Consider the following 131654-nt stretch of genomic DNA (forward strand, 5'->3'; position numbering starts at 1 on the left):
GATATTACATTTAACGATTGGGTGCATTTTCTTGCTAGACCTAAGGGAATTGACTTACGAAAATTAGCGGTTATTAATTTTGGTAATTAATATGTAATTTCGGTTTTATATGGATACCTACTGACCATCGCTACATTCTTGAAGATCGTTTAACATGACACAACCCCTTCCGAGCCTGCCCAATGTCTCCCCTATATAAGAGTCTTCAACATCATATTAGCAATCAAAATGATATGCATCCATCTTTTATGCCTCTTTTGGATGTCTCCCAACAATCCTTTGTCCCCCTCCACCATGCCTAGCGTTGCGCGGACCTTCCCCTTGGCCCCTACCCTTCGGCCAATATACCATTTATAACCAAAGGTAACTTGGTAACTAGGAACATTGATCATTTGAAGTTTCAACCACCGCTTGCCTGCCTCCTTCCTAGAGCACCTTCCACTCCATCCTATTCCGTCGCATATCCCCTTCTCCGCCCTCCACAGATCCTTCCCCGCCTCCTCGCCTAGTATGTCCCCACCTACTCCCGGTCGGCGTTCCCACCACTTCCTAAAACAGAGGCGCCCGGCTGAGCCGTCGGATGGCGAAAGAGGATCGCTTCCGCCCGTGATTGAGATTGAAATCGCAGTCGACTCTTTTCGGGCAGTCGTCTTTGGCTGCGAAATTCAGCAATATTGACATGCGCCGATAACTTCCACGCACGATCTTTTCACAGCAAGAACTCCTAAAATAGCTTAACTTTTAGATGCTCATAGCTTTGGCGGCGCTCTGTAATACCCAAGAATCTTTGAACCGCATGCAACTAATTTACTACAATATCTTTAACCCAACTCATATTTATCAAAATGCCGCTCAGACAAGCCCGGCATAATCGACATTTTAAATGGCGGAAATCAGAAATCTAGCATCAGGTGCTTAATTATTTCACAAAAGGGAACGGGAACAGACATAGGAATAATCATTTAGTGTGAATGAATAACTGCGTGATCTAGATTTAGAATGACGCTTATTCGTATATAAGCCATGGCGCGGTAATTTCGTGAGAGTTTCGCCCTTAACATTTTACTATTATATACAGAATCCCATGAGCCCTGAGCGCGTCGACTTGCCCAGGGGATATTATTTTCAACTTTCTTGATTATTATGATTAACCAGTGAACCTTCTTGAGTTAAGAATGTCAGATTTTAAGAAATGGAAGTGCTATATTGATCGCCACGCGTTTAATTTAAGCAGCACCCACAGTTCTAATTATTTATGGAACTGTTGATGGCCCAGCACAACACATAACAGCGCACTCTCTACACAAACATCTAATTTAAAAAATATTCATCTTCCCTCTTTGCATCAAATTTATTTATCATTCGACTTGGTCAGGGGTAGATGCATTTACGTTTAAACATTTATCTCTTTCTTTTTTCTTAATATTCCTCACTTGATATAGAAAATCCATACCGATGCGTTAAAGTGGACAATCTAAAGTCAATTACGTGTTATAGAATTATTTGCCGCGTCAATAGATGAGATCGGTTGAGGGGTGCAGGGGTGAGGAGGTGTTGGAGATTTGAACGCGCGACTGCGAGTGCTAAGTCACCCACCCCCTCAGCTAGCCTTGCCCTCGTGTGGGGAGAGGGAGGGCGCGCCTATGGCCTGAAGTATGGACCGGGGGAGGGCAAAGAGAGGGCACGAGGGGTCGTTTTCTCATTTGAAGAGGTTATCCTAAAATCGAGTTTCTGTAATGTTATTGTCATTTATTTCAGAGTTTACCATTTATTTCGCTGTACATTTACATATTGACATAAAAACTTCAAAATCGAAAAAAAAATATTCCAGGGCGTCCATTTGACTCGCGGCACAGCCTTGTCGGAGGAAACGTCAGTCGGGGCACGTCTTTATCCCCCGTCTTCCCATTCCATACCCTCCCCCCCGTCCCGTCTCCTCCCTCCCGCCCCGCCCTCACCTTGACTGGCCGACTCGCCGCTGCCTTCAGAGCCTTGGGTTATCCCCACTTCCTCCTCATACGTGCCTCCCTCCTCCTCTCTCATCCTCACTTCAACTCCTGCTCCCACCCCTCCTAACTATCTTCTTCTTTTCTCCAGCCTCCCAGGCGGGCTGCTCCTTTCACCCTCCTTCAAACGACCCTCCTCATCCTCGGTCCCATATTCGGTCGGGTGGAAGCGGGGAGATTTGCTGTCAACAACATTTTAATTTTGCGTTCTCAATTTTCTGAGCTGGGTAAGGAAGCGATCCCATTTTGACCAAGATCTTTATTGTATAATCTTTCCGGCCTATGCTTTCGGAAGACCTATCGGTCCTTTTTTCCCAAGTAGTGCAAAGAATTGAGATTGAAACACGGGCAAATCAGTTTTTGTCAATTTCAGATTATTCAAATTGCCATGAAATCAATCTAAGACCAGTCGCTGCCCTCTTAGTTTGAAAAGGAATAAAAACTACGAATCAAGAAATGCGACCCTAGTCGGTAACTATCAACGAGAGCGGCATTCCCCTGAATCCACTGAAATGAGGACTCTTCTCTATTAATGTATTAATAATTTAATTTGTGGTAGCGTATAAGTGTGCCTTCGCAATCTTAATTATGCTCAGTACCATATCCTTGAACATTCATATCTCATCTATCCTACGGTTTAGATTATGCTCACTATGCGTCTTTATCGCTTCAATCCTGGAGACAGTACCGAATGTGTTCAGATTGTCTCATTTATGATGGCTTTTGAAGTTTCCAATCCTAGACATGCATTCCAGACCAGAGGGAAAAAAAAGAAAAATCTAAAGGCGAACTTCCTGATTCTATATAACTCCTCAGTCTCTTCTTCATCGCCCATTTCGACCCATCACCCTTCGTCCACGTCGTCCTACCGTTGACCTGATTCTAAGTCTCCCGCCCCATCAAATCCCCCGCGATTTGCCTCTGAGGGATACGTTTTCTTTGTCGCACAACGGACATAATTTTCACGTGCGAGGCCCCACCTGCATTGCCCCGATCAAACCATTCGTTTCCTCTCTCGGTTCTCTAGCCGACGGACGTGAGCGAAGTTGAGGGCCTGCACGAAGGGATGAATTAAAGAAGCACTAAGTGTACCATGGCCAGCGTGGGTATTTTTTTCGCACGGCATGTAGTTAATTTTATCAGTCGTCACACATTCTCATAAAACAACAAAACTTCGCGATATTACAGAAAGGATAAAGAGTTGAATATTTGCCTGAATTGAGTATCAGGGCGTTATTTCATTAGAATGCTTTCAATCAGCCGGATTCAATTAGTTTAACAATAAATATGCTTTTTCCCTAATTTCTATTCTTCGCATCTTAAACTTTATCAATTAGAGTACATTCTGGTGATAAAAACGAGCAGTCGGGATTTCAAGGAAGTAAGAAAGTGTTGCCTATTTGGTCTGAATTTCTTTTGTAGGAAGTGTCCCAAAGAGGAAGAATGAGGCTGAGGCTATGGACATTCCGCGGGAGGTCGAGCGCCTAAAGGTGGTCGCGGTGAGTACATTGCTTAATCCCTATCTCATAAATAACTATACATTATACCCTAATTAATAATCCCCTTTGGCTTGCTTTTACAAAGTAGCGAGGGAACAAATTTCCACATTTAAAATTAACTATAAGTACCGCGGCCTTGTCAAATTAGCGGAAACAGCATTAGTGTAATTTCTATACGTAATTAAGGAATTTTTATCGACCTAGTTACCTTCCGATTATCTATTATTTTTCTTTCATCTCATTCCTAGGAAAATAATCAGGTATACGTGTCATTTGTAGTTATAATTTTCATTGATTTCTCTTTGATTCACACGATTGTTTGAGACATTTCAACTTAAATTTAAACGTTCTACATGAAGTCTATAATACAAATTAAAATCTAATTTGAGCTTACTAATCTGTGATGACGGAAGCTTAATAATGTAACCCGAGTTGCGCGCCTGAGAAGAAATGAAGCAAAAGGAAATCGACCATCGCTATGCCATTAGTACAGCAGAGGATGTGTGTGTGTGGGAAAAAGAATTTCCCAACGTTTGTTGTTATTACTCTTTAATATATTCTTTCCGGAATAGAAAGAAAGTCAAGGGGTTCCATTGAATAATTCAAATGGTTCCGCAATTCCAGCTGGAATGCGTCCGAGAGCATGCGGAAAGAAGAGTCAGCAAAGAGCGCAGTGATCAGCGCAATTTGTTTTCTTCTCGATTGAAGATAACTTTAGAGATACCCGTTTCATCTCGATTAGCACGTTTCGACATTTAGAAACTTCTCTTACTTCTTTAATGAAGCCTGTTTCAACTTTATGCCTAGCGAAAATTGTTATTAACTTGTGATCATTATTTATCTTTTCACCATTTTTTATAACTTTGACCACCAATTACCATAACGTGTATTTTTATAAGGAAAAACAGGCAGCGTTTTTGACTAGTTCTGAATGGCTGTAATGACATGGCATTTGCATGAACGGAGGAAGTTGGATCGCGTTTAACGCAGAGGAGCTAGATTTGTAGAGCATTGTCATGATAAACTTAGTAGCATTTCCAAAACAATAGCGGAGCTAGGCTAGGAATCACTCATGGAGCGAAGGTCAAATTATGGATTAAATCTCTAGCATAAATTGGCATATCTCTTTATCAGTGATGTTGAAAATGTATTATTAACCCCATCGTACTACGGTAGGTGAGTGCATGCTAATAAAATTAGAGAGATTAAGTGTAGAAAAGAGAGATTTAAGATTTCATTTTTTCCATGAACGATAGTAACCATAATAACATTGTTTGACCGCGGTATTGCCATGTTCGGGTAAAATTATTCTGGTATTTGTTTACCCCCTGCCATGCATCCTGGTGGTGGCTTGCAGGGTATATACAAATAAATAAATGCGCTTTCTTACCCTTTATTTGAAAGTAGGTAGATAGATAGAGGTATTTATTTGATCGAACAGAGAAAACATGATTGAAGATAAGAAAATTTGATATAAAATACCTTTATAAATTTCGTATATTTCTGTCTTTACACTCTATTCACTCTCCACTAAATGCCTTAATCATCTTTTTGCGAATTCGAAATCTGACAAGGAAATTTAGTGTAAAAGATGTCAGAGGCGATTCTGAATTTTACTCCCTGGGTAACATGGTGGCCCTGGGTTTGAGAGAAAAGAATATAATATCAGACTGAATATTGGGCCGTACTTCCATTGTACCGACAATGGGCGGATCTGAAGGTGGTGAAGGTGAAGTGGACAGGAAGGGAAATAAATGAGGTGGTGCTATGTACGGAGGGGAAGGAGAGGGGCTTGATCAGAGAAATCATATGGAGAAAGGAAAAATGCATGTGAAGCTTAGGATTAGCATAGGATGTTGAAGACTGCAATAGAGGAGAGAATGTAGGGCAAATGAGGAAGGGGCAGTAATAGAATAGGAATATTGGATGGAATGAAGGGAGGAAGTTTATGGAGATGAAGAGGGACTTGTAGTAGATGATGTTGTTTGGCTTGCGTTTCGTAATGAGAGACAAGACAATTATTTGGTAGTTGTCCATCCAAAACATACCTTAAATGGTTGACACTAATGAACATCTCATACTAGGAGTTTCTAAGGAATTATATAAGACCTTCCCTTTAACAATCAATGTGTTTCTTTTTTTTTGCTTTTCCTATCCTAAATGGGATTAATGAAAGGATATCTAGGTAAATATCAACCAAATATAGTGGTGAGGCCTTCTTAAGATTCATAAAGGCACCCATTGAAGCTGTCTTCATTAGCAGCTGTTAATTAGTTGGTGTCATATCCAAGTATCATTATGAATGGAAAGATATATGCCATCTCTGTCATTTTAAATTTATTTTTGAAACCTTATTATTCTAAAATTTCTGAGAGTTTGGTCATTATAGCTAAATGTTTACCATACAATTTGATTTCAGCAGATAGAAGTTATATTAAGGTTTCTTTGGAAATGACCAACAGAACAATATAATTAGGTTCTGAAGCACGATTTCTCATAATTTCCAATCATCATTTGAAAAATCTTCCAAGACATTTCAAAGTAAATACACATTCATTTTGTTAAATACATATTTTATTGTAAAAATTCTGTGTATATATAAATATATTCCAGAATATGAAACATATACTTTATTTAAACTTTAACATATTCTTATAATTTCTTATTATTAAATATAAAAATTGAGCAGTCCATTAATATCAATTTTATGTGAAATTTTCAATGATATATGAGGTAAGAGATAATAAATTATTTTCAAGATAAATTAATATCTTTCTTAAATAAGTTGATGTGATGATATTATATCATAAATATATGGAGTGAATGGTTTCAACATTGTTTTATATAAACATAACAAAGACAAATGTGAAACTTTCAATAAAATGTGAGGTAAGAGATTATAAATTATTTTCAAGATAAATTAATGTCTTTCTTAAATAAGTTGATGTAACAATACTATATTATAAATATATGGAGAGATTGGTCTTAACATTGTTATACATAAACATAACAAAGACAATTTTAGTTAGAAGCATACAAATTTCTCTCTTTTGCAATGCAAATTCATCCATGTATAAAACTATTTAAACAAAACAATCTGCTGCCATGCGGTAGAAATAACAAATAATGACTGTAATAATACTGTAAAACAAGCATAAAAGATACCATATGGTAAGATAATGACCCTAATATCATGTATGCTTTGGACTTCTTAGTTTATAGATATGATAATATCACCATATGGCTCATGTTGTTGAGTTTTGACCTTCTGTTTTGCTTCAAGGCCTGCAAAAGAAATGTATGCGAGTGATAGTTATACGGTTGTTGTTGTTGTATAACTAAATTGGATTTTAAAGTATTCTATTAACCAACATGGTTTCAATGTTTTCAGGTGCCACTAATTACATTAAATTGTCATGCAACCTCGCATAATGAGCATAATTCATTCCAGAATCTTTCTGGTAAAGCAAAACAATTTGTCCAGAATAAATTAATGTAAAATATGATAATGCGTTCCATGCTAAAAAAATAAATGATATGCAAGGCTTATTCAAGGAAAATATTAACACATTGTTAAGGATTGTGAATCAGCTTCATCTTTTTTTCAATGGCAGAATTAAACAACCTATAATGAAAATTCAATATCAGGAAAACAAAAAAGAATCATAGCGATTAGTTTATTATTTATCATATAGTCCTAATTATTTGACTGTTAGAGACATTTTTTTGCTGATTCTTCAAATTTTTGCAAAAATGCAACACAGTATTATCACTGAATCAATTTGTGGTGCACATAGCCACTACCTTAGTAGTTGTAGTTTTTATAGGAGGTAACCGACAGCTCAGGTCATTTGCACCATTGGGGATGGACAGGATAGGATGAAGGGTGGAGAGAAACCCTATATCGGCATTAGCCTGCTCTTAATGAAAGGTGCCAAGGGGTCCGCAGCTCAACGTCCCATTCGAGAGATGGAATACTCACTCAAAGTGCCCTCTACAAAGCACCTCAAGAAGGAATTGGGAATACTACTGAAAAATTTCTGTCGTTGCCAGGATTCGAACCCAGGCCATCAGGGTGGGAACCCAGTACGTTAGCCCCTGCACCATCACTATCCCCTCACTGCCTTATTAGGATGATGCTTCTCAATGTGCAATGCGACAGTTTCCCATGCTTTCCCATGACCCACACATCACATTTAGCCCTCTCTTCTGGGATTAACACTTCTTGAAGGCTCATGGTTTTTCTGAATGGTAAACAAGCAGGGTTTCAATCACAATTTGCTCATAAGTGAAATAACAGAATGAGATGGTTTTTCATTGACTTGTGGTTGGATAATGTGTTCTCCTCTGCTTTTATATAGGTTTGCTTCAGAATCTCTTTCCAGAAGAGAGCCTTATCATCACAGTTAAAAACCTGTTGTGGCAAGTAACCTTCAGACTATACGCGCTTATTGAAGTCACTGATGAAGTTCTCTACTGTCTTGGAGTCAGAGCTTATTGCTTCACCATACCTTACAATGCTGTGGATGCCAGTTCTTGTCTTAAACTTCTTGAATCACCCGCAGCTTTCCTTAAATACTTCTTTGGCAATTGATGATCCTGGAATCTTGTTGATCTCTTCGCATTGCAACTGCTTTTTGTCATCCATTTGAGTAGCAACCTTTCAACAATCTTGAGAATATGCAATCGTTACATTAAAATGCTAGCAGAACGAGTGTTAAACACAAACTAAAGCCATGGGTGTGCAATCATTCCAGGAGTCCTCCTATCCTTGTAAGTCATTATGCAAAATGTCCTTGTTAAGTGAAGAATTAAAAAAAAATATTTTTGCTCATTATGCCAAACACACTCTTTGCAAGGTGCTCGTAAAGCAAGGCTCTACTGTATAACGCCAATATTTATTTCAAGGTTGAGATTTTAACTAATCTAGTAAGGGTTAACAAACATACTGGTTATTGTGCAAAACTAGATTTATTATTACTAGTTTCATTTTCAAAAATAAAAAGGTATATTATTATGCTACTGCTATATGGATAAAGTTATATTAATTTCATTCATCACTACATGTTCAAATTACAGTTTTACACGAAATGATATGGAAACTTGTTCTTTAGCAGCATCTGCACTAAAAATTAAACAATGAAGTGAAGGAAAAGTTGAGGGTATGAGTAAGCATTCATAATGTACCCAACAAATGACGAAAAGGGTTTGAGGTTGTATGTAGTAGTTAGGAAAAAAAGGTCCACCTATTTGAAGAGACAAATATTGTGAAAAGATTTTCAAAACAGGATGAAAGGAGGTATGTAGGGTGAAGATAATTGGAAGAAAGGGGTTGCTATCACCAGAGGATGATATTTTCCTGGTAATAGAGTTGAGAGGGATGGTGATGATGGGGAGTGCTTGAATTCTCTGACATGTAATGGACCTTTGATAACTCCTTTAAGTGATGCTTTTCTTAAACATTTCATTTGCTTATATTTAATTCTCATACATACTATCATTGCTGTGATTCATTTAGTCTTTTGCAACCACTTGTCTGAATGGCTAATTAAATCTTGCTGATCAGAGAATTCAAATTTTTGAATTTCCTACAGACTTTCATTTTATGCCCTCGCCAGATCCATCCCAAGTTATATAATGGTTGTCATAGGAATGAATACAGCCCCATGGCTGCTTGGAAGACTGTAAAATGTGATATTATCAGCTACACTGAATTGGCACAGATGTTAATCCATCTGCTAACTTGTAGGCTATTTCCTTCCCTATACTGAACAGAAGCTCCTCTTTGCAACTGTCCACACCACTTGAATTGTGCCTTGATATATAACTGCATGAATCCTCCTCATTCCTTCAGTGCAAGTGAGAGAGGTGGTCTTCGTGAAGAAAACAAGGTTTTCAAAGTTTGCTTGGTCATAAGTGTGTTTGCAGACGATGGTCATTGCCTACAGGGTGCATGATAATAATGGAAATGTGGGGCAATTTTTTTAACCCTGAGATTATTATCAACTGCCCTTTGGATTGAAATTCAATAATTGAATTAGCTTCTTCAGTACTCATCTGATTACATGAACTTTGCTTGATTCAGGGATGGTTTTGCCAGTGAGTTTTAAGAAAAGAATTTCTGAGATGCTTGATGGTCACAATTGACCACAAGAACTAGCTACTATGATAAAGTTTTGGTGAACTTTTAGTAGCCTGTCACAAAAGGGCTAGTTCCCAAATCTCTGTTGATGCTTGGCTTAGTCTGATTTGAAAGGGTGCATGCAATATAAGAAGAAATTCTGAATGAACACAAAAAACAAAGTCGCTAGTATAACAACAGATGATGGCATGTGCTTTGCCTTCACAGATAGTGAATTGAAACAACCTAAAGAATTGGTAACAGCTTTTTTCTAGTAGTAGTATTTTAGGGGAGGTGACCGACTGCTGAGGTCATTTGCACCATAGGGGATGGACAGGAAAGGATGTAGGGTGGAGAGAAACCCGGCATTGGCATTAGCCTACTCTTTACGAAAGGTGCCAAGGGGTCCGCAGCTTAACGTCCCATCCGATGGACGGCGTACTCACTCAAAGTGCCCTCCACAAAGCACTTCAAGTAGGGATCGAGATACCTCTGCAAAATTTTCAGCACCTCCAGGATTGAACCCAAGCCCTCTGGGTGGGAAGCCAGTACAATAGCCACCACACCAATCCTGATCCCAACAGCTTTTCTCCTCAATGAAAGTGGTCATGGTAATTAAAAAGGATTGTTACCTTTCCCACTACCAGCTCAATCATCCATCACATTAAAACAAGCGTTGACTAGCATTCTTAGTCTAAGGCCAACTACTCCTGTATGGGCAATGAGCTTATCACAGTCATCACAACAGTATTTAATCCAAAGATAACCATTCCCAATAGTAGCATTTAGGAAGTTATGAAACATTCAAACTATGTAATTAACGGGACTTACTGATAAGGGCAGTGAAGAGGCGAGCTGCATTTAGTTTGCTGGTGGAGGCTGGAGGTGCCAACATAGCAAATGTAACCTTATCACTTTGAGCTGCCACAACAGGAATTTTCAACATAAGATTTGCCTCAACTCTACAGAAAAATAAAGCTTTCGATTAGGATAATATATTAGGTTCAACATACTCTTTTATCACGTTGGTAACTTAATCTGAATTCTTCTGAATGTCTTGTTTCTTAAAGCTTCATTCTACTTGGGGGAGTTTCCATTGAAGAGGTTTTTAGGTCAACAAAACACTACATACATGAAAGGAACTCCCAGATGCAGAATGAATCCCTCATGCAGTTAGCTTTTTAATGTAATGTTCAAGTATATATGTATTGAAAATGTATTATGCATAATTATCTTTTTTTAAGTAGTAGCAGTATCAAAAGAAAATGAGAATAATCCATTGAACTTAAATTTATATCACAAAAACAGTGAAGGCGATGAACACTGTGATACTAGAGAGGCTTCCTAGAAATTCAGTCATGATAAATGTACACAATAGCATACCGGGCACTGGTTGTTGACTCTTCTGATAGTGAGGGAGAATGATCTTTTTCCAATGCTCTCTTTTTTGCTGGAGGCTCCTCTTCCAAAACTGTGGGCAGAGTCTTAAGTGACCTTCTTGAATCTATGGGCTCAACAACATCAGCATAGGGAATTTCTATGAATAAAGTAAAATCCATAAATGTTAATCAGAATGACTGAAAAAAATTGAACATCAATGATATTCCTAGTACACCATTTCCCTCAGTAGAGCATACAAACGTTTGTGCCATGGCCCACTGGAGCCATGCGTGGAAACATATGTCTATACTCACTGAGCTTTTCAATTGCATTTATCTAAGTAGATTTAGTTTATATGAGCTACATCATGAAAGGGTGTTATAGTATTCAGGTACTTTCCATTACCTCAATGACCCACTTTAGAGAGGATGTCCAGTGGAATAATCATGGGGTGGGAGTGAAGGGGGATCATTGGCCCCCTCGACTACCAAAGTCCAAGATAATGCATATTGTCAGAACCATTGATTTAAAAAATATTAATTTCAGGGTGTTAAATGCCATTGACTAGCCAGTGTCAAGGACGACAGCAATGTAGTCGAGGTGACTCCAATGTATTGAACTCAAGGAGGTGAGATACTCGAAGCCAAGTTTGCCGCCGGCATGTGTAGGCAACGACTACTGAATTACAGATAGGGTACAGTCCACATCTCCCCTCTACCATTGAATGGTGAGTTTCTTTAAATCCATAATCAAGGCATCTTTGAAAGTTCGGTTTAACAGAGATTTTTTTAATGCACAGAGAAATTCTCGATATTTACTTGATGTCTAATTTTGAGATTTGCGCAAAGTTCAGTCTTGATGATAATCAGTATGATGAAACTCAAATATTGCACTTTACAGTTACACCCTTTTTGTCTTACTTTTCTCATAGCATTAGGCAAATCCTTTGATGAAGAACGAGAATAAAGTATTCACACTAGGCCAGATATTCATTAAGTTGTTCATTACTTGCTAGGAACTGTCCAAAACCTAACACTAAATTCAAATAAACTGTGCTGCAATGATAACTTTCGTGTAGTCACTATTGATTTGTAAAAGACATTTAAGTGTCATATTGGAAAAATTACTCACCTGAAGCAGGATGTGGACCCATACCATTCCATTTCTCATCAAATACTTTGGCCAATAAAGCTGCCAAGATGTATGATGCCTTGGTAGGTGATAATACCATGGTAGTTTAACTGGCCAAAGCACTTGACTGGAAATTGATGGATTTGGATTGAAAACCTGGTCTTGGTATGTAATTGTTGGGGGAATGAAGAATTCGTTTTAAGGAATTGGGCAATATTGTGTGCTAAAACTTAATATCAGGACCTAATTTTAATTTTTTGGTGACATCTTACCTGAAACTAAGTCTTCTGGCATATCAGTTACTCTGAAATGAGAAAATATATTTAATATTTTAAATAAATATAATTGATATGATTGAAGTAATAGTAAGTCATTAATCTGACAAACTATTTGAATATTTTTGTTTGAATTATGATAAAATTTTATTGTGAAGAAATTGGAACAACAGTTAATGCCATTATTACAGCTACCAGTGTAACATATTGATAAAGAATGCAATGAAAATAACTCCTGCAGCATCAAATAGCAATTCAAATCAAACCCAGAATAGATTTATTGAATTATATTTACATGTAAGTATCCCTTGTAGCAAAAATAAATGATTCAATGGCAAATTTGCAGATATACAAGGATTTTGTACAAATTTAATTTAATTTAATAAGCAGCCCTTCATTGATTTTAAATGTTTTATTTTAAATAAGAGACAGGCTATTAACTAATAAAATTTGAAAACATACTGCTTGGGAGGACTGACAGTAGAAAGACTAGACTCTTGTCTCATTTCTGTTCTTGGGGTGGGTGATCCAACTGAAAGTAACATAGATGATTGCCCTGAAATGTTTCCTCTTGCTTCCTGCATTCTCCTTGGCTGAATTTCTGCTTCCTAGAATTGAATTGTTATGTTTGAGGAAAAAAGGCGAGCAAACCTAACCTGTAAATGTCATTCAAAGCAGTGTTTGTAAATAATGGTAGGGTATAATACCATCAATACATGAGTTATCATAAGTGATGAGAATGTTAGGAAAGAGTGATGAATAACACATGTTGTTCTTTTAAAATGTTGGCATATTAAGCATATGACTGATTTAACTATATAAGCCTATTATTTAGCATTTTTCCTCTCTCTGATATCCTTCATAATTTTAGGTATTGATGGCTCTTGAAATTATTATCCTATGGGAATGGTACTAAATGAAAAAAGTGTTGGAAAATGATGATATACAGCTTTAACTTAACTAATGGAATGGAAAAATTTTAAAGTTAGCATGTTAAGTTGAATGGCATGATGTGGTGCCAGAAACCATGGTTAATTGACTTAAATATGTATATAGCTTTCTCTGGATTATCAGATCAAAAGGGGTGTTTCTTCAGTCAAAACAAATTTTTTTGACTAAATATATAAATTCTTAGTATCCATTTCAAAATTGCGCAGTAGCAAGCATCTCTCTCTACACAGCACTGGGACTAATGCAAGTTGTTTACATTATATGCCTGACAGCTACTATTAGGTTGTATGTTTTATGTAATAAAAGGTCAAATAAGTTATATGATACATGTTAAGTTGATAGAGATATGATATAAATTATATATTAGGTAACATTTTAAGCAGTCGGACATTTTTCAATTTACAAGATACATTTTCAGGAAAGAGGCTGAAAAAAAGACCCAAATATACCTATTTTAAATGAATTTGAGATAATAATCATACATTTAAAAAGTGATATTGAAAGAAGCAATTCAAGAAATATAGCTGACAATTTTAAAATCATAACTAGTTTCTGCTTCTTAAAATGAAAAAGGGTCAGAAGAGCCAGGAGTGCTAGATAAAAAGTTGGCATTTTAAAGGGAGTAAAAAAGAAGGAATGCCTCTATGTGAGGATAAAGGGATAGGAGCAATTTGAGGAATGATGGGTAGTCCCCAAATAGGAATATAAATAACAGCAAAGAAAACAAAAGGATTATTTACTACTCCTTTTGTTTTCAGATAGATAGAATTGATAGATAGAATTTAAAAACTCTCTATGGGAAATAAGGCAGTGGGAATAGTTCCCAGCATATTCACCAAAGAATTTATGAGAAAATAATTTGGTCAGAAGACTTCAATCAATTAAGTTTTTTTATTCCCATCCCAGGAAACAATACAGAGGCAGTATAGATATGAAGACTATAAAACCTTAAGTTTCATTTTGTATGCTGAAAAGGTGGCACAGGAAATAATCAATAAAAGGTTCCATGATAGAGCAAAAAATCACCTAGACAAAGATCGAATTGGATTTAGAAATGGAAGGGGAACATGTTATGCTATTTCAGTAATAAGAATGCATATTAATCGAAGGGAGTATGGAATATAATCAGGATGTCTTTTATAGCTTCATGATTTTGAGAGTAGAGTAGACAAAGTATCAAACAAAGAAGTTAATTAATGACACAACAACTTTTAACCCCGAAGTCAGGCATCTTGTTACAAAAGAAAAAAAACTTATTTCACATCAAAACAAAACTTATACGAGATGCATACAGACACTCCTGAGAAATATATGGTCATGCTTCACCACATGACTCAAAGCTAATGGAATAGAATATAGAAATCATCTAGGGGGATAAATAACTCATTCAAAACTTGTACATTAATAAGTCAGCACAGGTAAGGGAAGCAGAGGAAGAATCAGGATAGGCAGTGAAAGCCAGGGAATGAGGGAGGGCTGTTATTACCACTGCTTTTGACTCATGTACTGAGGAATTGTTCAGGGTGGCATGAAAAGGTTTGAGCTAAGAAGAGAAGTGGCAAGCATGGTTACTAAGTCAGGTTTGCAGATGATCAGGAAGACGAGGGATTGTAATTTTTCCATTATTGTTGAATTATTTCAGGATCAATGGAATAAATAGGGTATGGTAATAAACTAAAAGAAGATCAAAGTAATGTAATTACCATATTTTCCCATCGATAACGCGCATCTAATGTATAACACGCATCTAGAACTTAGTAGTTGTCATGATTTTGTATAGATACCTTGCACCCTTTTTATCATGGATTTTTGAGATGAAATAACTGTAACAGTAACACATCTGTATAAAATAGAATACAATTAGAAAGGCATGCTTCCAGACTAATTTATTTTTGCAAGACTCTCATTTGAATTATTGTGTGCATAGGTGTGTAAATGTTTGGATTTTTTCAATTTTCATTTTACATAACGCACATCATCATTTTTTTTATCATATGAACATTTTTGCAAAGACAACGCACGCGCTATCGGTGGGAAAATACGTTAGTAATAGTAAAAATAGTGAAGTAATACAAAGAAGTAGGAGAATTATGCTGAAATTATGCAAAGTGGGAAGGTATAAGCCAAAGCAGTTAGAACAATTCACATATTTTGATGTGCTTAAGAAGAAAATCGGATTAGTAGTGGGGACATTAGGTGAGGGATAGCATTGGCAAAAGAGGGATTCATAAATGGCAGGTACAAGAAGTAAAGACATAAAATGCTAGAAAAAACTTTAATGAAGAGGGAAGTGTTGTATGAACATGAAACACTGTCTTTGAGGAAAGAGAACCAGGAAAGGTCAGAACCCTTTGAGATGCAGTTGAGGAAAAGAATGCAGAAAGTAAGTTGGGGCAGAGAGGAAGGTAATCAATGAATTTTTAAATGTGATGGGAGAAGAGAGGAAGTTACTGGGAAAAATCAGAATTATAAGGTAGAAGGAGTGAGGAGAGGGGATATTGAAGCCATGATAGAGAGGAAAAGAATTTAGGTTAAGTGGCGAGGAGGGCAGAATAGAATAAACCTACTGCATGGAATGAAGACAGGTTGAAAGTATGAAGAGCTGAAAATGAAAATAGCGAGTAGAAACATACCATAGGAAGTTCATGTATACACAATACTTGTACTTGCCTTTAATAGGTAGGTAGATTGCTAATGATGCTGACAATTATTTTTTCCAAGAACTTATTACAAAATAAACAAAAGGTGAATGATGACAAGTTGTAGGTAGTTAAATATATAATTGAACAAATTTAAAGGGTAGTCATTATCAGGGAAAAAGATACATTTTGGGGCAATGTCAAATGTAGAAATTGACAGTGCAATGTTTTTTTGCCAGTCTGTGTCCTTCACATAAATTTTTGACAGGAAGAAAATAAAGCAGGTAAATAAAATGTTTCAAATAGAAAAACATTAAGAAGTAAAACAAAATAGAGGTTATCAATTTGAACACCAACAGGTTTTAAAGAAAAGTCAATCAAATGCTTGCTTACTAGTGTGAAAGACTGCCTTAAAACACAAACAGAAAAGTAAGTACAATAGCAAAATGTATTAGCGCAAGATATTCAGAGAGACAACCATGTATTTTCAGCCCATAAGAGTGAGTAGTCAGTTATCATTAACCAGGGATTGCACACAAAACTGTGAGCAGTCTAATTCATAAAATTTATTTACCAAAAGATATGTTCAGTTAGGCTAACATCAAAATATTGCATTCATTATAATAAGTTTATGAATTCATTTATTGTTTATTGTTCATGCTGAAAATCATAATTGTATCCAAAAAGATATTAACATCATAAAGCTGACAGTTAATGAATTTTTTTTTATATTAAGATTAAAATTAAAAATCAGTAGCCATATTAAATTACTGAAAATTCCTGTAAGTTACACCATCTAGTTGTATATGTGACCCATATTAATGAAGGTACTTTGCCATAAAGAATTATCATGTGTCCCTGAGTAAAATTCTCACCTGCACCAATGGCAGTAGTTCCTTATATATTTCTGGGATTCCAGGGGCAGGGTCCTCTGGGTCAGGAAAGCATTCTAATAGATGAGAAAGGGGTGAGGCTGTTTCTGGTTTTTCCACTGCCTGCATTTCCCACATACGTTCCTGAGAGGATCAAGATGAAAAAATATACCATCAGCAAAAAATGGGAGACACAGTAGTCCAGCGGTAGTGTTGGACTACTGACCAGAGGGCTCAGGTTTGATTCCCAGGCACACCTCTTGAATGCCCTCTGCTCTTCCCTAGCTGAGTGATTTTCTCAGTATCTGATCTTCCTGGGAAATCATAGCCGGCACAGGGAAAGGAACTGTCCCCCCTGCCCTGACGTGTGAATTTCACATGCTGTCGGGCTTAGTACTGAGTTAACTCTACCATCACCTAACAAACCAACCCTCGGATTGATTACTATGCTAATGGTTTAAGCAATACATGAGGTATCAGTTTAGATACACACAAGTTAGTTAGCAATCTAAATGGTCATTTTTGAATTTACATTCAAGATATGCAACTCAGGTAACTTTTAGTTTCCTCAATACCTAAACTTTTAGTGTTTTCCGGAAACTTAACAAGTTTTCACTCCTCATAACATACGGTTTTTTCCAATTAACATCATGCTTTTGATGTTTTCCAAAAAATTATCAAATATACCATAAATTTAAATACATTCCTAATATTTCCCTAAGATTTTAATCCTTTTAATTACAGGTTGTCATCATACTGTATGAGCAACGGTAAAGAATTTTAGTCAGGAAGAAAGAGCTTACAATTACAGATACAGTACAATCACTCACCATTATCATCAACTACCAGTAGCTAATTCATGTAGCATATTGTTGGGAAAATTTACATTCTAGGTTCCTATTATAACTAATTTGGTCTTCTTCTTCTGCGTCTTCTGTTCTGCTGCTGTTGGTTTTCCTTTGCTACAGTTTTGTAAGATGACAATCCTGGAAGCCATGCCTCTCCCGCTGCTGAACAATGAATCGACATCCTAGAGCAAAGATGGTCTGGCTATCTTGCACCTCTCCATTCGTTGCATCCCAAGGCATCAGACAGTATAAGAGTAATTCAGGATTTATCCCCGTGGATAAAATTTTATCACAAACCCACCTTCTACTTAAAAGATGCCACAAAGGCTTAAGAAAGCATTCCAGCTAGATCCCTACTGTGTAAAATAGATTTAAAGGATGCTTTTTGGCAAATCCCCATTAACCCGGCTCACCCTCATTTCTATAGGATTTACATCAATAAAGAATATTATTACTGGAACAGACTGCCCATGGGGCATGCATAGGTGCCCGCCATTATGCAGCGTTGAGCTAGGGCAGTATTAGCAGATATATATTCCAGATTTCATGTACAGATGATCGCCTACCTTGACGACTGGTTGATCATATTTCCGGAAGAAGAAGTTAATTGCATTAAAGATATGACAGGATTTTTCACAAATCAATTAGGAATAACAATAATTTTTAAGAGCAGTGCTCTTCAGGCAAATACTCATTGCATTAAGTATTTAGGTGTTGACATTAATACAAACACTATGACGCTCAAGTTAGTACAGAATTCCCTAATGCATACAGTAGGAACACAACTCAATCATGTTTTTTAAAAGAACCCTGTATATGCTGATGTAAGATGCTGGAAAGCACTACCAAGAATATTTATAGGTGTTGACATTAATACAAACACTATGACGCTCAAGTTAGTAAAGAATTCCCTAACGCATACAGTAGGAACATACACCATTATTAGTGAAGAAAACAACACCTTAAAGATATGTTTTTCATGTTTTATTGCAGTGAAATTCTATTAATTAAAATCATTTTATAATACTCCTATATAATATAAGAAAACTTGTGACCCTGATTGACACTGCTTCTGCTCTCTCGGTCTATTGTGCATTTATTCACAGTTGACTGAAATATGGCATTAGGGACCATTTGGTCTCAATTTCGCCCAAATAAAGACCTCTATCTATCTATCTATGGGTGCACTCATATCATTTCATGTGCCTCTTTTGGCTACAGAAATGGGCAGTAAGAATCCAAGGAAAAGTCCCCAGGGCAAGCAGTTGTAGACGTTATTTTAAAAGATTCAACATTCTAACTCTTCCCTGTTTGTATTTATTTAATACTATAATCTTTGCGCTGCAAAACAAATCCATGCTGATGCACATAGATATAGCACAAGAGGTTGTAATGACTTTAGATTTACTGCCTACAACTCAATCATGTTTGGTAAGAACCCTGCATATGCTGGTGTACAATGCTGGAAAGCACTACCAAGAAAATTAAGGGAAATAGATATTTTTCTGTTATTTAAGTCTAAACTATATCAATTCCATTATGAGCATCAATGCTATACAGTTGATGAATTCATGTCCTCTTATCTAGGTAAATGATTTTCTTCATTAATAACTATACAAAAATAATCTTGTAACTGTTCCCGGCTCCTGTTTGGGGTTTTGATGCACTTACTAAAATTTTTATTTTGAGATACGCCGACTCTGTAATATCCATTCTGTGATGCCAGCAAAGAATATAAGCAGACAATGTGACTCATTCCATACTTGTTACAAACATATCTTATAGGAACCAATAAACATTATTATTATTATAGATAACTGGATTTCTTAGGTCTCTGATTGGTCTAGATAATTTTTCAACCCAATCCCAATAAAGTTTCTGATGAAAAAATGGACTTTCTGCAGACTTGATCAAAGCAGATATTCAAGCCTGCTGGGAAACCCCATAGGATATGATGGTGATTCTCCAGTAGACAACAGGAAGGTTGATAGGTGCGAACTGACTCACTGCAAGATCCCTGGGACACATTTGTGATATTTGGTCAAGAGATATTTCAGATCTTGGGAGCTTCTTCCCACCTTCCTTTTCTACTTATCTCAGGATAAAACTTTAAATATCGATATTTAAAATAAACAAATAAAATGGAGCTTCTACTCACCCTAATCTGTGTCAGTAGTTCAATATTTGTTTGTTCGGTAGGTTTATGAGGAATCTGAATCACTCTATCTTGCACCCAAGCAGCACCACCACCTCTACGAGGTAGTAAGAGTTGTTCTTGAGGCTCTACCACTCTTTCAGGCTGCTCAATGGAATTTCCTGGTGCTTGTTGCTGTGGCTAAGAATAAGAAACATTTTATTTCAACACTTTGGTCCTAAATAGATCAGCTGTGATGGAAATTACCTAAGTGATTCAAGCAAAAGCAGCAAATTGATCATGAATCACTTTAAAAAATTCCTTTAAAATGATGGAAGGAAATGACTTGGGTAGCTTGTCACTGGCATTAATCATTCTACCTTGTATTAGTATATGCATAGCACCAATATCGTATACTTGAAATTGTTTATTTAATGGATAATGTTAGCCATGGTAAGAGGTTCATGGTGATGTTGTGGGAATATGATTGGGTTTTTGTTATTTCTGCCTAAGGACTTCATATACAAGAGGGTAAGGAGGTGGTGGTGAAATTTGTTGGTTAACACATTTTTTTAAACGAGGGCTAGGAAAGGAAAACAGCATCCAGAAACTAAGGGCTGTTTTCTAATGCTTTTTTTCTATTTTCATCTTTGAGTGATTCTCACAGCCCAGTAGTGCCCCTTACCTTTTTGAAATTGTTAGTGAAGTAACATGAGGGAGGGTATCTAATATCAAACCCTAGGGTTTCAGTGATTAGATAAAAGCTTTGGCAATAAGTATCGGTGTGACATCAAATCCATATAGGCGTTAAATGATAAAGAGGTGCACAATTTTTTTTACATACTTCATTAGGTCACCTGGCCCTAAACAAATGGATGAGAGCTGAATGAGAAAGATAATTGAAGAGGCATGGCCTTTTTAAATGTGAGAACACAGTTTGGACTGATTGCTAAAATTGTACATATGCTGAAAATTTTAATGAGATTTCTCATCAACCCAATATGCATAAACTGATCATCAAAAAAATATATTTGAGATAGTTGTATTTGTCAAACTTATGGTATTATTTTATATTATATCCTGAGTAGACCAACCGGATGTTTTTGGAGGAGAAGAACTTCAGAATTGGAGCTATCTTATGACCTAAAACTAACCTCTGCTAATTCTGGCACTTGCTCCTGTGGTTGTTGCCCCATTACTTGTTCTGGTGCTTGCTCTGCAGCTGGCAAAGTGACTTCAGGAAGTTCTTGAGGTATTTCCTTCAAAAAAAGTACTCAACATGTAACTAACTCTTTGGCTTAACAGAAAAACAAGGCTTCAGGTATGAAGCTCAGGTACAAACAAGAAAAAGTTTCAAGTTATATTGTTTTATTGATGGACTTAAGGATATTGGAGAGTAATTGGACTGTTCCTATATGCATATTCCATGGGTCCTTACGAAACAATATTTATCGGTTCCACAGGGAGTATCATGAAAATTATATGAGTACATGAAATTTATGAAAACATTATAAACTGAACCCGTTACAATATTTATTTATGATGATTGATTCTGGATGAACCATTGGATCATAATTACATTAGCTGACCTTGTTAATGAGCATATGGTTACGAACTGCTGGGAAAAATGACCATGGTAGGAGAGTAAATAGTCATCACTGTCTACCTACAAATTAATATGATTGTATGAGCATATTGTAACTTCCTATGACCAACTACACATGAACTTGTCATGTACAACTCCCATGTTACTGCTTCTGGAGGGCAAGGCAATGCACATATCAAATTTCTCAGTGCATATATAAAGTGCTACAGGTAGGTGACCAGAAGGTTAGGAGCAATGATACAGGATGATTCTTTAATGACTGAGATTTATTCCAGAATATTTTACCTTACAATGCTATGCCTGCAGCCCTATCCAAATCAAGGGCTCATTGATTTAACAGTCATAGCAGTGGCAGGCAGGTAATCTAATTTTTTTGCTTCCTTCACCTCTAGCTCTCTCTCTCTCTCCGCAGTTAGCTGATATAATTTTATTTTCTCATGAGGCAGTATGATCACAGAAAGATTAAGGGGTTCATTGTCCACTTTTAGCACCCAAGTCCATAGAATAAGCACTCATGCCATGCTATTTTTGGCATAACTGTAGACAGTGTTGTCAAAGTGTGTTGCCAAGAGCAACATTACTCTCTGATGTGAGTGAATTCCTGTGATATGCATAAGACCTGTTAATAGACACAATGGGTACTGTAGGAACTGCTGTAACTGCATGTTCTTAGCTAGGACATGTGCAATAGTAGAAGTTAAAGCATAAAGTGCACCACAAATTTCTGAACATAGCAAATTATTGAGGGCATCCATTTCAATGCAAACCCATTACAAAGTGAAAACCCACTGTATAGGCTAAGGAAGTAGGGAGAGAACCCAGAATTAGCATCTCATGACCTTGAACCAACCTCTGGTAGTTGCTGAACCTGCTCCAGTGGTTGCTCCATTGCCTGTTCCGGTGCTTGTTCTGGTGCCTGTTCTGGTGCCTGTTCTGGTGCTTGTTCCATTGGTTGCAAGGGGGCAACAGTCAGTTCTGAAGGAATTTCCTTACAAATTAAAGTATACTTTTTGTAAATCTTAAGTTTTGAGAAAAAAATAGCTATAAAGGTTGTGCTAATTTTCATAACGGTTATGGATTATTCTGTGTGCAAATATTCACTATTCATAATGAATCCCTCTGCTACATAGTTTTCAGGGATGAATGTCTACTTGCTCTGATGATTTAGAGAAGTACTTGCTAGGAAACATCTTATAAGTATTGGATTTTGTAATGTTAAAAACGAAGATTAGTAAAGAATAATTGTTATTCATCAAGTAAATTATAGCAATGAAGTTTGTATTTTATGCATCTTCTGGTTTCAAACTTTTTTATAACAAGTGACACTTTCTACTTGAATACTACCAACAATTTATGCGAATGAAAAAATGGGAACTAGAAAAAAATCATTGATAACTTCAGAAATCTTCAAGCTTTTTGTTATAATTAAAGAAAAAGATGCATTTTGTCAACTTAACAACGAGCCTGGAGCTCTCTCTATCCAATAATTTCAACAATGCTTTTTATAACATAGAAATAGTACATGAATCAAATGTTTCATAAACCCACCATTTTCATATGTTAATTTTAATCATTCCATATTCCTTAAGCCCTGCTATAAAAGCACTATTGCCATGCCTGAAAAGGTTAATCAAGAATTATACCCCGAGAATTGATAGTATTGCAGCAATTTTTTTACAAAATTGTAGAAGTTAAATTATTCAACCTTTATTGTTCATTATAAAGGAAAATAAATCCAAAATAAACAATGGAGTTGGATTAGGATGCAACATCTCGTCAGCACTATTCATATCTATCAGAGGCAATAAAACTATACATCTAAAAGAGGTAATAAAAGAAGCACATGATTTGGGCATCAAAGGAGTCTAGGTGAACCGCAAAGAAATTAACATGCTACAGTTCGCAGATGACATCGCAGTTGCTGCATAAAAGCGGGAGGACTTGTATGCAACTCAGAATGCTAGGACCAAGTACTTCAGGAATATAATGTATGTATCAATAAAAAGAAAACTAAAATCCTTGTGTGTGTAAGAGAATAGCTGAAGGCAGATATCACAAATTGATTAGTGGAATTAGAACGCTAAGAATCCTTGATCTACCTGGGCAGCAGTATATTATGGAATAGAAAAAAATTGACAGACATCAAATGAAGAATAGCTCAAGCTAAGAATGCATTCAAGAAGAGGAGATGACCCCAGTTTGAAGAAATCAATCCTACTCATCTTTGTATTAAAGGAATATCTGTATTGAACACCTGATGATACTGCTTAGGCATTGAAACCTAAGTTGCATTAAACCTTACAACTGTGGTATAAAATATATTTTATAAAAACATGCTGCAATGAAATGCCACAAAGTTTCCACTAGTTTATTTCTCAATAATAAGAGCTTATGATCTGTGAAAAAATAAGGCCCCTTTCCTCTACTATCCTTTCTCTATGTAAATTATTTTCTGTAGGAGTTAGGAGATGATGTAAAACTATTAGTGTGCAGTTTTACCCAGCTGTATTTCAATCCCAGGTTGACATTAGGAGCTAAAATCAAATTAAATGAAATTTACCATATTTCCTGGCCCGAAAGACATGCAAGTGCATAAGATGCACTAGGATTTTTCAGGTTAGAATTTAAGAAATATTCTTGGATTAGACTGAAAAGTATTTTAATGTAAACATTTTAAGAGTAGAAGAAAATAGAATTGCTACATCAAAAAATTAGCTGATATACGAATGCTCATTCATCGTAGAATCATTGATTCAATGAATGAAAACTGTGGTAACTCCCATGAAGTGAGTCTGCCGGCTGAAATTCCAGCAGACTCGAAATTTAAACTCGGACTTAAGGCATTAAATGCTAGCATATGTACCTATCTGAATTCTGGTGGATGGATGTAATATATCCAGGTGGTCTAGGGAGGTTAACATTTCCTACCAGATTATTTAAATATTTTCCTTACTAATACCTCTATTCTCACTCATTATATGCTTGATCATTCCATGTAACATCTGTTTTTACTTCCCTCCAGACATTTCTAAATACATATACATCTGTAACTGGATACACTTGCCAGAATATGGAAAAATAATAATTTTTTTTATTTCTATACTTCTGTTACCATTGGGACTTCTTCAGCAGGAACAGTTGCTCTAAGTCCTTCAGCAAGTAGAACAGCTGTTGCAGGATCTTTGCCATTTAAAGCAGCTTGAAGCTCTGGCAGAAAGCTTTCAACACCACCCAAGGAAACCTTTTAAGTGAGAAAATAAAATTAACAATAGTTTTATTTTTAAATAATGGAGTGGCTTCAGTCAATCTGGCTTTAATCAAGCCAAAATTGTCTACATCTTTTGGCTTACATCTTCAGGCTTGCTCGCTGACTGTGCTGGCACTTCATCCATAGTGATGTCTTTTGGATCAGCTGTGTGAATGCTATCAGCTTGTCGTAATAGCTCTTGCAGTTGTTCATGTGAAAGTGCAGGAACATCAAACTCCCTCTCTATTGGTCTCCTATATGTTTCTGTGGACCGCAAAGAAATAAACCACCAATGTTAATTCTCGACACTGAAACATTTCCCACAACTTTTATGCAAAATTGTATTTGTTTTTTTACACTGGTTGAATTGATAACATCTCCCTCCCAGTGGAAATAGCAACCTATATAAAACGATTATGAACACAATTGTGTTTTGGACCAATTGACAAAACATTATAATAGCAATTATCTAATTATCTTTCTTCTTTAAGGGGTTGGTATTATTTGAACTAAAATAGCAGTGTAAATGTATGAAAATTTTGGTAACTCTTATGAAAGTAGCTGCATTATTATTGAAGTCTCTAAAAATAAATTGAATTGCTATTTTTTTCTACGTTAAAATGCATAATTTTGGAAGTTTCCTTGATTTTAAAAATGATAATATGTAGTGCATAACTTATTCTTCAGTGCACACCTACCCCAACTCAATATTTGATGTTTGGATTGAGATAACCCATGGAAAATGATTTTTAAGAGTAGGAACCAGTCAAAAGGTAGACAGTGGAGCACCAGCTCCTCAATGAGGAGTTTGCAAAGGCATCTTACCCCAGTGATGTGGTCATTTTGATCATGCTGTCCCATTTAAAACATCATTAAATAGGGTAGTGGGGAGCCATCTCAATTGTTTAGCCCAAGAAAATATGATGAAGCTAAAATTGAAAATGAGTTCTGGAAATTATAGGACTAAGCTCACAAGGCCGAGTGTTGTGCCCAGCAGCAGAGGAGAGGAGGCCTCCATGTTCGTCATCACATTTGCACTGCTGAGCAGATGACAGCAGAAAAGAGAGAGAAAAGGAACCCCATTTTGAAAATAGAGACTCTGAATTCTCAGATGATGCTGAATACAGGGCTGTTGGGAAACATAAAGGGGGAGATGGAGACAGGAAATAGAGGCATGCTAGGCCTATTCAAGGTAAAATATGAAGATGGCAGGATGTAATTGCAATTGAAGCAGAAGAGGTTATGAAAAAAGAATAGATAAAGGAACTATGTGATAAAGATAATAAGATGCAGTACTTAAATATTGGAAGGGAAAATTTTGTTGAGAAGGACCAGAAATGAAAGAATTCATGATCGGGAAAGCATTAAAGGGAATGAATTCAAGGAAGGTTGTGGGAATGGATAGCATTCCTTCAGAACTATTCTACATTTTAGAAATATGATGACGGAGGAGTTTTTATGAGTTAATTCATTGCATTTAAGAGTTAGGAATTTGGCAGAAAGATTTTGTTAGGTCCTCGTACCAAAAAAGGAAAAAGCATGCCTACGGGACTGTTTGATTACACAATCATCAAAGGTAGTAGTTAGGATCATCAAAAAAGAATGAAGAAAAAAAGTAAATGAATACTAGGGATGAGATGAATTTCGATTTAGAAACGGGAAGGGTACTTGTGATGCCATAGCAATATTGAGGGTACTTATAGAAAGAGTTCGGCCGCATTGTCATTGTATGCATCATAGATTTTGATTTGGTATTCCACTGAGTAAACAGGGCACAATATATGAAAATTTTGCAGATGATAGGGGGAAGTTGGAAGAATAGACAACTTATCCTAGACCAGTATGTGTCTCAGACAAAACAAGTGTTGATAGCAAATAGAGAGTTATAATGCTCGGTGCTAGTCAGGAAAATAAGACAGAGATGTCAATTATCACCTGTTATTTTCAATGCTATATACTCTTTATGTTGAGAAGGAGACAGCAAGAACTAGAGATGAGAATGAAAGTTGGTAGGAAACTTTTGAAATACTGAAATCAGATGATCAGACGCTGATTAGCCAGTCAGCCACAGTATTACAATCATCAGTTGACACCTTGCAGAATCAACGTCATTGGATTTAGATGAGAATTAAGCTTAAGAAACTTAAGGAAAAGAAATTTTTCAAAAAAGAGTAGGACATTAAATAAATATAAATGAAAATTTAAGATGAAGGACCTAAACTAGAACAATCAGAGCAGTTCAGCTATTTAGAAAGTGCTTTGAAAGAGGATGAGCAGAGTTCTAGGGACTTACAAATAAGATCTGTGCTAGGTAAAGAATAATTTACAAAGAGGCAGGAGTTGATGACAGGTACAATAAATAAAGATGGCAAGAAAAGGCTGTTGAAAACTTTAAAATGGAGCATAGTTTTGTATGGCTTGGGCTTGACCATTGAGGCCAGAGGATAAGTGTTGAAGTGGTGTGTGTGTGTGTGTGTGTGTGTGTGTTTGGAGAAGAATAGAGAAAATAAATTGGACAGGAAAATAAATGATGAAGTTCTGGGTATGGTAGGGAAAGAGAGATGAGTGTTGGGATAAATTCTAAGAAGATAGAATAAGTGGATGAAAGAAATACAGACAGGTATCTCGAAGACTGATGGAGAGGATAATGTTAAGAAAGTTATTATTATTACTTTTTATTTTCCCAGATATCACAATACAAAAATACCAGGTGAGTGGTGTATGTACATGATATAAGGCACATCAAAAAGGAGCAAAGACACAGGCTCAATTAAAATATTAAAAAATGGTCCTCACAGTTACATTATTTTCAGCACTAACCCATGAACATCGACTGTAACATGCACATGAAATATCAATTCAGAAAAATCATTGATCACTAATATGAACTAGAATATGACCATTGCTATAAACTAAGAGTATGAACTTATTGGTCAGGAATATTGTTAGATATTTGTCAACTGAGTAGAACATATTATGTTGTAGATCTTTTTAATTTATGCCTGAATACAGCAGTTCCCTTAGTATCCTTTATACTTTAGGGTAGTTTGTTATATAATCTAATGCCCATTTCTTTGGGTCCGAATTACAATGCTTTAGTTCTTATATTCCCATAATGGATTATGTGCCTTCTTCTGGTGTAATGATGATGATAGGCAGAGTTAAGAGAATAGTTGCCAATGTTATTTTTTATGTACAGATTTTACAGCATAACTTACATGCACGGAAGTGGTAGCAAATTTAATACAAGGGAAATAGGCGTTGATGGAGCATTTTGAGGTTTCCTGGCTATTTTTGAAATAGCTTTCTTTTGCATTTTAATGATGGTTCGGGAAATAGCAGCTGATTCCCATAATATTATACTATAGGTTATATTTGAATAAATTTCCTCATAGTATAAACTGAGTAGTACAGTTTAACCTTCAGTCTCATACAGATGGCTTAATATATAGCAAGCTGAATAGAGCTTGTGATGAAGGGCTTTTACATGTGTATCCCAAGAAATATTTGCACACAGAGAAATACCTAGAAATTTACATTCCGTGACATGCTCAATTGATTGATCATTAATTTTTACCAGCAGATTACCTGTCACATTCTCATTGCCTGTAAAATATACTATTCTACTATTATTTACATTTAAATCTAGAAGGTTGTCTGCACACCAGTTTATTGAAAGTTTGACAGACTGATTTTTCCACAAGGTTGGGATATGTTTGTGTTGATATTATTACATTAGTATCATCAGCATACAACACTAATATTATTCCTTCATAATTCTGTAAGCAGTTAGGTAGGCCATTGATATGTATCAGTAACCCAAGGGTTGAGCCTTGTAGAATGGGTTTGTAAACTTTGTATACTTCAGATTAATAGTTTAACCCATCTACTGATAACACTACTTTCTGAGTGTGTTTCCGAATATATGATAGGACTTCATCCAATTTAGAGGAATTCCTCTAATTCCTATTCTATTGAGTTTAATTAGAAGTCTTTTGTGGTTTACATTATCAAAAGCCTTTGACAAGTCAAAAAACTTCAAAGTGTTGCAATTAGCATTTAATGAATGAAGTATGTTGTCAATTACCTGACATGGCAGTTATGATGGACCATTCAGACCTAAATCCATGCTGAGAATTGGAAAATAGGAAGTTGTTTTCGAGATAAGATACTATTTGCATAAACATGGCTTTTTCAAATATTTTAGCAAATGTATTTGTATTTTGGATGGCTATTGGTCTGAAGTTGTTCAAATTGTTAATGCAGCCATGGTTTTTATAAATGGGCACTACTTTTGATTCTTTTAATTGGGATGAGAAAATCGCTTGCATCAAAGATTAATTAATTAAAAATAAAAGGGGTGCTTTTATGGCTTCAAAACAATTATGAACAACTTTATAAGGAATTTCATCAGGGCAGGTACTGGATTTTTTTCTGAGTGTGGAGACCATAATTTTTAGATTGGTTTCAGAACAGGGCTTGGCAAGCATTGTCAAGGGTTCACTTGCAAAAAGCCCATTAGCTTGAGAAGTAGTTGGGCAAGGAGCTGATACATAGTGTTTGTTAAATGTATTAGCTAGAGATGAGAAGCTTATGGCAGTGTTATTTTCAGGGTTCTAAAATTTTGGGAGAGCGAGTTGTATTTCTTTCTTACCTCTACAATCATTAATCATTCCCCATGAAGTATTGGAGTTATTATTGGAATTAAGTAACTTATTATTATTATAAGTTCCTTTAGTGGTAGAAATCAGCTTATGGTAGTTCTTTTGAAATTCCTTATAGAGTAACCTTTTTTCATGATTGTTAGAACTTTTACTGGAGATAGTATGTTTATTAAGGATAGTTGAGTAGTAATAGATCTCATCAGTTAGTCATGGCTTACATTTTTTTCTATGAAATATTTTCTGATGTGTTCTTGGAAAGCACAATTCAAAATTGTGTCGGAAAATTGAATGAAAGTAATTGAAACTTTCGTCTACTGACTTACGGTCATAGACATTGCCCCAGTTTTGGAACTGTAGAAGGAGCAGAAGATGCTGTATATTTCCATGAGTAAAAGACTGCCTAAGGGAAGTTAGGCATTTTGGATGGAATTAAGGGAGGTAGAAAAGATGTAGAGCTAGAGAAGAAGTTACTATTTTATTAATATATGTACATGAAGTTTATAGATATTTTGTGTCATGCAAATTAAGACAGGTGTAGTGTGTACTTCCTAGGCCCATTAAAAACCTACCATAACATAGTAGAATGCTGCTCATATTATCTCTTGAATAAATCACAATCAAAAACCAGAGTATTAATGGTTTAGATTCTCATGTCTCCCTTTATTTCAAGTAGCCTGGCTTAAATTACTAAAAAATTAACAGTAACTATGCCTTAATAATAAATAAACAGAAAAATTCTCACATTTTTTTAAAGTTGTAAATTCATATCTGCATGCACAAAACTTCAGTCAGATTTACTGGAGGTTTCAATAGCCATAATAGAACTATAAATTGACAAGGGTGTGAGTATTTTCAGTTTGGAGAAAGTACTAGCATAAAAATAAATGAAATAATAACAAAAACTAGGTTTTAAACATAGTAATCATTGAAAATATCTAGGTCATGCTATTCTGCGACTACTTACTTTTTTGAGGCTGTCTGGGTTCATTGATAAGTCTCTCCAGCTTTTCATCAGTATCCCATATGACTTGAATACGTCTAAAGCGTTGTCTGAAATGCATATTAAAATTTCCAAATGGTTTAGGAAGGAAATCCAGAAAACACAAATATTTCAAGAAATTTGATTACTTTAAATATCATGCATCCTTGATTGCTATACTTGAGGCAAATTAACATTCATAAGTTGAATAGGTAATGACCATATTTTGGACTTTAAATTATTTATTTTTCAAGTGACTGATTTTATAATTTAAATGAGTCTCAAATGAAAGTACAACCTAGGACTAGGTAATTATTTTTTTAATCAGTATCATTGTGTTTTGCATCAACATTTGAAATATTTTGAGTAATTTCCTTCCTGTTATGCTATAGATTATTTTTCCTAGGTTGGTGGTACAGTTTGCACTATGCTTGTTTGCCTTGAATTATTTAAGAAATGCTATTCTTCTGATCTGCTGTGGAAACCAAGGAAATAAAAGAGCTCCAAATGCCATTCTACAACTTTTGCCATTTCATGCTAGTAATGATAGCAACCAACAATTACCTGATAAGGAATATCATCTCCTAAAATATGCATTAGCAATGAATTAATTTTCTTGCCACAGGCAGTTAAGTCAAAAAATGAAACACCCTCTCCTTCCCTATTACGTCATGTAGTAAATAAGTTAAAAGTGAACTAAAACTACCACTAATGGTCTCTCTGGACTTGAAGAAAAAGTACTTGGCAATTTTTCCTATGTAGTGCTCATCCATATTTTTTAATATTATTTTATGATGCATACTTTTTCCTGAACACACAAAGGATAGCCACTCAATTTTTGGATTACATATATCTGACTTTTTCCTGAAGAGTAATCTCTTTCCTTTTCTAAATTGTCCCAGTTTTCTTTTAAGTGTCTGGAATCTGAAGGTATTTTTTTCTGCATCATCCCTGATCATTTGGTGAGGTGCTGGTATAACTGATACCAGTAGGTTTATTGCTTTGATTTCAACGAGCTCATATAAATGTGATGTGATGCCTGTGGCAGACATGAAGTTATATAAGGACTAAATGAATAGTTGTTCTCATGTAGAATTCTTATATCATATCGCTGATTTGAATATGAAATTCCGGGCTTTTTCAAAAAATCAGCCTTTTACGCCAGTTACCTATAGGGTTTGTGAAATTGAGCACTTCCAGACTTTTTCCCAATTTCTTAATTCTTTCCAAATGAGTGGCTATGCATGTATAAGTTGTTTGAAATTACAGTGAAAAGGTAAATTTTATGATCTGCTCTTAAATGCTGCAAAATTTAACCACCATTTCTTATTCCTGAAAATTATTATGCTGCCAATATAAACAGTGAGCAGTTTCAGAATAATCCATAATGCTACATTGTTAGGAACTGAATGCATAGGTATGTCATTTATAGCTTTCTAATAGTGTTAATTTTCAATCTAGATGAATTGAACATGTAAGTGTTTATCAAGTATACAAAGTAGTAGTAATTCCTTATAACTGTCAATTTAAGATTAATTGATTGTTGGGTGGGGGTCTTTGACAGAAGCCCCAGGCACCTCGAAATCTTGGTCCATGGTACAAATCCAAATCCTACATGCCTGATACAAGCACACTGGGGACAAGAACATCATAGTAAAGGTATGGAAGTCACCCATTGAGCATCTGTTTGGACCCAATATTGTTTCATTTCAGTATTTCAATTTGAACAAGTATGTATATGTGGCTAAGTCTTAATTAAATGTTACAATTATTTTAAGGAAACCTTTACTCAAAGATCTAGAGACAGTGAAACTTACGCATCTTTGGTATCCACTAAAGCCAATAAACGAGCAACTTCACCCCATCTTATAAAAACACGTGCTGCATCATCTGTGAGGACAAATGAAAACATAAATAAATGACAAAAAAAGTGTTTCTCGCTCTACATATACCAAGCCGCTTCAAAGGATTTTAGTACAACAAACAATGAAAATTTTACCTGAAATAATAATTGAAGTCATTATTTAGTTGTTGAAGAGAGAAGAACAATAGATTTCAAGACATAAAATTTCAACCATGGTTTTAGTGTACAAATCCCATTCTCAATAATTACACTGATAATGGAAATTATATGAGCTGAAACCAAGGTCAAATATTAATAATAAACCAGAGGCCAAATTTGCCAGTCACTTTTTTAAATCAGGATACTCTTGCCTGTCAATGCCCACCACAAGCTGTTAGCATTGCTTTTATTTTTTGTCTTTGAAAATGCAATAGTTGAATTGCTGAATCAACCTCACATTCTCCCTGAATTACTATTCATTAGACTTCAGTTTAGATACTTTTCAGTCATCTTTCTTTATATAGGCATCACTCTCTTCCTGTGTACCAAGATCCCTTAGTAAAAACTTAGAACTGAGACACAGCAATTCGAACAAGGTTTAAGTGTGTTTAGATATGAATACTTTAATTCATAGTGGCAGATTTCTTCATTGCAGCTCTTGAAAATCTCTCTATCTTCTACCATTTGTAGCTACATGTATTTTATTTCGATTGGTGAATGATTATTGTTCTAGATGGAAAATATTTGGATTGTAAAATGTCTGCCCTGTATTTTTTTTGTTCGGCGGATTGTTAAATGCATAAATTACCTAGCGAGAACAATGTCCTGGAATAGGTATGGAACCCTTGTTGAAAATAGGGGGAACCCATGTGATTTTGGTAATGAGATCCCACTTATTTTCACATGAAAATTCAGCAATGTCACCTATTTCCACCTGAGCTAAGAAATTTATAACTGAATCCACTTATTTCTTATCAAATCCGTATTATTACCGAAAGAGTAGATATATTGTAGGGAAATCAATCTCTATGAAATACTTTTACCTTATGTGAAGGACTTGATCTACAAAACTGCTGCCTTGAAGCATTGAACTACACAGTCCCATGCTTTAAAATTAGTTCATCATTTAAATATGAACCATTACGTAGCTAACTAATGGATAATTTGAAATCCTCTTAAATTTACTGAAATATATTGGGTGCACTTGAAGTTCGTCAACTTACCAAATATTAATGCAGATTTCTTTTTGAACACCTTGCATAAACCACAAAGCAAAGTTGACGTCACATACAAGTTCATTCTTGGGCTGTTTACTCTTCCCTCAGATGAATACTTCAAAATATCATCACTGAAAGGTATCCAAAAGTGCAAATTATTTTTTTCCAAATAGTAACACGGAAATAGAAAATTTGAAGGCAAATTCGTGAGAACCGGAGATTTCGAAAACTATAATTAATTCAACATATATTACCAGCATTTCTCAACGTCGTATGTTTTAACCATAGCAGAGGTTTTCCTTTTCTTAAATTCAGCATGATTAAAAGCCGCTAGCCATATAATGCCGAATTGTCCCCTCCTTTGAATTACGTCCAAATAGTAGTACATCTTAATTAATGTTGTAATTTACGGCAGGAAAGTATTCTTCTAGACCAGGGAAATGATTGAACGTTTCCCAGAGTGCGGCCTAATGGGATTACGTGATAATAATGACTTACAATGTTTTTCCGTAAATAATGTTCACATTTGTCGTGTGACCATTTCCATAATGATCCACTGAAGCGTACTAATTACCTGCTCCCGCGTGATTGTCGCGGCAGATTTCCGCGCCATAGTTAGTATCGATTAATTATGTATTATTAAAATTTTATTTATTTCAATTATGATTTTTGTAGCACCACTCCAAAAATTTCATTTTATGAGGGAAAAAATCAAATAAATTTCAAGTTAATATCAATTATGATATAGTAAAGAAATTTCGTTCCTAATCATAACTGTTGATGAAGTACACTGAAGAAATATCTCAGATGTAGGATGTGACTAAATTATAGTGTCAAGATATAAAAAATTGTCATTCATGACCAAATTCCCATGGGGCGGAGTTGATTTTATTACGGTCGAAGTCATGCTGCAAGATATGGTAGGATTTATTCTAGTAAAATCCAATTCACTTTGCTTTCAGTGGTTTACGGTCAATTTTAAGTAAAAAATGGCAATTGCTCCGAAGTTGATCACTATATTTTTTTGCTTTTTTGTTCATCATAGGTGACAGCGAAAAGTAACCGGGTACATTCACTTAAAAATACACTGCGATTAAAATTTGATATTTCGCGCTATTTTTGAGTCGATAATTGCGTGCAGTAATATGGAAGTGGGCGCATCGTTTGCAAATTTTGTTAGGTTATGCCTTTAGAATACAACCCATAGATTTATGAAAAAAGATTAACGGTAGCTGTGTTCCCCGATATTTTACTCTGTCAATCCCTACATGACGCTGTCAGCTTTAAATTCTACGGAATTGCATCCTTGAAATTTGGTAATCTGGGAGTAAGTAACAATTTCGTTTCGTAGACTATAGACATTTATTTAAGTAATACTATTTAGAAACATAAATCGTAAATGCTTGTATCAAAATTTTGAGGTAACCGTATATTATTCAGATTAAGTACATTTATAGGTGATTTCATAGTTGTACTCCAGTTTGTACGGCATCGACACATCTGTAACACGTGTAAACAATGGTGAAACGAGCACAAACAAGTGTCTTCTAGAACTACTTAAAATTGTCTGATGGTCTCTCTGGACAAAAAGAAAGGTTAATTTCAAAACATTGAAAGCAAGTGAGGTGGCACAGCTGTGCGCCAACGTTTAATGATGTCTCTCATATGTGTCATGGTAAATTCATTTTAGGTAATCATATCATTATACACGGAAATGGTATAAAATCACGATGAACGATTATATCGCGTCGCTATTTCATTTGGAAATGCGGCCCCATAGATCAAGTCCGTAGCTTTTCTCTCTGGAATGAAATAAAACGCGTTTTATTGTGTAGAATTCTCCAGTTGCAGGTCCCTTACTGGCAGACTTGAATGTAGAAAGATATATTTCTATATTTATGCATAGAATTTTTGTATTCACACCAACCTTCATATGTCCACACAGGCTGAGAAGAGTAAAGCTTTTGCGAAGTTGGAAGACAAGTCCTGGTTGCAAATAAATGGTCTACGTAACTTTATGTATCTGAACAACTCTATGGAATTAGACAAAAAATTCAAGGACTGCATTAGAATATAATCATGAGAATAATAACACTTGCACAAATTAATTAATGGATTCCAAGACATAATTCAACTTTGGAAAGGTGTGGTGAGAATTGGTTCTATGGACATGCTTTTTAGTATTGTAGCCCGAGCCCTAAAAAAGAACAAGTAAAACAATGCCTTCGCATACTTGAGGGAAAGCCTCATCATTGCTTTGAATTAATTTAAGGAAATAAGTTTGAGGCAAAGGCCTGGGATATATCTCAATGGAAAATTTTAGCTCTGTGAATGAAACAGAAAATGCAATTCGAAATATATATACATATATTTCAATGAGGTAGTAGACTCCCTTAGGCTTTTTATGGATGATTTACCTGAGGAAAAGGCTAATGATAATTTTATTGAAAATTCAGCTGAAGGAAGTATGCTGAATTGTGCAGCTGACCGGCAAAGTATGGGTACTCCTGTGTCATCATAAGTGTTGCCATTTTACTGAATCTTGTTCGTTTGTAGAATCCGAGGATTCAAATGTGAACCGATATCCCACCTGGGATCAAAAGGAAAACCAAAATTTTGTTTCATATGTTCCTCAGCGATTTAAATGACCCAATGACAGTGAAAGAACTCCTGATAGTTAGGATTGAAGGCATGAAATGAGAAGTGGGTCATCCCTATAGTAAAATAATACACAGGACATGGTGAAGCCACTTCTTGGGGAACACATAGTTGAAATAAATGGGTTAGTAAATAAATGATTAAGGCAGATGGAACTTCCAGAGATAAAACCAGATAAAGGGTATCAATCAAAGCTTCTCACCTGGTGTTTACTAGTTCACAATTAGAATTTTTCAGAACTCACTGCAGGGTTATATTTAAAAATTTCCAATTTCAATCATATATGCCATTTACTGAATGAGATTATTTTCGTAGCATAAGGCATATTATGGTTTAAAACAATCATATGCTTGGAATAAAAAGGCCGATGATGTGCTAAAAAAATTTGGTTTCTGTAAGATTTTTGGAAAACATTGTGTGCATTTTTAAAGTTTAATGGGTCTTTTAGAAGTATTAGGAAATCTGTAAGCCTTGATATCTTACTTTCAATTTATTACGGAGAATTTTATTCTTTAATTATCTATAGTATTCTGTTCTGGGGTTCTTCCCCTCATTCTGATTCAATTTTTAAAGCTCAAAAATGTTTAATACGATTAATATGCAATGCTCCCTACAATGCACCTTGTCTTTCCTTCTTCAAAAGGTTAAATATTCTGACTGTTCCATGTATTTACATTTATGTCGTATGCATTTTCGCTAAAAGTAATATATCCAATTATATGACAAATGACAACGTTCATTGCCACCACACCAGAGCCTGCAGAGACCTGCATCAAACTTATTGCAGGACTTTAAATACATCCCTGGGGCCTAAATCAATGGGCCTTCTTGCACTGAACAGGCTCCCTTACGATTTTAAGTACGTAAAGGATCCAGTCCTGTTCAAAAAGAAATTAATATCATTTTTAAAGAAAGAACAGTTTTATTCTGTAATGGAATTCATGGAGAAAAAATAACCATACTGAATATGGAATATATTTTATGCAAAAAATTTATTATTGTGTCATGCTTTTCTGAATTTCATCATTGTTTAACATCTATATGTACATATGACGTGTCCTATACACTTATATGATGTATCTATTACACTGTGTCAGTGTCTTCTGGGCAAATAAAGATTATTATTATTATTATTTATGATTATTGCTGTCCATATGGGTAATTTCAATTACCTCGTAATGGCAACATAGGTGGAAACATTTTGTGCAAACAGATTGAGCATTAATTTAAAATTAATGATATGTGTGAAACCAGAAAGAATTAATCAAGAACATTATATTAAAAGTATATTGGAGTAATTCAATATGATGGAGTGTAGACCACTTCAATGGGTGCTATAATGACAAGGACCTGTATAGCAATGGCAAAAGAGTGATTGACGTATATTATTGTATTGAAGTGGCATACATATTCAAATTTGATAGCCTATCTTCTGCACTTAGCAGCCAGTAGTCACCCTAATATTTCACATGTGACTAGTGTTTTCAGTCAGTTAAACGGAAATAATACTGCTAGTCACTGAAAGTATGCCAAGAAAGTATTAAGGCATCAAAAGGAATAATAAGTCAAAGTCTGAGTTTCAGCAGAAGTGAACGGGGAAAAATCATGCTTTATTGGTATCTGCTGATCATACAGCAGAAATACTAAATCAAAAGTCATGTACTGGGTATTTAATCAGAATGGGAAGTATTCTAATTTTACTAAAGGTAAGAAACTAAAATTATCTTATCCTCGACTGAAGCCAAGTGTGATGGATTTGCTGAGGGTCCACTGGTATTATGATAAAGAAATCTTTATCTGGCATGGGAATTTTGTGAGATTAAGGAGGAGTGCTAAACATTGTAATCTGACTGTGCTCAAGTGATTGTTCATGGAATGAAGAACACTGTATTTTTCCACTGTTCTTTATTTTGTTTATACTAATTTCGTTGCTTTGGCGGCGTCATCAGGTACAATGACTCAAGTTGTGGTCCTTTAATATACCATTCCTGTGAGGGCAGAGAGGAGGGGTTGTGATCGGTGTTGATGGGAAGGAGGATAGGAGTGTTAAGTGGAAAAACAAAATAAAAGTGGCATTTGTAATTTAACTAGTGAAGACTGCAGTGCTATCTACTTAGGCCAAATGGAGAGATCATTAAAAACACAAGTGGAGGAACATAAATGCTGTTTTAGGAAATGTGACCTGGCCCAATCTCATTTCGCCAAGTATCTGTGGGAAGAAAATCTTGGCAGTGATTTCAACCCAGAAATGATGCACCAAATGGACAAAGGAAGGGGCATGGACAAGTGGGAAAAGCTGGAAATCAGAAGAAATTTGGAAAAGGGTCATTTGGTCAAAGGGTTATTATCTGAACACCTCTCCCCAATCCTGGAAACATTCCTTTCCATCATAGAAAGATCTAACTACTCTTTCCCCCCTCCCCCCCCGTGAACCCCACTAATCCACTTTCCTGACTCTTATTATCCCTCTCCTGGTTCCCATCAATGCCTACCATGCCTACCACAATCCCTCCTCTTTCCCCCCCTCTTCTTCCCCCCTTTCTCATCCACCCCCTCCCCTACAAGAATGGCAACTTGAGTAATTTGTACTTGATGATGACGCCTAAGGATTGAAACTAGTAGTACCAAAATGAACAAGTGGAAAACACATTGTATTCATCATTCCATGTGCTTTAACTTCCATAAGTTGAGCCTAAAACCATCGAATACTGGTGATTTTTGCTTTTGTTTTTGTATTGGTTGCAAGGAGAGTTTTTTCTTGTCGCTAAGGTCACATTATGTTTTAATATTTCTTTTTGACGTACTTCTGGTTCCTTACTTCATCATGTAGCTGGTGCTCTCATCGATTCTTTACTAAACCAGGTTGTTTAAATCCATGTTTTATTCACTGATTCTGCGTAACTTCTGATGCTTATTCTCTCAAAAAATGCATTGGCTCCCATCTCTGTCTGGTAATAAAGTCAATTGCTACGAATTAGCCCAACCACATGGCTTCCATGGGCATGCTCTGAGACTACCTATGAAAATGTATGAGGAAAAGACTGTAGAAAGAAAGCATGTATCTATAACTGGGTGTGTCCCTCTTCATTTAATCATGCAGATGCTGCACCCACTACCTTTCATCTGGCTCCTATCCCTCGACCTAATGAAGCCTATTAAAATATTTGCTTGTTATCTTGCTCTGTTAGAGAATTTAATTACTCTTTCCACTCCTCACATGATCATTGCTTATGACAAAATCTGTATGCCATTAAACTGAAGTGGTGTCTGTCTTGGCCATATTTTGTTGTGTGTATGCGGACTGCTGAGTTGGGTTTCTTTCAGCTCTTCCTTCCATCCCATTCACTGTGTTGATGACCCCAGAAGTCATGCTCCATCCAATAAAAACTATTTAATTAGATATAATTAACTCTGCTGAAACTATATTTGTCCTGGAAAAATGACATTTGCCGGTGTTGTATCTCGTTACTGATACCTACCAAAGAAAGCTCTCTAACTGAACCAACCTTTAGTGTCTACACTCAGTGAGTAGCTCTCATGTTGCATCAAAAGTTGGAAGATATTAATGATGCATTAATGTAAATGTCTCCCAGTATTATTTTTGTTTGAAACAATGTTACTCCCCGTATGTTGTTAATCATTCCTTTCTTTTGTTATTTGTGGTCCAGTATAAGTCCTATTATATTGTATGCACAAAAATTCTTGGTGAGTAAGACCTTGATAATATTTCTTCCTAAATTGATATTCTTAAAGTGGCTCTCACTTTAAGAATATCAACTTTGGCTGTCCAGATAGCTGTCCTTTATTCATTGTGCCCCTTACTTTATTTCATATATCATTTTAAATAATTGAAGTATTTAATGGGTAATTTTTAACTTTGTAAATTAATTCCTAATTATTTCAATAATTTTTCTTTATTGTCATTAGTAAACCTACTCGTTTCTGGGTGTTCCATCACTGGGAGGAGAAGCTATGAGAGGAGTGCCAGCGGGAATCTGGAGTATCCTTTTCCCTAGAAGCTGTTCGACTTAATGCAGCAGTGTGCTGGTAAAATTCTCTTGCAAGGAACTGTAGACAAAGGTGGCAGCCCATTATCCTCTCGTAGTGGCACTGCTTGGAGGAGGGAAAGAACATGGGGCAAAAGGTATCAGGTGAGAGTAAAAATTAATATATATTTGTCTGATGTAAAAGAATTATGATCTTTTTTTATGTTTGAAACTGTGGTGATCAGCAATTAATATTAATCGTAGTTTCATATGTGAAAGGAATAATGGAACAAGTCAATACTCAGATACTCTGGTACTTGTGAGTTTAGGTTCAGTAAAATAGATATCCAGCTCTTTCTGCACATCTTGAGTTGTGTCCTCAGTTCTATAAAATTTCCTCTAAAGAAAGCCGATGGTCATTCTTGGTTCTTTGCAACCCACTACCAAGTGGAGATGGTTTTCCAAGTTCATGCTCTAATAAATAGATGGATGGTGTTTGCCTGTTATTGTAATTACAATGTAATAGGATATTACTTTGTGGAGGGCATATAACTGAAAGTAAGAGTGGTTGTGTGGGCTAAGAGATTTAGGAAAATTTTGTGAGATTCTCTTATTACAAAGTGGTTGATCTGTGTTTGGAGGGGTGGTAGGATCAAAGTGATGAAGGTTCATTTAGGGAAGGTGAATGTAATTTTATGATTCCATCATTTTATATATTTTGTAAAGTCATTTTTGCTGTTATTTTACCGGCTAAGATAGGTTGTGGATGGACACAGCCTTTACTATTTCTCATAACTAAAATCGCTCCCTGATATCAGACACTATAATAAACCCTTCTTCAATTTTACATACCTTCTTCATTCATTCTGTCCTACATGCCTATCTTATTTCTATCCCTTCCTTGCTTCCCTAATGTTACCCCATGTCAGTATTCAACATCCCATAGTCAATGAAAATTCTCTGTATTCATATTTCCTGCCTCCTTTGGATTTATCTCAACAATATCCTTCCTTTCCCTGCCATGCCTAGCTCTTCCATTTTGTCCACTTAACCTTTTCCATCCTTCTCCACACCCACATTTCAAAAGCCTCCACCTCATCAAAAGCCTATTATCCTTTTTTGATGATCATGTTCTCATGCTACACAAAACCTTTTTTCTTAATATCCTTTCTCAATGTCCCTGTCATTGATTCTCTTCTCCTTGTGAAAAATTCTTTGCCTAAGGTAATTCATCCCCTTGTGTCCGTACTACCTTGACTGTTTTGGTACAAAACACTTTCAAGATAGGTCAAGTTTTTCACATACTCTAGTCAATAAACTTCTGTTTTAATATTTAATTTAGCTTTAGGCATTCTTGAAACTCACCTAACCTTTGTTTTATTTACATTTATTCTTGTCCCATTATCTACGACACTGACTGACTTTCCAATTCCCTCCTATTTGACTTCTTAATCGGTTTGCTCCCTTGACTTTCTGAGAATGTTTGTGCTAACTGGGAGAGTTGGTATCCAATGGTTAATGAAATGGTTAATTTGTAACTGAACTTTCACGTTTGGGGCTTCAACCAATTTATTGTATTTCAGAAGCAAAACTGATGTTTCTATCATTTTTGGCAGTTTCTACCTAACAACATATAGTAAACTAAGAACTCTGTAAAATCATCAATTCAGAGATAAAGAGTGCAAAAATGAAGAATTTTCAAAGTTTTGAATAAGAGAAAGGAAAGCTAAAAGGCAGACCAAAATGTTAGAAATCTGGAATCTCTTCTAGTGGAAGGGAACTAGAATGAAGTACATATGTGCATTAGAAGGACAGAATCATTCAAATTGGGGGGTCCGTTGTTTAGCTATATGGCACGATAAAATAATGTTGATATTTTGTTCCTGGTGAATGAAATGGCCCCTTAAGTTGAAGCTATTGGCACGGAAACAATAGTGAAGATTCGGGAAGAAAACAGGAGGGATTCTCTGGAATAATTCAGGGAATGTAAATAACTTCCTGAAGTAACCTTCAGCAAGACTTCCTTAAAGCAGATGCATCAACATGATTAAGATGGTGGCAAAACCCACGGGCAACATAGTGATCTGTAAATATTGATGGTTTATGCAAAAGATATGTAAAGTGTTAGACATCTTGGTAACATAATGTTCATCATGGGTGATAACAGAGATGTCCCAAGCTGCATAATTGCCTTTAAAAATCTGAATTATGATGTCTTCCCTGATTTATACTGGATGACCTGGCCTTGAAATAAATTCTTCTCTTGCTACAACAGCTTCCTAATAAATATGGTGAAAGCTTCTGCAATGTATATGAGGTTTACAACTAATAATAATTCTCTAATGGTTAATTAATGGAGCAGGTTGTTGCTACTTAGGTATTTGTTTAGGTGGTTTTTCCACCTATACAAATAAAAGTCTTCCTATATTTCTAACACCCCTACTGAGCATGTATGTACATGCATGTGGCATACTACAGTTATAATGAAGGATAAGAGGCATTTGTTTGAATAATATATATATATATATATATATATATATATATATATATATATATATATATATATATATATATATATATATATTTTTTTTTTTTTAATCAGAAAGAGAAGAAAACTACAAATGACCTTACCTGTCGGTCATCTCCCTTAAAACTACTACTATAAAAGAAGAAAATATAGTAATTATAAAAGTTTACAATGCAACTGTTGAAGAAAGCATTAGAGAAGTCTGAGTAAAGGAAGAGATAGCCCAATAAAAATACTGTGGAACATGGCACGAATTACATAGTTCATTGCTGCATCTTTCTCGTTAAGTAAAATACTCACTAAGCAAAACGGTTTCCCATATAAATAAAGGCAATATATGGTAATGCATTCCATGCTGAAAGAAATAAATTATTTTCAGGGTTTCTTCAAAGAAAATTATATGCACTTTGTTTAGGATTGTGAATCATCTTTTATCTTTATTTTTACAGTGTGTGTTGCAATAATGCAATATTTTTATTAATTTATTGAACTGATTTGCGCAAACACTTAAAATTCTTCAAAGTACTGTCCTTGGGCCTCAACACATTTTTTCCAGCGACTCTGCCTTGACTGGTACGTGCCATGGAAGGCATCTTCAGGGACCTCTCGCAAGGTCATTGTCACGGCTGATTGGATCTCTTCTATGGAAAAAAATGGGTTCCTTTCAGGGCTACCTTAATCTGAGGGAACAAAAATAAGTCTGCTGGGGTGATGTCAGGACTATGGGGGGGGGGGGTAGCGTTGGTACCTGGTGTTTGGCCAGGAACTCCCAGACTTGTGGTGCATTCTGGCAAGGCACATTGTCGTGGTGGAATTGCCAGGTAGTGGAGATGTATCTTCGCATCCTGATAACCCTTTTTTGGAGTTTTTCCAGCACATCCACATAGTAGGCAGCATGAACTATCTGTCCTTGAGGAACAAACTCCTTATGGACCACTCCTCTACTGTCAAAAAAGACAATGAGCATTGTTTTCACTTTTGATTTGCTCCTTCTTGGGCTTGGGGGACTGGTCAGTGTGCTACTCAGAGCTTTGGCGTTTTGTTTCTGGGTCGTTTTCAAAAACCCAGGTTTCATGACCAGTGATGATGTTGTCCAAATAATCAGGTCCATTTTCAATATGTTGCAAACGTTCACATGAAATTTCTGCTCAGTTGGTTTCATAGTTGTTTGACAACACCTTGGGCATGAGCTTGGCGCACACTTTCCTAAAGTGCTAAATCTTCAGTAACAATGTGAAACGCAACAGTGGACGACAAGTTCTGTTCATTGGCAAAGATCTTGATACTCAATCAATGGTCAAAGTTCAGCCATTGTCAAACACGAGCCACATTGTTGTCGGTTTTGTTGGTTGACGGCCACCCAGAGCGTTGTTCGTGATGAACCTCTTCCCGGCCCTCCTTAAAGGCCTTTAACCACCTTGAAACTTGTGAGCAGGACAAAGTGGCTGTAAACCTCGCGAATCATTTCATTCGTCTCCTCAAGAGACTTTTTTTCAGTTTAGCGCAAAACTAAATCGCATAATGTTGCTCAATCGTTGATTCCATTTTTTTTGTGGCACGCTGAGGTTTGCAATAACTGATGTCCTGCCACTTCCACGGCTTGGAGAGCACAGGAAACTTTCGTGGCAAAGCTTTACATCCCCCCCCCCTACTTCAAGTAGTTGGATCCCACTCCGACCAGTAGGAGTGGCACAGAAAATTCAATTGCATTACTTTCGGAACGCACCCTTTATTGCAGAATGAAGCAACCTTGAGATGTGAATTCAATTTTTAGAAAACAAAAAGTAATGGAAATACTGAATTTATTACTTATGATATAATCCTAACCTTTTTTACTTGAAAGCTATCCAGTGACATTTGTTTTCACTGAAGCTTCAACATTTTGTTCTCCAAAAATAAAAAAAAGAACCTTATCGTCAAATTAAAAACCTGTTGTGGCAAGTATCCCTCAGGTTCTATGATCTTTTTGAAGTCACCAATTAAGTTTCCTGCTGCCTTAGAGTATGAGCTCGTTGCTTCACCATTTCTCACAACCCTGTGGATGTTGTTTCTTGCTAAGTCAGAAAGTTTTTTCAACCCCAAATTTCAGGATAAAATGGGAGTATGCCAAGGAATTCACTTTTATTTGAAATCTGGTAATTAGGTGCGGAAACATTGGGCACTATGAGGAACAGCCTTTCTACATCATTGAGAATGCATAACCATTGCGTAAATATTCTCATCATTCCCTTTCAAACATCTATCTCCTTGATTGTTTTCTTGAGGATACTCTAAATTGTTGATGTTTACCTATGGCGTATGCATGCTAAGTTAGCCACGCATATACCTAGTTCTCATTTTTCAAATCTACAGTTATTTTTATGCTCTCATGGCTGTCTTTTTGCACCTTTTTTTTAAGGGACATTTTTCAATTTATGTGCAAAATATTACTAAGCTTACTCCAAAAAAATCACCAATAATGTGTGTGAACCCAAGTCTGGAAAAATGTGTGACCACTAGAGACATAAAGATGCTAATTAGCCATAGCAAATATCTGTTTGATAACCGCTATAAAAGGCCTTATCAAATTCATCGGTACAAAAGACATTGGTAGGCTACATGGATTGAGAAACCTGCAGAGGATGATCCTGGGTTCAGTACATGAAATGAATAATGAGAGGGAAGGAAGCAAAGAACTATGACCAAGTTAAAATAGCTGAGAGGGAGAGCTCTGATGCATCAAATCATTCTTTCATGGACAGTTGACCACTGATGGTCATATTTCTTTCATTTTTCAGCCTGAAACATGCCTTAGGCAATTTTTGTCGCCATAGTTCATCCAAAACATTTTTAGGCATAAATTCAGGTTAAGCTTAAGTTTTAGTTGTGAAATATTTTTAAATGTACAAATAGCTATACTTGATGCTGGTGATTGCACTGCTTTATTGGCATTATAATTTGGCCAAATGTTATCTAAGTTTTGTATAGTATTGTGTTATCTAGATTCTGATTCATCGTGAGTTTGGTGGAGCTACTTGGATTAGAAGTTAACATAAACATTTCTATTGATTAATAATTATAATTTCCTTTTCAGTTGACTCACTAGAAAGGCAAACAGCCTTTCCTTGTGATTTTAATATGCGATTTAATTTGACCTTTATTTAAAGGTTATATCTCACCAGTAAATCCTGAGCTCATTAAACCAATCATCCCCCGAGAACACATTCATGAGTGTGAAAGGCCTTCAAGAGTGGATTTTCTCCTGAGCATGCCCCCTGTTTCAAGAGAGGATCAACTGAAGCATGCGTGGAATAATAACGATAGATCCTTAAATATATTTGTGAAGGTTAGTGTACTGAAGGAGAGTAAATTCCTGAGAATGTTTCTGCTTGTGCAAAAAAATGACATTTTTAACTATTCCGATATGCTGATTGTGAATGAAAAAGTCATCTCCTTAACTTTAACTTCAATTAACAAGTTAGGTCCATAGTCTCTTTAGTCTGTCAAAATTTTCATTCATGCCAAGGGAATACATAACTCATACAAACTACACAGCATTGGTAATTTTTATGAGGGTAAAAAGAAGCTTAACATTTCCACCAAAAAGATTTAATATTTCAAGACCATGGTTTCGATGCTGTGCATCTGTTCTCTTCTTTGACCTCATTGCAGCTTGTTTGTAAGATGGTGTGACGTTCCCATGCAATTGGTTTTGAGAAAATTTCTAAGGTTTTAATTGCACATATGAAAATGGCCTTTCTTCTAATCTTGATTATGGAAATCTCTCAACAAAAACCAGTCACTGAAAAAAAATTGAGTGACGGAAGAAGTTTTTTAAAAATAAATTTGATTGAAATACATGTATTTTACTAGAGCATAAGTGATCTAATACCAACTACACTAATTTCAATTGAATTGATCTTTTTCATTACTGTATTACTTCAACCTTGAAATTCAGGGGATTAACTTGGTAATATTGGGTGTAACTTTGTGGAATTGATGGATATCTTATGAAGGTGGGGCCTTAATATGCTTCAGCAGTTTTATTAACTCACAGTGTCCAGTCTAACCTTAATAAGCCAAAATCTGAAAGATTTATGATGTTTAAATTTTCGTGTGTGTTGTGGTGGATAATTGAAAAGCCAGAGGGAGGAGGAAAATATTCAGGTTGTGTGTGTGCAAAGGGAGTGCTGGGTACAAGGGGTAAGGAGAAAGTAATGGTCATAGGTACTGGCAATGTATGTAATGGGCATGGAGGAGGTGGGAAGAGCCAAGCGTTGAGAGAGCAAGGAGTCTTGCATCACATTAGGGAATGTGACTGCATTCAGATTTTTGGAGATAGATTAAAAATATCTGCAATATTCAGTGAAAAGGCTTCCACAAAGTGACACTTCAAACCATTCTATTTTTTATTTATAGTTGATTTTCAGTGTTGAAGTGGTAAATCAGGAGAAATAATCTTCTTTCATTCTCCCAGGTGGATGATAAATTGACTATGCACCGCCAACCAGTGGCTCAGAGTACTGACTGCATTCGTGGGAAGGTGGGGCTAACCAATGGACTTCATGTGTGGGAGGTGTTATGGCCAAAATGTAATCGAGGAACACATGCAGTGGTTGGGGTTGCAACGCATCAAGCCCCACTTCACTCGGTTGGCTATCGGGTAATGTTTATGTGATTGCAACCTGTCTAACATTATTTTAAAATGGTTTTGATATTTTAAGTATTCAATAAAACAGATAGATCAGTCATCATTTTGGCTAAATTGTGGCTATTAGGTTTCTCTATTTCATATAATCCAGATCAAAGCAGTTCTCATACTAAGAATGTAATTAGGAATGTGATATGTTAATAAATACTGAAGTACAGTAAAACTCCCTATTTGCACTTTTCTAGGGACACCAGAAAAAAAGTGAAAAATGCAGGAAAATGCAAATAGTGGGAAAAAGATAATTTTCACTTTTACGTGCTCAAGTACTGAAGTCATTGTCTATAGTATTATCATTATCATCACGAATAACTTCAGCTGGAATTTTTTCATGGCAATAAACAAAATTACTGCCTTCCTAAAGCAATTATATTTTGTAGAATCCTTGACTTACTTCCAAGCCTATGATTGGTAGTTGAAGCGTCCAGTTTACCATCTAATTTCATTACCTTTATATTCCTATGACAATCACGTAGAGATATGATTTTCTATTCAGTCATTCTTCGATAACACACATTAAATGATTGAATGATACCTAAAACCAGTGGTCGGAGTTCCCTGGTACAGTTTGCAGGAAAAAAATATAACTGTACATTTCTCAAGTTTACATTTGGTGAATGAGCCGGACACTGATCAATAAACTGCAGAATTTTCCTATTCTTAGATCTCTTTTAGCATACAGATCTCAAAGCTCATCGTCAAATACTTGCGAAGATATCCTTTGGAATGCTGTGCATGTAGTAGGCAATGTTTTTGCATATATGAGCTAGGATGTACCGAGGGCACTTTAATTTACCAACCACTAGTGGCTGCATCTTCTCACTTCCATCTGCATTTGTGATTAATTATAGATTAAGGGGATCGAGATTTTGCGGTGGCTAACGTACTAGCTTCACACCCAGAGGCCCTGGGTTCAAATCCTGGAGATTGCAGGTATTTTTCAGTGGTATAGCAATCCTACTTGGGGTGCTTTGTGGAGAGCACTTTAAGTGAGTATGCCATCCATCGAATGGGATGTCCAGCTGCAGAACCCTGGGTGCCTTTTGATGAGTATGATAATGGCGACGCTAGGTTTCAATCCATCCTTTCTCATCCATCCCTAATGGTGCAGACAACAACCTCAGCTGTTGGTTGCCTCCTCTTAAACTACTACTGCTACAATGTCTTTTATTTTCTCAGCATCCCTCCCAAACATTCTCTGAAGCACATTTTTTTTGTTGTCAGTAAATTTTTGGGTAAACATTTTGAAATTAAAGCAATTTCCTCTTGAACGCCTACTGTATCAGGAATGCTGAAATAGAAAGTGTAGACTTGATTGAAAACTTAGCCATTACCCTCACTCACAACCTTTCCCGGGTAATGTATACATGGGTAATATATAGACAAGCTAACAAAAAATTAGGATTAATTAGAAGAGTATTGTGAAAATGTGATGAAAAAGTTAAAGAAAAGTGTTATCTTTCATTAGATAGGCCTCCATGAGGATATGCTGCTAGTAAATGGGATCCTCTTGAAGTTGGATTAATTGCTAAATTAGATCACTTGCAGGGTAGAGGATTTAGATTTGTTGAACCCTGTTGTGACAAGCTGAGAAGCATGTAAAAATTATTAAAGGAGCTAGGCTGGGAATCACTCACAGAGCAAAGGTTGAATTACCGATAAAATGTCTTGCATACATTGGATATCTCTTTATCAATGATGTTTGACAATGCATTATTAGCCTCATCATACTATGTTAGGAGACATCGCTTAGATAAAATTAGAAAGATTGAGTTTAAAACAGATTTAAGAAGTCATTTTTCTCACGAATGATAAGGGATCGGAATAACTTAGTCTGACCATGCTAGGGGGAAAAGTATTTTGGGTCAAAAGTAGTCTGTTGTGTAATCACCCCTGCCACAGATGCTAGTGGTGGCATGCAGGTTACTATAAAAATATATGAATAAAAATATAAATTAAATTAATTAAAATACACCCGTATTCATCTGCATTTAAAACATCTTTTGGGCTATATAATTCAAGTTCATTTAATTCTGACACCTTCCACTGAGTTGCAGTCTCGACATCAAGTTGTACTTTTACATCCTATAGTCTTGTATTCAAGAGTGTGCCTAATTTTAAACTTATCTGGCCAATCATTGGATGCCGTGAAATCTTTGATTCCCAATTTAGTGGGAATGTGCCGGACTTCTTCTTTGATGATGACACTATTCACAGGGATATTTAATGTTCTATCAATTAAAAACCACTCTTTCAGTAGCTCTTCACACCTGGAATTCTTGGCACATTTTGTCCTTTTAGACAAATGTCTGCACTTGTTTGCATGTTCTAAAATCAAGTCGCGATTTTTCACTGTTGTATTCAGTGTAGAGGCCTGGCTATTTTCATTCATTGTCCTCTCAAATGTAATTCTCACTAAAGCCATTTACTAGATATATATTTGCATGTATTCTTTCTGAAGAAGTAGTAGTATTTAGGAGAGGTGACCGACAGCTGAGGTCATTCGAGCCATTAGGGATGGATAGGAAAGGATGAAGGGTGGAGAGAAACCCGGCGTCGGCATTAGCCTGTTCTTAACCCTCTTAGTGCAGCGGGGATTTCAGGGGTACTAGTGAGAAGTGCGAACGGTAATTTAAGAAAATGTATCACTTTAGAAAAAAAACCATTATGAAGTTATTTGTTTGGATATCCATATGCAGTTTTTTTATTTTAAAATATAATATTGTAGTTAATGATGTAATACATTTACATCATCTGAAAAATAAATGTAATTACTACAGTATCATAAATTTGAAGAATATTTTTTTAGCAATTATATTTTGATTTTTAGACACAAAACTAATATTTTTTTTAAAAACATTTTTCAATTAAACTACGATATTTAAATATAATAAAGAATCTAAAAGACATGCAGAAAATATTATAAATAAATAAAGAAAAACCAGTGAATTGCAAATTTTTTTGTCAGCCTCTGCATAGTTCGATTTTGTTGAAAAGGCTGATTTCACTGAGTCAAATTGGGACTTTTCCCCTTTCCTTGAGACTGCGGCAATGTGCTTACAATCTGAAGGCAGAAAAAAAACAAGTTCTAACTCACAGAGAACTGCTGACAATGTAATCCGTTACACAGGGCGCAATTGATTAGATAGGATGGACGGTAAGATAAACCAAAATGATTACAAAGCAGTGTTCTCATTTCCATCGTCTCAACAAAGTCTGAATAAGCAGCTATATATCAACACCACGACACCACAACATCTTCAAGAGATTACAGATGAAAACAGATTAGTAGCCTTTCAGTGGCTTCTCATAGTCGAAAGACCACTCAGAAAAAAAACGAGCAAACAATTAGGCTGAGCTTCCCAACATGTACAAAACTGAACGAAAAATTATAGTAAGAATTATACTTTTTGAAAAGCATTTAAAATTGCTAATAAAAAATTAAAAAATTAGTTACATAATTCTATGGAATTCAACCTATCGATAGCACAAAAACCATAAATTATTAAAGAAAAAAACATAAGTTACAGCGATTTAAACAATAGCCTACGCAAGAGCCGATATATCGGCCCGCCGAACTTTTCGCCAGGGATACGAAAGCCGATATATCGGCCCGCCGCACTAAGAGGGTTAACAAAAGGCACCAAGGGGTCCGCAGCTTAATTTCCCATCCAACGGGCGGTGTACTCACTCAAAGTGCCCTCCACAAAGCACATAAAGAAGGGATCGAGATACCTCCGAAAAATATTTAACACCGCTGTGATTTGAACCTGGGCCCTCTGGATGGGAAGCCAGTACGATAGCCACCTCACCATCTCGATCTCATTCTTTCTAAAGGAACTGCATGGTTTATTTCAACTGGATTTCTTAGAAATTCTGTTGTAAGAAATTTTTTTGAAATACTGTTGTGCACTAATATCAGATCAGCATTGTTTTCTTATGAGATTTGTCGCAGGAGTAAGCATGTGATATTTTTTCACTGCTACTGGGAGGCCTCCTTGGGTTGTTTGAGCAAAGGGTTGAGTAGAAGGTGTCCTTGGCCAACTTCTGGCCCTTGTTAGTTGAATTCAAACCATTGGAGGGAGCAGGTATGTAAAGAACTGCATCAGTGTTTTGCCTGCTTGTCACAGGCTAAAATGCAATTCTATTGAGCTGAAAAGTTTAAAATGTACACTAGATTGATAAAACAGTGTACTTATTGACTGTTGTCCATCATTTTCAGTTGCTGTTTCTTTAATGTCATATTCTCCTATGCACAATCTATGAAACATGCACACAAAAATAGTCTTTCACATTAATTATTCGTGAAGTCAGTATTTATGAAGTCAGATTTGCAAAAAAAATACAGCATTTGAAGAAGAAGAATGTGCTTTTCCATCAGGACAATTCACATGCTCACATTTCGATGGTTGGCATGGCTAAAATTCATGAATTGCACTTCAAATTGGTTAACCAATCACCATATCTGACCCCTAGTGACTTTTTGCTGTTCATCATAACCCCTCATAACCTTAAAGTTTTGCTTGGAGGACAGAGATTTTAACTGAACAAGGATGTGAATGTAAATATGTAAACGTCTATTTTATAGAGAAAGGAGTTTACTACCATTTGGAAGAGTTATAAAAGAGCATTGCTGTAAAATTTGTAGTGACTAAAAAGGATACTGTGTTGAAAAATGTCTCATTTATTTGTTTGGTCAGAAGCATTTTGGACTACCCTCGTATTTCCTCCATGTTAGCAATATCTCGTTTTTTAATGCATGCCTGTATTTTTAAAGTCTTAAGAGGGTTTAATTTTAATTAAGGAATGCCATCTCTTTCTAGAACTTAGTAGGCAGCTGTAAAAAATCATGGGGCTGGGACCTTGGCCGCAATAAGTTATACCATGACTCAAAGAACAATCCTGGAATTAAATATCCTGCATTTTTAAAGCCTAATGAGAGATTTGATATGCCTGACAAATTCCAAGGTATGATATGCTTTCATTACCCAGAATGTGATTCAAAAGATTTAATTTCACAATGTGATATACTGAATAATTAAACATAGTTCTGAACTATCTAGTAGCCTTTTATGTGATTCAATAAATTGAATACACTTTTTTCCTTTAAAAACTATTCCACCTTTATAATAAGTATCTGTTGACATATAAAGCATATATATTGGTTTACATGTTGGAAAAACTACCAACATGTTATTGGAATACATGTTGGTAGTTTTTCTTCTTATATTTTCTCTTGAATCACATGGTTCAAATCCTTTTCCATAATATCTTGTAAATAAATTTATTATACCAATTTAATTTTTAATGCTATATGGACAAAAGGGTTAAATTGTTTAAATGTATTCCTTCATCACTTAACTCATCATGAAGCAGTTGTTCTTTTCCATTTAAACATGTAATCATTTCAGTGGTTCTGGATATGGAAGAAGGCACATTAGCTTTTATGGTTGATGGCCTATACCTTGGTGTCGCTTTCCGGGATTTAAAAGGCCGTGAACTGTATCCTATAGTCAATACTGTTTGGGGAGACTGTGAAATCACAATGAAGTATATTGGTGGGCTTGGTGAGTAATAATTCTCTTTTTAACAAATCAGCATGCTTGAATTATCCTTATTTTAGATCTCAGTTTTTTTATTGTGTATGATCACTTTATTTACCACAATTTAATTTCCCCATTTTCCTGAAATTCCTTGTTTTGAATGGAAAAACTTGGAAAGTTGGCCATGTATTGCGGTAGGCATTGCTTTCCACACTTTTTCTCTGGAGGAACATATCTAGTTCCTTGTGTGTTGAAGAAGAAAAAGGATTTAACCCCTTCTTTGAATGCTAGAATGGATGACTTAAGAATTATCTTCGAATGCCATGAGCAGTCACATTGACTGCTGCTTGAAACCATAAAAACAGTAATTATCCCGAAGGTTGATTTGGTAGGTGATGGTTGAGTTCACCCAGTACTAAACCTGACAGCATATGAAATTCACACATCAGGGTATGGGGGCCAGTTCCTTTCCCTGTGCTGGTTATAGTTTCCCTGGAAGATCTGGTATCCAAAAAATCACATAGCTTGGTTGAAATTGTGGGTGCCCAAAGAGAATTGCCCTGGAATCAAACCAGGGCCCTCCAATCAGTAGTCCAATGCTCTACCCCAGGACTACCACAATCCATGCTACTTGAAAGAAAATCTATATTCATTTCATCGTTTTTGGTGTAGTTTATGTGTCTTAGAATACAAGCATTTGTTCCAGACAATTATGGTTAATTCTTTGGTTGTATATTGGTCTACAATCTCCATATAGAATGGTGTCAGGGCTCTTGCGGTATGAGGATTTTAAAGGCTACATGTTTCTTGGTTTCACTGCATGAGTTGCTTTTTGCTGAAATAAATTCAAAAACATTACAGTCGGCTTTTCATGTCAAAGTGGAAATGCAAATTTGGCAGTCCTAATAGGTATTTATTTAGGCAAGTGTCAAAAGTTGGCAGTTTGCCAGGTGGTAACATTCATTCAGTTTACATCACTGCATAAAAATTTCACATTAAATTTATATTTTACATGCATTACATCCACGTATGCATAAAATTTCACCGGCATGCAATTATTGTATACACTTTTAACATTTTTTTTTAATATTTACATTGCTCTTACATTCAAGGTCTTGAATGGTTCTGCGGGTAGACTAGACCCAGTTAATGATTTTTTTCGCTGATAAATGCAATTTTTTCCATTTTTTCTTTGTGTCTGGCATTTCACCTTGTATTTGTGATAATCTCTTCCTTAAACATTGCGTTTTCCCAAGTCTTTCCTCAATTCTTCCCCAGAGTTATCTCCTTTAATCATATAGAACATTCCACAAAGAGTGCTTCTTTTTCTCCTTATTTGTAATCATTCTTAGCTGAATATATTTAACATAGCTGTCTCACTGTGTCCTCCTGTGCTTTCCCAATAAATAAATGGCTGCCTTTCTCTGTACCTTCTCCAGGTTTGCAATAAGACCTTCTTCATATGGTTCCCATACTCGTGATGCGTACTTAAATATTTGTCTTTTAGGGTTTTATTCACCTTTTCTTTAGTTGCCCTATTGCTCCCTTTGAGGTTTCTCATTACCTAATGCAATATTTTTAAATGTTTCTTGGCAATAAAATCCACATTTGGTCCCCACTTTAAAGTCTTGATTAAATTAATGCCTAAATATTTACAGCTATCAGGGTTAGGGATGATATTTTCTGAAAATTTTTTATCCCTTTTGGTTACATTTATCATATTCCTAAATGAGATGGATTTACATTTACTAAAATTAATATCCATGCTGTTATTTATTACCCATTCTGCCAATTTATTTACATCACTTTGCAGGAATTCATGATCGCTCTCATTCTGAAATTTCCTGAGGATAATGCTGTTATCTGCAAAAGGTCTTATTGGAGAATTTATTTTAGCCAGGAGATCATTTCTGTAGATTGAAAACAAAAGCAGCCCAAGGACCAAACTTTGTGGAACTCCCAAAGTTACCCTCGTGACATCAGAATATATTTATCCTAATTTGACCTTTTGTGTTTAATCCTAATAAAATTTTTGACCCATGGGTTTACTCTTCCCTCTGTCTGCAATGCTAATTTGCCCATCTTATCATGGTCAATTTAGTCAAAAGCTTTTGATAGGATTACTATGATTGCATCCTTTTCTGAAGTCATATTGGCCATGGAAGAGCCAATCCTCACACTCCCTCAAATTCTAGAGCTAATCAGGGATTGTCTTTTCTAAAGGTTTGCAGCCAACCAAATTCAAGCTTACTGGTCTATCATTTTCAGCTGGTATCTTATCCCTTCCTTAGAATATTGGTTTGACATTTATCTCCTTACAAACATTTGGCAGTTCATTGTTGTGTGTGGTAACATTGAATAAATGATTTCTATAATTTGAAACTGTGCTACTATCCAATTTGAACATGTCAATTGAAATTCCATCTGTCACTACTGGTTTATTCAACCTCATTTTCCTAATTTTTCTATAAATATCCAAGTTTGTTGTTTAAACACTTTTGGTATTTAATATTTTTGCCCCTCATTGATGACTCAAAGGATGCAGTGCTGAATCAAAAGGATTCAGTATGTGTGTCCTCCCCTTAAATACACTTGCATACCAATTATGTCCTTCTTCCTCAGCAAGTATTTATTAAATTTATTTCCATTATCTTTCAAGATTATGTGCTGTAAGAATGGTGCTTTGGCTATTTTCTTTTCATTATTTAATTTTTGGACCAATATTTTTTATTTCTCATGACACTCTGAACTCTGATTCCTCACCTGTAAACAGTTCAACGTAAAAATTACAGTAAGATTTATATCTTTCGGAAAGTATTTAAATTATAAAATAAAAATGAACATTATATAAAGCAGAGAAGTCATATATATGAGGCACAACATGCAATAAAGTTCAGTAAATCATAGCATTTTAAACAATAACTTGTGTTTGAGCCAATATATTGGCCCGCCACCCGTTTTACCCGAGAAGCAAAAGCTGATAAACCGGCTGCACTAAGAGGCTTAATAAATCATATGATTATTAATTTTAATTTTGTTAACATTTCTATACTAATGTATCAAAATATAAAGTATAAAATATGAATAAAATTGTGCATTAAAACACCTGCCATTACCTCACAAAAATAGTGTACGTTATCAGGTATGATATGCATCCTAAAGTTTTGAAGGATTCAATGGTAAAAAATTGCATATTATATGCAGAAAAAATCTGTGTGCCATTGTGTGCCACCCAAAAGAGTAGTAAAAATAGTCACTGCAATTGCCAAGAGATAGTTTTAAATAATATATCAGTGTGCTTGTTTGGTAATAAACATTTTATGACACAAAAATTCCTTTTTGGCTGGCAAAAAATATTTTCTTTGTGTGCTTTGATAAAACAGATGCATGATTTATGTTGCTTATAGTTTGATTCCCTTTCTCCGTGTTACATTTTGCCATAGTGTTCCAGCCACCATAATATTATGCTACAACCATCCCCTTGCCTTCCCCTCCCAATCTCTCACTTAATATGCCTGCACTCTCTTGTTTCCCCTCCCAATCTCTCACTTAATATGCCTGTACTCTCTTGTTTGAATTTGATGGAACATATGAGTGTGTATATTCAATACATGTTTTTATAAACTTGGAATTTTCAAAACCATGCCTAAATACTTTCACTTGACCATAATTATATTGTAAAAAAATTTCATTTTTAGATGGACTACCACCCTTGATGCATTTCTGCCGCCAGGTCATTCGAAAGAAAATAGGTCAAAAGAATATGGAAGAGAAAGTAGAGCAGTTGGTCCTGCCACAAGCAATGAAAGAATACCTTCTTTGTTGACATAGGATGGTAGCCCAGGATGGAGTCACTCCAGTCCCTCACCCTCAACTACAAAGGCTCCATCCCCGCAGTTGATAGTGTGCTCCATCTCCGCATTTAAATCCCAGCTGTCGGTTCCCACGAGCATGTGGATGGGACATATATAAACTGCAAAATTGTTGCATTTGATGTGCCAGATGTGTGTTAATGTGTTTACTCTGTGAAAGAATGTGTTGAAAAAAATAAGAATACTGCCTAAGTATAGTGTGGGACCTTAACCATGAAAGATGCAATCCAAAGGTATTGGGTTGTTAATGATCCTCTTTAATGCATTACAAAATAATGAAAAAATATAAGTTCTCATAATTCAGTATTTCTTTAATGCTTTTAAAGCATTTGAATAAACATGGTGCTGTTCAGACAGGAGTTGAAATCTTTTAGCTAAAGTTTGGGTGGCTGTAAGTTATGTATCTTAATATGCATAAGTGAGTCAGTAATGATATGCATAATTTTCAGCTCCAGACTTGAAATAAGAATGGCTGTGACATGAATTTTGTTATACTATGAAACACTTTTCATAGTATTAACTGATATTTTCATACTTCTTTCCTTGGGGTGTTTATGCCTTGTCACTGTCTGGGCCAGTTTAATGTTGTTTTTTTTTATGTCTACATTCATAGGCAGTGACTAATTGACTGAAAAATGTAGAGATAAAAATTCACATGAAAATGATTTCCTTTAAAGCATTATTAACCTTAAAACATTTCATTTAAAAGCTTTTACTGCCATAATATTTCATCTAAATTTGGGCTTGTAAAATATTCAATCCATATTTATGGTGAATTTGTGTTTTCTTTCCACATTTTCCAGGGCTTAGCAATATTTGAAAATGAAGTTGTTCTGCTCAACGATGCTCCCTGATTTTGAAATGGTCTCATAGATGTGTAAAACAAGACTTTTTTGCTCATAACAGGGGAATGTAAACATTTCAATGGGAATGTAAAAAATAATTTTTTTATTTGTTTATGCATGCATATAATTCCTTTCTGAGCATATTTTTGTTGTCTGAAGTCAAAATGGGCTGGAGATACATTGCAAGAGTACGTATGAAAGTGATTGCAATTGTCAGCTGTGCTAAATGTTTATGTAGCTGTGTTACATATGTGTGTGTTACAGTGTGTATGTATTATTTCAGTGTATTTTTCTAAATTTTATATGAGTGCGACTGACATTTTATTGAAGTGTGTATTTTTGTTTATTGTTCTAATTCTATTTTCTGTATATCTTTATGACTTGAGTTCTCTGTTGCATATATGGCCTACAGAACAATATAATAAATAAATGAAAAAGTAAATAAATTAACCTAATTTCTTGCTTGTGCTTCTTGACTTTTGAATTTTTAAACACGTCCTTTAAATTTATTCATATTTGCACCTAAAACGAATATTTTGGTAAGTATCTCAGAGATGAAGACAACTGCTAAATGCACTGGAATCCTCACCTAATACATCAGTTCTATCTAAACTCTGTATCAGGAATAGGATAGACATATTGGATGAAATGAAGGGAGAAAGTATGTTGAATTGTAAAGGGTCTTAATGTAGTGTCAGATGTCAGTGTTCTTTTTGTGGGAGAGACAAGGGAATTATCATTGTACCATTGGGTAGCCTCTGTCCATCCTAAACCTGTATTAGCCCCTAGATGACTGATCATAATGACATCGAATATTGTGCTCTGAGTTTTAGGCAACTCCACATATCATAGTTCATCAATATGTGCAAATTTTTTACATTGTAGTGGCATAATACACAATGAGATATCACATGACATGTAAACATGCATGGCACTTGGCCTGACTTAGTTATGTCTATGTGATGACAATACAATTAAAATTTGAAATCTTGTAGCAAGCAACAACAGGAGGAGTTAAAGTAATTTTAGCCATTAGCAGTGACAGCACAACTATTACGAATTAACGGCAATTTTCTTTCATTGTTATAGAGTATAACGAACTTTAGTCTAATAATGTTGTATTCAGGTAAACTAGTCCCGAATGAAAACTATTTGGTAATAACCCAATTTGAATGTGAAGGAAATGAAATTATTTCTGATGAGTCGTGGACAAATACTGTTACAATAAATATCTTAGTCTGCTAAAGGAAACTGATATTGTAAGCCAAGATCCTCCAATAATTAAATAATGCAAATTTTGGAAACAAGGTTGGTGTTCCGAATTCCTCATGTAGCTATAAGAAAACAAAACCATTATCCACCTTATTACATAATTTTCAAATTAAGCTACAGGAAGAGTTAGTGCAAATATTTCATAAACTGGTAATGTATTGATGAAGAATTTATTAAATTTTGCAGATTTATCAGCAATTCTTGTGTACTTACTGGGATGAAGGTGGGGCCTCCCAACTAAATGTAATGTAGGGTTAGAGCTCACCCAATATGCCACTCCCGCGCTAGTGATATTCAGGATTTATACGCTCATTTATTTGTCCAGCAATTTTTTATGCATATAAATAAACGACATTTCAAGAAAATATAAATAAAACAAAGACAATCATTGCTGTGTGATTTCACCCACTGATTAGAAAATATATTACTTCACCTCATTATGTTTCAATGGTATAATATAAGATATATCATATAAAAATAATAAATGTAAGCCAATATTTTGAGAAATCGCTATAGTAAGATTACCCCTGGTCATACCTTGGTAAAAGATATGCATTGAGTTCATAAAAACAACTCCAGATTAAGGGTGCTAGTTCCATCTCTTCTTCAGTTGAGGGCCAGTTCCCTCCCCTGAGACACTATTTGTATCCCAGGAGGATATTGTGACGAGAATCATAATGCTTGGGAAAGCTGAGCATAGCCATTGGCAACCCCCAAATACATAAGATCTATAGAAAAACATACCATAGCCCTTGGACTATCATACCACCCTAAGTAGAACTGACTGATGTAGAAAATATTTAACAAACTCGCAATAATTTAATCAAAGCTTGGAAGAAACTACTCATTATTTTTACTGTTGATATCTATGCATACATGTGTGTGTAGCTGCTTTGAAAGCGGTGTCCCAGGAATTAAAGGTAGATTAAAAAATTATTTTTGGTAGACATTATAAGTTACTCAGTACATTCATTTTTGGTCAAATAGAAGAAATATTCAGTAGAATATGTTATGTGCTACATTATTATTTGCTGTAATTGGTTGAAATTGTAGACAAATATTTTTCTCATAACACAATACTTTCTTTTGTGGGGTTAAATTGGGATGACTTGGTAACTGGATGAATTCCAATTATTCAGATTTACAAATAAAAATTAGGCATTAATAAATAGGATGGCGCCTTAACTTTTAAAGTTTTTGACTGTGGTTTATAATATTCTATGAAACATCCCTGAGGGTAATGGCTAAATAAACATTGGGAACATGACTATGAGTTCATAGTACATTTAAATAAAAATATTAATCATAATTATAAATATGCACAACTTTAAAACATTTGAAATCTCCCGCATGCCCTCGTGATCTCTAGTTCATTTAAATGCCGTAATAAAAGAGCTAAGAGCGGTGACAGCGTTAGTATCGCAGCGAAAAACTTGCAACGCGAAATTTAACACGTAGCTCATGTCTCCGTACGTTGATTGAAGTGAGAGTGGGCGATCCATAAATTTTGTTAGAATTTTGCCATTAGAAATAAATATGAATGGATCAATGAAAAAAGATATACGGTAGCTTTGGTACTCGTAATATCATTCTTCCAGTTCCTACATGCCGCTATCGAATAGTTTTAAATTCTACGGAATTGCATCATTGAAATTTGGTAAGCCGGGAGTAAGTACCAATTTCATTTTGTCGACATTTATCAAGGTAATACTCTTCAAAAACATACATCCCCAATGCTGGTAACAAACCGTTGAAGTGACATAATTTTCATTATGTATAGTACATTTATTGGTGATTCCATAGGTCTACTAAAGATCACACTGCTTTGAAACATCTGGTCCAAGTGAAAAAATAATGGCAAAACGAGCACAGCCCAAGTGGGTATCGCCCAAGGAGTCTTCCAGAACTACTTTAAAATTGTACAATAGTCTTACTCGACAAAAAGAAGAGTTCATTCCAAAAAATGGAATGCAAGTTAGGTGGTACAGCTGCGGACCAACAGTTTATGATGCCTCTCACATGGGTCATGCAAGGTAAATTCATTTTAGATGATTATGTCGTTCCTTCTGTTGAGGTATCAAACGTTGATGGCAATAATTGGTAATACTAGTGGGATGTATTCTTGGATGTGCAAATAAGCATATATGCATGCCAATCGTCGTATTTATCTAGTAGAAACCATTCTCTCTGGTTTAAACCTATCATTTCTGTGATCTCGTAGTTTGATTTTCATGTTTAATAGATTGTAAATGTTGTTTAAGGATTTGATGGTTTGGTATTTAAGATGAATGTATAATGCCCTTTGTGCTCTTATTTCACTGTTTGCACTTGTTAACTTTTAGGGGTTAGACGTCACAAACTGTTAGGTCGCATTATTTTCTAATACTCTTTCATTTGGCATTTCATTCCCTGTGACAGAAGTAGTACCTTGTGTATTTGAAGGAGTGAATACTGATTATTTCATTTAAAAGTATTTGTTAAAAAGATCTCTCAACTTGTATCCTGATTACCTAATTACACTTCAGAAAATAAACTTGAATGTTTTCAATATAATATAATGCTGGAAACACACAACATCTTAAATGAGTGCTTTACATTTTGCATGTTATTAATGAAACTTGATTTGATGAAATTCCTATGGCCACCTGTTTCTATTTCTACAAGTTTTAATACATTTATTGAATCGATTTCCCAGGTCTTACATTTCATTTGATATTCTGCGGAGAGTGCTGTCAGATTACTTTGGGTATGATGTAATGTATGTAATGAATGTAACTGACATTGATGATAAAATCATAAAAAGAGCCAGACAAAACCACTTGTATTCAGAATACTTGCGAAAGGACCATAGCCTGGATAGAATAATTGAAGATGCTAATAAAGTCATGAAGGTAAGTAGCTCTAATTATTTGTCTCAATTTCTATCCAGGGAAATTTGGTAAAAGCTGATATGTAAATTTTGCTCATGCAGGCTTTTTGGAACAGAGCATGAATTATGTCATTTTGGTGCTTAGGTACTGCGTGTGTACAAAGAATAATGTGATTGAAAAGTATAATAATATCCAGGAAAGGGATTGGAGTATTGGAATGAATTTCCAGAAATATTTCCCAAATCATTTTCTGTAATTCCATTTCCCTTAGCTCATATGGAAATTATTTTTCTATTACTTTTATCTTAGTATATCTGAATTTCTCGTTTTCTGTTCGTGTTAAACGTGGCTAATTATATGCAGTATGGAAATCAAAAGGGCTATCATTAAATAAATGGTTTGATATTTGACCAAAACACAACAGTGCTCATAGTTAATATTTTAAATAAAAATTTAAGCCAATTCATCTAGTACACCCTTGTGATTGTTACTTCTAAAATGGGCAAAGATGGGAGAAGAATGTGTATTAAATTTGTCATCTAGCAATAATGATAAGAGTTTTCCTTTTGGAAGAAAACTGCAGTATTCTCCTACTATACCTGAAAAAAATTTGCACATAATTAAAGAATCAATGAAATACCTATCTAATTCTGCATCCAAATTGGTTGTATATTCTCCGATACCCGTAAGCTAAACATTTGTGATTTTCTACACTTTTTTATTGATCTTTTTTTACTGATTGATTTTTTACTGAGATCAATCTTAGAAAATCATTTTTAAGGTACAGGGTCTGTACAATAAATATCGTGACTGGTTCGCTCTAGCCTCAATGGAGCGGTAGATGGGGTTCGACCAGTCGGCTCTGTAGAAGGGTTCCCCATCATTCAGGTGCACTTTAGTTCAGTCGCCTGTGGGCATGCTTTGAGGCAGGAGGTGGATTTTTGTGACATGTGATTGTTTGTGGTGTCGTCGCACCAGCATGGAGCGCACCGTATAGCAATGCTATGCTGTGAAGTTTTGCGTTAAATTCGGGAAATGTGCGTCGGAGACCCTTGAACTCATTAAACAGGCTTATGGGGATGATGCCTTAAGCTGCACAAGAGTTTTTGAGTGGCACAAAATGTTAAAGGAAGGCCAGGAGCTCGTCAAACACGAGCACCGCGTCGGACGCCCAATGACCTAAAGGCTCTAAACATTATTCCAGAAACAGACTTCAAGCGGGCTTTTTCGAGTGGCAGATGCACCAAACTAAGTGTATCGATGCAGGAGGAATGTATATTGAAGATTATTAAGTAATTGTAAGGATAACTGCAATGAAATTTGAATTTTGGAACCAGTCCCGATACTTATTGTACGGACCCTGTATAACCGCATCTCCTCCTACAAATATTCACCACAATGAAAGCATGAGCCCAAACGATTTTTTACTACAAAATCATAATTGACAAGTTATGGAACAGTGAGAAAAATAATAAAGCCATCCACCACTGTGAGTATCCAAAAATTGGCCTGTTCCAGGGGACCAACTTGATTGAAAATATTGTAAAGTAAACCTAAAAATACCATTGATTTTCTGTACTTTGGTCTAGAGGTGCATTTAGTTGTTTGTGCATTAATATATGAATATTAAGTCATCTTATACAGTAAGTAAGTAATAATTTATGTAATATTTACTGCATTGTTAATTAATTGATGGTGATTAAAAACATCATGACTTTTATGGCCAATAAAGTAAAACTTACTCACCCATGTATTGCCAACAACTCATCAAACTCCCTGATCATCTAAGCGCAGCAAAACTAGCATAAAACTTTCTCAGTGCCATTTTCTCCTATACTTAAAGCTATTGGCTGACTGACCATGGTAGCTGTCTCTCTCTTTCCAACTTATATGGGAAACTTGGCATAGTACAATGAGAAGAATTACCCTCTTAAGTTAGTGGCTATGCAAGCTATGCATTTGTTTACTGATAATGATGTGTCACATTTTCACATAATTTTGAAGTTTCAGTAAAAACAAATGTCTTTTGACAGCTTTCTGTATAAGACAATTAGGAATGCATCGTAAATAATAAACTAATTATTTATTTTCTTCTCTGTTTTTTGCAAATTGAATTCGCATTCCAGGTTGGTTCATGCCATGGTAGAAGAAAGGATGAAGGTGATTCATGATCCTAAAATGTGTATATATAATTTCCTCTGAATGAATGTTGTACATACTTTTTGGCATTCAAAACATTATTGTATTTAACATAAATTTATATTGGAAAAATTGTTTTGAGTAACGAGTATTTTACTTAATGAGTAAGATCCCGGAATGAATTATGCTTGTTATGTGAGTTTCCACTCAATTCTCCTCTATAGACTTGAATCTGGACCTCTCTAAAAAAATAATGAATTATTCGAATGCTGAATAAACCTTAATGTCAATTAAATTTTAAGGCAACATTGTAACGCCTAATTTTTTTTTGGTAGTTGTTTATGGAGAAACTTGGCACCACCACTGATCCAGACAAGAAAACTATGTTATCTAACATGTTGTCTAAAGTTTCCGAAGCAATATCAAAGTTAATGAATGCTGTGACTGAAAATGAAAGGGCAAAAGTGAGAGATGCCAAAAAGGTATTTGTGTAATATGATTGTTCCTGAAAATAATGACACCTGTCATTTATCATTTTTATTGTAGGCTTTGTTGTCATTGAATGAAATATTTGGCTGCATCTAATTCCAGGGATTTATGGAGGAATCAAAAGACTTGTTTTCAGAGTGGCTGGATCACATGTATGGATCAACAGTTGAAGATAATTCCATATTTTCCAAGCTCCCACGATATTGGGAATCAGAATTTCATAAAGACATGGAGTCCCTCAATGTAAGTATAATGTTTCACAGTAATCATCAATGCAATTGTCACTACTGTTTGTACATGAAGTAGATCTCAGGACAGAACAGAAAATATGATATTTTGATACAGATTTCATGGAAAAATCATAAATCAACTCTTGCATGGCTAATGTACATAAATTTTCATCCCTAACAATGTGTTGTAATTTTTTGAAGGACAAGGAAGTATATGTGGATGAACTATCATAAATGAATGAAATAGGGGTGTCCATGTATTTATACAATAACTTTTTTTGTATTTACTGATGTATTTTTCATTTGCGCTGAACTTTTGCTGCTATGGGTCTTATGAATTGTTCCTCTTTCATGTTGTATCCTCTGCAATTGAAGTCGCAATGTAATGTTTTCAATTCCAGATTTTGTAGCCCATTCTGTAGCATAAATAAATGTATTTTAATAATCAGTCCTTGTTTTGAGGTAATGTTGATATCTACTAGTCTAAAATTCTCTATAGGAAGTTACTTGCCTCTTACTATGATGTGAATAGTGGTTGGATAGATTCCTAAATGCCTCCAGACCTACCTGACTCCTTTTTGAGTCTCCCGTAGCCAGTGTCCCAGTTTTGAGGCTTTAGAGACTCCCTTCACCCTCTTCCAACTGCTACTTTCCAAATGGAGTGAGTTGCCAAGAAGTCATATGGCCTTTGCTTTTCTTTGTGGAGCTGTTTCTCAAGATTTTGCAGAGGCATTCCTCAAGGTTTTCTGTCTCAACATGTCTGACAAGGGCAGAAGCTCTTGGGACCATACCCGATTCAAAACCAGGGGAAAATTAATTTTGCAGCTTTTCTAGAAAATAGGTAGGGATAAAGAATATACAAGCAAAACCAAAGCTTGTGGCTTTGGTGTACACCTGGGAGTTGAGGGAAGTTGGCAGAAGGGGAAGGAAGGAAGGGATCATGGGAAGTTATCGGCAGGTGACCTACCAAGGTACCAATCAGAGAAACCTTAGCTGGAACACATGCTCATTGACATCTTGAATCAGGGTCCTGAAACCTCATAGTTGGTCGTAGAGGATTCATTATCATGAAAGGGATCTGCACACACGAAACACTCTTCTCTCCATTTGGAGACATGCTATACCATTATTTTTATTTGTAATTTTTCATGGTGATCATTAACTGTATTATTAGCTTCCTTTTAAAAAATTAACTTTTTAAGAAGAAAATCATTTCTTTCTTTTTTGTTTTCCTTCAATGTTTCTGTCAAAGAAAAAAGTAGTTATTTGAGCTAATAACCTTCGATAACTTGAAAAAATAAATGGATGATAGATTAGAGACCTATTGGAAAATCATACAAATCATGAGGTATTTTGTAGCAAAAATGTGATATGGAATATCAGAAGAGGCAACAAAATGTAAGATATAATATGAGGTGCAGCAGCATAACTTGCTGATTTGAAGGGTCAATAAAACAGAAAATATTATAGCTATCATTTTATTTATTTTTTATCATTATTCTACAACATTGAAAATTTCAGTATAAACTATTTTTTTTTAATTGTATCTGGCACACCCCACTGTTGTAAAAATGATTTACCCGAATTCTGAAGTTTCTGTCGCCTCTTTCCAGCATAGCAATGGGTATGTTGGCTATTGCTTGGCAAGTGCTGTCCTTCATTTGAGCAAGGGTCCTTGGACAATCGGTGTATATGATAGGTTTGAGATACCCTCATATAATAATTCATGTGGCGTTAAATCGAGTAAGTGCACCAGCCGCTGAAGATCGCCACTGAAAGAGATCAGGTGTCCAGGGAAGTGTTCCCACAAAACCATCTTTGTGGTTCATGCTGTTCTCCCCTTATCTTCAGAGATCGCGAAAAATATGGTGACTAGCATACTGGCTTCCCACCCAGGTTTCCAATCCTGGAAATGGCAGATCATTTTCAGTGGTATCCGGATGCCTACTTGAGATGCTCTCTGGAAAGCATTTTGAATATGCTGTTCGTTGGATGGGACGTTAAACTGCACACCCCTTGGCACCTTTGATTAAGAGTAGGCAAATGCCTACCCTTAATCAAAGGTAGGTGGTTTTCTCTAAACTCTTCCTCCTTTCTCATCTACCCTAAAGGCACAAATGGCATCAGCTGTCAGTAAACTCCCCTAAAACTACTTATAATACTAGTACCCCTTATCTTCTTTACTCACTTCCATTTTCCTTGAATGTGTTTACCTATGTAACCATTATATTGCCAGCCAGGAACATGACCTTGGGCAGCAATATTGAAGTACCATTGTGTGGTCAAGCAAGCATTAGAAAAGGATACCTCTATGGCAAATGCATGCTTATGCTTTTTCCAATGCATTCTCTGTACTAACATCGAAGAAAGAGCAACTTCCTGACCCATAGAATCAAATTAAACATCAGAACTCTCTGTAGGCCAAACTTTGCTTCCTGGTGTCTGATTCAAATCCGCTAATTATGCTTCCTTACCCTGTAATGTAATGCAAAGTATTATAAGTTTTATTTTGCTACTATTGTGTGCAATTAAGGGCTTCTTATGTTCAATTTCAGGTTCTTCCTCCTAGTGTACTCACAAGGGTGAGTGAATATGTTCCTGAGATAGTAAAATATACAGAAAGAATTATTGAAAATGGCCTGGCTTATGTTTCAAATGGCTCTGTGTACTTTGATGTTCTCAAGTTTGATCAGAAGAGTAATCACTTTTATGCCAAACTTGTCCCAGAAGCATATGGAGATTCTAAATCTTTGGAAGAAGGTGAAGGTAAGTTAAAAATGTAATGGTATCATTAACTATGACCAACAATGTCAGTTTGTAATAAATTTGGAAAAATTCACTCAAAGAAAACTTTGTTTAAGAATGAACTGGAAACAAAATTAAGATTATTGAAAAGTAAACACTCCCTTGTGAATAAAAATGAGCTCATTAGGAATACAGTCATGTACCAAAGCCAAAGCAAATCATTTATCATAGGATGGAGCAATAGATTCTAATGTTCTACTCTTCATATCATGTGCATTGGGAAAATGTCAAAAGTTATGTTGGTGTTGATATGATAGTGGATATAAATGGGCACAACATTCAGGAATTATCAGTGTAAAAGTAACATAATAAGTATCATCACCAGTGATTGCTGTAGTATTTAAGGAAAAGGAAATCTTTGATTTAAGTTTCATCATTGTCATTCATAGTGTCATTAACAGCTTCACATTACTGGAAGTGTTATCATACCAGTCCAAAAGCTGCTTCACCATTTCCTTGCATCAGGCTATTGCAAACCTTTTTCGCACAGACTCTTCATTTATTATCCACTAGTTTTCCTTGCCTTTCAACTGATTTTTGATCTTTTGTGACATTTTTGTCCTCCCTTGTTTGTTGGATTTTTGTACGATCATCTCTCTTCTATTCAGTTTAATGCTATGTTAGTGATCAATGATGTTTGTTTTGCAGATTTATACTTGACATATAGATTACAATGTTCAGTTCTTCATATCATGCCATTTTTCTTCAATTAATGTAAGGTTGTTTTAATTTTACAATTATTTCTCCATTACTAGTTGAAAAGCCATGTTGGGAACAGTTTCCATCATTATTTCTGCCAATAGCTCTTCCTAGGCGTCTTTATTTTTTTGTATTTAAGATTGAACATCATTGATACGTCATAAATTTTGGTAACTGTATTTTCAGTTTTTAATTTTGAATTGTAATATTTCCATTATATTCAAGACTTGGTGTTGATATACATTTATGAATAATAAACATAATTTAGTGGAAAACTGCAAACATGTTTCTCATCATCTATTCGTCTATTTCTAGAAAAAATTGGTTTTTGGCACATTTATGAAAAGAATTTTCTTTATCTTTGAAATAGGTGACTAACAGATCATTAAAATAAGAAAAAAACATGTATTTACTTTAAGGTTTTACTTTTATAATATTTCCCTCATTTCTATGCTGATTTTGCTTAGGGCACCGAAGTGATTGTGATTTAACGTTTATATTTCCAAATAAAAATGTAGTTTTGTAGGTATGTGTACCTCTACCACATTCATGAAAATATTGTATCCATGAGTGAATTTTGTTTTCCTTAGATTAATGACATCTTAAATGTTTTATTTGTCTACAATGGTACCTACTTCACACTGTTAGTATCGGGGTTGCCAAATGTCCAGCAATTTGCAAGACTATCCTGAATACAAGTGATTCTACCTGCAAATAAGTTATGAAGCAACTTTTACATTTAATAGACTACTACTTACCTGAGATTGAGTCAGCTGAGATGGTCAAAGATATCTGTGTAGCAAAATCAATAAAATAATGTGTATTCAAGGTAAAGGCCCTTGAAAATTATACGTAGTTTCCATAAGGGTACCCGCATAGTTTTATCTACCCTGTTTGTGGTGGAGGTACATCGCAATGAGTCAAGTTATGTTAAAGTAAGGAGCAGAATACCATCGAAGAACATCCTCCAATGACATATTTAATTTGGACCCTCAGCTTGCAAAGCCAGTGTAGCCTAGCCATGAAGCTGATCTGCTTCCCCCATCTTTCACTTTTATCTCACAAGACCCATTTGAAATCTTTCAACTCTATTTGCGATTGTTTTTAATGTGGTGGTGAGACCTGCTAAACATTCTGTGAAGCAGATATTATTCCCCTGGAAAAAATTCAAAGAGAATTTCTTCGTAGCTGGATATCGAACACACATGTCAGTTGTATTGATGAGCATTTTACTTTAAGTACTGCTACTTTATGAAAATCATCTATTGTTTTTATCTATTTTAATTACTTGGGACCAACACTCTCAAGTCACACCCCACTGTGGTATCCTATAAAGTTTTTTTTTATAGATGCACATGTGTAGGTGAAGAGTTCTTTTTTGCTAGCATCGCACTATTTTTTTCCCTTTGCCAGGTGATCTCTCCATCTCAGTTGATCAGCTGAGTGAGAAGAGGTCTCCAAATGACTTTGCCCTCTGGAAGGCCTCAAAGGCTGGAGAGCCATCATGGGAGTCACCCTGGGGTATGGGCAGGCCCGGCTGGCACATTGAGTGCTCCGTCATGGCCTCGGCCATCTGTGGAGACACGCTGGACATTCACACTGGTGGCGTGGATCTCAAATTCCCTCACCATGACAATGAGCTTGCTCAAGCTGAGGTATTTGAAATTAATGCTGTTACTGGTAATTCCATAATTAATTGCATCTCATTGATAACAATCGAGTCCTTGTGTTACTAGTGTGAAAGATGCCCAAGAGAAGCCCGACTGGGTTTGACCTTATTATCCATTCTTGGACATCATTCTTAATCTTCCATTTCCTGTTTGAGCACATTCTCAATGCTAAATAAATTATGATTTATTCTAGTAGATAAATAGTGAAGAGAACAATATTGATAATGTTTCATATCTTTTGATAAATTTGCCATAAATACTGTTATTCCTGGCCCATGAGATGCACTTTTTTTACGATAGAATTTGCTCTAAAATCTGCCTACATCTTATCACCTAGGGGTATACAGGTATAATTTCAACCTATGAGATGCTAGCCAATTCACAAATAAAAACTTGACAATTTTTCCTGTATCAGGCATAGATGACTGAGGGGTGTCCCCCTCAACAGCACAGGTGACAACGGACAACCCTTGAGGGGTGTCCATAACCACCTGTGCTGTTTGAATGAAATTGAGTGGGGAATTCGTGAAATTAGTTAGGTTAATGAGTTTTGCTGAGTGGATTGGAATGTCTGTACAATTGGTATGGGCAGAGGACAAATGTAAATATAACAAAGGTTGTGTGATTTTTGAGCAAGAGAAATACTAAGTCAAGTATTAAAATTGTAGTTCATGAACCAGAGTACAACTTTTATGTATCGCAGAATTATTTGGACCAAAATCGTCAAAGTAGTAGGGACAAAAGGTAAAGAATTGCAGTTGGCAACAAAGCTTTCACGCAGAGAAAGGACATGATGACTGGGGCATAGGATGAGTATGGATATTAAGAAAAGAGTTATTAAAACTTTGATATGGGGTGTCGTTTTGTACAGCATGGAAACACGGCCGTTGAAGCAAAGTGATGGGCATAGATTGGAAGCTTTTGAAATATGTGTGGAGAAGGATGGAAAAGGTGAAGTGGACCGAAAACAAACAAGGAAGTTTTAGGATGGCAGGGGGGGAGAAGGATTTGTGGGAGAAATCAAAAAGTTATCGCGAAGATGGATGCAGAACGTTTTGATGGGAATTTTGAAGACTGGAATAGAGGGGAGAATATTATAAAAACAAGAAAGGGGAAGGAATAGGATAAGCATGTTGTATGGAATGAAGGGTGGACAGAAATATGAGCTATGAAAGAGGGACTTACTGTAGTACCTCATTTCAGGTTGTTTTTGGTTCTGAGAAATTGTATAGGCTGTGTTCAACCAAAACCTACCTTAACTGTTAGAATACCAGGAAGGAATCTTCATATGCACAGGTCATCAATCAAAGGATTTGTGTCTAGTAGCTCTGAAAAGTTTCCGACCCAACAATAAACGAGACAATTTTTCTTCACATTTATTTGTATTTCTCAACATATCTCCTTTTAAGTCACTACACTTTTCCAGCAATGCTCTTTTTTAAACCTTCCAGCTAGTAGTTGATGTCTTTTCCCACAATATAAGCTTTTACATCTGCGATATCTTGTCAATGGGGGCCAGATCTGGTGAATAAAAATAATGCAAAACGTAAAATTTAGCCATGGCGTCTTAGCAGGTATGTTTTCCTGATGGAAAGCGTTTCTTTTCCATCATAAAAATTTTCCAAATGCTATTACCATCACTTTGTCTTCAACTTTGGTAAGTGTTTCTCCATTGTCTCCAACTTTGGTAAGTGTTTCTCCATTGTCTCCTGAATTGTATTTTGGTTTGCTCTGCATCCATTGAAATGGTGTCCCACAGTTCTGCGAGATGTCCCACTTTTATTCACTGCTACTGTTCAATGCATATTTGGAGGGAATGATTAAAGAGGCATGGGAAGACCTGGCGGTAGGAATTAAAGTCGGTGGGGAATTTGTAAAATCAGTTAGGTTTGCTGATGACCAAGCTTTAGTTTGTCAGTCAGCCAAGGGGTTGCAAGCATTGCTGAGTGAATTTGAAATTCAGTGCGACAGTATGGGATGAAAATCAATATTAATAAAACAAAGCATATGCGATTTTCTACAAAGAAAAAGGCTAAGCTAAACATTAAAATAGGAGGGCAAAAACTAGAGCAGGTAGAACAGTTTACGTATCTCGGTAGTGTTTTGGACCAACATGGTCAAAGTAGTAGGGACGTAAGGAGAACAATTGCGCTAGGCAAAGAGGTTTTTACAAGGAGGAGGGAGTTGATGACAGGGACGTTGAGGAAGGATATTAAGGAAAGACTCGTAAAAACTTTGATATGGAGCGTAGCTATGTATGGCGTGGAATCGTGGCCATTGAAGCAGGAGGATAGACATAGACTGGAGGCTTTTGAAATGTGGGTGTGGAGAAGAATGGAGAAGGTGAAATGGACCGAGAAGAAAACAAATGAGGAAGTACTTTGTATGGTGGGCGAAGGGAGGGGTTTGTTGGGAGAAACCCTATGGAGGCAGGAAAAATGGATGAAGGGCTTATTGACTGGCAGGATGCTGAAAACTGTAATAGAGGGGAGAATGTTAGGTAAAAGAGGAAAGGGCAGGAACAGTATAGGGAAGTTGGATGGGATGAAGGAAGTACTCAGAGATGAAGAGGGACTTTGTGTAGAGTAGGTTGCTAGATTTTGTTTTGTTAGGAATTATAAAATATTTATTTTGTAGTGTTGTCCATCCAAAAACCTGCCTTAACCGATAGATTACCTTATAATAATACATACAAATTAACACATCACATTAATCAAATTATTGTATAAATTGTTTTTATCTTTCCTTAGAAGTATTTGCCCTGTTAGGAAAGGGCTCTAATAGTTTTGCAGGTAAGGTGTTCCAATCAGAAATTATTTTATTAAGAAAAGAAAATTTTTTTTATTCGTTTTTTGTGCCCGGCATTTTACCTTGGATTTATGATCATTTCTCCCTATAAAATTTGGATTTCCTGCCTCTTTCATTCGTTCTGCCCAAGCTTTCTCTCCTTTCAGAATGTGGAACATTCCATTAAGTCTGCTTATTTTTCTTCTACTTTGTAAAGGTTCCCAACCCAGCGTTTTTAACATTTCAGTCACATTCTCCATCCTCCTTTTGATGGGAGAACAAAATATTTATTAGGTAGTTATGTCCATCAAAAACCTACCTAAACTATTAGATTACCTAAAAAAACCTGAAAAGAGCAGACTAATGTGTAAGATTATAATGCACCTGCTTTTTATCCTTTTAAGGAAATTCATAAAATGGGAAAACTAGGATTGGTGTGTATGGAAACTGAGAAATGTCAAAAAAGAAATAAGTGCCTCAAAAAAGTTTTTATGCAGATATTTCCATGATAAGGATCTAAAAGGTCATGATAACTTTCAGTACATATAATTACTTTTCTTTACCAAAGTGAAGTATCAATTTAACTTTAGGATAATGCTCCATAAATTGGTTGGACATTTTTTTTTGTTAAAGGTGAAGATGCTTGTTACAATCCTAATTGACTTAGTGGATGAATGGTGCAAATCAAATTGGCCTTTTTCTAGTTATAAACATTCCTAGTTACTCACAGACAAACTTCAACAGATTCCTTACTATGTTTGCACAAGAATGTTAGAGGTTGAGAATGGTATCCTAATTGACCCTGGGGTTTCATATCCAAAACAAGATTGATGACTATTGTTTTCTTTTGCAAAGATCTTTCAGTTAGAAGAGGATGTGGTAGTCCAGTGAGTAGAGTAGTGGGCTACTGAGTGGGGTGCCTGAGTTCAATTCTGGATGAAGCCTCTGGGTACCTTAAACTTCATTTAAGCTGTGTGATATTTTGGGTTTCAGATTTTCTTAAGAAGCCACAGGAAAAGTAACTGGCCCCCTTACTCTGTATGAATTCGGATCAAGCCGATGTTGGGCTTAGAATTAGTGTGACCTCTTCCCTCACCTTCAAAACCAATCTTCAGGTTGATTACTGTGGTATTTGGTTGGAAATTAGTGTGAAATTCAACCATTAAATAGATTTTTGCTTAAATATATTTTAATGAGGTACAGGGTAATAAATCTATTGCCTGTATATGAATTTAACTGACCTATACCTGTGTTTCAGGCTTATTATGACTGTGAGCAGTGGGTGCAATACTTTTTGCATTCAGGCCACCTGACAATTGCAGGTTGCAAAATGTCCAAGTCACTCAAGAACTTTGTGACAATCAAGGAAGCATTGAAGAAGAACACAGCAAGGCAACTTAGACTCGCTTTCCTCCTCCATTCTTGGAAAGATACCTTGGACTACAGCCAAAATACCATGGATATGGCTGTCCAGTATGAGAAATCGTTAAATGTAAGAAATTTTTGCTTCGTATTACATTAGATCAAAGTGTGAAAGATGATATTCTGCAGGAGATTTTATTTATGGGGATGTCCATAGATATATCATACCTCTTATTAGAGGGTAGGGTTATGCAAAAGTTGTACCAGAAATACTGTGGAAAGAATTGAAATTTTGCGTGATTACTGTGTAAGAAATCAAAACATCATTAGGTTACTTCAGGGTTATTAATGAATGTGAAATTGGATAAAGGTTATGGCGTTTTAAAGACGTAAAATAAGAGGAAGAACTACTCATCATCAGCATATGACTATTCTTAATAAATGATACCGGAAGGTTTATAATTCAGCATTCCCCACAACAGGTAAGGGATTGCAATTTAAGAATACTTTAGGTGCTGCTTAAGTAGGGATTTACTGCAAAAAAAATCCACAACTACTGTGATTAAGACTCAGGTTATTGGGTTTGGTGAAACAATGACACCTTCAGGAAAAATTAGGGGAGAGGGGGGTTTGAAATTTGTTACAGCTTGTGACATAGAGGTAAAGGGAATTCCAAAAATTTCAGAACAATTATAATAATTATAAAATTGGTTATCTGTAATTTGTATTTTTTTCTAGCTACTTTTGTCTGATTTAATTTAACTTGGATTTGTTGGGTATTTTTGATTAGGTATTTATATCCCCAAGTCACTCTTAGTGATAGATAATGTTAAGCATTATACCTACAGTAAAAACCTGTTACAAAGGGTATTAGATTGAAAAATTGGCATTTTGTCTTAAAACATGTTGAAGAATAAGTTTAAGCGAGAAATGTGAGGAAATCAATAACATTTTTGCCTTTAATAAGATTTTACCTGAGCCACATTACTCGTTTCACATTCATACCATGCATTTTTGGAATATTGACTTATCCTTAACGTTAATTTGTTTACCAATTTATAATAATTATAAAAATACAATGAAAATTTCTTTATATCTGGCATTGTTTGGAAAGTTTGTACAAAAGGTTGTCAATAAATAGTGACTTGCTCCTCTTAGTAGAGTTTGAAAGGGAGGGTCAGAGAAAGATAGGTTAGTAAGGTGGGTTTTGACAACCCAATTTTAAATTTTGTGCGGACTTGTTTATTTATTTATTGATTTAATTGGGCAAGGTTAAGACTTAGAGTCCCTTCTTCCACCTAACCCTTAGACATTAATATGAAGACAACTAAATGCAAACAAGCCCAAGATGGAGGAAAACCCACTAGGTGGGAATCGAACCCGCGACCTCTGGGTTGGCAGGCGAGGACGTTACCCCATCACCAGGCCTCGCCGGCCCTGGTGGCGGTGGGGTAACGTCCTTTCATAGGAGCCAATAGAAACATAAATTGCCAATGCAGGCAGCAGTGTCACAGGAGTTACCCTGCTCTCAATTTTCACTGCAGTTGCAACAAAAAGCAAAACTATGCTTTTTATCAATCACTTGTCCATCTCTGATCAAAATACTTAAAGAATTGGCTGTTACCTTGTTTCCTCGGTGCAATGCCATATCCATGAATAAAGCATATCTTGGTAATGCATGCAGTTGCAGCAATACAATTCATAATCAGATGAACAAGCATATATTTTAAGTTTTTGGCTTGTATGTAACTTTGTTGATCCCTCAATTTTGCCATTAAGCTTGTCCTGAGAGATTGGAGGATTATTTACTGCTCTTCTCAAGAGTGAGTAAGTTGGTGAGGTAGCTCTCAGAACAAAAAGGCAGAGCAGCTCTCTTTTTTTCCACTGTTACATCATCCAGTGATAGTTGGATTATTTAAATATAGTTACCATAGTTAGTATTAAGAATTACCTCTTTTATGTTGATAGTTTGGGCAGTCTCACAGTCATTATTTGTTATCATCTTTTGTTGTGAATGCTGAGTCAGTTTTTGTCTTAGTTTAAATTACAATAAATACAATAGTAAATAGCTTCATTCCCACGATCAGTTCATTCCAGGATGACTTAAAGTGAATTTTCCCTGAGTTCTTTTGTAGTTTGAGTTTATGTCGCGGAGTTTGTCTGTTAGGGAAGAGAAAAGTGGATAGCTGCACAGTCAATCACTATCCAGTTTATGATAGATTGATTGAGGTTTTTGTTTGGGCGAAATTTAGACCTAATGGTACTTACTTCCATTTAACTCATAGTCGTTTCCTCCTGAATGTAAGATATATAGTTCCCATGTGAAGGTGCATCTCTTATCAAGCATAAAAGAGGTTTGCAGATTAGGTGGATGCATTGCTCCAAATTTTTAAAGTAGCTGTAAGAAAATGTTTCCTCCGGGGCCGCTGTTATGTGATCTCATTTGAATCCCAATGAACCCCAGATTTAACTCGTGTTGTTAATTTTCCATTGAACTGGCTTTGGGAAGAAGTTACTCCTTCCACATCTGCTAATGGTCTCTATGTCATGCATGTCTTTTGCATTCTACAGGAATTTTTCTTAACAGTCAAGGACCTCACAAGAAACTTGAGTACTTCTCAGCCAGAAGCTTTGGAAAAATGGCACGAACAAGAATTGGGATTGAACACAAAATTTCATGAAACTGTATTTGCAGTGCATGTGGCTCTATGTGGTAAGTTAAGGAAAAGGTTAAGTTGTAATGGGTCAAATACTTCAGTCTGTAACCCATGTGTACTTATTATTAGAGAAATAACTTCAAAAATGAATAAAATGTGATCATTAAAGTCATTGAATCATATAAGATTGGCTTGATAGGCGAAGGTGAGGCTGATGCCATAGCGAGCCTTAGGGTTTATAAAATTTACCTATGAAATGTGAAGTGATCAGTTAATTCCTGTGTAATCGGGAAGATCAGTAGTATTAGGGAACTAAAAAATCATTTTAGGGCCAATATGAGGGGCAGTCAATAGTAAAACGAATCCGCCATAACACAGTCCACATAGAAGGTGGCATCACTATTGTTAAGTATCGATACTGCCTTCGCTTTAGTAGGAAAACTGCATAGTAACAACTCACAGTCCATAATGGTCATTTGGACCTACGGTAATAAATCATTCCACTGTAATGTTGTAGTAGGTGTTCGGTTTTAATTTGACTGCCCCTAGCACAATTAATAATAATGGCTGGGTTTAATATTGGCAGTTTCCCATATTGGTGATTATGGAGGGGCTTAGGCAATGAGTTTAATTTCATATTTATGCAAAATTTCTGTAGTACTTTGGAATATTGTTTCATGACAGTGATAATGCACACTGGCTTCTTAAGCAGAACATATTTAAAATAATAAATAAATAAAAATATCAGGAAATGCAGTCTTTGGTTGCTCATCATTGAGTCACATCACTTCTCTCAATGTTTTTTTCTCCAATTGAATTGATTTTATACAGCTTTTTGTTATTAACCCATATAATGCAGAGCTTTGAATTATAATATGCTGTCAATGCACTCCTACTTAGCAGCCCTATGCATTGGTAATTAATGGAGTCTGCATCATCCATTGTTGATTGGTTCGGCTCTTGACTGGGGCATAAAAGTTTTGTGTTATTTTTGTTGTCTAGTTAGGGTATTGTTTTCATGTGTCTGTTCTTTTGCAGATAATGTAGATACAAGGACTACCCTGGATGCTGTGAGGGACTTGATTTCAGCATGCAATGTATACTTGAGGGAAAAGCAGAAGGACTCAAAAGAACCAAATTTGCTATTGCTCCAGGACATTGCCAAGTATGTGACAAACCTGTTTAAAATATTTGGAGTAGCTCCAACAGACAATACAGTTGGCTTCCCTATATCCACCAATAAGACAGAAAATGTAAGTAATGCTTGAGAGAAATACTACCTTGATCAAAAATTTCCCGGAATTTATTCAGAAAATTAAAAATACAAGTTTATTCATCTAAATCTATATTGTCCCCTTCAAAGTAATCCCCATCGACTGCAACACACTTATGCCAGCGCTTGATCCAATCCTCGAAACATTTTTTATATTCGGTTTTCGGTATGTCCATCAGTGCTTCCTGCGATTTTTCCATTACTTCCTCTCGGCTGCTAAAACGCGTTCCCCGTAATGGTTTTTTAACTCGATTGAACAGAAAGAAGTCACAGGGAGCCAAATCAGGTGAATTCGGTGGCTGTTGGATGGTATTTGTTGCATTTTTCGTCAAAAAATTACGAATAATGATAGCACTGTGCGACGGTGCGTTATCATGGTGCAAAATCCACGAGTTTTCTGCCCACATTTCTGGTCTCTTTCGGCGAATTGCTTCACGCAAACGTCTCATAACGCCCAAATAATACTCTTTGTTTACTGTCTGGCCTTCTGGCAAAAATTCATGATGCACTACACCGTTGTAATCCATGAAAACCGTCAGCATTGCCTTCTTTTTTGACTGAAAACGACGTGGTTTTTTTGGTCTCGGCTCATTTGGTGAACGCCATTCACTTGCCTGATGTCTGGATTGCGTGTCGTACTCATAAACCCACGTCTCGTCTCCAGTAATGATCCTTTTGATGAATGTGGGATCGGATTCAGCCTCGCAAATCATGTCTTTTGCGACGTCAACACGGTCTCTTTTTTGCATGAAATTGAGGTCTTTTGGCATGCTACACGACGGAAACCCAAATCATTAACCACAATGTCTTGGGCGGATCCATAGGCAATGTTCAAGTCCTCCGCTATTTCTCTGATGGTTAATTTGCGGTTATTGACCAACATTTCTTTTACTTTATCAATTTTTTCACCGACTTTCGATGTCGATGGTCTGCCACTGCGTTCATCATCTTCGATTGACTCACGACCACTTCTGAACCGCTCGTGCCACTGGTAAACGACCGTTTTTTTTAGAGAATCGTTGCCGAAACACTTTTCCAACATTTCCAACATCCGTGCGCCACTAAATCCGTTTTTTACGCAAAATTTAATACAAGTTCGTTGTTGCAAATTTAAATCCATTTCTGAAATTGTAAAAAATCGCCAACACACACAGAGATAGATGTACTCTTGGCTACGTAACTTTTGCAAATGTCAAGTTATGACACTAAGATTTAAAGGGAATATCAACAACAGATGTACCAATTTAACAAAAAAAACAGAACTCAAATCGGAACGATGGGAGCGCCACACGGTGGTTATTCCGGGAACTTTTTGATCAAGGTAGTATGGTGAGGGATTGTCCCCAGGCAAAAAATGTTAATAAAGAGCATACCTAATGAAAGGGGGAGAAAATGATAGTATTAAATGAAAGTAAAAGTGCACAGTACAAATATTAATATGTGGTATAATATGCAGATTAACTGGTCATAATTATTTTATGCTCTTACTTCATTATTTTTATTATTATTACCTTCTTCTGTTAGGCATTGTACTTCATATTAAAATCTTTATGGATGTGAGACTCGATATTTGAGGCAAGGGGCTGAGTATAGGTTGTGGGTTTTAAGATGTAAAGTTTTGCCAGTACTTCTAAAGCTGGAGAAGTTTATTACAGCTTGAGGGGAGCTGTAATAAACTTTGAAGGTTGCCATATGCCAGTATATTATTACTTTTCCCTATTAATTACTTTTATGGCATTAGCCTACAAACTTAATTGTCATGCCTCTTAAATTTATGAAAAAACAATGGGAAAATTCCTGATTTTGTTTTGGAAGTGTCCTGGAATTTTGTTCTAAGTTTTTTGAGAATTCCTTGGGCTGGGAGGTGAGTTAGTTTAACAAACGCTAAGCAATTAAAGTAATTCAAAATGTATAAGGGATGTTTTATCCATGTCAATGCCACTCATTCATGTTGCTGTTTCATCATTTCATTACCATTTGTGCACTTTTGTCTGCTAGCATTGAGCTTATCTACTGATGGGTGGGCATCTTGTATGGTGTTTCATTGGTGGACATTTCACTTCACTGTTGCATATATCAGGGTGAACTAATGAATGAGGCCATTCTTGTAGCAGGGAAGAAAGGGCTTGGTTTCGATCAAAAAGTTAAAATAATTCAGGCATGCCATGTGGAGAATGCCAATTAAACTGTAAATAACTGTCACAATCAATTGTTGTCAATGTGTCCATTTAAATAGGACCAAATGAAAGACCCCAGAAAAATAAAACCTATTTTCATGCTGAAGTTCCAAATGCAGGTCATACTTTTTTCCCATCTGCTTCTGGCCATTCCTTTCTTGGAGCAGGCAGGAAAAAAGGAAAATGTTGCTTGTTTCAAATTCTAATGTCCATTACTCAGTAACTGATCATAAAGTAGATCAATCACCATGTTGTTTAATCTTTATTTTGAACTTGGTAAGTTTGGAATTGCTCTGGTTGGATTGTGTGGCATTTCTTAAATCTGGGTATATCTTTCTCCTTTATTAGTAGAATCTCTTGTTGTCTACTTTCTTATTTTCAATCAGTGGTTAACATTACGGTTTTGCTAACTGATTCCCTTAATGGTTGGCATCCTAGAATCACTTACAAATGCCCATTATGATGGATAAAAGTTTAATATTTAGATATATATAAACTTGATTTTAGATTTAGATTGATCCTGCTTTATTAATATTGTAAGATCTTGTACACACAATAGTAGAGGATCTTCTGAATTCTGGGTTAGTATTAAAATTATCTTAAAACGGTTATACATTTTGCAGGTCGAAGAATTGGTCCTGCCATATTTGACCATATTGGCCGATTTCCGGCAAAGTGTTCGTCAGCAAGCTCGGTCTGTAAAGGCGACTGCTATTTTAGAGGAATGTGACAAGCTTCGAGATGAAACGCTCCCAAATTTAGGAGTTCGGCTTGAAGATCATGAAGGTCAGAATTTGTGTGGTTTCATTGTTTCATTGACTGCTTGAATGATTTAGTTGTACCTTTTCTTGAAGTGGGGGGGGGGGGAGGGTGATAGAAATAATGATTTTTTAGTAAAAAATTATGAGTTTTTATTTTTATATTTCAACTGCAAATTTTCAATTTCAGATCCTCATAACTTTAATACGAGGTCTGTTCAAAAAGTATTGTGAATTTTGAATTTTTGCGGGTTATTTATATGTTTGATTTTAGATTTTTTTGTGACGTTATGTTGGTACCTAATGTCTCTCAGTTATGCCGAAAAGTGCGGCCATTTTGAATGTTCAGTTAATTGTTGACAGCTGTTTTTCTTGGACGTGATTTGGCTTGTCTTCAATTTTTGCCTGTTCCCGAAAATGGATTAAAGAATATGTATCAAATTTTGTGTGAAAAACAAAATTAAGTGCACGGCCGCATTCCAAATGTTGACTGTGGCATATGGAGAAACTACCTTGGACCGAAGCAACATTTACCGGTGGTACAAAATGTTCTCAGAGGGCCGAGAAGATGTGAATGACGAAGGGCATGCCAGACGCCTGAGCACGTCAGCAACAGATGAAAACGTTGATGAAGTAAAGAAAATAGTGTTGGCCAATCGTCAAATCATCGTTAGAGACGTTGCTGAGGACCCAAACATATCAATTGGCTCGTGCCATTCGGTTTTTATCAATGATTTGGGCATGACAAAGGTTGCCGCGAAATTCGTACTAAAATTGCTCAATTTTGACCAAAAACAGCAACACATTAACATTGCTAATTAGGTGGCCGCAACGACCCAAATTAGCTCCTTCCAAATGTCATAACTGGTGACGAATCATGGGTTTGTGGTTATGACTTGGAAACTAAAGTTCAATCATCCCAATGGAAGGTGCAGCACGAGCCAAGACAAAAATGAGCACACCAACCTCAGTCGAATGTAAAAGTTTTGCTTGCAGTTTTCTTCGATTGCAGGGGTGTGGTGCATCATGAGTTTTCGCCTTGGGGTAGAACAGTAAATTAGGGATATTACCTGCAAGTTATGTGCAGTTTGCGCGAAGCAATCCACCACAAACGCCCGGATTTATGGAAGAACAAAAATTGACTTTTGCGCCATGACACCCCTGCTCACACATCGTTTCTTGTGGGTGAATTTTTGGCCAAAAACAAGAAACTAATGATGTTGCAGCCACCGCATTCCCCAGATCTGGCCCCCAGTGACTTTTTCTTGTTCCCAAAACTGAAGAGGCCCATGAAAGGACGACGCTACGCTACAGTTGATGAGTTAAAGACTGCATCGAAAGAGGAACTGAACAAGTTGACAAAAAATGATTTTTTGAAGTGCTTTGAGGATTGGCAAAAATGTTGGCGCAAGTGTATAATATCTAATGGGGATTACTTTAAAGGGGACAAAGTAGATACTCATGAATAAATGAATAATTTTTGAAGAAACACAAAAGTTCTGATACTTTTTGGACAGACCTCATATATATTTGAATCGTCAATAATATATTTATTTATAAAAAAATTAATTTATTTGACTTAATTGACCTGCAAACCCAGTCTCTTATTTGTCTGCATGAACTTATCAGTCTAATCAAAGTTTGTTGATAGTAATTGATTGGTTGGCAACCTGCTATTTCTCTTCTTTACTATTTCACTAAACACATTATAATTTGTTTAACAATTGCTGAAGATTCATTTTTGAGTAAATGTAAGGATTCAACTTAGTGGGGAATTTTGGAAATGGAGCACTTGTTGTGAGAAAAGCACATTTAAGTTAGTACAGAAGTGTTTTGGATGCCCTTCCGCAATTAAAATTAGTTTTGAAATGGATAAATATAGAATAAAATGCAAAAATATTTGATCATTTGAATGGGTCTTTGATAAATATTTGGCATTAGTTGAGTTTCTTCCAAAAATCCAGGAGATAGGAACAAATGACATGAGTGAGATAAATATGATTGAAAAAAATAAGAGGATTAAGAATCCACATGAAGAGAAAAAGTTGGGAAAATTTAAGTTAACTTCTCTATCTCTCAAGAACAAAATGAGGTACAAAATTGAAATACATTCTTGTATATTAAAAAAAAACTTTTACTTAAGTTTCAAGACATCAAATGCCAAAAAGGAAGTGGTCACATCAGTCTACTGTTGTACACATATAAGTGATGTAATAGCTTTAGGTAAGCTCTAAAAGTCTCGGCTGAAATCAAAACATGAAGGGGATTATGTTTTGTAACAAAAAATTTGCAACCTTACATTGGGGTTGGCAATGCAAGAAAAAGAAAGTGCATTCGAAGGTGTGGTAATTTATGTGTTCCTGAAATGTCTGAGAACTTGAAAAAAAGCTAAAATCAATGGTATAGATATAAATAACACTTAAAAATCATGGAAATGACAGCAAGCTTTAGGCTGGCAATTCAAATCATTTGATTTACAAAATAAGTGATTTCAATCAAAATGATTTAAATTAGTCAATCCTGTCCTAAAGTAATATCATGGTCACAAATTTAAAAAAAGTGAATTAATTGCTTATAGTACATGTAGGGTGCCTTAAAATAAAATTGGTCATTCTTCTTGACATAAAAGTGTGTAAATTGCCTTCAAGTATACTGACTATTTAAGTACAATGTAGGGAAGTAACAAACTAAATGAAAGTTTAACCTAGAGTCGAACATAAAAGGGCATATTTTTAAATAAGAGATGCGGCAGATATTTACCTACATTTTTATGAGGTGTTAAATGAAAGCTAATGCAATTTATCATAATTTAGTTAATTTGTCCTTCCCAATCCCCAAAAATAAAACAAGCAATCATATCACAAGGACACTAAAAATTTAAAAAAACACTAAATCAAAAAGTAGGGAAGTAAATTGTTAACCTGAGACCCATTTACAGTGCTGGAAGTCAATTTACTAGTCCTTACACATGTCATCCACTACCTAACAAAAAATATAAATGTTCCAGGTTATTATGAAATGTAAGAATGTTATTTGAAAAATACATGGTGTACAAGTAACTATTTTAAGATAGTTTCTAAATTGACTTGTGAAGCTAAATTAGACCATGAGTAAATTAGCCATTAAAAATGGCCTTACACCAATGTACTATAATGCATATTCATTTAATGGCCATCCCACCCAAAAGATGTGATATTAAAGGCTTTTTATTGTGCATTTCTGTTTCTATAAAAGTTGCCGGCCCTGGTGGCAGCGGGGTAACACCCTTGCATGTCTATCCAGAGGTCATGGGTTCAAGTCCTGCCTTGGTGGGTTTTCCTCACCTAGGGTATGGGTGTTTGTGATTGTCTTTAATGTAATGTATAAGGGTTGGGTGGAAAAAGGGACTATGAAGTCTCAATCTCACCCCAATAAAGTCTTAAAATAAATTTCATTGAAATAATTTATTTTGACAACAGGTCGTGGAGCAGTTGTGAAATTGGTGGACAGAGAGACGTTAATGAGGGAGCGAGAGGCAAAGAAAGCAGCAGAAGATGAGAAATTGGCAGAGAAAGAGAGGAAGAAGGCAGAACAGGCTTTGTTGCAAGCACAAAAGGATGCACAAAGGAAAATTCCTCCATCAGAAATGTTTCTCTCTCAAAAGGAATCCTATTCAAAATTTGATGAGAAGGTTGGAGATGCAAAAATTTGATATTTTTCTTTTCTTTAGTAAGATTTTAAGAGTTTCTTTAGTAAGAAAGATACTATGGAGTTATTTGTTGTTAAGTGTTCATTACTCCTCTCTTTTCATTTAACTCAGAACAGTCGCCATTTTAATGTCTTTATATATGTATAATTATTTGTAAAAATCTGTAGTAATCCCCTTTGGACAATCATGTTAGCCATACTACACTCATGCAGTTCATTCATGGGTATGGATATAGGTGAAAGTAGTTGGCCCTCAATAAATCAAGTCCATGAAAGATGCTATAGCACCTTGGTTGCTCTGCTTATGATAAAGAATGGTAGTCATGCCATGAATATTTTCAGGTGGATAGTTTTACAGGCTGTATCTTGCATGTAGATTTGCATTGCTGGTGATTTGCTAAGGAGATGTGCATTGGAAAGAATTACTTTAAAGCTGGTGATTGTGTGATTAATGAGCATGATGAAGAGGCAATAGTTTGTCTGAGACGTCACATGACTCTTACTTATTGCCCATTAGTACACATATTTTGAACAGAAATTGTTTCTTTTACCTAGCTATTCAGCTGTGAGAAAGAGGAATGACCTCAGTCAAGTAGGCAACACATCAAACACATGCATATTTGGACATGCCCAGCTAAGAGGAGAGGTACCAAGCTAGTGCTGGTGAGGATAACAGACTATAAAATATCCCATTTGATGTCCATACTTTGAATTACCTCAAACAGAAAAAAGCTTCTGCCATATGTGCATGGCCAGGAACATTCAGGGAGATCATAATGACTGGGAAAACTGGGTATTTTGTGGAAAGAGATTGTTTCCAAGGAGTGTAAAAACATTATTGAAAGTGGAGGAAATAAAATATGCATGGAACAACACCAGGAATTCGAAAGATGGTGTAGTGGTAATTGATCTTGATGGTAACAATGCATTTTTTTCACATTATTCCCACCTCATCTTATTTTGCCTCATGCTTCCCTTTTCTTAGGCAATTTGGTTGGGGAAATATAAGAATGCACAGGTTTTCTCCTCTTGGCGTTTCCTCCGTATTTTTTTCATTTTATTTTCTTCTTTTTGCCTTTCTCCTCACTACCCCCATTAAAAGTGTTGGAGCATGAGTTAAGAGTATTTTACCTTTTCTAGTGGTGTATGGAAACTCGAACATGGAAGTAAAAATGAAGGCCTTCTTTCCATATGTGCTGAACATAAGCCCCAAAGTCATCTTAATATTATGAAAAAAATCGATTTTTGAAGGTTTTTGACTGAAGCATTCCAGGCATGTATGAGCAACCTTAAATGTTTCATATTGTATTTTTACAAAAACATTGTGGGAAATATGGGTCGTGGTAGTCCAGTGGGTAGAGCATTGGACTGCTGACCAGAGGGTCCCGGGTTCGATTCCCCAAGGCACTCTGGGCACCTGCAGCTCCACCCAAGCTATGTGACTTTTCGGGTACCAGGTCTTCCTATGAAACCATATCCGCCACAGGGAAAGGAACTAGCCCCCCTACCCTGATGTGTGAATTTTCACACACCGTATAGGGCTTAGTACTGGGTGATCTCTACCATCACCTACTAAACCGACCTTCGGGTTGATTACTGTATTTATGGTTTTATTGTGGGAAATAGTGGTAATTATAAGGATATAAGTATGTTTTTTAAAACAATTTCCATTCTATCATTGTAATATCCCTAACCTGTGGGAGTCTGGGAATTATACCTGCAATTCATTTTCCGTAATATTGCAATGAACCACCCCAATGCACAACACTTCATCTAAACTCCAAGATCACTATCTCCAGAGAGATTAATTTTTGTCTGAATCAATTCAAAAGCAGAAGGGCTTATGGTGAAAGCTCGACAGTTTCCGAATGCCCTACGAGCTTAATTTGGCAGTCATTATATTCTTTGAAACCTCATCTTAGGGCACTCTAGCATAAGAATTACTTTTCTTTGCTCTTTCCTGGCACTGGAATTACACTTGTGCATAACCTTCACTAGTAATTGGTTTTGCATGGCAATCAATTGTTATATAATCAACTATAAACATTCCATTCCCTTTCAGATGACTCACAATTTTTGATGTTAGTCAAATTATTGGAGAACAAGCTTACATTTATTTTATCATAATTCAAACAGTTGTGAATTGAAATCCATCATCAAATTGTTAGCAGCCATCCATTTAATTTACCAACAATATTAAATAGAACCTGGGAATTGCAGTAAAAGAATACGCAATTTTAACAAAATAAAATTGATAGAAACTTATTTTGAATTTGATGATTAATGCAGGCAAATGTTCTTTATAATACAATGCCTGGCTCTGCAAAATTGAAAACATATTTCCGAAAGTTGAATTTAAGACAATGGCTGATTTGTTCCGTCAGGAATAGTGACAAAAAAATTGGCTTTTATTCCATAAAATAGAGTATTTTCCAATCACCTTGGTTTTTCCAGCAAACCAACAGTCAGTTTTTTCTCTTTCTCCAAATTCTTACTCAAGATAATTCCAATGTGGGATATTCTTCCATGCTGTCATTTCTGTCCACATTAATGCTTGTTTGATTGATTGATCCATGGGGCTGAAATTGTAATTTATATCAAATTAGCATAAGAGTTTCTCAATTTGGTAATTTGCAGTTTCATCGATTTGGAATCATTTATTTCCAAATCTTTTATTCAAAGCTTTTTTAAGCCAGCTCCAGGTTATAATCTGTTAAACATTTTAATTGGTTTCTGTTATATTTAATTAATCATATTGTTCATTACTGATTTTTGTCTTGTTTCAGGGGATTCCCACTCATGATGCTCAGGGGAACGAGTTAAGCAAAGGTCAAATAAAGAAATTACAGAAATTACACCAAGCGCAAGAAAAGAAATATGCAGAATATTTATCTTCCCTGAAAGAAAATACTTCTCAGAGAAATAATCAGTGATGCTGGTATGGATTAATCAGGAAGAATTTCTCATCAGTTGCTGTCATTTAAATGAAAGCAAACGGTTTTCAGAATAGTTAATTCTGATACCTAATGATGTTTGCAAATTAATGTAGTCAGTTGAAAGGGCTGGTCCCCAGAGAAATTTTCATGGCTGCTCCATCTACTATATATCTGGGAGAAGAAACACACCAGTTTCAAGGAATTTGAAGCAGAAGTGTGCAGAAAATTAGGAATGGTGTATATTCGATGTTTTCATGCTCAACTTTGTGGGAGTCCATTATCACTGAAGTAAAATAAACCAATCCATTTTCCACCAAATTTTGTATTCGGTGCTTACCGAATAAATAATTTGGTGGAAAATAAATTTTTTTTTTACTTCAGGGGAATGTTGTAGGTGTGTGTCTTATCAAGTGAGCATTTATGAAATCGAAAAGACAAGCATGGTTTTTTACTAACACTTCCCATAAATCCTCCATTTTCATGTGTCCTACTTTGGGAACACGTTCAATAATGGATGACATTACAGAAAGTATTCATGAACTCAAGAAAAATTTATGAAAAATTTTTATACAATTTTTTACAGGCATTCAATATTCGTGTTTGGTGATGTTTTTTTGACCAATATTTGCATCAATGTTTTACTACATCAATTATGTTACAATGGCAAAATTACTGATAAGAAAAATAATGAATTATTTATTACCTTTTGTGAGTTTTGATATATCTATTTAAAAAACTTGGTGCTGTGGGTAGTATGCCTTTAACTTAAGTGTACTGAGTCTTGCTGAGAGATTGTATAAAACCATTCCCCATTTTACAGGGTTGCAGCTCATGTAGGCAGTACTCATAAAATTTTATACTCCTCAAAGTAGGCTGTATACAGTTAGGCCTGTACTGAGAGTGGCCTATCTAAGGTTGCCTTTGCCTTCTTTTGCTGTGATTAAGCCTACTCCATACCACTAGAGGTAGAAGTCCCCTTCTCATTTGAAGACTTCCTTTTTGAGCTGCCAAATTGAAGGTATCTTTGGGCCAAACTTTGTTCACCTTCTATTGCACGATTTGAAAAAAATTATGTACATTAATCAGTGCTATAATCATGAATTCATCGATTATATTTTCGATGAACCATATTCCGTCGTTCCTCAGCAATATATATGGGATGCTGAAAACCCAATAGTGTTATTCGGCTAAGGATTTCTTGAAAAGATTTTGTTTTTTGAAGAGGGTAGTGACAGAAATTAATATATCAATGCTTCCTTAGTTGATTTTAGCTTTTAGTCAATTGATTTGAATACCTTTTGGATATATATTTAAATTCTATTCCCCAGCCTCCCTTACATTTATCGTAAGATGGTCTCTTGTATTGAATTAAGATTTTTTTTAGATAATATTATGAAACGGAAAGCAGTGGGCTGCAATATTTCAAACATTTATTTTTTTAAGAAGACAAAAAACTAGACAAGTAAAATGAAAAAATATTCCTAAAATTACAATAAGTAAAGGCAAAATAATGTTTAAGAGAGGGAAATGCTGGTCAAACTTAATACAGAGTGCAAACACTAGCTGGGAAACAAAAAAGCACATGCTGTTTGAAGACTGGAAATAGTTCAGCCTCCCTGTGCCTGCAATGTCCTCCTCTTCTTTTATGTTGGCCCATCATCATATCAACCTTCCCCAGACTTCTCCGAAGCATCATACTTAGCCACAATATCGTAAACAGTTGATCTGGGATAGCAGAAGATTCGAACTATTTCAAAATACAATGGCCAGTAAAAACACTTTTGATAATAGTGGCTCTTCGATTGTACTCCATGCCTGTGCGTAACATCTCGGCCATTTTGAGGTTATGACTGTTTACTAGATGCCTATAGATTTCAAGAACGCCAATTGTAACCTCCAGTGGAACTACAATTTGGCGGGAGATTCAAATTGAAATTTGTTCAAAGTTGTAGTCAAAGAGAATTTTGGTTCCTGGTTTCTGTCACGACTTTAATTTTACTGTAGATTATTTTGCAATAATGGGTCACTGTCTAAGGAATGAAATCCCTTTAAACCCAGAGTGCACAGAGTGTGACTCACAAAAGTCACTTGGGTTTACAAACCCAAGTGGAAGAAAGTGTTTATCTCGGCTAATCTTTCCTCCTTTTATTGTAAAATAATTTTATCTCACTATCGTCACCAATCTGTGCCCACACAGGAGTGTGGACCTAAGGTTATTTTCTTCATCCTTTTTTTTATTGCGAGAGATAAATTTTTTGATTTCATTCTTCTCCTGTAATTTATAATAAAATTAACATTTCGGAACTAGTTTATTTTGTTCATGTAAAAAAATGCTCATGTAATTATTGCATCATTACTTGCATTATTTTCATCCTAAATTTTTTTTGATTTTGTTAGTCTATGAATACCAAGATTACAAAACACCATTCTAAAAAACAGTAGCTGATAGCTTGGGAGTGCAGGAAGACAGTCATATACAGGGTGCATTACAAAAGAAATGCAGTTATTTTTTTTAAAGTAATTTATTGAACAGATTTAAAATACTCTAGTTCCTGAATTATTAATTCAATAATTTTATTAAAAAATACAGTAGAAGAATGAAATCAAAGGATGCATCTCTTGTAGTTTCTCCCGTGATAACTTATAATTTTTTTTTATTATAAGATATATCTATGGACTGCATGCTAGGGTAAATGGAAGGAGCGACATTTTTGAAATTTCTGGGTTCTACCTGTACTGGTAACTACATATAGGGTGGTGACAGTCTTTTCTTGCTTATTCCGTCACATTTTGGTTTCCCTTTTAGTTTCTCTTGCTTTGGTTAACTTTAAGTACTAACCCTAAGTACTTTTTTTCTCCTATTTCAATTTCTCCTCTCATTTATCTTCCTAATTGTCTCTTCTGCAATCCATAGTTTCCTCCTCTTCCAATTGTTTTGATTGCTGTTCTTTCATCCTTTTTTTTTAGATGTTTGCACCCTTCTTTTACTATATCAATCTCCTTGCCCTTGCTCCATTTAACTGCTGTCTGCTACTCATTCCTTTTTGTTCCAGTTGGATAATATACATTTCAGTTTCTCATCCATATCTCTCCTCTGGAATTTTATGCAACACTTCATGGGCAATATCTAAATAATGACCTGAACCCACATCCTTTTTTTGGAAACTGCATATTGATGATGCTTTTCCCAAATCTGTGACTAAACATATTTTAATCTTTCTGATATCTCCATAGATCCCTCAGGATTTTTCATGTCATTACAACATTTTCACATACCCAATGACAGAAATGCCAGGTATATAGTTACAAGAGGGAGAAGATTGTATAGGGATGGAGGGAGAGGTGCTTGTGGGAAAGTGTTGCAGGGAGGTGGTCCTCTGGTCCATGGCTGTGCTGGAGGTTAAAAAGGAGGCTGTATATCTGTTGATATAGACTGGGTCATTCTGAGGCTATATCTTTGTAGATATAGGTTTAGACTGACCAAAAGGCACAGGTGAGTGGAGAAAAGATATGGCCACCAATATTGAGGAGTAATAGGTGTAGAACACATTTTTTACAGTGGAGGCATTTTCTACAGTGCTTTTTAATACTGTCCATCTGTTTTACTAAGGCAGGCCTTGGTGCCTTATCCTGGAAGTATAGTGGGGTGGGGTCAAAATTTCTAGTGTGACTCTATTTCAAGAGATGTTTAGCAAATTTGATGCAGAATTTTCTCCCCATGAACAAGCTTCATCCTCCATGGTTGTCTTTAATCTTCCTCCGTCTTTTGGTAAACCAAATTGCTGGGCAGTTCTTGTATTACACTCAATACACCCCAGTTTTATGCATTTTGTCTATTCTATCTTTAGTGCCGTTAAACAGTTTCTCAGGCTGGCTTTATTATAATAAGTTACCTTATATATCCTGAATAGATGTGAACCCAGCTTACAGTATATATTCCTAGAAACGAAATTCTTCACCATTTAGTGTCATCTTCATTTTGTGTGCAGTAAATTTGACTAGCACATAATTATATAAGTTTTTTCTTGCATAGTGCATCAATTAATTTTTCCCAGTATCCAATACTGAAAGTAATTTTCTTGATTATATTGATTTTTTTATTTGAGTTTCTTTAGACATTTGATTGACTGTGGGCATTGAAAAGAAGGCTGCCAGGTTGTGAAAGATAAGATGTATGGAAGAAACATATGTTGTTTGATCTGTAGCCATATTCTTTTTATAAATGCCTGGTTCCTACTTTTAATTCAACTGTGAAATCCTTGGATAAAGGAAGGAGTTATTCTAGTTTTTTTATATGAAGCAACTCTTGGGTAAGAAAATGCTTGGTCCTTCCGCCTACATTTTATTACACTTGCCTAGTTTTCGAATCATCATCAGGTGCAAATAAGAAGGCATAAATTGCTTTATGTACTTTGCAATGAGAGGGAAGGTAGTTGTGTGCACAGTGTCAAGTGTGAAACAGCGGGAGGTGCTGGGGTGGTATGTGGAATGGAGGTAAAGAATACATCAAGTAATAGGAATAGAGGTGGTATGTGAAATAGTGTGTAAAGACTACATCCAGTCATTTACCAGCATACCCTTAGGTTGGGCATTCTTGAAAATTTACACATGTCCCAAGGTATCTGACCTTAATCCCCTTCTCTCCAAATATATAATTTCAGGATTAAAGTCCCTTGTGCGGTTGTTATGTAGTAGGTATTTGGCAAAATGGAAGGACTTCGTTTTTTAAATAGGGGTAATGTTCTTTCTCTTGTCCTTGGAATTTCCTCCTTGTTTGTCCAGTGTATATTGCAGGTTATATACTCCACTCATTTACATGATGGGAATTTTGTCCTTGCTGTTGAATATGAGATTACCTAAGTTGCCTTTAATACAGAAGGCTGGTTTGCTCTTCTTTGGGAAGGTTATGATCACTTTTTGGGACAAATTATGCTAAAAGAGAATTTTTTACCATTTTGTAATGTCATTCTTGGGGGTGAAGTTGAATTTGGATTCAGCTGCTTATTTTTGTAATTCATTCTGATGCAATTTTTGAATTAATTGGAAACAGCAGCAATTATTTACAGCTATCATATTAATCGTTTGAAGTTATTTTGTAGAGTTTTCTGGTGTCATGGGGATACTTGTCAAATGGGGGGTCATTGAGTTGAGTGCCAAAAATTTTTGGGGAAAATGATGTCTGGATGTAAACTGAATGATATGATCTGGCAAGTATATTCCATGAAAATGCAGGTCCATTGTCTGATTATTTTTAAAAATATTGATATCCAAAAAATTAAGGGGCTCATTAAGCTCTTCCCCCATGTTGAAACTGATATCTCTGTTTAAGGAATTAAAAAAAATCAAGAAATGGTAGAAAAGTCTTAGTGAACCTGCCCATGCAAAAAATATTTCACCTACAAAATGGTGCCAATGTTATTTTTCTATAAATTGAATTGTTTGAAGAGAAGAACATTACTTTCTACCTGGTCTATGTAGATGACCTTAATTAAAGGGGATCTCATGGCCAGACCATGGATTTGTGGGAAGTATTTCATGTTGAATTTGAAGTGGTTCTGGGATACACATGTTTTAAGGGTCATGCATAACTCACAAATATTTGGAAGTGAGACCCCTTCCTGAAAAAGAATTATCTCAGCTAACTGTAAGACTTCTTGGATGGGAGCACTCGGAAATAGTTGATAGGATTTGACCATTTGTTTGTGCTCTTTTTGAATCTTAGGAATTGAACTAAGTATTTTCTTTCCTCAGTGTGAATCGATACCACAGAGTGACATCTCAAACCACCCAATTCTTGAACCAACTCTACATGATTATGCCTGGTGCCATCAATTTTTGTAGGCTAATGCAAGTGGAAAATAGTGATCACCATTCACCAAAAATATCTAGAACTTAGAAATCAGCTCAAGTAAAAACATTACCTGATTAATAAAGAAACTTTAAATTGACTGTGTTTTGAAAAACTCTTAGGTGATGCATTGACATGCAAATGATAAGGGAGATTTTTTTTTTAGTACCTAATAATAATAAATAATATTAGAAGGTATATTTTCTGATCCATTTAGCTCCAAAAATATGTGGAGGCCAGTCTGGAATTTAGAATTTTACTCATCATTGAGACTGCTGAGATTTAATTTAGATAACTGAATGCATAGCTATCCAAATGATATGAATTCAACAGAGATAAATATTAGGAAATATTTTTGACTCCCATCTCCCTAAGCATTAAAATTTTCATGTGCTTCCATGATATTATTAGTCTGTAGGCACAAGAATAAAAATCACCTAAGATAATGCCAATTTAATACAATCATTTGGAAAAAACTTATGCAATACTTAATATCCATTAACAATTTTATTGAAAAGATATCCTTCCTCGTCTAGCTTATTATCTACTCCCTTAAAACTAAATTACAGTAATTTGTGCAAGCTAAATTAAATTAAACATTCTCTTTAGGGACTACATAGGCATTAGAGCACTACTATGAATGAAAATGGGCATTTTGGTAAGGGTATCAGCAGAAGAGTTACTCTCGTTTAAGAATAATTTAGGAAATTGATAGTAAGGATTCTAAAGTGAAGGAAACACTAGTCCTAAGTTTTTATAATGGAGTGCAGTTCAGAAACTTACTCTTTGGGAAAGAAGCTGGTGTGGACTGCATATTTTAGAATATAAATAAGAGAGAAATCAAGGGAAAGATAAGAGGTATACACTTGATACATATGTGTATATATTTTATGCAGGTGAAGGAAGAGAATGGAAAAGGTAGTGAAAAATAGTTTGGTTCTGAAGGCTGTTATGCAAAGGTAGAAGAGGAAGGAGGGGAATTGATAGATTTGGTAGTATGCAATAAGGATAGAAACTATCAAGAGCTGAAAAAGAGAATTGTCTAGGGAGGAAAGTTTTCATATTTTGTATAAATCTTTAAAACATGGAAGATGTGGTGTAAATTGCGTGTACTACACAAAATCCAAGTATCTTTATACCCACTGCCCACGTATTAGGTACACTGCTACTGCTGATATTAATTATTTGTCATCTGTGCAATGAGGATATGAATTGGAAAAAAAATATTGTACAAAATTGAGAATTGGTCCATTTTAAAGGAATAGTAAGCTCATTCCAAGTTTATTAATATGATGATAGATTTCCTGTGTGTGGAGGAAGATTTCCTCAAATGGACATGGAGATCCATTGTGCCACTCTAAAAATATGATGATAGATAACATTATGCTCTAACACCTACCTATACTGTTACTAGCTCAATTTTTTTAAAATTTCAATTGAATAGTTGAAAAAAAGTTTGTAGATTACCCAAATTTATATGCATATGGAATGATTAGTCTTGCTTTGTATTTCTTTGCCATCATCAGCTCTATTTACATTTATGACAGCATATTGAGTATTGTATTGATTTCAGCATTGACTCCATGAAATAGGTCAGCCATTGTACTTACCTTATCGCGTGAAATGGAAAGAATAGTACTTACCTGTGAAAGAAGGGAGAAATTTGACCATGTAAATCATCAACCACAAATTATCCACCTGGAGATTGGTTTGATAGGTAAGTTCACCTTCTAATTAAGTCATAAAACATGAATTATAATGTTCAGAGTTGGGGGACAGTTCCTTTCCCAGTAGTGCTGCCAGCAGTACCTGGGGTGGATCTGGTACCCAAAAAATAACTCAGCTTTGCTATGGGTGTCTCAAGTCACTGAGAATCTAACCCAAGTTGTCCTATCAGTTACCAAAAGTATCTGTAGCTGAATGGCCCACCCATCAACCTCCCATTCCTTGATGATTGCATAGAATAATTACTTAGGAGTTTTTCTCAAACTCTTATGGCTTTGTCTTAAACATAAGTGGAGTTGAAATGATTTTTGGCAGTTCTTAAAAGCAGCCAGTTTGTTGAAAGAAAGAATCTTTTAATCAAAGAGCTCTGATGGCAGGGAGAACTATTAAGGGCAAATTTCATTAAGGTTGGGAGTTGCCTTCCATTATATTACCAAAAGAATTATCCCTGCAAGTCTCTATCAACTGAGCCTATTGAAAACATTAAGTGGATAATTAAAACTGCAAGATTATTAAAGTTAAGGGGTAGAACAATATTTAAGTTACTACAACTTTTTAAATTCAATTAACAATATTGCAGTGTGCATTTGGCAGCATCAATGGTGATATTGAAAGTATTAATTTTGTAAAGGTATTTAAGTGAAAAATTCATTAATTGTAAAGGGAAAAATTGTAATTTGAATGAAAAGATATTGGAAACTTTATAGTGATGTCTTTTTGTACTGTTTTAGTTGTGTTATTACTACAGTAATAAGCATTTTTATCATGTATCAGGGATGAGTACAAGGAAGCATTTGGCCAGTGAATAGACCTGGCTATTGAATTTTATGCATGCTATTTTTCCCCATTGTCATTACAAGTTTTAGGTTAGACATGATTTAGAATTCAGTAAAATTATATATACTGACATATAATTGCCAAATATTATTTTCAATAGTACTTCTAGCGAGCCTCAAAGTAAAATTGCAAAAAGCTAATAGGGTATTACCACAGAATTGAAGGGCTCAGTGAATGTATCAGAAACCATTTTTTGAGATGCCTCATCAACTTCCATTCATTGATTAGATTCTCTGGTTCCAAAAATATATATTTTCATTTTAGTTGTGCTGCTTATTAAATAAGGTGAAAAATGTCCTTAAATAAAACCGTTAACCCAGAGGTCAGCTTGATAAGTGATGGTAGAGGCTACCCAATACTAAACCCGAGAGCATGTGAAATTCACACATCATGGTAGGTAGGGCAGATTATTTCCATATCAATGATAATAATCAAAACTTAAGGAAAATATTTTTCCTTGTTCTTTGAAATTATTGAAAATAGGATGTTAATTTTTTAAACTGACAGTCACTGAATCAATAAGTGATAATACAGGTATATTCATGCCATTTTACTAAGGAAGACAAAAATGAAATCTCGAGTAAAATTTACCTGTGCTTGATTTAACATCTCTTAAATTATTACATGCTTTGATTGTTAATATAAGAGATTATCTTTGATTGTAAATGCCAGATATTTCCTTTAATTACAAGCTACCTCCAACTGAATATTAGTAACTCCTGGAATTCATGATTGAGTATGCAAGCCTTCTCACTATTAAATTGGTTTTCAGAGATAACTTGTAAGATTCCCTTCTTGTATCAATTTTTGCCCACACAGGGCAAATAGGTTTCTATATACATTTATTGGGGGTCGTGGTAGTCCAGGGGGTAGAGCGTTGGGCTACTGACCGGAGGGTCCCGGGTTTGATTCCCAGGCAAGGCACTCGGGGCACCTGCAGCTCCACCCAAGCTATGTGATTTTTTGGATACCAGATCTTCTTAGGAAACCATAACCGGCGCAGGGAAAGGAACTGGCCCCCCTACCCTGATGATTGAATTTCACATGCCGTCGGGCTTAGTTCTAGGTAAACTCTACCATCACCTACCAAACCGACCTTCGGGTTGATTACTGTGTTTTTGGTTTTTTTATACATTTATTACGGAAACTTCCACAAAAAAGCTGCGTCATTGAATCAGCAAATTGTCTATGCCTCCAAACTGCTACATTTTGTGGCTAGGAAATCTCAATAGAGTCCAAATTTAACCCCAATGAGCAGAAAGTGTGATCTTGTGCTTCCCGGCAAAATGCTGTGGAAAAGGCTATTCGAGTCTGCCACTGGGTCAGTTCCTCCATCTATGATGCCGTTTTGGAAAACGAGTCGTTTTCCATCCTCAGGGCCGATAATGATCCTCATCTTAGACTTGTTTCCCAAAGCATTGGCGTCATCAATGGAGGAACTGACCTGGGGGAAGACCTGAATAGCCTTATCCGCATCAATGAGTTGGAGTTTGCTCTTTCTTCTTGAAATTGAAATTATTCTCACCACAATTGTAAATTGATGTTCAATCCATTGGACAAAACATATCTTCTTAAGATTGGGGAAAATTGTAAATAAAAAAATGATGTACAGTGAATGTTTATATTTAAATGGAATTACAGCTTAACAACATAATTCCTTGGTCACACAATTTCCATTGCAGATATTGGTAATTTACATATTTATAGTATGATCAAACATGGAATTACACCTTTTAAGGAAAATAGTACAAAAGACTTTTTTACAGCCATTATAAGTAAGTACTAATTGGCACTAAGATTCTTTAATCACCTGCATTTTCAAGTGATGAACAGTGACACTTCACTGAGCATGATAAATGAGATGAGCTGTTGTTATTCTCTTCATTGATCATTGGAATGATTTTTTCAGGAGATCTTGCAAAATTGATTTTTGATCAATTTTACGAGAAAACTATTAATAGATATGCAATCAATTTTCATGCTCACAATTTAAACACAGTGCATGGGAAACCAGTTCCAACCATAGAACTCACACTCCATGCAAAGGGAAAGAACCACACCACTTAACACAACTAAATATTACAGCCAGGATACTCCACTGAGAGACATTTTATAAAATTTTAAATTCAAATTTGGTCATAAAGCAATTGCATCACCAGAACTAGATGAGGCAATTTCCAATATTAATTCGATCAGTTATGGCCTGTTTTGGGACCGTAATGACTTGTATCGAAAATCCCCATTACCAAAGTTTTTATTGAAATAATTTTATAAGGTACCCTGTTTTTACATTTACACATTTATATGTGATTATTATTCAATGCCCTGCTATTTCAATGGCTTGTTCTGGAAGAGTTGGAGGGAATTTTTTGAACCTGGAATGCAAATTGGTTATTTGTCAGTCATGAAGTGGATTTGGCCTCTGTTGAGACTAATTAGCTAGTCATGAGGTTTTTCATCATAGGTAACTGTGAGTGAGGTAAATGATCATTATGGGTTAATAATCCAAGGCACAAAGGTACAACAGACCTGTGATTATCCTTAATCTTGGACATTGAGCATTTTCAACTATCTAAATTCATTTATGTTTAAAGTCTTGAATAAATTCCGTTGGAAATGATTACACATTGCCTTAAAATCCATGAATCAGAACATGATGATGAGAAAGGTTATTTGTGTCCAGTTTTCAAACAGTATGTTCATCCCCAGAATCCTCCTCAACTAACTAATTAATGGTAACATTTGGGATAAAGGTTCTACACTGAAGTTTGCTTTAGTTTAAATACCATAGTTGATGGCATAAGTGATACACTTTTTTTCCAAAATAATGGGGTTAAAAACACCCTGAGGCCCCCTATTGGATAGGCTGCTATAACATTTTTTTCCTGAAAATGCCAATCAGAATGGGAAAGTTTCTTGCATGCTGGTCCATCTAACATACCTTGAAATACATAATTACAAATAGCTAAATTTTTGGTTTGCTTATTTTCAGTCATAATCTCAAGCAATATGATGCATATATAATTCTGCTAACAAGGTATTTCTCCATCTTAATGCCACATAAAACTAATATTGCATAATGATCAAAGATGATTATTAAATAAAATTGTATTGGAACTCTTTCCCCTTCCTATGTTTTTTTTAAATCATTGGGTGTTACTTAAAACTACAAAAATGCAAGTACATGATGTCAATTAAGACAAATCCCAATTGTTGTGTTAATTTTGATGGGCTGTAAGTTAACTGGTGTTAAAGGGTAATGATCTGCTAATCTCATACCTAGTTTTTCCTTTTCTGAACATTATTGTTTTGAAGTCAACTCAAGAGAGAAATCTCTAAATAATTTGTGACTATTTCATGTTTTCGCTGAGAATTGAATGCCACTACTCTCAATTCATTTTTTACTTTAGTACTTGGAAAGAAAAATTATGTATTCTGGGTAAAAATGCATCTTAAATATACCAGGTAGGATTAGTCACTAATTTTTAATGGAGATTAATGCAATTGTTTGATTTCAACAAGTTTTTTAAATTATTTTAATGGTGATGCTTTTGTATAAGAGGGATCAGTTCCAGAAACTTTTAAGAAGCAAGAAGAGGGCATGGGTTTGATACCCAGGAGTTTTGCTCATCAAGCAAAATAGGCCTTGTGGTCTTTATTACAACACTGCACTGATTAAACTAAACCATTGGGATCAAATATTCCCCAAGCATCAATATTTTCGATTCCACAAGCATAGTTTTAGTCAATGCTCAATTTTTCAAGCATTAATTTAATTATAGATAAGATAGCAGTAGAAATAAGATTTTGGCAGGTGGAATGCATTCATTTTTTTCAATTATGAGCAATTCGCTTCTAAAGTTTTTCATTCTTCTACCTGTAGATTTGATGGTGTGCTAGACCATAGGGATGTCCATTTTAGCCACTAGTGACATCTGAAGAACCAGGAAAAATACTAAATGATAAGAAAATTATCCATAGATGTTGCCGGCCAACCCTCTTAACTGACCCAATCCTTAGTGGGAACCTAAAGATTCAAGGTTGCTGATTTATATTTTGTGAGTATATCATAATCATAATTACATAGAATGGCTGCAAATTATTTTCCTGCTAAATTAAATTTGGCTTTGTTTGTTTGAGTTTTGGGAAAAAAGTTTGAGAAAAGGTCTCTACTGTCAGGTCTGTTGTAGTGAAGCTGACTAAATATATATATGAGGAAAGGTTCAGTTCAATCCTATATCCCAAAGTTAAGCTGTTGCATTCATTATTTTAGTAAATTTAATGGGTGACTGGATGTAAAAATTAGTTAGTTGAGTGTTAATGGGATTTACGCTTATTAAATGGGAGGTCTAGCTGCAATTGATTCTCTCGTCTATTCTCTCAAAACATTGTTTGATATTTCATCATTTGTGACTTCTTTCAGCAGCTCATTTTGCATATAAAACAACTGTACATGCACATGTTAATAGACAATCAATAATTAGTTTCTTTTTTTAACAATAATAAGTTTGCTTCAACAAAACTATTGCACTGTACTTTGCCATCAGGTTCATGAAGCAAGTCTGTGTTGTTTTGATATTATGAAAATACATGCATAAATTGCTACCTGGCAATTTGTAGGGAAAATTATTAAACAGAAGCTAATAGATTACGATAAAATTAGGTATTCGCAAAGAAAACAATAATTTACATGACATGGAACAAAATAAATGAGGTAGTCTATTTCCTGAGTTTCATAACCTGAGGGAAAATAATAATCACATTTGGATGAACACATTATTTTTCTCTAGTGTCTTTACAGTAATAATTTGACAACCTTTCTTGATATGCACTTCACCCTGTGAATACACAGGTAACATCCATGGCCCATCTTGATCCATGCTCGAACTTCTTCTGTCTCTCTCCTCCAACTCTTTCAAGCAAGGTGGCTGTCATCATGCACAAAGTGACATCTCCACAATATCTCACGACTCATGCCTGACCATTTTCTTCAAAAGATCTCTCGATTTCTTGCAAGTTTTAGGAGAGAGCAGGCACACGTACTCGTTAGTGCTCTGGAACTTGAACCAGGTTAGCCCATGTGGTTAGGTCCACCATTTACTCAGTGACCACACTGTATCCACACCATAACATTGTACAAAAAGAAAAACTTGCTTTGATAGACCATCACAACCATGGAAATTCTTAATAATGAGACCAGTTAGTTGAGTTTGGACAACCACAAGAAAGTGACATCAACATCCTTCAGTTTCAGTTAGTCTAACAAAAGGACATCAATCTTTGACTACATGTCTAAGAAAAAACATTTCCAATATACATTTTGCTGTAGGTAAGCAAAATAGATCGAAGGAACTCTTGAAAATACATGAATATTTTAACTGTACACACCAAACAGAAATTCACAGATTATTTAAAATATTATTCTCCTGTCTGTTGTCTACTCTTTGTTCTATTCTGTGGACACTGTGGAATATTTTCATACTGGAACATTCTCATTCACATTTATGCTTTAAAACAGTGCTATATATGAGGGTTAACATCTCTAGGACTTGATGGACAAAAATAGCAAGTTATTACGCATGGACAGAACTGCTTGGAAAAATTTTTCGCTCATTCTCCACAGATTTTTGTGTAAATTCTGAAAAAATAAGTATCTTAGATCAATCAGTTAACCGTGGACCAAGTATAAATTGGATTTGTTGCTGCTGAATACTGTGATATATATATAAGCATGTATTCTCTCAATAAGTTCAAAATGCAACAATTTCAGAGTGTAAAAATCATTCGCCTTGATTTTTACACTCTGAAATTGTTGCATTGAAATGCATATTAGCAGATGACTCTGTTAAAAGTCACTTTTGCGGTATCTCCCGCAGTTTCTTTGGAATTTCTCAATAAGTGTTTTAATGGGTGCTTTCACAGAAGACATTGTGACAGCAGCAGTGGTGAAGAAATTTGGTTGGTAACTAATAATTTTAAACATTAACAAGGAGCTACACTGTCCTGAGTACTGGTAATATTTTATCTAAACTAAATTATTTGGTATGAATTGGTAACTGCAAAACATTTTCCCTTCCATGATTCGCTGAAGCACTTAATGTCAAATATGCAACATGGCCGGTCTATTGACACAAATTCATTAGGAAAATATTCCTTTTTATTTAAAAAATAAGACAGAAGCCTATTTTTGTCAAAAATATGCTTGAAGCTGGACAAATTGTTGGCTTTGTATGGAAGAAAATTTGGCCCCACTCTGCAGAATATATGGTTTACGTCCTCAGTATAAAGTGAATTTTTTGTCCCATTTCATCCACAATTATTTTTTAAAATAATGGAATATATGGGGGTTAACATCGCTAGCGCTTGATGGACAAAAATAGTAAGATATTATGCCTGAACAGAACTGTTTGGAAATTCGGAAAAAAAGTTAAACTTGGCATTTTTTTATTGTGGTTCTGTGTATCGTTGGCGGTATTTTCAAGGAAATTTTAAACCCTTAAGTTCTGAAATCAAACTGTATTTCAATACTACTTGCGGTAAGTTTCGAGAATTAAAAAAAATTGATTTGAATTGCCTTTGAAAAAAAATAAAGGCGACTCAGGATCATCTAATAAACAATGCCCATTGAAAAGGACCGGAATGTTGGTCTGCTTCCCATTACTTATTACAACAAGAATTAAAAATCAAAGGATACTCTGCGATTTTAAATTTGAAATGGCTATAGTGTGATTCAACTCAATGCATACTGTGACATGAAATATATACCAGAGCCACCACTGATGCATTGATTGCACTTGCAAGCACAGCTTGATGAATAGGACTACACTTTCATAATGAATAATTAAAGTGTATATCCTTTTGAATTGAATCAGGGGGCATTAATGTGTGATTTCACCCTCATCGCCATCACTTGGGACGTCGACGTCACCGTTTTGGAAATTTTACCCCTTTCTCCCCAAATAAAATGGTGATGACGGGTGTAAGGGATGAGGGGAGAGGAAGAAAAAAATAGATGGAGGGAAAGTCCGAGGTTTTTTAAAAGGAGCGTGGAGTGTGGTCGGGTTCATTTGGGACGGTATGCACTCGGGGCCATTTGCATGGGGGGGGGACGAGCGATGGGTGGACGAGGACCGTGCTATATCACGATTCATCGACCGTTATGGTGCATAGGATACGCCAATAATCGATTTAAATCGAATTCAATGCCAAGCCATCTTAAATTGGAAGACTAATCGTCTTCACACGCTCAGCGCTATCGTCAACATATTGAAAACAACAGAGGGAAATGGTGATATAATTTATCGGTGCCACGCGCTGGTGTGTACACAAAAATTATAGACTTTAAACAATTGTAAACAAATCAACTGCTTACCCTGGGATACGAACGCGGAGCCCTCTATTTCCGGCCGAGCGCTCGAGCCAGTAAACGGGGCGTGCTCATGGAAATGCCCAGTGTAAGATGACGCATTGGTAGCTTAAACTGGATAAACCACTTGGCAGGAAGTCTAGGTATCTGTGTTCGAATCCCGGTCAAGGCGAATGATTTATTAAACTGTGGCATTCAATCATTGACAGACTTACGACGGTGGACATGCTGAAAATATCTCGAACAATCTTCGAAGTTTAAATAAATCATTGAAATTGATACTAATGCATTATAAATTCGATTAATTCTCGAAAAAAAACAAGCGCACTGTTTTTGTGTCCGAAAAACCCTGTCCAATTTATCGATTCCTCTCGGACGCAACAAAAGGTGGCGGGTACTCCATTAAATTATCGAAATCGATTGAATTCGACATCGAACTCATATAGTTTTGGGTGTGAGACGCATAAAAATCGATTTTCCTACAGGACTCCTACGCGACCAAACTCCGGAGTGCAGTCGCCGCTGATAATCTCTAATATCGTATTTTGGTGGTGGATACGATGTTTCATTTTATATGTCTAGCCTCCAGAACAGTCTAGGCATCGAGAATATAGTCCGTATAAGTGTATCCGATGTTGACCCTTGAGTGACGAGTGGGGGATAAACACTATGTCGTCGTTTCCACGCAGTATGCGACGTTGGGATGTGGCAGAGATGTGTGGCAGGGAGTGCAATGCCATCCAATGGCGCAATGGTACTGCCTGACCCGTCGAACATTGTCGGACGCTCAACTCGCATCGCACCGGGATGTTCAAATTCGGGCATCGCGCCGCCAAACTACACCTGGCGGATGAGAGGGGTTTGAGAGAAGGCCGTGCCTCTGGGGAGGGTTGGAGGAAGTTGCGCTGGCGAACGAACAATTGGGTGAAAGCCTGCCTCTCCCTCTCTCTCACCCCCTCCTTCGAATCCTCCCGCCTACGTATATCTCCCATCACCTTTCTCCCGCAATCTGTTCCCTATTCCTACCTCTATGACCTCCTCCGACCCTGTATTTTCCTCGACTGAGAGATACTTCCCAACTTTATTGACCCAATTGAATAGTGGCACAAGAAACTTTGGTGTTAGATTAAGATTCAGAGGATGAAGAGCGGAGTAATAAGTGTCCGCAAGGGTAGGGTACCTGCTGCAGGAGTACCATCAAACCATCTAGTTTGACCAAAACTTTTTATGAAGTGACACAATTCATGCGCCAGTAAGTGTTACTGCTTTTTCAAAATAATCATAAAATATTTCATAAACTTTTTCCTGGCTACTGTGTCAATGCATTTAAAATTCCTGCACGTCTATTACTGGCATGTAACCACTGAAATAGTCAGGAAGGAACATTTATTCCACCCTCTCATTCTTCTTGCAAGATCGATTAGTTCCTGGTTTATCAGTCGGTCGAGAAGCCTTTCGAAGGAAGGACGGTTTTTGATTCGTTGAGAAAATAAATTTTATGTTTTCAGTTGGCAAGTACTTTTCGGTATATCACTAGTGAAAGTTCCTGATGAAATTAATATCTCATTTCATTAATTGAAGTTTCCGACTAAAAACTAACTATCCATGCTTTAATATCTTGCTACCAACATTTGAATGCGTGGTCGACTTCCCCTGCTTCGAATTTAATGGTTTTGCTCAATTGGTTTAAGTCAATGGAGGACATGTATTTCAGATACCAACAGTGGATTTCATCCCCGGTAAATTCATTCATTCATTGTATACCTGTGTGCCTGGAAATTGTCAGAGGTGCTTTTACGCGAATGCTAATGTCGGTGGTCTGGATTTTAAAGTTTTCGAGAGTCATCTCGAGTCCTCGAGATGTCGATAGTATTGCATAATTTTTGGTGATTGGGTCTTCTAATACAGCGAATCTTAGCGGGCGATTCGTCTAGATTTTACTAGGCAGATAACCTTGATTCACTTGAAGCCATAAACATGAAGGCTAAATCTAGTAAAAATATAATATTCAGAGCCAAAGCCACTTTAAATTAAAGTACCACCAAAGTCACTTTGAATGAAAAGTTATTTGTATTTAAAATATGAGAATTAGAACATTTCAAATCTTTAGTTTCAATTAAAAGTTAATTCTAAGGCATAATATGCAAAATTAATGGGATTTCATTTTTTCGATCATTACGTGGAATATAAATATATATATATATATATATTCCATTTTTAGATCGTGGTATTCGATTCACGATAGACATTCCAGTAAGATCCTCCTCACTCCCCAGGAATGAGGAATTACTGCGTCCTGGAAGCGTAGGCTTGAAAATGGATATCCCTGGGTAGAGCCACTTTTTCTCAAATTGAGTGTTCGATCGAGTGCGGGTGGAAAATGTCCATAACGAGGCTTTCTTTCAAACTCGATCATCGAGTGCCAATTCACGGTTTTTTTAAGCTCGAAAAAATACCCTTAATATATACCGGGTCGTTCGAAATGCTATTGCTTTTATCCGTAGTATGGACAATCATAACGGAGAGAGAAAAATTCTGGTAGATAATTTAAAAAAGTAGTCGGTAAAAGAATGGTCTAGGGAAGAAAAAATATTCAAAATGGTTTATCTTCTTGTCTTTATAAGCGGATTTAAAAAGTAAGTAATAATGGAATGAAAACACCTGAGTAATTAGCTGAAATTTTCGTGATGTTGCAGCCAGAAGATCTCTTACTAGGACTATTTCACTTGGGGCACCAGTCCACCTCACGAAAAGCCGGGAGGAGAAGGAGATTCTCTGTGGTTCCTCAGAAATTTCGGAGTGTTCAAAAGTGCTGTTGACTCAGGCGAACGCTGTCGCACCCCCTGAATAAATTGTTTTCATGAAGTTAAGGGAAGGCATCATGAAAAAATTTACAGATGGAATTCCCTGAATAAGTTAAAAAAGTTCAACTGAAAACGGTCTTATGCCATTCGTTTTCTTTTAATCTGAGTGGAACAAGTTTTTCTCGGGGAGAGTTAATAACGTCGCTCAATACGGTATGCTCTTTAGGTAATCCTGTGGTAGCTCATGAAACATTTCGATGAGATTAGAAGACAACCACGTCCTCGAGATGCGACATTTTCAATCTCCTGTCAAGTGACGTCCACTATCAAAAAAAAATGGTTGGTTTCAGCAAGGATTTTATCCGATTGTGAAAGCCAATGAGTGTTATAAACGAATGCAACCTAAATTGCGAATATTTTCTTGAATGCTTCGCTTTATAAGACGTCGCTGCCCCTTGATAAGTGCCAGCACGGAAAGTCAGCTGAATTCATCTCCGTGAGGTGGGCAGTTCTCGTCCTTTTGTGAGAAACGTTGTAGCCTTTGAAAATTCACATAAATATTCATCCAATGACTGTTAAATTTTCACTGACACTTTCTAAGACACTAACAACTTAAATAAAAATTATCATTACTACTAAGTTTGGCCATTCATGACCACTTGAAAGATCAGGACGTTCATATATCTCTTATTGTAAGCTGAAAAAGCAATTAACTTGCAGTTCATCCTGCTGGAAAAATGTGCGTTGATAATATTTCAAAGCTACTATGTTTGACCATAAATTCATCTAGCAAATATTGGTAACATAGGCTAAGAAGAAGGCCTTGCTGGTTGTTGAGATAGAAGATTAAAAAATGCACCTATCCATTTGATTTTCGCGTATCACACAAAGGTAACTGTTTAAAACCAGGTTGTAAAGTAGTAGGTAGTGAGTGCCACAGCAGCTTAATGAAGCCATCACTTCATTCTCCATGACTTCATGAAACTGACTTTTAAAAGTTGTAATTTTAAGTTTCCTAATATTGGCGATAAATGTTTTCGCAGGGAATTGTGTGACCGTTAATGACTTGTTGGGGTTGAGATCTTCTCTTTTTTCGCTTGCAATTAGTCTAACGTTAGACCACCGTTGAGGCAAAAAATAAAACTTTTCGTCATTGAAGGAGCAATGCAGCACTAAGTTTCTCCATTTCCGGTGCCCGGGGGAATAATCGTTTTAAGTGGTGCTATAATACGACCCCAATAAAAAGTGTCTCTTCTTTTACTGTCCCTTGACCCTTAAGTGTTGCTGCCGAGACGAAAAGAAGCGGTGTATCCAGTTGTAAGGAAATTATTTAAAAAGGGAATGAGAATTGGATTAAGTCAACAAGGAAGAACATAAAGTAGGATTCGGACGCTCATTAAAAAAGTTTCATTACCTTCTCTACTTGAAAGTGAAGGATCAAATTAACTAGTAGAGAAGGGTTCAAACTAACGAACCCTTGAGTGGAGCGGGAGGGCGCCCGAGGTTGTTGATGACAGAAAGGAATTATTGCCGAATGGTAAACATTATTCAATAGCGAACAAGAAATAATAATAGAATTGAAATTAAGAGAAAGTAATTTCCTTAGAATTGATTTTTGTAATGAATTATTGCAGTCGAGAACAGTAAGTTTGATTGAGGGTGAGACCATTAATAAACTGTTTAATTAATTAGTTAGGTATTGAGTGTAATAAACAGAGCACTGACTGATGAGGGGTTCTAAATATTGAGTCTGAATGTAAAATACCAATCTTGAATCAAATTTCTCGAGGGCTTATGAAAAAACGTGGCGACCAAGGTCGGAGTGATGCAGAATGGGTCAGAAAAAGCTAAGATTAGTAATCTATCGGATATCATCATAGAATAAAGAAAATTATTTGAGTTCAAATGGTTGGGACCGTAGTTTGGGGGCACAGGATGAGAATTTGAAAGACGAGAGCAGCAAACGGGAAGGAGACCACATATGTAAATGTTAATAAAATAAGAAAAAACATTTCTTCCATAACTACCTACCATGGGTCAGCGGAGATAGGATTAAATAATTTTAGCTACTTATAATTATATTACGTTAAGTATTTGAGTTTCTAGGGTTATAAACATTTCCCGAAGAATAAAACAAGCCTAGATTTGCTATTTTCCCTTGAAACTAATTGCTAACAGTGTTTTCCACGAGTAATTACAAATTCTGATGCATACACAACTTAAATTGTCAATTGGTAATAAATCATGTATGTCATCCATTCCACGGGTCATTAATAATATGGGTCAACTTCCGTGGTAACAGTTATTGCGAAAAATACGATGTGGTGCCACTAAATCACGTTCCGTCCCAAAGATATATGAAAGAAGGGCACTGCTGATGACCGTTTGAAGGTCGTCCGTTTACGTTAGTTCTTTGCCTTTCATTCTCGCAAGCATTTTAACACAAAGGTTAAATGGTCTGCAAAGGTTTTTAATCGTCGCTACAAATTCAGACATTAGCTGAAATTTACACATAAATATAGTATTTTCTGATCATTTCAAACATCCGCCTCATCTATTACAAAGCTGCAAGGCCGTGCATATTTCCTACATGATCGCATCCCCCGATCAGAAAATTAGTTTAACCCTCGAACTGGCACCTCCTAAAATTACGTATGCATGTAAAGCACGCATATCCTAATCATTATAATAATTTTCATGAGTGCTCAATACATTTATTTGATCTCAAATAATATTTGCGAGATACGAATGGGATATTCTGTCACTTATTTTAATATTGTGCGAAAGTTACAAAGTAAGCAATTAACTCTTATAAGTTTTTTGTTATCAATGCTCCGACTTAAAATCTGCCCCCCCCCCCAGTGATTTGCCGCCTCGAGGCACTTGTAATCTACCAAGCTCCGTCCTTGGGAGTACTGATTGAAGTTCACGTCAACGGTTGCAACCGGTTATGTGAGGATTTTCGTGGAATAAAACCATGCAACAAATTCGCGGGTCGGATTACTAACAGGTGACGGCCTGACTTGCTCCGCTCTCTCGCCATCGTGCTCCATGCGAGCTTAACCAAATGGGATGAGCGATTGGGAAAGAGGGGAAGAAGGGGGTGGGGTAGAGTCCCGGGGGGGGAGAGAGGAGGAAAGGGGGGCGGAAGAGAAGGAAGATGTTAACTTTCCTGAGGGGTGCCTTCTCCCCCCCCTTCTCACACTCCCCCTAGGGGTTCAAGGGGCCATTCTCTTCCTGTTTGATTGACTGGTTTGGCAATATGCAACCGGGATGCCTTTGCTCCGTGGTCCGGATCGCCCCCAAAAGTTGACGTGTTTCAGACGGCTGGCTAGGGAAATTCGGCATGTGAGGGAAATGTTTGAGGGGGGTAGGGGAGATGGCGGAGAGTGCGGAGGATATGATGCGGAAGGGGGAGGGAGAGACGTCATTGCGAAAGCCCTCGTGGGAATCTTTAAGGAAGACGGAGCGATTTTCCATCGGTTTGGACGCCGCAGGAATGGGGAGAATTGCACGGCAGAGGGAAAGAGGTTCGTTTCTCGAGGAAATGAAGTTATGATTTGGGTAATTCGTTTAGACTCGCGGGTCGGCGTTGTGGTTACTCTGCAAAAGTGGATATTATTTCCTCTCTCTTCATTCTCGTTCAAGGGGCAGGGGTTATAAATACACGTACGGAGGGTGTTTTGTAACAGTATAGTCAAACGACGAGGTAGCGTTTAAACTGGAAAATGCTTATGGAAATTCCGACAATTCGTTTTAAGTCTCGGTTTACAAATGGAATCAAACCATTTAGACTTAAGTCTCGAACGTAATTCTAATATCGTATTTACATCGGGAATATATATTACCGCCGGATACTTGATCAGATAGAGCGCAGGAGAATTAAGCGACATAAGAACTCATGTGTTAATGTGGTTCTCAAAGAAATGAGAGACGTGCTTGAGATTCGATCTAGACATTAATGGTTTTTAATCCTCGCTGTTTATGAACGCCTTCCAAAATGCTTTAATTATAATTAGTGCGATACCATCGCATCTGATTTGTATGCGACAAAGCTTTGAGGGAGATAAAGACACTTAAAACTTAAATTATCCCGCGGAAAGCGAAGATAAGGATGCTCCTTATCACGTTCCCCCTTATCGTTCTTCAGTCATTTTGCTTTTATAGATGTTGATCTAAAATATGACCTGTACACATGTTGCAAAAAATTTACCGACATTTCCATTGTTATGCACATGTAATAAATTACCTTTATGAGAGATTTAAAGCTTAGCGCTAATGCATGCCCGAGTTGCTTCGTTGTATTAGTTGGTATGGTCATAAGGATCCATAAAAATTACAATTCACATTTCCGAACTCTTTTTAATGATATTCGTAAGGATTATAAGTAGCAATGAGCTTAAGTATTTGAAGAGGTAGTACCCTGAGAGAAAGAATATATCCCTTGTCTACGGACTAGTTTTATTGTGATAGTCTAGTAATCTTCAGTTAAACTCCGCGTACTGCCCGCTTGGAGCCAAATGATTAAAGCAAACAAAATAAATAAAACAGTTTGAAATCGAGACTTTTTTCAATTTTTGAAATTTGCTGAACGTAAGACCGGATGTAGAAGATTGACTGCAGGGGAATAGGGTCGAACAAGAAACGTTGGCAAGCAAAACACTCGATTGCCCTCAGGGAAAGGTTAAAAAAAAACAACGCTTTCCGCAATGGATTCTTTAAGCATAGGTGTTTCCGGGAACATGAGTCTATCACCTCTCTCCCTCCCTTTTGAAAAAAAAATTGAGAGAGTGCCATTCATGGACCAAAGGCGTGCACAAACGGATACTCTGGGAGTCGCATAAATGGATATCTGCATTGAGGGAGAATATCGTTGGAGAGGTACAGGAACGTCAATCGTCGGCTAGACAAAAGGAAATAAAGCCCACTTCCGGGTCGATTGAGATTTCCCTACAGTTCCCTTTTCTTCCTTTCCCCTACGGCCTGCCTTCATGGTTACCGTAGTCGTTCGTTCGTTCGAAAAAAAATACATATGGTAGGGAAACGAGCTCAAAGATTCGTGGATGAGGAGGTGGGGATATTTGCCTGCGGTGGGTGACAAGAGATTGAAGCGAGAGCGAAGGTTAAGGAGGGAGAGTGGCCGCGACCAACCACATCCGCCAAGCAAGGAAAAAAGGAGTCGATAATCCTGTCACCTTGTTAGCACCTTAAAATGTCGAAGGAAAAAAGCCGTTTTCCAGAGTCCGTTCGTTTCTCCCAGTGACCGTGCGGCACCCTCACACTCCCCCCTCCCCCACTTCTCGACTTCTCTCTCTTTCTTTTCGAAATGCAAACGCCAGAGAAGGGGGGGGTGGGGGATGAGGGGGATCGTGGAGTCGTTGCGACTTGACGCCTCCTTGACAGCCTCCGTTACGTGAGGATGGGGGGAGAGGTTAAAGGCATGGCAGATGAGTGGAGAGGGTGATACCACGGGACCCTTATCCAAGGGAGGTGCGGGGAAGTTTCCCGAGGAAGGGAAGGAAGCTAATGAAACTTTGTTGCTCCATCGAGTTCGAATCAGAGGCGGAGAAAGAATTCGGAACGGTCTTATGGCGTGGAAAAATATTTTTGAATAAAAAAAGTACGAAAACGGTGTGGAAAATATTTTTGAAAAAATAATATGAATTAAAAAAATTACCTCGTGCTCATACCAGATGTAATAAATGGTTTCGTGAGTACGCGATCAAGGTGACGCCAACACATTGAAAGGCGTCGTAATAAAAATAAATAAATGGGATCGCAAGTGCAATCGGCGTCCGGTTGATCAATGAACACCTGAATTATCCCACGTCTCGCCGTATTTGGCTCGAGTGAGAACGGTATCACAGTGATGGTAGGGGAGCAGCGTTGCGGTCAGTCGGTCCATTCGAACGCGATCAATGTGAATGACGAAGCTAGCGCAGAACTCGGTAACTTTGGCACTGACTTTCGCTCTGGGGAGCCTCTCATCTCCACCCCCTCCCTCCTCCTTTCCCACTTCATCTCTTCAGAAAGAGGGCCGACTGTGGGGTCGGAGGGCGGAGTTTTTGGGTCTTTGACGTCTCCTTGACAGCCACCGTGACGTGTGTATGTGTTATAGTAGGGGGGAGGGTAACCTCCCCCTTTATGCAGAGAAGCTTCCCCGGGAAGGCAAGGTCGGGGAATGGTGTGAGCGCTCTTGAATCTTGGTTAAGTAGGTCGCATTCACGGGCGTGAATATATAATGGAGACTGCGTGGGGGAACGTAGGAAGTCTTTTAAGAGTTTTTTGTCACTTCATTTTTTTCCCTCTCCATCTTTCTCCCTCTCCCTCTTCTCCCGCGAGTTAAGTGGTTTGAATGAGATCGCGGTCGGAGCGACTTTGTCCGGCGCAAAGCGTTGTTTGTGTGTGTTCGCGCCTTTTATTATTTTCATTCGCTGCGTTTCTTCTTGCATTCTCTCTCTCCTCCCTCCAACCATTTCACACCGTTACTATTTTTACGCCTCTTCCTCCTCCTCGAAAAATTCAATGCACAGGAATGTAGTAGTACAATTCCATATCTCTATTTTGTGACATTTTCGCGTATTTCCGGGGAGGACGAAAATGGTGTATTGACGATTGGGGTATGGAGAGTATTTCTCTTTTTTTCCGTCTGGTATATTGGTTCCCTGTGATTTTTTTTAATGTCAGCGTTTCTACATAGGCTCGGGGGTTGGAAGCTTGGAAGTGGGAGCCCTAACGGTCGGTTTCTGTGTCCTCATAGGCAGAGACGTGTATGTTCACGTTTTCTTTTCGCTCGATAACATTGTCATGAGGTTACTGACGGCAGGGTTTACACGATCCCAGAATCAATCTCTTAAAGGTTTTCGGGTCTTGAATTCGACAAAATTGAATGACATGTAGTAAGAGCGAATAACACAAGTCGCAGACGAGTAATGTGTATGTAAACTCGAAGATAGCCTCATAACTAAACGGGGGAATTCGTTTTTGTTTCTATCACGTGGTCTATTTTCTTTGATCACCCACGTAAACATAATTCAGAAATGATAAATTATGGCACTAAGCACTCGACCGTTGCTTTCTGTCAAGAATCGTAACTCACCGAAGATTGGTAATCTCTCAAAGCCAATCACGATGCAAGTAATCTAACCCCAGCACCTCCAATTGACCAATTCAAACTATTATTGGCCAACCAGATATAAACGTATCGAGCTAAAACATTCCTAAGTGATTCTATTGCTGAAATATTAATATGTGCACGTGTGTTCAGTTTCTATCCGAATACCATATTGGCACATAAACGCTTTCATAGTTCACCTTGTGGAACTGCATCGCAAGTTTGATAGACGTTGAGTATAGTCCACGCAACACTTTATTTTTGCTCCAGATGAATCCCACAATGAACTGTGATAAGTCCATGATAATTATTTTTCTCTTAGTGATAGCTCTTTTTGCTCAAAATACAGTTCAAAAAACATAAGTTAAAAGTCAGCAACATCAACCAAGTATTATCTCCTTAACTCCACCCCCACAAAGTTGTTTTGTTTGACTGCATGCAGGTAGAGGACGTAACAATTTTATTTATTTGTTTATCGCTAAATTAATACCAATCTTTTCTGTGGACATTTTAAATATAATTATTTTCCTAAACTATTATGAAAGATATTAAATTATATGGAATTTTTGCATATTATTAAAAGTAATTCATGTTACGATTATATTAATGCTGCCTTCTATTTCCTGTATTATTGAAGTCGTAAAAAAATTACCCTTTAGGAAAAAAAAGAGTAAAGTTCCAAGCCTTTCGAATAGTTGTATCATATTAGTCAGCGTAGCTTTCTACACCGCGATGATTGCTTTGGTAGAAAGATTGAATTTTCCCTCGAAATAAATCGATTCCCAAGCATAAAAGAACCAACGAAAACCGGTGGTGATAAACAAAATTAAATAAAAACTATCAGAAACATATCTTCTCAATTTAAATATTTTTCAAAGATAGAACCACGATCGAACGCCAGAAAAATAATTGTTATGAGAACATGGCGTGCGGCTGAGGAATATATCCATGAGATTTGCCTAATTTCATATCAAAATATCGGCAGGAGATTGTGAAAAAGCTTTACGAGACAGTGCATTGTACAGCCGCAGTAATTTGAAGAGCACTTAAACGTCGATAGCGTCGTAACTTCCTTGAATATTACTCTCTCGTTTCCTCCCCGACCTCAATTCGCGTGTTAGGGCATCGTAACTAGTGACGTCAACTCATACAGTCGCAGTAAACTCAGGGAATTGGTCTCCGTAATTTTCATATTGTCACCTCCTCGAGTCAAACGGCGAGTCATTTTCGCGGATTCTTCTCCACTCCGACGTGAATTGACAACAAATGGAATTTCACTATCCCGCCTCGCCCAAATCGCCCACCGCGATCTATCGAATCCGTCACGCTCCGAGGGATACTAAGCGGGGCATCCTACTTTCTTCATCCAAGGAGACGCGCGCACCCACCCACCTGCACACACGCACGAACACACACGGAACAAAAGAAATGGCAGTGCCGACATGGTGGCTTCGGCGAAAGGGATTCGGCGTAAGGGAAGAAGTTCTTCTTCCCACCGCGTCACGATTCCTGCAGTGGTCTGAATCCGAGGAGAAATGGCGAGGATATAATCAGTCCCGCTTTTCAGGGTGCGGGGATCCTCATCGCACATAAACGGCGGCCGTCCGTTTTAGTGGCGTTGACGGGACATCTGCGGGACGCACGCGAGAGGGGGAGGGAGAAGGGTGGGGGCAGGGAGGACGGGGGGCAGGGGCGAGGGGAAGGAGAATACGACGGAGAGCCGAGGATGAGGCATAAATATGGACATAGACGCGCGTAGGGCGTCGGAAGGGAAGAAGGGAGAAATCCTACTTCCCCCCTCACCCCTCCCCCAAGGGATAATTTGGCGAGTTCGGCCGATTTAGTGCCCGGCGAGAACGCCTCCAAGGGGTTAGATCGGGATATGGCGTCTCTCTGGTCATAAAAAAAACAAAGAGGAGGAGGAGTGAGAGGGTAGGAGAGGGGGAGGGGGAGGGAGGATATATGGGGGTGTAGAGCTGAGGCCAGAGAGACGCCGCGGTTGCCTTGGTGATAGCTCGGGCGACTCCCACATAAACGCTGGGTTTCCCGAGCGTTGTTGGCGCCGTGGATGCGAGAAAATGGACAATTCACGAATTTAAGTCACCAAATGAATGCCTAAATGACTGTTTCAAGCACTTGGTGGTGGAACTGCATGACTTCCTAATGATCACTGAATAAATTTATTTATGGAGATACACTAAATGTCAAAGCTAATTTGCAATGATTAAGCAATGTTTTGAAGTTAATTTTGAGAAATTACAATTTAAGAGTTGTAATTACTTCTACAGCAATATTAAGAATGCTGTGGTCGAAAATTTTGGAATACTAATGCAAATGGTTTTTAATGTTCGTGTTATTTATTGTTAGAGCATATTTATGTTCTAGAATTTAGAAAGTATACCCAAATGTCTTAGAATTATTTCTCTTTTGACTTAATCGTTATGTTCAAAACGTATTAACTTTGCAAGAAATGCATTCTCTTCGTGTGTTGTAAAATCGGTAAAATTGTACATTATATGGTAAGCGAACGTGGACATTTGAGGAGATCTTTACATGTTATACTTTAAATTGCAGAAAACTGGAAGTAAATCTCAGATGCATGCAGCGGAAATTATTATAAAAATATATATTGCGTTGGTATTATAAGTTATGGTAGTCTTTCTTTGCATAAAAGTCATTATATATTAAAATTTGCAGTAACTTGTGGTATAAATTAAGCGTGGATAATGATTTTTATGGGTTATTTTTCCAGTTATTCACCATCTAGGAACTCTTTGTCCGTATGGGACCACTAAGTATTTTATCAAGATTTTCTCAGAGTAGTAAGCCGCAGACGTATTTCCCTTGGGTTCATGAGGAAACACTGGACATGGCCAGATCCATTTTTGGTCTATTTTTGCAATTCTTTATGTACTTGCTTGGTTATTTGAAAGGGCATACGCTATTGAGACGTGAAATACGTGCGGAGTGTAACCACGTGTGTAAAAAAGTGCTCAAATTCACTTATAAATCACGAAAGGTGGTGGCGATTCGGTAAATATTTAGAGAAGGTGACGGATTCGCCGAGTAGGCAACACTGCACGCGCGGGCTGTAAAGGGGTGCGCGGGTCTCCAAGGGTTGCGGTGGCGTCGCCGGTGTAGGAAAGGGGCGAAGGAGAGACGAAGTAGGCAGTCGTGGGCGAGATGGGAAAGGGAGATGTGGGCGCCGCCCTATAAAACAATAAAGTGGGAAGCCGGGCCCTTCCGCGACCGTCGCCCATAAACGGAGCATCCTTGTCCGCCATTTTGAATGGAATGAGATGACCGATCCATCCCCCGATTTCTTTATTTTTTCCTCCCCTTTTACGATTCATTCTTCACCGCCTTTCCCTTTCTCATCCTCCATACCTTGGTCGAATCCGCGCATCGCTTCCTTCTTTTGTTCTTATCCTCCTTTATTTGGGCCGGAAATATACGACCATCTTTCCGGGAGGAAAAAATATATAGGTATATTATAGTATATAAACGCCCTTCTTTCATGGCGGCTCTAACCAACGCCGTCATCGTTCTTCTGTTGTTTTTATTTAAAAAAAAGAGGTTTATGCGTCAAGGTTTGCAGAGACCTTGGATTATAGTTTATGCTATTCTTTTTTTTCATCCGTCCATTTTGTTTTCCCTCCAGGTGGCGCCGAGTTATTTAAAATGGCGCTATGATGATACTAGAGACAGATAAATACTTAGGACAGGGAGAGTTGAAAATAATCTCTCGACGTATCATCCAAGTTTGGGACAGGCATTTTATATCTTTTAACACCTACGGTATCATGCATGATATAATAGCTTTCGGATTGGCTTTGAGTCAAGGTGTAGTGGACAAAACTACAAAATTGAGAATTTTTTTGGCCGTCTTAATTCATTTTTTTATCAAATTTTGTCTGGTAAACGAAGTTTAATTTTCAGTAGAATTTTGATAAATCATGTGGATGACGTAGAACTTTAAAAATTGAGACATAATCAAGATGGATGCTATTTATTAGTCCCCGATAACGTGCAACACGAATGCAGATTTTGTCCTTTTTCTTATTTTCATTGCGGTGTTACTCAGCATTCAACATCTGTATATGAGATACAAAAACTTCACTTACGAACTCCATATGGTGTGCATTTTTATACTCTCGGGAATATTGCCCATTTTGTGAAGTACCTTTGAGCTCCTAAGATTCCCAGGAAAATGTTTGATTTCACGCTTTACTCTGTTTTTCAACATATAGATTAATTTCCTATGTCACTTGATAAATATTCTGTATTTCTGGTTAGAATATTTTAAAGCTCTGTTTTCATGCTGCCATCATTACATGATCTTCTTGAATATGCGAAATTTCGTACGTAATATTTCCCTTGTGTCCCTTAATCCTTGAAGTACTTAATAGCATTGCATGCGTCTAACTGGGAGAGTCAAGCTTAGTGTCAACCCAACATTAGCTGTATCCCAGCGGTATGTGTAAGTTTATTTGGATGGAGGTCGAAATGAACGCGGATAGCTTTAAGTATGTATTATTAATAGCAGTCTTCCGATCAAAGATAGACTTCAATGGGCCCTGAAAATGTTGAGATAATGGCATGTTGATCTGAGGACCTCGGCATGTGTAAGATTGGTTTGGAATCGGCAGTAATTGTCCATTTATCGACTAGATATGCGGAGTTTAGTTCTGCGTACTCGCGTGTTTTTCCTTACTCCCTCCTGCCCTCCAACCACGCCAAAACGCTCGGGAAAATCAAAGTAGGAAGTGATTTAATCCCAACTCCGAAAGGTCTCGTCGTAATAGTTTGGATCTGATGTCATGGTTAACACGAGTTTAGCAAATGCAACATTTCTCTCAACAAAAAGAACCATTTTAAGTATATTCTGTCAGCATTGGTTTGGAATTCGAAAATGTATAATGGTCGACTCTGCGACCATGTGCAAAAGCATTCAATATTTTGATGAAATCTTCCTAAAACGCATCCACCCTCCTGAGTCGTTACATGCAGACGGATGGACATGGCGAGCACCCTTTTACCTGGAGTCCCAAAGTTTTCATTTCGCGGACTGGCGGAATACTTGTGAACGGTCATCCCCTTCGCACCGCTCTAAAAAAAAGTCATTCAGAGGGGAATCATCCTTTGTCCTCCCCCATGACTTTGCCTCCGCACCCCACTGCCCTCCTGTCACCCCCCCTTCTCTCTTCTCTCTCACTGCCCCCCCCCTCATCTTCCCACTCACGCTGCCGGGAGGGAGGGCGGCGCTCATTGTTCGGTGCGCCCCGCGAGAAAAAGTCCCGACGTAATGCGAGGATTCGTCCCGCGCCGCCGTCGACGCGATGTACTTGCGGCGAGGATTCCCTCTCGCAGGGCACCAGACGGCGGCTGCAATGACGGTGGGCGTCGTCGTGTTGACCGGAGGGAAGTTGGAAGGGGGAGGGACTTACGGATGGATGCTTGGTCGAGAATTTCCTTTCTCACCCGAAACTCAGACCGAATCGAATGCATCCGAAATATTCCATTTTTCCTTCTTTTCCGGACGGTCGTCCCTTTCCCGCCTCTACATCCGATTTTTCCAGTTTCTCATCGCTCACCCCTTGCGGTGCTCGGTATCTCTTTAAGTGCAAGTCATTCTACGAATCTGTGAGAAATTTAGCTGGAACAGAGATTTCCAGTGATGATTTCTTCGGTTCCAACCGTTATTAGGTCTACATTTCATAGGTTTAGGGGAATAGCTCTTTTATGATTTTATATTTGGAGTGCTCGAAGTTTGGAGACCTCGGTGTAACCAAACAAATCTTCTCCTTCACTTATACCCGTCTTTGCCAAACCCTGTCCTCAAATTTGATGTTGCCTAATGCATATAATTCTTGTAGCGGTAGCCTTTAATGTTTCTCCAATTATTTATTTACCGTTAAATTTATCGTATTTAGGCATATATAAATAGTGGTTAGGTCTAGAATAGTCATGTCAGTTGAAAGTTTATTATGACATGTTAAATAATGATAATTTAAAAATAGGTGTAATACAATAAAGTATGACAAGAGTAATGTATTGGTCACATACATTTTTTTAAATATCCAGATGAGAAAAGTTTTAATATCCAGAGAAAATCAGAGGCATTCCACTTTGCTTGATTTTGATAATAATTGACGAAATTACTTGAAATTCACGCATAATCCTTAGCAAATGAAGCATTACATTTAGGTATGGATAATTAAAAATATATTTATGTCAATTGGTGGAATAAAATGTGAATTGCTGTTTTTTCTATCAAAAAAATAGGTACAAAAAAATGATAGAATAATGAGTACACACGCACAGTCGTTTGCTGGGGATTTTTTTTCGTTGCTTCCAACGTTTTCAAATGGTGTTTGAATTGTGGGGACAATTGTGAAGTATACCTTGATCTGTAAAAATTCAAGTTTGAGAACCACTGGAGTAGAGAATAACGGTTAAGCATGTCCCAGAGAAACTATTGCTTTGAGCTGCGTATTCCGCTTCTAATATCAACCCTCGATACGGAAATGACATAAATGTAATTACTAAATCGAGTTGGAATTAAAAAATGGGAATATAACGAATAATATCGGCGATAGTTTAGTGACGAAAATACTTTTCATTCAGTGTCTCTACCATAAATTTGATTTCTAAATAGAAATGGTCGATGATGCAATTAGATTTTCAAATTTATCTCACATAACTAACATTTTGTGCTTCGATGTTATTGTTTTTCTTTATCATTGATATTAACGCAATGGGGGAGAGATAAAAAGTAGGACGATCTTAATATGTAAATATCTGTTGATAAATATCGAATAGAATTCTTCATAAATTTTAAGAAACTCAAATATATGGCAACAATTTTAAAAGTGTAGCGGATGACTCGTTTCTATCGCGGCATCACGCAGTTTATTTGAATGTTTGGAATATAAGGATTCTATAGCATTGCTAAATCGGAAAAATACAGTTCTTATGATTATATGGAGAGAATTTTATCTTGACTCAAAATTTAAGCAAGTGGTAAAGACTGGACAATGTTTTGATAATGTTAACATCAGTAAGACTTTAACTCTCATGGCTTTTTTCACGATCACCCAAAGAATTTTTTTGGTGTGATGTTCTTCTATGAGAGGCGTAATACGTACTTAGTGTGGAAAAATAGTATTGCAGGGCTCCACAACGGGACGTGACGCTTTTCAAGGACCTTTTAACACCTTTCTCTTCAAGATAGAGAGCCCCCATGTAATTATATCGGATTGCCTACATTTTCAGTATCGTCCGTTGCGAAACTAAAATATCGAAATATGGAAGGAAATCGAAATATGGAAGGAAATCGAAATCTGGATGCATAATATGATCGCAGCAGCAGAGCCCTATCGGCGTCACCCATCGCAAAGGGAACATCCCGGGAGGTGTGAAGGGAGGGAGGGAGGGAGAGGTGAGGAGGGGTAAAGAGGGAGAGAGTGAGATGTGGGGGGGGGTCATCGAGGTCAGCTCACGACCAGCCCGGAGCGTCCAGCTGCCCCATGGCTCACGGTCGGTGTGGGTGACCGGCGGCAACCCGTCGCCTTCCACTGGTCAGATTCTTTCCCCTCTCCGGAAATTCGTGGCACTCCTTTAGTCGACGCCCGAGGGTCGACAATAGGGACGTAGGATCGGAATAAAAAAATGCGGTCGCGGAGATTAGCCCCGACGACCAACGGTCAAGTCGCCGATTGCGTTAACGTCGGCCATTTCGATGGCTATTTGTCGTCGGATCTCTCGGACACGCGCGACGAAACGATTTTCTTTCCGCGACGGAGACATATCGCGCGGGACGACAAACAAAGAGGACTTGATGCGGAAATGGGTGCCATGGAAATACGGAGGGAAGTTTTTAGCGCGAGAATCGGTGGATTCGTCGCCTTTCATGAACCGTTTCTCTCCGCTCCGTGCGGCCGGAACAACGTAATCCTGACCTCTCGGGATGGAACTGGCTGAAAGAGGAAATAAGCATGCATTAGGTTTCTCTCGTCGAATACACGGTTGAGGCCATTAGGCTCAAAGGAACAACCACTTTCCCTTTTTATCGCTGCGATGACGCAATGGCTCGAAACTGTGACCGTGGATTCGGAAGAACACCGGGATGCAATAATTTTCAACAACGCCGTCCGTTCCATGCCATTGCATCGCTGACGACGGCAGACGCTTCCGCCAGAAGTCCCGGGGTTGCGACCTCGGTCTTCATGACGTACGTGCGCGTAATCTTTATTAAAGTGATCCGAGTGGTAATTTTGAGTGGTTTTAATGTTTTGATTTTTAATAATGCTAAATAGAGCCGCATTTTATTACAGCATTTATACATTAACGATGTAAATACTCTCTCTCTCTCTGGTAATTTATAGAACTTCAGAGGAGGTTTTAATTTCGACTCCTGCGTTAATTGAAATTTGCGTTGACCCCGTTGATAACGCGCGAGTCTTCAAAATGAATTAGAAATTTGTTTGAAGCGAATTTATACGAAAATAACGGTCTTTGCAAGAGCCAACAGAGATTAGGTACACTCATTTAAATGAAAAAAGTGTCTTCTATTGACTTTCAGTGAAAATGCACACGAAAAGAGTGGACGGAAATATCCTCCACTCTCATGCGGAAATATTACATCGCCATGAGGTAGAGTTGGTAAGAATTTTTTGAAACATAATATTACTGCTAAGGCTAACTTGGTAAAATACCCATTTTTCCTGGTGTATACGCATCGACGGTCAACATATTTACAAACTTTCATGAAATCTAGAGACGTTCAAGAATCGATCCATCCAACGTAACGCGATTAGTGTCGAAGTTCATCACCATTCTTCAAGTTTCGTGCAACGGAGCTCATCGCAGGGCGACTTCTGGCGCCACCGCAGTAGCTCGCGAGAATTGTGACCGCGGACCATGGTGCAGATGAAGTCGCATTATGAGTAGCAGAGATCCGTGATCGCGCCTCAAGACCCCTTCCGTACTAAAGTGCTCTTCACGCACCCGACGATATTCGTACTTATCCGCTGTCACAAACTGCCGATCGATGGGAGAGTGTTTTGGAGATTTCTCGGATCCCTGGATGGAGGCGCTTGTCTCGTAAGGTTCCGCGGTAGGTAAACCATTACTCGAATCTCGACGGGATCTCTTAGGTGACGGCTTGAAATATCACTAAATTTCCCAAATTCTGTGTATTAATATGTATCTTTTCGGTCCGCACCTTTTATTTCGGTCGAAATAATTCTCGTTCGCAGTAAATTTACGGTTTTAAGCTTCGTCCCGTTGAAACTGGGCGGATGTTGGGAGAATTATTGATGTTTCGTGCAGTTAACCGGGGCTAAAATAAGGTCGAGAGAGGGAGAGGGGAGTAGTTTCTCGATTCTTTTAATGGGAAGTCATTCGCAGGCACGTAGCCGGGAGGAATATAGGAATTCTTCTGCTCATGCACGCTGAAGTTTCTCAACGTTTGGAATGGTAAGTCCCCTTCACTCTTCCGACTGCTCAGGACTTGAAAAGCGATAAAAGTAGAATATACTAATTCTCGCTCTTTTTATGCCGTCTTATCTTTTTTAAATCCCTAATTACATAGTTTTCCTGATTTGCTTCAAATCTGCGAACACATAATATCATCGAAAATGAAAATAAACGCCATGGTGTTGAAAACTCTCGCATTGAATTCGGAGAATTCACGATTTCGGATATTCTTTTTGTAAAGCAAATACCTGAGTCTATCCGACAATGAATACATCTTTTTTTAGATTGTGTAGGCAGGGAAGAGGACGTTGTAGTCCAGTAGTAACAGCGCTGGGCTAGAGGCCGTGGGTTTAATTCGGGGTGGCGCTGCTGTACACCCTCGGCTTCACCCAAGCTGTGTGATTTTATAGACCCCAGATTCCTGGGGCTCATAAAAGGCACAAGCGCAGGGGGAAAGCAACCTCCCCCATACCCTGATGTGTTAATTTCACACACTGTATAGGGCTCAGTATTAGGTGTAGTCTACCTTTATCAATCAAACCAACATACAGGTTCATTACTGAGGTTCGTTAGTTATCAGTAAGAATTAATTATAAATGAATACGCCTGGTTTCACTTGAGTTTGAATAATAGCTGAGGAACAAAGGTAATTGTCTAGGATATGGCCTAAAGCATCACGTTGGGTAAATACCTCGTGTAATAAAATGAAAATGGGCACATAAAATTATTCGTGCATAATATGCAATAAAATTAACGCGTTTAAGATCTTCGGAATAAATCATAGGATTTAAAGTTCTCCATGTTATCGTAGGGAGATGAATGTATGTGGAAGAGTTATAAAAAGCGATTTCTCGGATCGTTTGATTATTCTCTTTCATGTTCCATAATCTTTGATTTGTTTGAAATGCTAGAGTTCCATGGGAATCCCAGTCACCTGAAGAAGCCGACTTGAATGGTGGCGAAACATCTTTTGAAAAAATAAACGCGAATGAAACCGAGAGTATAAAGACTCTACAGCATATGAAAGAATAATTTGGAAGCTAAAGAAGCAACGACTTGCAATTGATTCAGAGCGGAGAAATGAAAATACTTTTTTAATGAAAAAATGGGATTGTAGCCTTGGTAAGATGGTTCTAATCTATTGCTTCCCGCTTAAATCCAAGATATAGTAATGTGAGATAGGGGTAGTGATTCATAGAGTCGTGCCTATGAAAATAAGTCCTGGAATGTCTTTGGTTTTGGGTCTAAAGATCCAAAAAGCATTTCCCTATTCACTTCATAACGCTGAGTAAAAGTTACCCCGAAGCTTCTCCCACTTTCCGGATGGCTAGATTTCTCGTATTGCTGACCAAATATTTCCCTCTATTTTTCTCTGCCCACTCCCACTCCTCCGATAACTTTGATATCCGGCCAGGGAGGCCGAGGGCGTGTCTTTACTCACGCCGCCCAGTCGGCGGATTAGTTCCCACTTCGACCACCTCCCCACCGAGGGCGCGGGAACCTCCTTCTCCGCTACCCCTATCCATTTCCCTTACCCGTCGCAAGGGGTTGTCGGTGAACGGTCTGCGGGGGGGGCGGGTGTGGAATTACGCACCATCGGGGGAAGGGTGCTCGCCCATGGGTGCTCCTCCTGTTCAAAGTCTAGCGGGAGAGGGAAGGAAAGCTCCGCCGATCCTCATCCTCCCACGGCCATCTCGATCTCCCTCTCACCCTTCATCCCCGAGGGAGGTCGCCGCCGTAAAGATGGCCGTCTCGGAAAACGATCCGCCCCTCGCTTGCCGGCTAACGACGGGGAGAGTCTTGTCTCCTTCCGGGATGGGTCGACGAGATGCACCTCAGTTACTCGATACGCAGTGTGTCCACTTGGGATCAAAGAAGGATAAAGCATCGGTCTTCCGGAACGGAAGCGTTCAACGATATAGCATCTGGTATTACTCCTTCCCGAATTAGGAAGAATATATAAGCCTTCTAAGTTCATTTTTCACGACTTGTTTTAGTTGCAACAAACGCATCATGTTCTGGTTCCCTCCGGAAGCCATTCATTCAGTGAAATGACGGGCTTGTAATTAAAGGGTGAAGATGGGAAGTTTTGGCGATTGGATTTCCCTTCAAGTTTCATCTCAATTCTCTCCTCGAAATAAACAATTTCCTAGTTTAGCTGGACTTATCATAAGATGGAGGTCATAAAAACGATGATAGGTTGTTATTGAAGCCTGCCGTGAGGTTTCTTTATGGAACCGTAAAACGATTTTTGCATTAAGGAGAAATTTTGTTCTCGAGAAAAACCAGAGACATTCATTTGAGGAATGAAGAGGAGGTACATTTCATTCAGTGAAGTATGTAGTAATGAATTAAATTTCTTAAAGACACTTGCCGCATAGTAAAAACTGGAATTTCGCCCATAGAAAGTCAATCGTTCCCTCCCCGCGCTGAACAGTTCATTAGGTTCGCCGAATGGAATAATTAACAATCAACCGTTCACTCCATTTCCATTCGATGAATGCCCGCCATAGACTACTATATAGACTAGTATATACTTGCCTCCGACCTCTAATTGGATTCCCTGTGGCGAATTCGTTTCGGGTCGGTATGTTAAGGGGGGGGGGGGTTTGATGACACACCACCACTATCGTAAAGCAGTTTTCCATTCCGTTTTATCTCTTTATTTGTATCCAGAATAGCTATTGGATTGATTTTCTCATTTGGAGGTCCCATGTCAAGTACGTACCCTGGATGGTGCACTATTTGTTTTAACTGTGAAGCGTCAAATGGCTTGTTGGCTAAGGCGTCCTTGGAAGGGTTCGAACATATTTCCTAGTGGCAAATGTTTGAATTAGTTTACTCAAAGAAAATAGTAATAATCGTCGTCGAGATCAAGGACCAAACTGATCTTAAATCATTTTTTCTTATTTTTTTCATTGGTTGTGAAATGGCAGTTGATTAACGCTTTCGTGCCCTGAGCGTTATTTACTTTACGTCTCATGCAGTTCGTAAAACTGTCGTCGAAGAAAATTTCCGCAAATATGATATGAAACGCCTAAAACGTCTAGGTCTCCTACTTGAGATTCACGTACAAACAAATAAATTAACAATAAATCACATTGATTTTTCTGGAAATATCTATTATGGGAGGCCGTAAAATCATTATTCTGCGAATTATTCTAGAATTATTGAGCGATAGCAAAAAAATACGAGGGCAGTATAAATCTCTCGGAGTGGAATTAATATCATAAAACGATAATATCCACTATTAAGATGAAGTTGAGCGGCCCCTTAACTTGCATGGAAAATAAATGAATTAATTTGTTTTTCGTTTTCCTAAACCGTAATATATTGTGAATACGGGAACGCCCTTTTCCTTTAATTGTATCTATTTTTTGATGAAACGTTACTGTTGATCGATTATAATGATGCAACCCGAGCATTAATCGAGTAAATCTCGTGCAAACGGCATATTCCCTCCCCACCCTCCCATCAAAAGTTCTTCAGGTCCACACGAAAGCTCTACTTCTAATTTATTCTTCTTCTCACAAATTCTCATCCTCTTCCTCCGCTATCCCTGCCTGCTGTTCCTGCCGCTATATCTGTGCACGAGAGAAGGTCGAAGAAGTACTAGCTTGAAGGGAGAGACGAACAATAAAGGCGCCCACCTGCGTCGGTCGGAGGCCTCATCTCTATCCCCCTCTCTTCCTCCATACCTACCTCTCTCCTCCGCGTCAGAATTTGCCAAAATATCAGACTCCATCGAGCAAAAATTACGACCCTCCACTCTCGCACCCTCTTTCATTACCTCCTCCCGGTCCCACTTCCGTTTGATTGGCCGGCGAGAGACACATCCGAAAGATGGCGCGGGAAGGGTGGGAAAGGGTTATTCTCGCCTCGGGGGAGGGCGGCACAAGATGGCGCATGTGCATTCAGGGTCCGCGCGGAGGGGGAATGGGATATATATGGTGGTAAGGGGAGTCGTGTGCGTGGCTGCCAGCGAAATGGCTAGGCGCCCACCCTCTTCGGCTGAATCTCATGGATTCTGTTTCTTCTTGTACTCGTTAGATGTGGATGCTTTCGGTAATATAAAGTAAAGCAACGACGGAAGTATTTTGAAACGATGAGAGTAGCATTTTGACCGCATATTTTATTCATGTACGAGTTTGTCATACGCGTACTCATGTCACATGAATTTTGTTCCTCAACCATGTTCACGCTACACACAATTTTTTTCAATGCAGAATTTTTAAAGCTGTTTTATTGATTATAATTTAAGTAGTGTTGTATTAAGTAAGCACGGAGGTTTCTTTGCTTGAATTTAATTAACGCGAATTTTTGAGGAAATTTAAATGATATTATTTACGTATTTCTAGAGATCCGCTACGGCCATTAGACCCCTTCCTCGCCCGCCGTTCGATCCATCTTTAATAGAGACATTACTAAACTTATGCCGCATGTTCGCGATTATTTTTTTCCTAAACCAGACTTCACTGCCTAGGCCGAGGATAATTTCGAGAAACCGTAAAGGGTTATAACGGTATCATATCGTTAATATTCTTCTCGGGAGTGTCACAACTACCAAGAGGAAGTGGAGCTGCTCCACTACGAAATCAGGGTGACACCGATTCTTTGGTGCCTTCGAAAACCAATTCGGATTAGATATCTAAGACGGCGCTAAGAAGTCCATCTACGCAACGAGTCTGATGGTCCTAACCCCGATGTTTCGGCCGATGTGAGTGCTGCTGGGATTCGATGCCACAGTTCCCGAGAGGAGGAACGCGAAATGGTGGGGTAGGTGGCGTGTTAGGGGAGGGGGTGAGGGTGGGGATGAACCGGGGTGGTGACCGCGCTTTATGGGCGTTGAGTCATCGGGGCCAATCTCGTCGCAGTCCTCGGGAGTTGAATGGGAGGGAGTCGCCCCCTTCCCACGCGCCTCAGCCTCACCGAAAACAAATCCCTACGAGGGCGTCCAACCACGAGAAATCGCCGTCGGAAACAAGCAAGGACTCGGTGTCTGGTCGACGTGGCCTAGCGCAGGTATCGGACGAGGTACAAACTTGAGTTCAACCAGCCTTCAGTCATCCTTAACTGCCAGATCGTCACAATCATTAACTGCCCTTAATTAACATATCCCCAGTATGATTATTATTCATGGCAATAGCATATATTTTTGGTCTTTGGGGAAATGTCATCGAATTACTCCCGATTTTCGTTGCCCGCACGCAAACAATAATGATATCAGGAAACAGTCGCAAATTTTCTCGTGAAAAGTTCAATTTTCATGATTGATAACTTGATTTCTCCTAATTATGTATGGTTTTTGAAAATGAAAAATAAATTTACGAAAGCCTTTAGACATTTATTACTGGGGTTGGATAATGGAATGAGGCTTAGTAAAATCACACGAACTAACAACTTGGTCACGGTTTTTTTACTCCTACTTTTCCATTTTTTGGTGAGGTATGATGATTCAAGCGCGTGAACGTTCGTTTAACGGATATGCGTTCTTACATAAAAGAAGAGAAAGCCTTCTTAGTTAGGAATTCCAATTACGGTGACATTGTCGTCCCCGAAGTTGTGAAGCATTTGCAATATTTATCACTGCTGATCAATGCGCGAGCTTATTAATTCCAAACGGGTGCACCTAAAAAAAAACTGTTCAATTAAGAATACATCACAATGGATCTCGGGAGGATTCTTCCCAAGAACTCTTTTCTCCATGCTTTGTTTATCCAAAAATGTTCCCGAGCCTGGATCCCATTAACTTTTTCACAAGTTTCTCGAGAGAAATCACCCAATCTCGAGAAACCACGACCACATTCATAATACAATCCCACCGAAATTGGAGTTTATGGTAGAAATCTTCGTGGGTGGATGAACTTTCAAATCTATGAACTGGCATTATTTTTTCAAAGTTTTTTCCGTCTTCCGAGGTGAGACCGCGTTCCCTTAAGCATTTAATTCATTCCAAATGAAATTAACACCTATTGCCCGTAAATTATTCAAGATGTTTATGCGAGAAGATAAAATGTTTCATCTAGATAGGTTAAATATTAAATGTAATTTTCCCCAAAGATGCTATTTTCTTCTGGGATGTGTTGACCTTAACCAATCGAGCAAGAGACACGCTTTCCCAAAGCTTCAAAATATTTAAAATGGAGGGGTGACTCAAGTTCCTTTAGAGCACTCCACCGTTGCTTTTACTTTATTTTCTCGAATTTATATTTCATCAGGAATAGCATCAATCAATGAAAAACGTCTTAACATCGAGGAAATACCGTAGCCATTGGGATTCATATTTAAATCACTCAGAAAACTACCTGTGAGTAAATTAGAGAGGAAAAATACTTTACCGAATACCTTTCAAATCTCGAATCTAAGGTGAAGATCTTAGATCGTTTTCGCTACTTTCCGTTGATGTTATTAGCATGCATCCGTCGCATTATGAATAGTAAACACATACGTGCATTTGGGGACATGGCAAACATGCTTATCACAATCACCTTTTTGAAAGCTAGCCAAGTGATTTACATGAAATTGGGATTCTTATTTGGGTTTTTGTATAGTCTGTTAATAGACGTCGTCCCCAGCGAATAAGAGATTAGCTTCGAATCTGGGTTGAACAATAGCACCTTTCGTCGGTTTTATTCCTCATATGGGAATCCTGGATGTTGATCGGTCGGGGGGAAACGCCACCCACCGCCGACTTACCCCTGCAGTAAAATATTAGGACTAAGTTTTGATACACAACGAGAGTCTAGTATCTCGCCATTCGAATGTAATTACCGTGGACGCTTAATTTCATCAATGTTTTACGTTCCTGCTTCGAGAACGGATGTGTTTTTACTCTCAAGGTTGCAGAATGGGGCTTAAGGTCGAACTCAGGCGCACCTGATGCCGGGCGCCACGAACACACCCAAGTGCACACACAAACGCGCGCACACTCACGCGCGCGACCGGAGTGCAGCGGCCTGTCCAAATTGGCAACCCTGGCGGAGTACCTACCCTACCCCCGCAACAACCCATCTCCTCCTCCCCGGCAAACATTCCCCTTGCTCTTCACCCCCTCCTCCCTTCATTTCCAAAGTGCTCTTCCTTTACACCCTTCCTCCCTCCACCTCCTTCTCCCCCCCTTCCGCGCGGGGCCATACCCCCAATCTCCTCCTCCCATAGAACCCCTTATGCCTCCTCCCCACGAAACCTACCCCTTGCATCCTCACTCCCCCTTGAGACCCCGGCGCATATTAACGCGGCACTACTAAATTCGAACCATTTCCTCTCCCCGTCCTCTTCCTCCTCCTTCGCCCGCGCCCTCTCCCATCCCTTCACGTCGAAAATCTCCCCTCCCCCTCTTACATTTCCTGGCTCCACCCCCGCTTCGCCCCCCCCCCTTACCCTGTTCCCTTCTCTCCCGCCACCCGATTCTCACAAAACTCCCCGTCTCAACGTTCCCCCTTTCATTGTTTCCACTTCCTCCTTACTCCACCAGGCGGCATTCTTATCGCTCCGGGGCTGTGTCTTATTTCTTCCCTCCTCCTCTCCCTCCCTCACTCGAGTCTCGCCCTTATCAGGCGATCTTCTTTTGTCTGCCAGTTGCTCCTTTTTTTCCAGAGCGCCTCGTCATCTAAGCATGGGGAGAGTCGCTCTCCTTGTCTCTCTCTTTTTTTAATGTTTTTGTCAACGATTGGCAGGAACGAAGGAGTTAAAATTATTTCACCGTGGTTCTTATAGACGTGAATTTAACTTTAGCGGTTCCGCGATTTGGGTGTTTTTGGATCATGGACATGTCAACATTCAAGACGCGGTAGAGAGAGGTTGGTTAGCCGATATTGAACGCGGCATTTTTGAGTAAAACGGAAATTTATGTCGAGTACTTATAGTTTGAAGTTACCTGACGTTCGAAGAAGCCATGCAATCGGGAAAGGCGCCTTTCAAAATAGAATCAAGAACTGTATGGCTGGAAATGGCCGCGCCTGGATAAAATTCAACCGAATTGAATTTGTTAAACATCTAGGTACGATCTCTATTCCTACTATACTGAAATTAGCTATACCATCCTGTTTATAATTTATACTGCTAGCAATTAGTAGTCATTAAAGGTAAATCTCACTGATATTATTACAGGTGTCAATCAATCAATGAGACAATTGATTTTAATCCCATCATATTCTGGTGTATCAATGTGTCAAAATTTAGCTTTACTGCTTTAATGTTTTCCTTTGCCATGGCTCCTGGAACTGCCTTAACTATTTTGGATATTCGGGGACGTGAGCAAGAGTTTCCATAGTAATTATTTTTTAGTTTTCGGAACAATCAAGCGTTGCTATAACCTGATGCATACATTTGGAACAGCTTCGAACTTGTTTTGCGTCCCGGAAAAAAATAAATCAAAAGCTGTTTTAGTATTCTTAGCACGCGAGACTAGAAGATTAGCAAATTATACCAAAAACCGGAAGAGCCTATCGAAGTTTTCGCAAGATATAGCAGAAATAGCTTTGAATTCCTTAAAACAGGATGTAAAGAACAATAGAAAGAGATATTTATCAAGCGATAGGAAAACGTTGGTTGGTATTCAACTGATAACTTTGAAGGCTACGTTGCTATGATGACAAGATGATTGCGTCACCAGAAGACCCCGTATTCTCTATCGGTTGCTCCCTGCCTATTTCTTGACAGTTTGAAGCCTAAATTTATATTTCCATTCCCGGTAATGTGAACTTGATGTAAATACTTAGAAACTTTGGTTTATCACCTTGGACATTTATGATTCTTCCATACATCTACCCAAAGAAATGAACATAAACTTGAATGGCGATGATAGACGGAGAAAGGAAACATTTTACCCCAGCCGGTGGAACTATTACAACGTAAGTAGTAGAAGCTCTTCACGCATTCTCGTCGGTCAGTAAATTATATGGTATGCGTGTGATTCGATATTTATCACGAACAATTAGCCGTCAAGTATTTTTACGCCGTCAATAACAGTAAGGACACGAAACAGTGTGAATATTATGTCGCTTAAAATCAATTCGTTGAATGGGGTAGGTGATTTCGATCGACGTCCATCGACAGTCCAGTGATTAGGGAAGTATTATTATTTACTGACGAGGGACGACCAAACGAGGAGGTTAGCCGACTCCTCGAAAAGCAAACT

General features: G+C 37.0%; 2 protein-coding genes across 5 annotated transcripts; both read left to right on the forward strand.

Moving 5' to 3' along the window:
• Positions 1 to 31943: 31943 nt before the first annotated feature.
• Positions 31944 to 57985, forward strand: LOC139697694 (protein gustavus-like). 3 transcript variants are annotated; one of them, XM_071596514.1, is made up of 7 exons: positions 31944 to 32011; positions 39998 to 40221; positions 45730 to 45908; positions 47040 to 47225; positions 52094 to 52238; positions 52682 to 52837; positions 56512 to 57985. In XM_071596514.1, exons 2-7 carry the CDS (start codon positions 40203 to 40205, stop codon positions 56637 to 56639), a joined length of 813 nt encoding a protein of 270 aa, XP_071452615.1. In that variant the 5' UTR covers positions 31944 to 32011; positions 39998 to 40202; the 3' UTR covers positions 56640 to 57985. The 3 variants fall into 3 exon arrangements, with proteins under 3 accessions (XP_071452615.1, XP_071452614.1, XP_071452616.1); XM_071596513.1 differs by lacking the exon at positions 31944 to 32011 and adding an exon at positions 34584 to 34739; XM_071596515.1 differs by lacking the exon at positions 31944 to 32011 and adding an exon at positions 34584 to 34739 and having other exon boundaries at positions 39998 to 40214.
• Positions 57986 to 60284: 2299 nt separating this feature from the next.
• On the forward strand, positions 60285 to 88012 carry CysRS (cysteine--tRNA ligase, cytoplasmic). 2 transcript variants are annotated; one of them, XM_071596758.1, is made up of 13 exons: positions 60285 to 60506; positions 60606 to 60835; positions 61498 to 61693; positions 64147 to 64293; positions 64403 to 64543; positions 67086 to 67296; positions 69448 to 69689; positions 73750 to 73983; positions 76425 to 76566; positions 77549 to 77763; positions 80584 to 80746; positions 84177 to 84388; positions 87192 to 88012. In XM_071596758.1, exons 2-13 carry the CDS (start codon positions 60657 to 60659, stop codon positions 87336 to 87338), a joined length of 2229 nt encoding a protein of 742 aa, XP_071452859.1. In that variant the 5' UTR covers positions 60285 to 60506; positions 60606 to 60656; the 3' UTR covers positions 87339 to 88012. The 2 variants fall into 2 exon arrangements, with proteins under 2 accessions (XP_071452859.1, XP_071452860.1); XM_071596759.1 differs by having other exon boundaries at positions 60285 to 60470.
• The last annotated feature ends 43642 nt before the right edge of the window (positions 88013 to 131654 follow it).

Source organism: Hetaerina americana, unplaced genomic scaffold (assembly GCF_022747635.1).
Source record: "Hetaerina americana unplaced genomic scaffold, ioHetAmer1.1.p SCAF_8, whole genome shotgun sequence".
NCBI classification, from domain to species: domain Eukaryota; kingdom Metazoa; phylum Arthropoda; class Insecta; order Odonata; family Calopterygidae; genus Hetaerina; species Hetaerina americana.

What these genes read in the sequence shown, in the direction of transcription:
- LOC139697694 (XM_071596514.1), top strand. An exon ending in TATGCCTGACAAATTCCAAG is followed by an intron (nt 52,239 to 52,681) that starts GTATGATATGCT and finishes TAATCATTTCAG; the next exon opens with TGGTTCTGGATATGGAAGAA. An exon ending in GAAGTATATTGGTGGGCTTG is followed by an intron (nt 52,838 to 56,511) that starts GTGAGTAATAAT and finishes TTTCATTTTTAG; the next exon opens with ATGGACTACCACCCTTGATG.
- CysRS (XM_071596758.1), top strand. Translation starts at nt 60,657, where the DNA reads ATGGCAAAACGAGCACAGCCCAAGTGGGTATCGCCCAAGGAGTCTTCC. An exon ending in TCTCACATGGGTCATGCAAG is followed by an intron (nt 60,836 to 61,497) that starts GTAAATTCATTT and finishes TCGATTTCCCAG; the next exon opens with GTCTTACATTTCATTTGATA. An exon ending in AAGTGAGAGATGCCAAAAAG is followed by an intron (nt 64,294 to 64,402) that starts GTATTTGTGTAA and finishes ATCTAATTCCAG; the next exon opens with GGATTTATGGAGGAATCAAA.